The following is a 144,179-nucleotide window of genomic DNA, read 5'->3' as shown; positions in this document are numbered from 1 at the left end:
CGCTGTAGTCAATAAATGGGAAAAATTGCTTGGTCTCATTTTTCTGATTTTAGAGCCCCTACAGCTTTAGCTTTTATCAGTTTTGCAGTCATGCCAACAGCCTGGCCCTTGGCAGAAAACCACTGGCTAGACTATAGGGATCTAATCATGCCATTAGACTGACCGAGCCTGGCAGTCGATACAGGGAGGCTAATCACCAACAGACCACATGGCTTTCTTAATGTGTCACGTTCCTTCATGTGTGCTCTCTTTTAGGGACTATAGACTTTATTAATCGCTGTGGGGTTTTCAGACATTGCACACACATACAGTATAATAACTGAAAGTAGATTTGGACACAAGTTTCATGATCTTTGCAACATAATTTCAAGGGCTTATTCTCTTAGAACTTAACTCAGTTATTCACAATCAGGCCATAAAATATGTAATACAATAATATATATTTTTTGAACACTCTTTTTATTGAGATGTAACAGAAATGTGACTATAATACACCACAATCACAATAATATTACTAAATATAAATTTTTTAGACTAAGTGGAACTTTATAGAATATTGATTTATTGAAACTGTGGTCCTTGTTGATTCATAAAATGCAAGAAAATGGTTGCCAGTACATTCAGAGTAAAAGAAAACCATGCTGACAAAAAAAAAAAGAATTTATGTGCCTCCTGATTATACATTAAGCTGTATTAAACAGCAGGCTTGTGCCTAGAAAAACATTAATTCCAGCATTAATATCTTTAATTAATAGACTCAAACATATAGAAACCAAAAACCACTTTTAATAATAATAATAATAATAATAATAATAATAATAGTAATAATAATAAATATAGCTGCAAGCAGCAATTATCGGGGCCTGGCAGCCCAGCGGCCACATCATAAACAAGCACGACAACAAGCTACAGAGCAACTGGTAAATTCTATACCTTTTTGGCAGCATGTTCTGGGCCAAATCAGATGGTAATTTGACTAATGAACTATGGAGAGTTCAAAACATAAGATTTTCAAACTAATTCAAAATGGTGGACAGGAAGTCGTGCCAATTAGAGAATAAATTATATCAATGTTCTCTGTATGATCCAAGGAATCTGCAAGATCAATCTTATGACAATAGACAAAACTATTCAAAAGTCATTTGATAAAATTTGTATGACTTCTATTGCTAGAATGTAATTGTTTGTCAATTTTACCTAGAAGGTGATGCAAACTGATGTAGTTTGTGCAATGTCAGGTCTAGATCACACGTTAAATTTGGCCTAAATACTTCAAACAATCGAAGTGATTCAGCCTGTAATGTTATCTGGTAGCATTACATCAAGTTTGCGGATTGTGCTAAAAGACAACTGTTTTGTCTATCAACATGAATGTCATAACTTTTGGTCTACATGGTCTGAAGATGAGTCAAATTTGTTGAAGATTGGACCAATGGTCTAGGAGGAGTTAAAAAAAGGAATAATTTGAACAAAATCAAAATGGCGGACAAGAAATTTGGCAGATTCTGGCATAATTGGTCTGTGTTGTTGGCATGATTCAAGGAATAATTTGAGATCAATTTAATCAAAATAAGCATATGCATTCATTTATTCATTTTCTTTTCGGCTTAGTTCCTTTATTAATCTAGGGCCGCCAAAGCAGAATGAACCGCCAACTTATCCAGCATATGTTTTTTATGCAACGGATGCCCTTCCAGCTGCAACCCATCACTGGGAAATATCCATACACACTCATTCACACATACACTAAGGTCAAATTTAGCTTACCCAATTCACCTATACCACGTCTTTGAACTTGTGGGGGAAACTGGAGCACCCGGAGAAAACCCACGCGAACACAGCCAACTGACCCAGCCGAACCAGCGACCTTGCTGTGAGGCGATCGTGCTACCCACTGCACCACCGCGTCGCCATAAGCATATGCAGTCAAAAGTTATTACCAAATTTGTAAGTTTCATTAATAATGACAAATGAATATCAATTCCAGCATTAATTTCTTCAATTAATAGCCTGTGCAAACATATAGAAACTATAATTATAGAATATAGAAAGACCACATATAATAATAATAATAATAATATGGATAATAATAATAATATTAATAGTAATAATAATGTTAATAATAACAATAATAATAGAAATATTAATAATAATAACATTAGTAGTAGTAATAATAATAATAATAATAATAATAGTAATAATAATAATAGTAATAGTAATCCCCTGTATTTTTCCAGAGGATAAAATTAACAGCAAAGTTTTTTTGGGTAAACTATATGCTTTTAAAGCTAATGCTACTGCAGTCCAAACACCAACTTCTTATTTATAGCATGCTTAAAAGTAACTCCTTAGACTTTAATTATTTTGCACATCATCTCAAAATATCCTGTGCTTATCTTTTGGCAGATGCATGAGGATGAAGAGTAATTTGGCCAATATACTGAGATTAAGCGTAACGTTTTTGTGGAATGGTGGTGGATTTTAGCTGCTTGGAAAGGGAGAGTCTGGTTTTGCTGAGATGGTTCCAGCCAAGAATTTTATTCCAGTAAAAGCCAGTTTGGCTCTCTATAAAACACTGCATGGGTGGAGTTCTGTTTCCTTTGTCAAATTAACAGAGCAACATTCAAAACCCTCACATCACGCTACCCAGGAACCTCCACAGGACTCAATTTATTAGGACACCTCAGTTCATGCAGAGGCAGAGCATGAGAAAACTGCTTACATTACACATGGAAGTGATGCATCTCAAACTTGTGTTGCCGCAAGCACAGTAGTGTTACTGTATATTTTGGCGTGCTAACTGGTGCCAACCTTTTTTTAAATACAAAATATTCAGGGCTTGACATTGTTTTTGATCACCAGTAGTTTTTTCAACATGACTCAATTTTCACTAGTCACAATTTTGTTGTTGGGAAAATAAATTTTACATGCATAAATTGACTTTGGAATGCTGAAATGACTTGATTTAGATATTGTGTTATGTCCCCATGACTCCTCATCATTCATTTCTCTTTTTATGTCTTGTGTATGACTTTGTTCAATTTGCATGAGCAAATGGGTTGTGGATTTACCAAATACTTTTCTGGCTAGAATTTTTTTTTAAATTAAATAAATATTTATATATATATTTATTTATTTATTTGTTTGTTTGTTTGTTTATTCATTTGTTTATTCGTTTGTTTGTTTGATTGTCTCAAATTTTAAATAATTTGAAAATTTCAAAACAAGCAAATTATATAGCACCCGTTGCATAACCAGTAGGGCTGGGCGATTTGGCCTAAAATCAAAACATTTTAACTCGTTTACAATTAATGAACGATTCTTTTATTCATTTATTTTCTTTTTTTGCCCTTTCTGTGCCGCCTACACTCATCAATGCTACCAAGCTGACCAAACACAGAGCTTGCACTATGCTTCGTCACAACGTGTAGTTAAATTTTTTGGGAAGTCAGCATCCGCATTAGTCCCAGCAATGGATATGCGAATGCGTGAAGGCTGTGCTAGACCATATACTGCGCTCAACGCAGAAGAGTAAACAGAGTCATGTGACTCCACACACGGTTAGAAAAGTAATTGAAAAAATTGACCTGGAAAATTCTGAACGCCGATTTCCAATACTTTTGGATTAATCACCCAGCCCTAATATCCAGACACGGTTGCTTTGTGCAAGAAACGGGGGCGAGCAACACTCTCGCACATCACATCACCTGTGCATGCGACACTAAAGCCTTCATCAGTGAGTAAGGACCGCCTGTGTCTCACCGTACATGTGACCATTCTCTCATTATTCACCTGCTTCTTATGCTCCTGCAAACACATTTATTTTTCTCAGTCGTACTGCTTCTCGAATCTCGAGGGCCATTGGCCAACTACAAAGACAATAAGAAAACTACCGTTTAAAAATTATTTTCAACCAGCCAAAGTGGCTATCGGGAGTGGCTGTCTAACCCGCCACAGCTGAAATCTACCTGCATTTGCCGGGTTCACGAGTGTTAATGTCAAGCTCTGAATATATTGTTTCAAACAACCTAAAATCTAAAACATCTGGGCCAAAAAACTGCATCTGTACACACCAAATGGATGACAGCTGACAAACAAGAATGTGCGTTTTGTGCCTTTTGTGAGAGGATGTAACTGTTGCAGCACACATACAAACGGTAAGCAAAGCAGCATTTACGTACCAGTTTCACAGTATTATAGAGGGATTTACTCACGCAAATATGTTTGATAATATGACAATCATTTGCAAATATTTTAGAAATGTAACGAAATGACAGCCGTTTATTTGTGATCCCCCTTCACTTGTGTCATTTGCTTGGTTTCATCACTTGGTTTCATTTTTATCCTTGTGCAATGATTCTTAGCTGAACAGCCAATCAGAGCGCTCGACGGCCTGACATTACCAAATGGCCAACTGTCAGTGTGTTCCAGCCTTCAGTCCACAATGCACAAACAGGCTCAGTAAAATTCATTCAACTGGGGGTAACTATCTTCCGTTTATATTGAGTTAATGTGTGGCCTGTGGATTATTTCTGTAGGATAGAGGAGGAAAGGTTTATAAACACCAGTTTCTAAACAGGCAAAACCACATTTTGGACACCCAGTCCACATCTTTAATCTCATTGATGACATGTAGATGAGCATTAAACTGTTTAGATCTTTTCTGCAAAATACTAGAAGTAACACTTTACAATAAGACTCAAGTCATTAATAATAGTTAATGCATTTAATATTATGCAAACACATAACAAAGAAATATTCTTAAATATGTCTTAAGTTATGTGTTTGTTCTTATACTGTGAATACTGTATTTCAAGTTGTGTCAGGTATTACCGTATTTAAAAACAAACATTAAACGAAAATAATGAGTATTGGCAAATTGATTGTTTTAAATGTACATATGCCTTAAGGCAGTGTTTCCCAACCCTGTTCCTGGAGGCACACCAACAGAACATATTTTGGATGTCTCCCTTATCTCAGCCATTCACTTCAGGTTTTAGAGTCTAGAGTGTTCAGGTGAGTTGATTCAGGTGTGTTGGATTAGGGAGAGCTTGAAAATATGTACTGTTGGTGTGCCTTCAGGAACAGGATTGGGAAACACTGCCTTAAGGGGATAATTCACCCAAAAATAAAAATGTCCTCATTTACTCACACTCAAGTGGTTCTAAACTTTAACAAATTTCTTTATTTGTGTTGAACACAAAACATTTTAAAGATTGTTGTGAGAAAAAAGCCATTGACATCCATAGTAGGAAAAAGAAATACTAAAGGAGTCAGTGACTGCTTTTTTCAACATTCTTCAGTATATCTTCCTTTGCTGAGCTGGTGGCAGTGATGTCTTTTCTGTGCTGTTAACTAAGACCATCAGTGCTGTTGTGCCATTTGGATCTGAACAGATGAGAGAGAGAGAGAGAGAGAGAGAGAGAGAGAAAGAGAGAGAGAGTTATTTGGATGTTTGCCATACTGGCCACATCAGCAAGCGAAGGACTGATTCAACTCTCCAAAAGTCATTTATCCAAAATACATGTCAGCATGTATGAGAACTCTATGATGAAGTGTGCTTTTGTCTGGGTCATATTTTGTTTGATCAACTATTCACATTCCGGATGATCTAAAGCAATATCTTAGTTATTCAACATGTATTACATATGTATAAAAACAATCATACAAGATTATATAAAGAGCGTGAAGCTAAGAGAAGTAATACAATGCCATTAAGAGATTCTTCACCCCATAAAAACACAGATCAGTGGATTTGAGGACACTCTCCAATAGCTTAGCAATTTCATAATGTTTGTGTGAGGCGTTTTAGAAGGGCTTAGGGGTGGATCTAAGGGAGTTCGGGGTGGCTGTGGTTTAAGCCCCTAAACTGAGTTCCCGGTACAATCTCGCTGACTCCACATTAGACACCCACACACCAGTCCATGACTCATCCTGCTGGAGCTCGTCCAGTGTGTGTGTGTGTGTGTGTGTGTGTGTGTTTGGACACAGAGGGGGCCTGCATAAGCATGCATAGTTGGACCCACCATCCAGCCATGACTATCAGCGATTCGTGGTCCAGTGCAGAGTACTAAAGCTGATACACTGGTGCTAATTATTTGCAAATTTGATTATTTTATTTGCAAAAGTGACTATTAATATTGGCTATAAATGTACACACGCATGTAAACACTAGCAAAACTATCTATGAAATATTACTTCACATCCAAAGTTTTATTTGTTTAAAATGGGTCATAACCTTAATGCTTTCAAATTCACTGTAACCCAAAGCCTTTAAATATTACATCACTTTCTCACACGCTTTCTTGCCCAGCATTCTGCTTTTATGGGACCTGACATTGTGCACCGGAGCATTTTTACATGTGGAACCAATCTACAGGTCATTAATGACTTTAGCAGGTGAAGCAGGGAGGTTCATGCTCCAATAATTCGAGAGACTGAGGTAGAGAATCTCTTTAGAAGATCCATCAGACCTGCATTAATTGGTCCAGGACTTTTTTTTGAGCTGGAGTGCTTTCTTTTCCTAAAATATACTGAATGTCTTTAGTGAAAATCATCTGATCAAGTGCTAAATGCAAATGTTTTTGGAGGCAAATAAGTAATGAAATCATTTATTTTTAGTGCTTGCTCTTATGATTGAGCTTTATACAACAAACAGAGATTTCCCATGTGTGGACTTTAATCAGGATCTGTATCTCCAACACAAGTAGAAACATCTGTGGCAGCGGTTGCATTCTCAAATCATTGCAAAATGTGTTCACTATTGGAATAGAATAGAATAGAATAGAATAGAATGGAATAGTGAAAAAGAAATATATTTAGTCTCTTTTTCTTTTCATTAAACAATTGTATTTGTATTACTTAAAGGTGACATACTGTATTAACTTGAGTGTGATATGCCTTGCACATTAATGAATAATTTTTGTAGAAGTAGATGAAGCTTATAGAAAGCTTATAGAAATGCAAAGGCCTGATTGTCTAAAATTAACTGGAGCTCTACAGCTAAACCTCCTGTTAGCAGAGATGGGTTGAAACTGAACACAGAACATAGAATATGTGCAGTTGAGAAAGTCTTATGTTTTTAATGTTGTGCAGAGAATTTGTAGAAAAAGAGGACGTATGTATGGGTGCGGCCAATGGAGGACAGGAGAATGATTGACAAGTGACGAATTTCACTAAACCCCACCTGTTAATAACAGCTGCCTATAAAAGTTGAAGTCAGGAAATAAAAGTTGTTGCACACCTCCTGAATATAACCTTTGCATTGCATTGAGGATACCAGAATTCTGTGAATCGAAATATTCATTTGTATTCAATAAATTACAAAGATTTTTGACATTAAAGAAAAACCTCTCCTGACTTTTTTAGTGAACATGCATGGAATTGAATAGATATTCCAACAATAGAATAGAATAGAATAGAATAGAATAGAATAGAATAGAATCTTCTCATCCGAACAAATACTATTGCTATCTTAACAAATACAAATACACAACATATTTAAAGTATACATCTTCAAACATAGCTTTAAAGCAAATCTTCTTTAGTCTACAGGTCTCTGAATTCTGGACATTAATAATCCAATGCCCACAGCCCAGCTGGGTCCAGACACGGACACATTTTTGAAACTCGTCCAGTCATGTTGTTAACATTGTTTATTTATCTCTTTTTGCTCTCAGTTAGATCCAATTTAAAGACAAAAACACATCTGGACAATTACTGCAAACCTTGCTGGGGTTAAAATAAATGGGTTTTGTTGCCATTGAATGGTTTAAAGTCTGTGGGGCATAACATATATATAGGTCAAGGCCCAAACAGGACACAAAGCTGTCTTGAAACAATGAAAAACAGTCCAGTTGATTCATTCACTGTACATTTTTTTGGTCCACACAACAGTATTATGTAAGAAATGGACTGAGTAGTTCCAAATTTGATGTGTTTCTCACACAAAGTTATCAGATGGCTTCAGGAGACCGACAATTTAATGCATTAATCATATTTGTCATTTTTATGGTGCCTTTTCAGAGCTTGGCAGTCCTTGTTCACCATATCAGTAAATTTGTTCATTAGGGGAAACTGCTTTTTGAATTCAAAACTTGACTTAAAGACCTAAAGGTGTCTGGAATACATGTAACCGTGAACCTTCAACTTTCCATTTAAATATTGTAAATCACTGAAAGTTATACCTTTCTTAAGGGCAGGGGATTGGCATGTTTCTCATTCGTTTCCTCAATGCTGTTTTCCTATCCATATTAATACAAACTAACTAAATGAGGAAAGCTGGAGTGCAGATCCAAGTGCATTTGCCAAAAACAACCCAAAGGGATAAAAAATAAGTAAACCTTTTTTTTTTTTAGTTCTGAACAACATTATTTGTGGTAAAACAATAAAATGTATTGCTCTAATGAAACATCATTTGTGTTTAAAGTATATTTAATATTGATGATTTTTTTGGTATCTTTCCATGTCAGAATGTCGTTCAGTATCAATATCTGGCAATACATTTCCTTAGACTCCAGATACCAGAACTAGTGGAGTTTGCCTGGAATCATGCTTTTAGCATTCTTGTTAGTTGAAAAAAAAAACATTTGATGAGTTTGATGAGCAATAAAATGATGAAACGTCTTTATTATAATGATTTGATAATAAAGGTAATTTGCCTGCTAGCATGTGTCTCTTAATTTTTTCTTAGCTAATTTTAATTTACCTAATAACAAAATTCATCTGATAGTTGGTTTCTTTCTAGCCCAAAAATCTTATTTATATATTCATTTGTTTGTTGATTTTTAATTGTATATTTATTATTGAAATGTTATTGGTATAATAATAGCCTTGGTTGCTGACATGGCATTACATAAAAAATACATTACATTACCATCTTTCTAACCCCACTAGTCTAATAGTGCAGCATTCTGTAACCACACACACGTCTTTGTTTTCATCATCTTCATCAGTTAAGCCCAGTGTGACACTTGTTTTAACCACACTGTTCCTGAGGTGAGCAAGTGCCGAAAGAGCCTGTGGGGCTGCAGTGACAGTCTTGATAGAGGAACATCTTAATTAAAGGGCCACAGACCTCATGTTAGAGCTGCTGGGATGGAGACAGCCAGGCCCTCTGGTACATGGTGATGGATGGGGTATGGGGCATATTTAAAATGTAGATGCATCATAATTAAGTAGGGCTGCATGATTAATCATATTATTTTCACGCTAACGATATTTGTGGCCCACGATCAATAATTAATTATCGATATAATATATAATAATATATAAAATAATATATATATAATTATATATAATATAATATAATTAAAAATCGCGATTTTATAGTATAAAGGCGTTATTTATAAGGAGGAGTTTACGGATTGTACCGCATTACAAGCATGAGGTGACTGCATCTAGATTGCAAGTGTTTTTTTTTCGAGGAATGCAATGTTGATCAGGTAGCCTTTGCTCTTGTTCAGTCCAAACTTCCCAAGGTAACACAACAAACCTCATTAACCACCTTAAAAGCCATCACAAAGTGACTGTCATCAGTGAGCTATTGAGCTCAGGAGAATTCTGCTTTGCATTTTTCTATGCCATTACTAACATCACTCAACTGTTTTATTAGTTAACCAAATATTCGCGGATATTCAGCAGTTTTTTTTTCTGAAGCCTTTGCCAGTCATGTAGACAGAAGACATTGTATCATATTGTTTCAATGTAAAAAAAAAAAAGCCATTGTGGCCCTGTTCACGCAGATATTGAGGTTCGTTTTCATCAATCTGATGCAACTTTTGTTATTTAAAAGAAAAGAAAATGTAATTAAAAGTTTCAGATCAATTCAACTTATAAATTATTTTATGCATTAAATAATGAAATAGAAAACTAATTTCCTTGCCCTTAATTCGTTTTGCACTTAAAAGACCATGCACTTATTCAGTTTTACAGTTTTAATATGTATATATGCTTTTTTTAAATAACATTAGTTTAACAAATATTTTAGCACATCGAAAGTAATTCAATTACCTGTCTTTTGATTAAAAGCTTTATGCAAAGGATGGAATTGATTGTGCAGACGCAAAAAAAAAACAATTATCCAGGACAAGCATCCCTCTCATGTCACGTTTTCGAGGATAAATTCACGTCTGAGTGCTGCTTTGAATAGAATAAAATGACTAAAAACACATTAAAGACTATAAACATAAAATAAAACATTCACAAAGGTGTATCTTATGGAAAAACACTAACTGACGGGCGCTGCTTTCGTTTTTAATAGAATCAAGCAGATTTAAAAAAATCTAATTTGCAGAAGAAAAATGACATGAAATTTGCAAAAGAAAAAGATTAAACATATCGGGGCTGGTAAAAGAACCTTCTATTTTAATATATTCTTTCGAATCCAATACAACAGCTAAGATTATGAATGACGGAGTGTAAAGCCGTCTCTCCTGCGTGCTTCAGCAGCGCGTCCCACTGTTTATAAATGAGGAGGCGGAGAGAAAGCGCTGTTTAGTTTCATCTCAAGTTATATTATATAAAACTAACACTGAACTGCTCATCACGCTCAAAAAGTTAAACTAAAATGCACAACTCTTGTTGGTTGCACCCCTGGGATGCACAATGAACCTAACATGCCATTCTTTTAATTCGATATTCGTGAAGTATGAGCCAACTGCAGAGGCTTTGTCATGTTGGTCACGACACTCTGCTTTATAACTTATTAGTTTATTACAATAATTACACTTGGCTTTGCCATCATTTTTCACCACCACTCTATTGAGCACATCTTGCAGTCCATCTGTAAACAAATGTTTAAATTATTGTTGAAGGTGCTCTCCAGCGGCGAAGTTCCTGGCAGAGTAGTGAGTGAAAAAAATATCCATGCAGAAACTGGACAAGAGGAATCGAAATTTAAATTATATAACAAGTATCCGATTCTTAGTATCTAATTCTTATACAATACAAGAGTTGTGTACTGGCATTAGTGATTAAAATATAATAAAATGGATCGTGTTTTGACTGATACTCCCCCTGCGAGTCAGCATTATTTTCCTAATTTCTTACAGTACCTGATACTTAAAACGTTCTCCTTGTATGGCAAACTATGTCTCTGTCACTGACTGCTGTTTATCTGACCTAACACAGTAGAAGCAGACACGTACTTGGGAACGATGGGCAGCTCATTTAAATTTAAAGCTACAGGCTACAAAAATAGCTACACTTTCCTCTGTATAATATTCATTCATTTTCTTTTAGGCTTAGTCTCTTTATTAATCAGGGGTCGCCACAGCGGAATGAACTGCCAACTTATCCAGCACATGTTTTATGCAGTGGATGGCCTTCCAGCCACAACCCATCACTGGGAAACACCCATACACTCTCATTTAGACACATACACTACGGACAATTTTAGCTCACCCAATTCACTTATACCGCATGTCTTTGGACTTGTGGGGGAAACCGGAGCACCGGAAGGAAACCCACGCAAACACAGGGAGAACATTCAAACTCCACACAGAAATGCCAACTGACTCAGCCGTAGGCATGTACTGGTATAAGATCCTGACAGTATGATAACCTTGGATAAATTTTACAGTATTGTGATTACTGCTCCAAAATAAGTTCTTTTTAGGTTGCTTTCACATTTTTGGCGTGGATCTGAACGCGATTGCTGGATTCACATATGCCAAACAAACCACCTTAACTGGGGAAACGTGCTAGGTTCTGAAACAAAAGTCCCCCCCCCCTCCCATTAAACACTATATAATTTGATGTACTGTTGCCCTAAAAAACGAAATAAAATAGTAAACTGACAATATATATATATATATATATATATATATATATATATATATATATATATATATATATATATATATATATATATATATATATATACCATAGGAACGGTATTACAGAAAACTTTAGTGGTTTTAAAACCTTGACTTTTCCAAACCGCGGTATACTGTACCTTGAAACTGGGTATCGTCCCATCCCTACCCAGCCGAGGCTCGAACCAGCGACCTTCTTGCTGTAAGGCAACTGCACTACCTACTGCGCCACCAAGTCACCCATAATATAACATAATATATTAAGGGGTATTTTGAGCAGAAACTTTAGACACATTCTGGACACACCAAAGACTTATCTTACATCTTGTAAAAGGGGTCAAATACAGTAGGAGCCCTTTAAACCTCCTACTAGTGCTTTGTTGTTCAGCTTAGGCCCTCTAAAACTAGTACTACAAGAGCCATGTCCTTGTAAAGTACTGTACATGTATTTATGTGAGCCAAAATTGAGCCTACAAAAACATTGTCATCCATGCTCCACACATCCACTGCAAATGCAATGTTTCTGAATAATGTCTGTCAGCGCTGAGAACTGTTTGCATTTGGTGGCTCCAGCTAGTTGCAGTGGTGAAGTGCAGGAATGCTGAATGTTGGAATTTTAGCTTTCCTCTATGCTTGATTGAGGGGTCGTGACATTGACCCTGGAGACTTGTCCCTGGTCATGACCCAGTTTCAACTTGGTCATCAATCATAAATCAGGCCCTCAAAACATCTAGGTTGAAAAGAAAGCAATTGCATTGAGTGATTTCTCTAGAGGGTAATTCAGCACACAAGTTCAAATAAACCGGGTTTCTTGAAACAGCTAAACGCCTAATAATTTTACTCTAATGAATGCTATTTGATCTGTATTTGCAAAGTTACTTAAAGTCAATAAAATGTTTAAAGGGGACCATTGAAGTAACATGTAATCCAAACAAGCAGCATAATAAAACTAATTTGTAGGAAAGAAAGTCTATATCAGCACATTTTATTTTATTTTATAATTAAGTTTATTTTATTTAGTTTTATTTTATTTTATTTTGTTCATTTACCTTGTATTTAGTCCCTTTATTAATCCGGAGTCGCCACAGTGGAATGAACTGCCAACTTATCCAGCATCTGTTTTACACAGCGGATGCCCTTCCAGCCACAATCCTGATTAAACCCACGTGAACATGGGGAGAACATGCAAACTCCACACAGAAATACTAACTGACCCAACTGGGACTCGAACCTCCGACCTTCTTGCTGTGAGGCGACAGTGCTACCCACTGAGCCACTCTGTCGTCTTATTTTATTTTTTAATTTAATTAACTTTTTTTATTTTTATCATTATTTTTTTATTTATTTTAGTTTAATTTAATTTTATTTTAAAGATGTTTTGTTTGTCATTGAACACAAAAGTACAAGACTAAAAGTCCAAAACTATTTTCTGAAGAGTTTTATTTTATTTTTATGAAGTTAATAGTATCAAAACTTCTCATGATTACACACCTAATTTTCAGTTGCACACAACAAAAGCATAATCATATTCTGTGCTCATTTGGCCTTGCAAACTTTAAACACTGTGAACTTTGTGCACTGTTTTTTACATATATTGCTATAGGCTATCCGTTAATACACAAGTGGTGTTTAAGATAATATACACCCTGACAAATATCTCAGCTTAGGGAGATCATTGAACTCGCAATGCTCTATAATTTGTTTATAAAACAGGATCTCGCTGTCTGAGAGTAACTATTAATGCTCAGTTCTTCCAGGATTTAGTGTGTGACTTGTAAGAAAAAAATAAAAAAAATTGTTTAAATTATTTGTAGAAAAAGCAAATAAGCATAGCTAGTAAAACATCTAAACCCAGTCTACGTAACAGTGTACTGTAGTTCACAAGAGCAATAATTTACTAATGGCAGACAGTAATCAGAGGTTACAATCAGGGAGATGAACATTTTATGAGCTCTTTCATTGGGCTCAGATGTTTCTAATAAAAGCTCAATCATTTTGGACTATTTTTCATTTCTCCAAACCCTTAGGGGCCTCCTAGCTGTTTTGCAAATCATTGCAAAACCTTTAATTAAAGTTTGATGTTGATCATCTGTGGTTTTATTTTATTTATTTATTTATTTATTTGTTTTATTTTATTTTATTTTATTATTATTTTTTTTTTATTTTATTTTATTTTAGCATTTATTTAGGGTAGCACGTTCGCCTCACAGCAAGAAGGTCACTGGTTCGAGCCTCGACTGGGTCAGTTGGTGTTTCTGTGTGGACTTTGGATGTTCTCCCCATGTTCGCGTGGGTTTTCTCCGGGTGCTCTGGTTTCCTCCACAAGTCCAATAACATGTGGTACAGGTGAATTGGGTAGGCTAAATTGTCCGTAGTGTGCGGCTGGAAGGGCATCTGCTGCGTAAAACATATGCTGGATGAGTTGGCGGTTCATTTCGCTGTAGCAATCTCAGATTAATAAAGGCACTAAGCCGAAAAAGAAAATGAATGAATGAATTCTATTTTATTTTATTTTAGTTTAGTTTTTATTATTTTATTTTAATAATTTTTAAATTTAATTTAGTGTTGTATTTTATTTTTTAATTAATTAATTTATTTTATTTTATTATTTTATTTTCTGAGCGTCATGGTGGTGCAGTGGGTAGCACAATCACCTCACAGCAAGACGGTTCCTGGTTCGAGCCTCGGCTGGGTCAGTTGGCATTTCTGTGTGGAGTTTGCATGTTCTACCCGTGTTCGCGTGGGTTTCCTCCAGGTGCTCCGGTTTCCCCCACAAGTCCAAAGACATGCGCTATAGGTAAATTGGGTAAGCTAAATTGTCCGTAGTGTATGTGTGTGAATGGCTGTGTATGGATGGCTGTGTCCCAATGATGGGTTGCGATTGTTCATTCCGCTGTGGCGACCCCAGATTATTAAAGGAACTAAGCTGAAAATGAATGAGTGAATGTATTTTATTTTATTGTTTTATTTTATTTTGTTTTTAATTAATTTACTTAATTTTATTTTATTCTATTTTTAATTTATTTTTATTATTAGTTTTCTAAACTGCTGTGAAACTGTTTTGAGGTTGACAGCAAGTCAAAATCACAGTGGGCCTGTCTGTTATCTGGAGATCCAGATAACACCAAATTTATTAAATTTGAGAAAAATAAACACTACACAGCAGAAGAGAAAACATTTCTAGCTTTTCTTTTTGTTATTTTATTAAACGTAATCTCAGATGGTGAAAAAAGATCTGTTAGTGGAGGCGTTTGTATGACTTTACATTTGGGTGAGTCTCTAGACAAATGGGTGGTTCTTTAGGCAAATATAAAATTCAATTTAAAACCACCATTTGCAATAAAAAGGGTTTTTTCTCCTTTTTTATTTGGATGAATCTAGTAAACAGAGGCTGATGCGCCATGCAAAATTAACAGAGCCATGTATGTTCTCATTTGTCTGTGTATATGTTCATTGATTTGATACTCCTCATTTTTTGTGTGCAGTTAAAGGATGCATTGAGAACTTTCAATTCTCTATAATTTGTTTATAAAGCAGGAGACAAGGAATGTGTTACTTATGAAGCCATCAATCAAATACTGTAGAAAGGTGGACATGGCTAGTAAAATATCTCAGTCTGTAAAATAAACATGGTATGATATTGATTTATTCTGCAGGGCAGGGCTCATGAGTTTCCAATTATTTGGCAGTCAGGCACTTTTCATTGTTTTTCTACATATTACTCATTGTAAATAATTCCAAAAAGTCCCCTTTGTTACGTTTCGTATTGGCTAAAGGTTTCTTTGACCAAAATAAACAAGGTCTAAGGGAACACGTATGTTTTATCTTTTTCTTATGAGAATGTAATTTGCATTGTATAGTTTTATCATATTAAGTATGTTCTCATATCCTTTGCTTTTGTCTCTCTCTACTTCAGCTTGTGCCAATGCTAAATCTCTCTGCCTACACGCCGCATGTTTACAACAAAACATTGAAACATGTTTCCAATCTGTAAAGCCTCTTACATTAAAATCTTTCCACCTGTTGTTGGAAAATGACGACATACCTTACCAAAATATTATGCTCTACTCAAGCCAATTAAAGCTATTGTACCATTGAGCAGTAAAAGTTTGGGTTTTACCATCCAAAGGCAGGGAATGATTTTACATTTGGCTGGATTGGAGGTTTATCAGTTGATTAAAGTAGAGTCAAGTTGAAAGTAGAGTCAGATCTCAAGCTATTTTGTTAAAAAAAATGCCTATACTCAAATAAAAATCATATTTACAAAGTTACATCATACAGAGATAAAGATTCTAAGTTATATATAAGCACACAGCTGTATACAATGGTGTAGCATAGGCCTTCCACCATATATGAGCATGTCTGTTTGTATTTTGGGGTGAGATCTGCTCAGTGGGGAGGCTATAAAACTGAAGTCTTTTAATGGTTATAGTCAAGGGTGGGGGTGGGACGGCCTCAAAGAGGTCACTTGGGTTTCAATCTGTTTAGCTGCAGATGCCGGGAAAGAAAGGTTCTTTAAGGTTAAATAGTTGGGTTTGGTCTTTTCTTAGTTTGAGTTTTTGAAGGAGATTGCCTAATTCAGGGGTGCCCATATTATTTCAGCATGCGAGCTACTTATAAAATGACCAAATCAAAATGATCCACCTAATATAAAAATGGAAAACATATAATTATTAATAAACAAATTGAGAATTCTGTATTTGTACAATACATATTGACATACCTTGCATAACTGTATGAACCCATATTGTGCAATAGCCTACAACTCTGTACATATTTTGTCATTACCTTACTCTGATGATTTGTATTGAATGTAATCAGCCAGGGAAGCATAATCCGAACAGTAGCTGCTGATAGCCAGCTTCAGGCACACTACCAAATGATCATCAGTTATGTTGGAATGATATTTGGACTTAACCATGCAAATTTCGCTAAGTACTGCAAAACTATATAAAACGTGTTTTTTCGGGCATGCATGTTTACCCATACGTCATAAGTGGGCATATATCAGACTGACTGCCCTGTGTGTCAATCAAGCGATGAATTTCAGCGAGGATGGATGATAGGCTGACATCTATTTATTAATGCCATGTGATCTACCCCTGCTACCTTTGTGATCGACCGGTGGATCGTGATTGACGTACAGTATTAGGCACCCCTGGTCTAATTTAAGCTAATATGTAGACTATACTGTGTCTAAGTTTAAGGTAAATTCCCTGAATCTGTCAGAACTTCCTTAAAATCAATTTTGCCTTCCTTAAGTCCGTCCAGAATTGGCTCATTTGATTTATACAGCAGAAATGTGATGTTTGAGATTACTTTAAATCTCAAATTCAGGTAAAGATAATGTTAACATTGGAGCCACAAGAACATTGGCTTATGACTGGATAGGAAAACAACATGAAACTGAAACAAATATCAGGAAATTCCTTACTTTCTTCACCTCAAGACCATATAAGCAGCGCAGATATGCCAAGGACTTGTCAGTTAAGCAAACTGGTGGGATCATTTGAAATGAGTTGGAGCAGGACAGCAGGTGCAGTGGTTTTAGTGGGGTGATGCCAATATTTCATAACAAAAGAAAACAGAAAAGCAGTTCAAATTTACAAGAAGCCTTGGCTGGGTAATATTTAAAGCACTTATGTTGCCTGTGGACATTATATGTGTTCATAAATAAGATTTGCTATATACAGTATTTTTCGCTGCTCTTTTATCTTTTCACTCTACATCCCAATACAGACCATCTGTATGCCAGAATTGCGTCATTGCTTGTACAGTAAAAGTTTGGCTTTGTTTATAAAAGGGTCAGAGTGCATAGTTTACTCGGATGCAAGCACATTGAAAGAACTAGCTAGTAACATTACAACCAGCATGAATATTATTTGGGTCAAATTTTGGCTGCATATTTTCTTTTCAACTATTCTGAGCAGGAACCTAACAAAATGCAAAAAACTACAATAGTAAAATTGTCCAATGTCACTTTTAAAGGGGGCCTACGATGCAAAAATTACATTTATCAGGGATTTAAACACTGTTGTGTGGCAACAGTCAGTATAATAGTAAAAATTAGGGATGCTTTGATCAGGATTTTTGCAGCCGATACATAGTACAGATTTTTTTTTGTCATGGTGATCAGTCGATACAGAGTATCAATTCTAATTCTTCGAGCTTTATAATGCATTAAGCATATTTCTGCTATAAATATGATACTTAAGTGGAGATCTCACCTTACTTAAGAGAATAAATTAAGGATGCTGCATATAATCCCTTAATCACATCTCTTTTAACTAGGGTTGTGCCGATAGATGATAGTATCATGTATCGGCGATAGGCAAAGATATCGCCAAGTGCTGAGACCTATGACAATTTTAAAGACAATATTTAGCTCTTTTCACATTAATGTAGACCTATTACATGTTTTAATTGCATTATTGAATAAAATGAATAGTATTATTATTTTTAATCATCATAATTAATAATAAATGAACTACAAATAATTTGACAGCTTTAACTGTTTACATCAACATAACCTGACCGACACTTTCGGACAAAAATCAATTATTTTGATTGCTCTCTTGTGCTCTCTCTCTCTGTCTGTCTCTGTCTCTCTCTTTCTCTCACAGTTGAAGCGCAAGCTGCACGTGAGGGCACAGCCACATCTCATAGCAGATTTAGTTTGCAACTTTGTCGGCTAAATAACAAAATGGCGTTTAATTAACAAACAAGTTAAATAAAACAATTTTTTTTAAAAAGTGAAACAACTGAATAAGAAAATGAAAGAACTCTGAAACCAGCTCAATGTTCTGTGTTGCGGTAATTAAACAATCGTTGGTCATTTGAGACTCCTTTATAATATCACTCCTGCACGATTTCTTTCTTGCTTTCACAAAATTTTTTATTTATCTTTCATATCCGTTATTAATAGCCTATTTAATTTTAAGGTGGCCTATAGCCTAATTTTTTCAGTGCATGCATTGTCAAATACACAGAATATACACTGTCTTTTTTGTGTTTAATTCAATGGAATGATAAACACAGAGATGCGCATTTTTCAGAAAACAGTCTATTTATTTAATTAAAAAATATGTTAGGCCTATATTTATTTATAAATGCTATTAAAATATTATTTATTTATTTTAATTAGCCTATTCATTCATTCATTCATTCATTCATTTTCTTTTCAGCTTAGTCCCTTTATTAATCCGGGGTCACCACAGCAGAATGAACCGCAAACTTATCCAGCACATGTTTTACACAGCAGATGCCCTTCCAGCTGCAGCCCATCTCTGAAATGGAAACATCCATACACACTCATTCACTACAGGCAATTTAGCTCACCCAATTCACCTGTACCACATGTCTTTGGACTGTGGGGGAAACCGAAGCACTTGGAGGAAACCCACGCGAATGCAGGGAGAACATGCAGACTCCACACAGAAACGCCAACTGACCCAGCCGAGGCTCGAACCAGAAACCTTCTTGCTGTGAGGCGAACGCACTACCTACTGCACCACTGTGTCGCCCTTAAACTAGCCTATACAATTTATAAATTAATTTACAACCTGCACTTTATCATTCGTTTTGGCTTTAATGAACCATTGAACAGATTATTAATAACTTGCCAAAGAACATTTTCCAGAGCTCAGTGAAAAGTTTTGTATGTAGGTTAAGTAGGCTATAGGCAGCAGTCATGTCTAAAATGATATTTTTCTTTTATTAGAATACAATAAACACATATGCCAAGTGCAACATTATGTTAGATCTTAGCAAATACAAATGTGACACTGGTGATGATCACTTTTGTGACGATCAGACCTGAAACCGCGCTGCGCTCAACTGAACAAAAACTTGGCGAGTCCTCCGTCCACCTCTCGTCAGGAAGGACCTTAATGCATCCTTTTTTCCTCCGTGCGTAAATAAATATAATTTCATTTGCTTTCATTCATGTGTATTATATCCATTTTGAACGGCATGAACCCAAAGTCACAATCAAATCCTGTCCCGCGCCGCTCTGTTGCATCGAGTCTTGTTTGAAATAATTTCGTTCTCAGCGCATATTTAGCTGTAAGAGCGTGGTGATTTGACTTGGTTTGAATTATTATGCAAGATCAAAAGTTATGCAAATGCAGTAAGTTGTTAAATAAGTTCAAAAATCAGCCAAAAGGTTCTTAAATATGTTTAGATTTGGTTAAATATAAAAATCAAATAATATATATATATATAAACATAACACTGCCGCGCCCCCTTGCGATAGTATCATGTATCAGCGATTTCACAGGGGGCGATATGGCGATCTGAAAATTTCGTATATCGCCCAACACTACTTTTAACCATTTAGGTGTGAACATATGGCAAGAAGCAGCTTTACAGAAAATAATGTAGCATATATAAAAATTGGTAAGAAAAAGAATCGCTCCGCTCATGTCACAACAGCTCAAAAACAGTAACTACAGTGGTTGCACTTGCAACAAAGTGACAATCACTAATGCGAGACGTGCCATAGAGGTCACACCATATCTGTATATACTGTATTTTAGCTGTTGTGACTTGAGTGCATCATGCCCCCATACATCATTTACCTTCTCACGTGTTGTGGCTGCTGTAGGCTATGCATAATATACTGGAGCACAAGTGTGACTTCCTCTGCTTGTAAACTCCTAAACAAACACCTGTGATCGGTTCATGAGATCGGCCAGATTGGTGAGTACCGATCGAGTCATTAAATGTGATTATCGGCCGATACCGATCTTTGGCCGATCGATCAGAGGATCCCTAGTAAAAATACTTTTAATAGTAAAAGAATCGCATTTAATAAAAACGGTCTGCAGAAACGCTTTGATTGACATTCTTCTTTTGTATGTGTCATCAGAACAGGAAAACCCCGCCCATTAGTGACTCTCCCTCATTAGCATAGCACATTAGTCTTGTTTTGGAATCTGCCACTATGATGACACACAGGCATTTGCAGCTCAACCCTCTTTTGAAAAGACGGCTGGGAGCACAATCTCATTTGAATTTAAAGGTGACAGTCACCAAAATGGCACAATTAGGATCAAAGCCTAAAGGGAGCAGTTTCAAATAGTTTTAAAACATTATTTGTGGGGTATTTTAAGCTAAAACTTCACTTGCACACTCTAGGGACATCAGATATTTCACTAACAGTACAATAATCTAGTGCTTTTTTGAGCTAATTTCATTCTGCAATTCTTTCTTAGATTTTTTTTCGCTATTCTTTAATAAGAAAGTGAGTGTATCATTGCATTCGCCAAAGTTATGGAGACCAAGTTGAGACACATGCATCTGTTTATCAGTTGTTTATTTGATTTTTCGCAGGGTTTACCTCACAATATGAGTTTGATATGAGAACAAACTTCATCCAGAGAGAAAAGAATTCCCTCACGCCGCAGCGCCGGTCTCTTGTGTGACGAGGCATGAGTTAATTGATGTTGTTTGCGTTTGTTTTTTTGGTTGATCTTGCACAAGCCACACCATTCTCTCCAAAAGTAGTCAAGTGGCTTATTTGCATGTATGCCTGGAACGAATAAACTTTTGAGCCAAGAAACTTGCTGATGAGGCCCAGTGAGTTCAGTGACTGAGACCTCCCTGATAGTCTATGTCAGCATCTCTGCGCTTAATTAATGGCTGTACAGATCCTCCACTGTCTTTTATTATTTCATCCCAAAATGGGGGATTTCCTGATGCTTTATGATCTTTCATTTTCACAAACAAAACTCCCAAATTCAATTTTGAAATCCATCTGTATTCCAACTGCCTTATTAAAATTAGACATCTCCGTTTATTAAACAAGAGAAATTAGATCATTTGTTTACAGTCAAAATGTAATCGAGGCATAAAATACAAATCTACATTTGTTTGATCATGACTTGTTACTGGAAATGTGGTTTATTTAAACCTCTTTTAGCAAAGTTGAGGAGTCTTGTATCATTCTGAAGGGCTTTATTTTTCTAAGAATAGCATTAACCTCCTCATTACATGGCTAGGCACCATTTAAATAAACATGTGGATATTTTGCAGCTTTACCTACACATTTTTTAAAGCTTTTAGATAAAGTCTTTACAATGTATGGAGTACAAAGAACACACTACACGAATGTTACAGTTATAATAATATTTTAAAAAATCCAAGGTCAAACAACTGAAAATCATGAAACATGCGCATTAATGTTTGTTTTGTCAAACATTTGTAATGTTTAAATTATATTAAACTCTCTGAAAACAACCTGTCAAAATATGTCCACTTTGGCCCAGTTAACTCAATGCATTTAGGCATGTAGACATGGTCAAGACGACCTGCTGCAGTTTAAACTGAGCATCAGAATGGGGAAGTAAGGTGATTTAAGTGACTTTGAACATGGCATGGTTGTTGGTGTCAGACGGGCTGGTCTGAGTATTTCAGAAACTACTGATCTGCTGGGATTTTCACGCACAACCATCTCTAGGGTTTACAGAGAATGGTCTGAAAAAAAAGAGAAAATATCCAGTGAGCAGCAGTTCTGTGAGCACAAATGCCTTGTTGATGCCAAAGGTCAGAGGAGAATGGCCAGACAGGTTTGAGCTGATAGAAAGGCAACAGTAACTCAAATAACTACTTGTTACAACCGAGGTATGCAGAAGAGCATCTCTAAGCACACAACATATCGAACCTTGAGGCGGATGGACTACAGTAGCAGAAGACCACCTCGGGTGCTACTCCTGTCAGCTAAGTACAGAAAACTGAGGCTACAATTCACACGGATGGTGGTGGTGTAATGATATGCGGGATATTTTCTTGGCACACTTTGGGCCCATTAGTACCAATTGAACATCGTGTCAAAGCCACAGGCTGCCTGATTATTGTTGCTGACCATGTCCATCCTTTTATGACCACAGTATACCCGTCTTCTGATGGCTTCTTCCAGCAGGATAACGTGCCATGTCATAAAGCATGAATCATCTCAGACTGGTTTCTTGAACAAGACAATGAGCATTGCACTCAAGTCACCAGACCTCAATCCAACAGAGCAGCTTTGGGATGTAGTGGAACGGGACATTCACATCATGGATGTGCAGCCGACAAATCTGCAGCAACTGCGTGATGCTATCATGTCAACATGGACCAAAATCTCTGAGGAATATTTCCAGTACCTTGTTGAATCTATGCCACTAATGATTAAGGCAGTTCTGAAGGCAAAAGGGGGTCCAATCTGGTACTAGGAAGGTGTACCTACTAAGTGGCCAGTGAGTGTATATACTGAAGCCATACCTTAGTAATGCTGTGGCGATGCGATCAGTCTTTGAAAGCAATGTTTGAAGAATGTAGCTCCTAAATTGTAACACAGCTCATTGTGGTGATTGACCAATCAGAAGAAAGCAGTTTTTTGAATAATTTGTTTTATAGGACATTTTGGGCACTGTTACTTTTCTAAATCCATGTAAATGTTAAACCATTTTTTGTAGAGCCTTCAGTACTTTTTTCTTTAGTGTTTGCACTTTAATTGATTCTCTCTCGTTATTTTATCACCCGTGTTTTAGTGTCTAATTATGTTGAAGTTGTGGAGCATTTGGACCTTTATCAGACAACATTCAACTGAAAAATCATTATCTTTATTAGTGCAGCCCGCAGGCCCAGGTTTATTAAGTCTAGCTGGTTGTTGTTCACCATAAAACTGCATAACTCAAAATGAACACTGCATGTTTGTGTTTAGAGTCCGGTTTTCCATCTTAGGGAAACTGAGAAAGCAGGAATCCCCCTAACTGTGTCAGGTTTGTAATGAACCTCACTCCTGCAGAGAGCTTTGCTTGTGGAGCTTTATAGCACAGAGCAATGACTTCATCCCTTTTCCCTCTCTATTTTGCTCTACATTTCCCTTAAGATGTCCTGTATTGCGATCCATCAAGCCAGTCTTCAAGGTCTGGCAGGAAAACTGACGTGGCCATAGCCCAACGGCTCTCAAACCGCAAGCTAAAGAAAGCCAAGCACAAATGAACATCTAGATGACAGCATCGAATCAGCTAACATTTCTTTCAGTAAACTGAAGTGTAAACAAATGTAAGTACTTGCGGATATGTTTGGATGACATATTTCTGTTCTGATCTCTCTTGAGCTGGTTTAATTTCAATTTTTAGGTCTAGTTGTCATTACCCCACTTTTTACTTTCATGTAGCAAGTAAGAGCCAACAAGATTCCAGGCTCATCTTACCTTTTCATTATTTAACCACTTCCCAGACTTTTATGAAATGTTGTCATTCATCTGATCCCATGATTCTTCTTTTCCCGCTGTTTTGTCACATTGTTTTCTTTATCCCAAGGCAGCCATTGGGCAGTCAAATGTCAAGCTTAGTTCCCAGAAAGGTTTCCGTCTTGTCACAATCTCAGTGCTCTTAATAATATTAAAAAAATAATAAATGTTTGCTTTTCTTTTGGTAAAATTTGCCCACAAAGCTTACATGTTTTATTAGCACTTATAAAGGACAGATAAACAGGATATGATACACTTGGCTACTTCTGTGAAGGCAGATGTAGGGCTTTTCACAATATGTTTTGTTTCAAAGCAGTTTTGCAAAAACTGTTTCCCTACTGACTCCAGGAGAGCAAACCAAAGCATGGAAAAAATGATGAGAAGTCAAACTTTCATGTGAAGTCAAGTTTGGAAGGATGTTCATGGTCTTTCATTTGTCTCTTATTGATGTGGCCTTAGGACTGTTTCACAACACTGGCAAAACCAGCACGTATTTTTTTTGACGGCCATATTACCAGGTTACCATATTCACACAGCAAGAATTAATGGCACAGATCTGTGTAATGGCTGTTTTTGCATTTCATGGTGTTCTGAACACACAGAAAGATGTTGGGCTTGAGCCATTCGCTTTCTGTTCAGCATATCTGACTGAATCCAGGCAGTATAAGCAATTTATAGAAACAGTTTGGAGTTCAGGGTAGATTCATTCATCATATACATGCAATTATGTATACAATAGATGTACCATAATATTGTTACACTGTAAAAAGCAATTAGTTGACTTTTCTCAAAAAAGTAAAATTAAGTAAGTAAGTAGATAAGTAAGTAATGTGTATTTATATAGCACATTTCGTATGGCCTTACACCCAAAGCACTTAACAATCATGAGGGGGGTCTCTTCGCACCACCACCAGTGTGCAGCATCCACTTGGATGATACAACAGCAGCCACAGGACAACAGCGCCAGTGCGCTCACCACACACCTGCTATAGATGAATTGGAAAGACAGTGATAGAGCCAGTACGATCAGTACGGACTGTGGTTACACCCCTACTTTTTAAGGCTGGTTTATACTTATGCGTCGAGTGATCGGCATGACCCACGGCGTCTGGGTTTTTATGTGTTTTTACGCTGGTGTTTAGTTTTTTCTGAATGCTACCATAATATAGAAGTAGCTAAAACGTGCTCATTCTGAGGTGGGAGCCAGTGGACGTGCAACAATTTTAATTATAAGGTAAACACAAAACAAAAGTTTCCATCTGGAGATTCTTCACAGAATTCCACACTTGTGAACATTCGCTCCAACAGGTTCGCGCAGCTCTCGGCCTCACTCACATTCGTCAACGCTACCAAGCCGACCAATCACAGAGCTTGCGCTACATGTCATTGCGACGTTTAGTTACTTTTTGTGAGAGGTGCTTGTCAGCGAGGGCTATGCAACCGCGCGAAGACTGTACCGGAGCATATGCGTGCGCTTGACACAGAAGTATAAATCAGCCTTCGCAAGTAGTGCCATGGGATTTTTAATGACCACAGAGAGTCAGGACCTCGGTTTAACGTCTCATCCAAATGTGCTCACTGACAGTATGGTGTCCCCTTCACTGTACTAGGGCATTAGGTGCTGGGTACTGGCCTCACTGACACCACTTCCGACAGCAACCTAGCTTTCCCATGTGGTCTCCCATCCAAGTACTAGCCAAGCTCAGCCCTGCTTAGCTTTAGTGTGTTACCGGTCTTGGGCTTCAGGTTGATATGGCTGTGGCAAAGAAAATCAACAATGTGCATAATTATAAAAAAATTAAGTTAAGTCTACCTAACAGTTGGGTTTATGAACCTTTTTATAAAAGGGATGTGTTAAAGCTAACAGAGATGATTGTCAATAAACACGGCACAAACACATAAATGCATAGTGCATATACACCTCATTCACAAATTGTTCTGTCAGAGAAATGGTTGCACACGTAAACATTAACACATGGACAGGTTGAACAATCTGTTTTCCCTTTCGCCTCTCAGAATCCATATTCCCAGGACGTTTCACACATGCATGATCCATTTTGTTTAATGTTTCATCTTAGTCATTTATTTATTTTGCATGTATGTTACACATGAAGTGTTCCGCTTTGGAAATGCTGCATCAGCCAAACCGAATGAACAATTGGTGGCCAGTTATGATTTATTAATATGTATAATTGTATGTTTGTGTAATTTATATTGATAAATGATACACAATTATCTCTTAGTAAATATGCAAATTAAGTACTGCTTACTACGTCCCCAAGTGAACTGGCTGTGCTTAGTTTAGTTTTAGGGGCCATTTTAAAGGAAGGCTCATATTTTAAAGCTTTATATAGTAATATTTCTTCTGCCTGTTCTTTCTTCCTGTTTCTAATGTTTCCCTGAAGTAATTATTTGCACCTGTGCCTTGTTTAACCTGATTAGCATGTTATATATAGAAAAGTATTTGCTCCAATTCTTTGTCCAGTGTAAACTTGTTAGATGGTTTCCATATTGAGGACTGTTTTCAGGCCCTCCTTGTGTGTTTGTGTTCTCTCTGTTTTCCTTGCTCTTAGGAGTTGGATGTATTTGGGATTTTGTCACTTTTAATAAAAAGAGCATGGGTACAACATCTTTTCTTCGTAAACTATCTGTTTATTATATAACTGAAGCTGATTGTCAATGAAGAGATGATAATGAGATGAAATGTGGTTACATAGCACTGACATTCCACTTTGTAACATGATCCATTAAGAATAAATAAATATCTTACAAAAAATATCTTACACAACTGAAAATATGTGCACTACAGTACAAATGTATGATGTAATAACTCAAGTGTAACTCTAATGCCAGTGTGTAATGTAGAACAGATCTAAATAACTTCATGAAAGATCTATAATTGCAACCATTTTACATCATCATGAGGCCTTCAAACAGAAGTGTAAACTGAAATGCCTTAAAGCAATTTTGGTAATTCAAATGAATAAATCATTAAGACATAAGTCTTTATCATACACCTGGCACAATACGGGGCCAGACGAGCATTTATTGCTAGTTTCAGCCTGGTACAGGTATAATTTTCACATCCTGCACCATGTTGTTTAAATAGCAAATGCATTTGCGCCTATGGGCATGCTGATGAAAAATTTGTGTTCACTGTGGGCAAGTTGCTGTTTTGAGGCAAGTGAAATAGACCACAACATTGACCAACTAAAAGCTGTTTTTTGTTGTTATTTAAAGAGCACATTAGCAATAGGTGGGTAAAGAATGCGCAAACATTGCTTATTACACACACACGGATGCAGAGCAGCACACAAAAGTCTTTTTGTATGAAAAATGAAAGGACAAAACTGTACAATATTATTACTGGCTACATAAATATTGAAACCGTTATCTCTTCCAACACTTTCACCTTAGGGGGCTTTGGTGGAATCTGGTTCATTCTGTAGATGGTCTGCTCGCTTTAACCTTGCGCACAAGCAGATCTGTTCCACATTATTCTCAAAACGTAGCCCTATATCAATTTCTGAAATTATGTAGCCACATCCGGCTACGATTCATTTTTAAAATGAACGATACAGGGCGGTGTAACATGTTCCTATTCGTTCTAGCAGCAGACCGCTTACCTCTGAACGGCTTTCCCGTTGTTACCAATTTGTCCAGTTAGCTCACCATGTACGTCGCTGGACTTTAGATGCAGAGAGATGACCATGACGACGGGGTTCAAGTTTGGTGAAGAACGGTTCCAGAAAGCAGGTAAGACAAAAACAGAAACCAAAAAATAGAATAAACAAGTAAATAACTGGGTGAGAATGTGGTAAAAATCAGGCGAGGGATTTATTTTTCTGGATTGCTTTTTAAAACTGTCGGTTGGGTTTAGGGAAGTGGGTGGGGGGGTCAGTCTGTGCTTTCAAAAAAATACTATTGTTTGGGTTAAGGGAAGGAGGAGGATGGGTCAGTCAATCGGTCAGTCAGTCAGTCAAACAGTCAGTCGACAGCGGCCTCTGGTGGATTTATGCCAGAATAGCATGCACGAATGGCAAATTTGAGATCTCAAAGCATACACAGCAGCCTGTGGTGGGTTTTCAAAAACAAAAACAGCAAAAAGAAACGAAGCTCCTGGGACGTATTTGGCGGTCTCCAGAAATGTATATAGAGGTACGTTTTTAGAATAAGCCTGGGTTGGATCTGTTTCCTCACTAATGGAGATTGCAGTTTTTCCGCTTGTATGTAAAAATAGTGACTGCAACATGCATTGAAAGGGAATGGGATATTATACTCTAGTTGGTTTAGTTTATGTTACACCCAAAACATACCCAGAACTTGTGAAGAGAATAAGGATAACAATTTTAGACCATGATGCATCAGGAACACCAATAATTTTTCCCATCTTTAAAATAGCAAAAGTGAATTTGGACATACCTAAAGTTTACATGTTTACATAGATTGTTAAAACAAAGCCTAAAGTGTACTGAGTTAGTTTTTCTGTCCACTTAGAAATTATTTAAGAGCTAGTCTTGATTTGAGAAAGATGCTGAAGAAAGATTCTATTAGACTGAAAATAGCCACTCAGGCACATTCTGAAAATGTACCTCTATAAACATTTCTGGAGGGTGCCAAATATGTCCGAGGAGGCACTTTATTTGTGCAGTTTTTGTTTTCATGAAGGCCACTGTGTACGCTTTTTGAGATTGCAAATTTCTCTCGAGACTGCCATTCTCGCCTGCTCTTCTCACGTAAATCTACTAGAGGCCGCTGTTGACTCACTGTTTGACTGACTGACTGACCGACTGACTGACCCACCCTCCTCCTTCCCTAAACCCAACCAACAGTTTTAAAAAGCAATCCAGAAAAAGAAAAGCCCTTGCCTGATTTTTACCATGTTTTCAGATTTTATCACATTCTCACACTGTTATTTACTTGTTTATTCAATTTTTTTGGCTTCTGTTTTTGTCTTACCCACTTTCTGGAATCGTTCTTCCCCGGACTTGAACCCCGTCGTCATGGTCAACTCCTCTCTGTGTCTCAAGTCTGCCAACGTACATGGCGAGCTAACTAGACAAACTGGTACATACAGAGATAAGTGGTCAGCTGGTAAGCGCAAACAGGAACGACATCATAGCACCACATAGCATTTGTTTTAAAGATGAAATGCAGCCATATGTACTTCTGGCTACATAATTCGTGATCTCCAGAAATGTATTTAGGGCTACGCTTTGAAAATGAGCCTAGTTTGGATAATAGTATATATTCAGTGAGGTTATTGTTTCTCTCCTACAGGTTAAAAGTATAGTTTGTACAGTCTAGTTAGTGCAAACATGTACTAAGCAGTGTTAGTGGCTGTAGATGACAGTGAAAAAGTCTCCTACATTTCAATACTTCCACCTCAGGCAGCACTGTGACTCACCATATGGGACCTGGCTGAGAAATCATTTGGCATTTAGCTTGTTGTAACTGGACAAAATGTATTGGGACACATTAACCAAAGACTTTCTTGGTAGTTTTTTTTTACACAATAACAACTGAAAGAATTTGTTGTGTTGATCTCCTCAGACCATTGCAATGTTCTGGCTATAAATGATCAATCAATATAAATCAATATAAATATACAATCACCCTCTTAGGGTTGGACAATACATATTGAATTTTAGCGATATTATCAATATTAAAAGTTTAGCTTACAAATAATAACATACATCTGTGCATTATATCTTGGAGTGTAAATGCAAATGAGTGGACCTGTCAGCTGTTCTATGTTTTTGCTTTGTTGTGGAAACAACCATCATTTTTCGTAGGACAGATTGCACTTCTTGCATAATCTCATATTTGTTCCTTTAAGTAAATATGAATTAAGTATTTATTTTGTGTTGATTTTGTAAGAATTAACAACTGGTCACTATGTCTAGGTTATCATATACATATCTTTTTGTCAAAATATGAAAAAATATATAGAATAACAAATCTTTAGCCCAGGCCTCTGTCTTTCTCCTATTTCTCCACTAAGACTTTTTTCAGATTTATTCCTGTGGAAACCCACACTGTGGTTCTTCTAATATTATTTGCCCCTGACAATTACTGGTTTTAAATTCTAATTTGTGAGTCACTTTGGATAAAAGTGTCTGCTGGATGATTAAAAATGTTAATTTAATCAGATGGGTTTTGCGTTTGTGGTGGTTCTAGCACAGAAATTCCTGAGTGCACGTCCTTGCCAAATAATTTTGGTTGTGGTTTTCATCATGGCCGTTACTAGGAAAACATCAGTTCTTCCAATAGAAATATACATTTGTACCATAGCTTTCACATGAAACTTTGCTTGGCTATTTCTCTCTTCTCCTGTCTATTCCACATGTGGGTGAAAATAAGATCCTCAAAGAAAGGTTTATGGACAAAGGTTTATGCGTCAGTGCTTTTAGAAACGATGTTAAGCAAGCGCTGTTCTGTCAAAGCTCCTTTTTTTTTGTTTGTTAATGATACGTAACATCACAGAGAAAAAAAAATGGAGGTTATGAGGGAATATCGACAAACATTTGAAAAACTACTTCATCCCTCCCCAAAACATTGTAAAAAAACAAACCTGGTGTTAAAAGATCAGCAAAGAGCTTTTGATGTACCAGCATAAATCTTCAGGATCAAGAGAGAACTTGAAACAATGCATCAAATTAGGATTTAAAAAAAGGTAAAAGGAGAAAAGACTCGAGCAAGTGAGAAGAGGGTAAATTATGTAGGTCAGTTGAAATCTGACTGTTTTGGCCACTGACAGATCAATGCTTTCTGCTTGATGTAATAGCACAAATCTGTCTCACAATGCACACTGATATCGCTCTCCAAGTTATATACTCGTCCCATCAAGGTCAGACTGCCTTAAAAGGCCTGAGACGGCAAGCGTGCAGCTGTTACACTCAACAGCTTGAAATATTACCTCTTTTTTCCATCTTTCTCTCCTTTCATTGTCTTGGGAGCTTCAAAAATATTTCATTTTTTAAATTCCTTTGTGTTAGACGTCCATATTGTATGGTATGTTTGCAATTAGGGGAGCGACACGGTGGCGCAGTGGGTAGTAGGGTTGGACGATGTTGACCAATTTGGGATCGTCTAATGTGAAACATTGTGATGGACGATGACATTATTGTCGTAGGTGGCGGTTGTAGCCTATCGTTTTAATTACCTGACCCACATGGTCTTTGTTTTACCCATAAGTAATCAAGTCATAAGTAAATAAAGACAAGTTACACACAAATTACCACCTGTCAATCACTTTTTTTCCACAGGACTCTGGCATTAATAGGCAGAGCGATCTGTGTTGTTATATTGGCATTGACAAATATGGTTGGGAAAAAAGGTGCACACCCAACAGGAACCAACCAACAGTATCTGAGGTTTTCGCTAAAATTCAATCGTTCAATCTTGAAATTGAGAGATTGAAGAAGTGTACTGACACTGTGACACGTTACCTGATAGATTCAAAAGACCAAAGTAGAGGTTTGCATTCCCACGGGACCCGACCAGATTTCTTGCGGTGCGGGAATAAATTTCTGAATAAAGCATGGGAGCGATCGGTAACTGGTGTAATTTTGGACAGGGGCAGGCGGTCTAACAATATAGCTCCCAACTCCAGAGCGAGCGAGCACGCGCATGTATGTGTGTGAATGAGAGAGCGTGATGCTGTGTTTAGCTTAATTGTTGCTGTGTGTGTGTGTGTGTGTGTGTGTGTGTGTGTGTGTGTGCGTGCGTGCATGTGTGTGTGTGTGTGTGTGAATGAGAGAGAGCGTGATGCTGTCTGTGTGTGTGTCACTTGCTTGGTGCTTATGTGTGTGTGTGTTTATACAGACAGCTTGTTATAGGCTGTCTGGACTCTGTATAGCTGGGTGGTTTTCTGTTTTGTTCTCCCCCCCATCGACACACGATCCAGTGTGTGTGTGTGGTCATGTGATGTGCGTTTTCAGTGGTATAGTGTGGATGGAGAGCTGTTCAGAAATGCTAGGTAAAACGCAGTGTGGATGTGGATCGTTTTCATTCTAAAATGCTATTTTAAAACTAAGACGTATTAGTGTACACGGGGCCTGAGTGTGTGTTTTTCACACGGGTTGCTACTGTGACGGGGGCGGGGTGGAGGATCGCGATGCCAGCATGACATCGTCCATCGACCCAACCCTAGTGGGTAGCGCTGTCACCTCACAACAAGAAGGTCGCTAGTTTGAGCCCCGGCTTGGTCAGTTGACATTTCTGTGTGAAGTTTGCATGTTCTCCCCGTGTTTGCGTGAGTTTCTTCCTGGTGCTCCGGTTTCCCCCACAGTCCAAAGACATGTGATGTAGGTGAATTGGGTAAGCTAAATTGTCAGTAGTGTATGTCCTGGTCCTTCAGATTGGGGGTTGAACCTTGGGCTAACAACTCACCTCATAATAACTAGATGTTAAGAAACACCAATAAATATCAACTTCAATATAAATGGCCCTGGGAGTAAGTAAGTAAGACTTTTGTGAAAAATGACTCAAGATTGCACCACAAAATATATCTAAATGTTTTATTTGGAATAAATACCTTGAAGCATGATGAGAAAAAAAAGTATAACAAGACATAATAGGTATTTACATGACTTGTTTGTGCACAGCCAGATGGATGTATACATGGTATACAAGCCCATGCAGGACATTGAAATCTTTTGCCATACAAAAATGCAAAAGAAAAATAGGCTTTAAAGAAATAAAGAAACCATCTTTTAGATGGACGATATGGTCACTCTGAAGAACCTTGATCACAAACATTTTTAGCATATTACAGGGATTTTCACTTACTGTGTACAAAGAACGACTAGCCACTGAACACAGGGCACCACACTGTTAAACCTTGTGCCATCAGCCACCAGTTCTTGAAATTCATTATAATAGTAATAATAACTTAGTTAAAATGGCAACTGTACCAGACAGGGCATGATTATAGCAGCTGCGCCTCTGGCTCAGTGGTAGGTAGAGGAGAGGAGATAAACAGCGTTACAACAAACACCAAAAAAAGAGCGTCCTGGTTCAAAGCTGGACATGGAGGGAATGCATTTGGCAGTACAGAACATGGCTGACAGCAGGAAACATGCTGGTCCCCCAAAAAAAGAGGTCTGCTGAGCTAAATAACAGGGACTTAAAGGAGATGAATGGGCATGCAAGTAGAGTTGGCTAACATGCTAACACACGTGTACTGATAAAACACAGGCTTTGTGTACATAAGGCTGTTTTCGTTTTAGGGGGGCTAATACATCGCCGAAGACTTAAACATTTCCATGATCTGTACTTTGTCAAAATGGCCCCTCGAAGTTACTGCACGTCATACTGCAGCAGTAAAGGTGGATCACTGGACTGCACGAAAGGCCATGTGGAAAGTAGTTAGAAGACTTCCAGTTACATTACTACACAGATGACTTCATTTATTTGCATGACGTAAAGCTTAGGGATAACCGGCTTCCTCGCTCTATTTGTGAAAAAAAGCTAATATTTGGGTCTGTTTGTTGACATGGATAATGTGCTGATGGAAATGTAGCTTGTGCTTCTTCATAGTCGTTAAACAATGTGAAAAACTTGCAAACCAGCAAAAAAAAAAAAAAAAAAAACGTAGCAAATATTAACCTCTTCCACAAATGTTGATCATTCGTGGTTCATAACTAACCACTTGTCAGTTAAGAGTCTCTGTAGGTTGAAGAGGAGTGGTTATCAAATGGTAGATTGCAGCCAGTTTGATGCAGTATGAGGGCATTTCTGAGCTAGTTTATTATATACCCTGTGGAATGTTTTGTTCACCCAGATGGACTATATCAGTGTTTGGTTTGGCCTCCACTGCACACATTCATTAATGATGATTTCAAACATCAATTGCTTACACAAATAGAGATGTTTATACTGATGTCTGCAGAAAAAAAGCTGTTTAGTTAAAACCAATGGATTTTGTGCAGTTTAAGCTTGATAATCACACTGTTTTTGACATTGCATGGCAATGCCCAATTCCATCTCATTTGAGTATTTAAGTGTGGTTCTATTACATACATTTTCATGTTTCATACTTTACTGACCTATTGGCAGCATCTAAAATGTACAAATAAACAACTTATAGGCAAATAAATATAAGTTTTATACAGCTCTTGAAAAAAAAATCGACCACATGAAAATCTCTGGGCTTTAAGATTGGTCTTAAATTAAAAAAATGTTTTTGTTTAATTATGTAAATTACAAATGACATTATTAAAAGATAAGATTAGAGAGAAACAAGTTTTCAACAACACTACCTATGCTTTAACTTTCAGAACAGTTAAGAAATCAATATTTGTTAGAATATCGTTGATTTTTAATGACAACAAATAAAAGCATTTGTTATTCTGGTCAATTAAAAATTATTTAACTTGAAATTTGAAATAAATGTTATCAGACTGTTATTAGAATAAAACAAATATAACCATTTAACTCTAACCAATACAGTCGCCCATACCTACACTGTAAAACCCAAAATGTTAAGGTAACTCAAACTATTTGAGGAAACCGATTGCAACAAACCCTTTAAGTTCAAAAACGAATCCTGATGAGTACTGTGAACTTAATCCATTTGAGTAAACGAAGCTATTTGAGCACAGTAAAACCCAGTAAATGAAGAGAACTCAAACCAACTGAGTACTGTAAATCCCAAGAAGTTAAGGCAACTCAAACCATTTGATTAAACCGATTGCTACAAACCATTTGAGCTAAAAACTAATCTATACGAGTACTGTGAACTCCATTTAAGTTGAAGCAATGAGGTATTTAACTAACTCATTACCTTTAACACTGAGTTTAAAACTCTTTTCAAATGAGTAGAACTAACTTTCAGTCAATTTTGAGTTAACTACACTCATTTCATTTGATAAAGTTGACGGTTGGGTTTTAACAGTGTAGTAAATAATTTATTGTTGGTCTCTTTTAATCCATAGCTGTATTGTTTAGAGATCATTTCATATTTAGTGTAAAATAATCAGAGCATTCTTAATTTGTTCTGCTTTAGATGCTGTCAATACTTCACATATACAAACATAAAAACATGTATGTCTAATCTTGCAATAATACTATATATAATTCATCTCATCTGGGTGATTAACAGTTAATAGATTATTTAATAATTTGCTTATAATCAGAGGTAGAGTACTATTTGCATTTGTATTCAAGCCTGTTTATCTCATGACCTCAGTCTTGTATCATTTTCTTTTTTTGTCATTTTTTTTCCACAGCTGTTAATTTTTTCCCATTGTCAAGCAGATGAGAACATATACACTATAACCTTTGTTCTTTTCTCTGTTGAATATGTAATCTGACAAAATAGAAGGTCCATGTAGAGAAATAATAAAGAGAGGTACAGATTATTTACAAGGCGCTAATGAACAGAAGTCCAGCTCCTGTGGCTTCTTCTTGTCCGCACACTTCTCCCTGGGAAGCAACTTTCCCACAGTTGTAATGCAGCGAAGCAGTCGCCGTTTGAAGCCCTTCCCACAGGTCTTGGAGCAGGGGGACCAGTCGCCCACGTCCCACATAGGACAAGGGTCTCCACATGCCCGAATAGCACTGGGTTTTTGACTAGGCTCACAGTCCACCCCAGGCCCACTGTCTGCCCCAAGACACTGCACCATCCTTCTCTGGAGTCCATTACCGCAAGTAACCGAGCACACATCCCACCCTGCTGTCACCCACTTCCCTGGTTTTGATGCGATGTCTTTGACGTATGCAGGTGCGATTTTGTCCTTAAGAATATCTGCTTCTTTTCCACCTTTATTGACTTCACCTTCTTCCCTTAGAATGCTGTTTTCAGCACGTGCCTTTTCTTCTTTCTTTTGCACCTTGTTATCTTTGCTCTCCCGTGGCAAGTAGAAAGAATAGCGGATGCGTGGAGGTGTCATCTGGCCCACAGAAAGCACTTCAATTATCAGGGCTTCACCCAGAGGCTTCACAGCCTGTAGAGTTTCTGAAGACCCAACCGTTCCACTATAGCGCAGCAGACTCCCCTTCACCAGGATATCCTTCTCCATGGCTGAAACTACATAGTTTCCATTCAGCAGGTATTTGCCCTGGCTGTTTTTGACAGCAAGATAGTTGTCATCGCTTGTGATGCCCTTGTAGCCACGCTGCCTGATGTCGATGTTGGAGGATCCCATGGGAAGCATGACCACAAAATTGTAACCATGCCTAGGAAGAGAAAAGTCAGGAAGATTTGAATGAGTTTGGGATTTATTGGAATGTCATCTGTACCACAGAACAAATAACGAGGATGAGAATTTGCAGTATTAAAATGGCAGCAAGCGATTTCTGAGAAATACAGTTGAAAACTGACATCGATATCCACACAAACAAGCAGCTGGGGTTGGGTATCTTTTTTTAAATTTTATGTTTAGTTAAATAAGGGGACTAAGCTGAAAAGAAAATGAATGAATAAATGAATGTTTAGTTGAAATTCTTAATTCTGGTTGGCTGGAAGGTTTGCAATAAAATTATTTATTCAAAGGTCCGTTAAAAAATCTTGAATCTTGGTTGGAAGGTGTGCACTAAAAAAGTGAATCGCACAGTCAGTTTTGATCACAGTTCGAAATAAATGTGCTTCCACCAAACAATAGTAGTAACCATAGCAACCGTAGTTTACTAAGTTGTAAACATGCAAACACGTGTTCAATAGCTGCTAAAACTTGCCTGCCCTCCACTGTTGATTTCATTTATAAACCAAACGGATGGAAAGAGAGATTTAAATTTTGTCATTGATTACCTTAGGTTTTGTATTGTAACAATGTATAAAGTAGAATGTTCTCTCACCAGGGTAGGGTTCACCATCTGTTCGTAAGTTCTTTCTTAAACTAGAACGTAATTTAGTTTGTAACTAAATTCATTCTTACTTCGGTTGCACCACATGTTCTTAAAGCAAACCGTAGTTGGTAGGTTGTAAGCTCTCCGTAAAGTCAGCCGGGAAGTTTATTTATTTATAAGGGAAGTTTATTTATAAACTAATTTCGAGAAGATCACATGCTTATGATTGATCATGGCTGGTCCCACATAAGCCAATTTATGATTCACCAATCAGATAATTTCTAAGTCACCATAAATAACCAAATATCTATACCACAGTCATCTTCTTTTTGAAGAATCCCCCCTTCCACCCCTTCTCCTCCTCCTTTCCTAGATGGGCTACACAGCGGCCCAGTGGTTACCACTGTTGCCTCACAGTAAGAACGTGACTGGTTCTAGTCCCTACCAGGCCAGCTGACATTTCTGTTTGGAGTTCACATGTTCTCTCTGTGCTCATGTGGGTTTCTCCCGGTTTCCTCCCACCATCCAAAAATATGCAACTTAAACTAATTGACTAATCCAAATTGGCATCAAGACATGCTCCTAGTAGTAGTTATCTCTTATTAGCAACCCCTAATTGATCATTAACTACAAACAGCAGGGGAGTTCTTGAGATCCACCTGAGCTCAAACTCCCCTCTCACTCTTCAAACGGGCTTGAGGGTCTTATGAGGTCAGGGCTCTCTTCCGGGACAGCATGCCAAACACACTTTATAATCAATCATCAGCTAAGAGTGAACTCTTGAACCTAAGTTCACTGGTGCTACACAAAGATATTTAGTAGTGTGTAAGTTGTAACTAAGTGTCCCTTTACGTCACAACTAGCCTACGTTTTAACTTAGCCACTTCTGGTGCAACAGGCCCCAGTTCCGTTATGTTTAAATGTCACAGTACATTTGCCATCTTTTGTAAATTATGACTCCGCTCCAGACCTAACCTGCTGACTTCAAAAAGTTTGCATGACTTCGCTTCACTCACATAGGCTTGGTGAATAGGCCGGAGACCTTCTTGCAGTTCTTGTTATCTCCTCCACAGACACCACACTTGTCAGACTTTTTGTTGGATCCCAGTTTTCCATCACAGCCTGCCTTGATGCATTTACCTTGGACGCAGACTGATGAGGAGTCAGGAGAACAAGGTGTACCATCAACAACCTATCAAAAGCAGAGAAAAACTGTTAAAATGCAAACAATCATCTGCATAATTGAGATTATATTTGCTTTTTTACAATCTGTTTTCTTTTCAAAACAAGACATGTACTGATGACTTTAAGTACACAATCAGTTTAATCAATTACGCAATCAACTGGAATTGTAGACTGTTGTCACGATCACCAGCTATCTAAACACCATAGATCGCTGGAAAACATTCACAAGCGCTAGCGTAATACAAATCCGCCATTCATGGACTACAACTTCATACTTGCACTCCGCTCACACACACATGTTCCTCATCCTGACTGATTTAAAAACATCGTCAATCAGCTGATGCATTAGCGGATCAATCACTCATCTGCAAGTTTCGAGTGGATTGATACACAGAGAGTTTAATTTTTGTAATTTAAGAACTCTTTGAAATAAAACTAACATATCTATAACACCCTGACGTTTCCTGAATATCTGTGTATTTCTTTCTAACATTGTTATTTTTTAAATTACAAAACAGTAAAGAACTGAGCATTTCTACCTTTAATTACCATATTGGTCAAAATGACTGCATGCATGTCTGCTACTTTTCGCTATGACTTTAAATATGCGTGCATTTTTTGCCTAATATGATGACAGACATTCAGAGCTTAATTTTAATATCTCAATAGAAGCTTTAATTGTAAATATGATGCAACAATATGACGTTTTATATGAAAACGGTCAGAATGAGCAGTATGGTAATTCTAATAGTTACAGAATGCTAGTTCCCCTGTTAATATAGCCTACTCCCGTGTCCGTGTTAACGCAGATTCTGGCCAATCAAAGACGTAGAAGTAAGCTCAAATCAGGCTCAAATCAGGCTTAAAATCCTGTAGTGTGAACTAGGCTTTAGCTGTATAGTGACATTACAATGCGTTTCCTTGTCTGATTTGTTGTGTTTTGATCCTCGCCTTTTTAATCTATTTATCCCTGTCTGCCGCCTGCCTTCTGACCTCTTGCCTGTTACTTTGACTACGTTTATGGATTGCCTACATACATCTGTTTGCACCTGTGTTGACCATTGCTTATCTGACCTCACTATTAAACCTGCATGTGGCTCCGCACTGCTGTTGTCAGTGTCACATCCCTGGTTACAACTATATTTGAATAAATATCCATTTAGAATTTTGCAACACTGGCTGATTTTAATTGCTGCAATATGTGTGGGACCTAGTTGTGAATAGGAAGAAATGAGTCAAAGTCGTTTCTGTCTCTACTGTTGACAGTTTGTTTTGGATTAGTTACATTTTCGAATTGGAAATGAGACATACTGAACGAATGCAGAGTCTAGTCTTGTGCCTTCAGTGAAGCAATGCTTGTTTTGAAACAATTAGAGCTGTTTCTTCAAACTTTCAGAGCTGTCTTTTAGAGTTCAAGCTCTGAAAAGTTTCTTCAATGTCAAATGCAGGTTAAAACAGCATGTCAGTCTCACAAACACACCTCTAGCCATGCACCAGCCATGACGTAACTGTTGCGTCTGCACACAACTGTATCTCGTAAAGATAGGCCCTTTCACCTTCCTTATCTTTCCTCTCGCTTTCATCAGTTCTCCCTGACCACTCGACTGAGTCTGCAGCGATGTCTGACGTAAGTGTAAAGCAGCCATGAAACAGCAGGTACGCTAACCACATACTACTTCCCTTACATGGCTATGATAATATATGGTTTTAATTTAATGACTCTTTTTCACTTTCGATAAATTCTTCGATAAATGTCTAATAACTCCAAACTGTTCTGATATTGGATGCATATGCTTTCATGCACGACAAGATTGCAAATGTGCTGTATTTGATGGTGTCTTAGGTTCAGCTTGTATCATAATCTAACACACCTACTGACATGTTATATATATAGCCCATAGTTACATGTTATATAATCCTTTAAATATTTTAGCATCCCCTATAATGAACTCAAATATACTTTTCAGTGAGAGAATATCTTATTTATGAGTCACCAATTGTCCTTTTACCTACAGTTATAGTTTTTTGAACAATATATTTTACAATATAACTGTTTAATTAGTGCTGTGCAATTAATCGAAAATTTGGTTTTGATTTCGATTGTGGCTTCTAACGATTATGAATAAAGATTAAGCGAGATAAAACGATTATTACATCATATAGCGCCCCTTTCCAGTTGTTCACATTTGTTGCTCTGCAAAGCTCAGTTTCATGTGAAAATGACTAAAAATCATGTATTGTAATGTAACTTTTGCAGCATGGAATGCGCATCGTTCATTGATGTACATTGGAATTATTCATGTTTTTAAAAGCGCAAGAGAGATCGCATGCTTTTGTGTGTGTGCGCTCAGCCTCAGATACAAGCAGAGCACACACATCTAAAGTCATCTTAATGTGAGCGCTTTAATGGTCAAATACATGTAAATTTGTGTCAAAACGTGGTGTTTAGTGATTATTCATATTAACCCTCATTTGTGTAATAAACAAACGAGTTGAGAATCAAAAGACAAGTGAAAGTGAAACCATAAATCAGAACCGTACTGCTCTTAAAGTGACAGCGCGCAATATTCCTGCTGCCAACTGTTTTTATCATTAATCAAACAACAAAAGGACAAAATCACTCTCTGCTCTTGACTGAAGGACTTTTGTAGCTATAATTAAAGTTTTTTCTTACAGTGAAGATGCTTAAAGCACTGTTGTTTTTTCATAATTGTATTCTATTGTATTTATTTCCCTTTCCTTATTTACAGGAAGAAAAATAACTATAAATATATACAGCTGAAGTCAGAATTATTAGCCCTCCTGAATTATTAGTGATTTATTATATTTTCCCCCCAATTTCTGTTTAATGGTAAGAAGTTTTTTTTAACCCATTTCTAAACATAATAGTTTCTTCTGCAGACAATCAAAAAAATAGATTGCTTAGGGGGGCTAACAATATTGATCTTAAACTAGTTTAAAAATATTAAACCTGCTTTCATTCTAGCCAAAATAAAACTAATATGACTCTTTTTTTAGTAGAAAAAATATAAGAAAATACTGTAAAAAATTCCTGAATCTGTCAAACATAATTTGGGAAATATTTATTTAAAAAAAAACAAAATCACAGGAGGGTGAATAATTTTGACTTCATCTGTATGCTGTTTTGAATAATCGTGATTACAATTATGACCAAAATATGATAGATTTTTTTCCACAATCGAGCAGCCCTATGTTTAGTTTATTTCAAAATACATATTTTATTGCTTACCTTTGGTGCAAGAACGTAGAAATAGCCCGTTCCGTTTGCCCTGCAGATCAACTTGCACATATCTTTGGCCGAAACACCAGAATATTTGGGCACCCACACCACAGAAGAGGTGAGCCGGTTAGTGTTCAGACTGAACCCATTGTACGCCTCACACTGCTCCTCACGATAGCTCTTGCCTAAAAAAATAGGCCAGATGTAAGTAAGCACATTCTTCAAATCTTTTTTTTTTATAGGTATGCATTCATTTCAATTTAATTTGCAATCTTGAAATAATACAAGTATCTATGTTTTGGAAAGATTGTAAACCTGTGTCAGGGCATGGCGAAAGGTTGCAAGAGCGGTATTTGACCCTCACTCCTTGGCAGTATTTTCCTCCGTTGACTGGCACAGGATTGTCACACTCTCTCTTTGACAGCTGAACTCCTCCTCCACAAGTTCTGGAGCAGCTACCAAACGGCCCCCATTTACCCCATTTGCCATCCACCTATTGGACAGGAACAGGAAGGAAGGGTTGTCACAATTCACTTAACCTTTGAACATAGAGCATCCCTTGACAGAAGACCCCATTTAACTCTAAAGCCCAAAAGACTGAGCTACCAGCAGGACTCACACATTCACAGGTCACATGCAAAATCTGTAAGCAACAGGCCAAATAAACCAAGTTACAGGTCAAGCGGAAGACATTTATCAGGCTGACAGCGATATGTCAAGTCAGTGATGTCAGCAGGGGTGTCGCTAGACCCCATTTACTGGGTGCTTTGAGTAATGCTTTGAGATATTATTTACTTTACATGCAAAGTGTATTTCTTAAGAGTGGTAATTCCATAATAAAGACATTATTCCCTATGTGCAACCGAGCCAATGCTGAAGGAAGCAATGTAGTTTGATCAAAAAGCAAACTGACTGTCGGCGCCAATAGCCTAGTGGTTAGTGCATCGACATATAGCACCCAGGTGCTCGCGACCACCCGAGTTCAATTCCTGGCTTGGGGTCCTTTGCTGATCCTTCCCCTCTCTCTGCTCCCCATGCTTTCCTGTCTGTAAATCTCCACTGTCCTGTCATTAAAGGTGAAAACCCCTAAAAATGTATTTTAAAAAAAAGCAAACTGACAGACGCGCGCAGAAAACCATACTCGTTCTGCTTGACACTGGCACACTGCTCTCGCTTCCAGTGTGTCCCGGTTGTGAATATGCGCATCGAAAATGCTCATGCATTGTGAAACCGGCGTAACAGCCTTTTATGCAAAGTTGTCAGCACACAGCGAGTTTTGCAAGTCGACCAAACTAAAGTTTATATAATATGATGGTGATCTTACTAAGCATGCTTCTTGATAGATTTTTTTGTATGAAGTGAAAAAGAGGGATGATGAGTCATGGAGGTAAGACTTCATAAACAAGCCTGATCTCACTAGAAGTATTTTACGTTTTGTCCGTTTAATGGCTAATTCGTACGAATTCGTACAAGTTCAGTCGTATGAAAATGTATGATTTTAAAAAGGAGGCGTGGCACCTAACCCCATCCCTAAACCCAACCGTCATTGGGTGATGAGCAAATTGTACCAAATAGTACGAATTAGATTGTACGAATTGATACGAATTAGCCATTAAATCAAAAGGTTACGAATTGCCGTGAGATTGTGTTGAATAAACCTAATTCTCTGCCATGTGTCAAGTCTAAGTTGACAGATAATTTAGTAACACTTTACAATTAGGTTGTATTAGTTAATGCATTTACTAACATGAACAAACAATAGCTGTGTGGTTGAGAGCATCCTGACCAGCTGTATTACTGTGTGGTATTGCAACGCTACTATCAGAGATGTGTGAAGTTACCTTAGTTTTGGCGAGCTCCTGTTTGTCTATGCATGTTCCACGCATGCAGAGCTGTCCATCCCCACAGCTGGTTCCATCTGCCCATGGAAAGTGTCGTGTCTGGCACACCAGTTGCCCGCGGGTCTTCCCTGTACACCATAAGCGCTGACATGGTGCCTGCATGAACGGGCATGGCTTTGATCCAGCACCGAAGGCAAGTTCACATTGCCGCTCTAAACCATACGATGCACCGGGAAGTACGTCTGGAAGAGCTAATGGTTTCTCCGGTTGATCCAGCAGGCAATCGCCTGTTAAAATTAAAAAGTTATAAACAAAAAGTTAGTCTTATACAGCTTTTTTCACAGCAATTTAAAGACTTTTTGGTACTCGTATAACCTGTTCCCACAACGGTTTTATTGAAATATACAGTAAGTATGGTTTCTTGCTGCAAGAAACTAAAGTTTGACAAGATGACTGGAATGTGGGCATGATATATTTACTTTAGATTTTTGTTTATCAGAAGTGTAAGTTTGTATATATACATATGTCTTAGTCTACAGAGGGCAAATACCAGTCCTGAGAGGAGTTCTGAATCCCCCAGTGACCCCACTGTAAACCTTCACAGAAACAGTGCAGTCAAACAGTGACGTCAGTTGCCAGGCTGTTTTAACATAAATTCAGATCACAGAATTGTTGGAAGCTGCAATGTGAGCTGACCTTGAGGTGTCTATTTCTTTGAAAGCTGCTTTTCAGAAAGCAACAACACTCATCATCACTCTGTATATGCCTAAGCATGCTGCCATCGGAAAAAAAAAACGTTTGGAAAAATTTAGAAAATGTTTTTACGCTCAGCAAGGCTGCATTTATTTGGTAATAAATGCAGTAAAACATTGCAAGGTTGTAATTTTTGTCATGATTATTTCATGATTTGGTTTCTGAAGTTCAATGAATTTCATTTCGATCAATTAATTGAGTGAGAAATTTAACATTTTCTTAACTTTCACATGGAATTACTAAAGATATTTTATTATTCTGAAACAATTAAAATACAATTGCATTTACGCGGATCTAGTTCAATGGGCCTTTTGACCTACTGTAAAAATACCAATACATTCTTAGGCTTCTGAAATGTAACAGCCAAAATTGTAGGCATACAAGAAATGCACAGTATGGTAGGGGTGTCAAAATTAATTGTTTCTTCAGTGCACCGCAATTTATCTCATATGCGCTATGTCGCAGAAATCAGCAGTGATCACCTTGTCCGTTTATCAGTGTCACTTATCGGTGAACAGCGCCAGAGCGTTAGAGCCAATCACAGCCCTTTCTGTTGAGCATGTGACCAATCATAGTCATTTAACAACTCCCTCGACAATGCTCAAAAAGCGGGATAATATTTAAATTTGTTTATTTGCTATAAGTGCTCATGCTGTTCTGTGCATTTACTTGAGTTTTGTTTGATGCAGAGTGTTTTCTTTCAGCAGGTAAAATGAAAGATACAGTTCATATATTTGACTGCTTGTATTAAAGAACAAGATTGTATTACAAAAAGACATATAAAATGTATTTAAAAATTATACAATTTAATACAAGAATTCTTGTGCTGTGAAGTAAAATATAAAATTGTGTATGGAAAGCATTGTCAATGCACCAAGATATCGAATTAAACTGAATCGATGGAATGATGACTGAACCATGAGACCAGTGTAGGTTCATATCTCTACAGTATGGCTTTCTTTGACTTACCATGTCCACTGTCCAGGTAGTCTGTGATAATAGCAGCACTGCATGGGGACCAAGGACTGGTGCGATTGATTCGGATTAGAGTGGGGGACATCATGTGATTGTCCTGCAGCTTTCCAAAAACCTCCTCACATGCCTTAACATTATCATGTGGCATATTGAAGACATGTCCTGTAGCAGAGAGGAACGACAGAAAAGAAATTAGAAATGACAAGAGACAAACAAAATATGTCAGCACTCCATTCTGGTGTGAAGGCACCATCTCTTGGAATTATTCAAATGTAGGTTTAGATTTTTACTTGAGAATTATTCCAATGCAATTTTCCTGTCAGCAAATGCACCACAGCTATGCTGAGTCACTTTTACAATACCTCCAACAACTCCCCACATTTCCTCCCTGGCCTTGGAGGAAACGTTTGCAAAACCGCCTATGAGGCTTCCTACGGGGAAACAAACCACTTCAATAGAGCTTATCTATCCTCAGCTGCTCCACCGGGCTAATCTGAACTGAGTGAACATCACCTCAGGGAGATTGTTGTGGAGACTCTCTAAACGATTTTGGATACTGAAATGACTGGTTTTATCCCCACATATTTAGTCTGGTTGGCAAGTGTTCAGTAATGAGACTTTAGCACCTTCAAGTCTAATAAATGACAATTCAATTCAATTCAATTCAATTCACCTTTATTTGTATAGCGCTTATACAATGTAGATTGTGTCAAAGCAGTTCACATAAAAGGTCACAGTAAATAGGAACAGTGTAGTTCAGTTTGTAGTGTTTAAGTTCAATAGGTTTGTTACTGGAGATTCATGTCTGTGTTGGGAGAGAACATTCGAATGGGGTTTTACACTGGCACTATTAGAATTGTATAACTACTAGAGCGGCCATAGCAGTTATTTCGACCAAGTCGTCATATTGTCACGTCATACTGTGTTTACATTGAAAACTTTTATTGAGATATTAGATTAAGCTTTGCCTGTCTGTCTTCCTATTCTCTAAAGTCATTAGCCAAAAAAGATGATCTTTTTGGTAACTAGACTTATGATCATGCCTGAAGTAAAGTTGTTTTACTATGGGAAAGTTATGTTTTTGTTAGCAATAATTAGCTTGGCAACAAAGTCACTTATATTCAACGGCATGGGAATAAGTAGCAGACAGTCAGGGGTCTACAGTCAGAACATGTAGAATGCTCGATTCACAAAGTGATCACACTTTTAAACAGGTGAAACTTTTGCAAAAAAAGTCTAGAATAGTTTGTGATACAGTTGGACCATTAAAGCTTGCAACACACAATTTTGCCAATCGGGTGGGAAGTTTGATGTGTTTTCCCCCTTTTTTACCATTGGCTAAACATCTGAGGCTTATACTAAATATTGATCTTTCTGAGAAGAGCCATGGTTTATGGTTGCCACTGATTAATTTTTTTCTTCTTCTTTTAATGCAAGCTCGCTGACAGCTTCTACAGAAGCATACATCACTGTTTAGCAATCCTGAAACTGTAGGTCTTTCTTGAAAGGTTTATATGTTGTCGTTAAAAATCAATTTCTCAATGGAGAAAATGAATGGGATTTTAACTGCCAGAACCCAACTGTTGTGTTTTGTACATCTGTTTACACTTACCAAGCTCATGGGCAGTAGTGAAGGCAGATGGCAAGCCATCATCTTCAATCACAGAACAGCTTCTTTTGGGATCACACATGGTGCCAACATCTGCCATACCCAGTGTGTCGCACGTCGAGGATCCGCACAGGTCCTAGATCAGTAAAACATAAACAAATAGTTGTCATCATTGTTGGCAGTACATATTACACATACCCATATGTGACTCTGGTCCACTAAATCAGTCTTAAGTTGCACGTATATTTGTAGGAAAATCTAACAAAACACTGTACGAGTCAAATTTTATTTTATGCCTAAAATCATTAGAATGTTAAGTAATGATCATGTTCCATGAACACATTTTGGACATTTCCTATCATAAATGTATCAGAGAGTGTTGGGTCGTTGCTGAACGATTTGTTCATTTTGAACGAATCTTAAATGTGATTTGGGAATGATGAATCCTCTCATGGAGTGATTAGTTCATCCGTGCATGCGCACATTTGTGCAGGTGGTTTCGTTCATTTGAGTCTTCTATCGGGTTTGAGTCATGAAGAGTTTATCGGGTTTGAAGACAGAAGCCAATCATATGCATTTAGAGCAGGAAAAGGATTTGATCAAGTTCATCTCCTGAGTCCTCGGTTTGAGTTGTTCTTTCAATAAGTGAAAGGCAGAAGCCAATCATATGCATTTAGAGCAGGAAAAAAAATTGAGTCATCTCTTTACATGCCGTCACGTGATGAACAAATGATTCAAAAACCCAAAGACACAAAAGGTGAACTAATCATGCGCCCTTCCGGCTCAGACTGTGTGCATTGGTTAAGATTATATGTGACTGTCAGTGTCACCAGAACAAGCCACTCAAATTTGAAAACATGAAGAGGTGAGCTGAGCAAAGAGACAAAAATACCATCATAGACTAATGATGGTTTTGACTTGTGTGCAGTGCCGTGCACAGACTCTTAAATGGGCAGGTGCTCACAGGGGCAGAGCAAGCTGAACTGCTGCTGTAGGCAAAGGACTATGGTGGCGGCCGTGAAAATCACACTGCGGGAATCACACTAAGTAGGGGGGGGCTGCTTCTATGTAGTGTGATCAACCTTTGTAGATGTGTTTGTAAGCAACTCGTAACATTTGAATAATATTTTGGGGGGGTTGGTTGGGGCAGTAGCTCTAGCCACCGGGCCACCCCCCTTTACACGGCCCTGCTTCTATGTAGTGCGATCCACCTTTGTAGATGCTTTTGTAAGCAACTTTTAACATTTGAATAATATTTTGGCAAATTGAGCGAAATCACTCGGAAAAAGATGTTCCTTTCGATGAGCGGGACTCATCACTAACTTCCTATCACTAGTGTCAAAACTTAATTTTTTCATTAGCAATATGGATTGCTAAGAACTTATTTTTGGACAACTTTAAAGGTGGTTATCTCAATATTTAGATTTTTTTTGGTACTTTCAGATTTCCAAGAAGTTGTATTGTGTCAAATACTGTTTTATCAAAACAAACCAATCAATGGAAAGTTTTAGGTATAATTGTCAATTGGGGATCACATATTTAAGTAAATGTTAGTGTCATTTTTTTATACATTTTTTTTAACATTTAGCCTAAATTTAATTATTGAAGTTATATTAACTAAGTTTAGGTGAGTTCAAAGTTTAAATTCAAACAACATACATGTAAATACAACTTAAAAATCCAGCTAGCATAACTAGCAAAAAGAAAGAAGCAAAAAATGGTAAAAGGCTAAAAGAATGTGCTTTTGACTGACATGGAAATATTTCAGATACCCAAAATATCTCTAATTTGTGTTGGTGTAAAGTGCAGTATCTCCATCCAGAAGAATTTCCGACTGACCTATATTGTGTTACCACAGTTTAAAGTGGATTTGCTCAAAATATCTGTTGAGCCCGACTGATTCAACATCATAATAGCAGGTTTGTTGGTCAACCTTATCCCACGGTGCAGCACCCTACCCCAAGCCCCAAAAAAAGACTAGCACTGACTGCGGTCATAACCTTAGCATTAAAAGCAGAGTTTCTGTCTGGCCACAAAACACTTAAAAGGAACAGTAGCTTCACCACAATCGAGAGAGACCATGAACAACTCATTTAATGCTCAAAAACATCTCAGAAACTCAAAGGCTCTGACAGCTTTGAACAATTTTTACATTTGATTTGTCTAAGCTGAAGTCTTAAGTCTGTTTGACATACACTATTATGCATCTTATATACATTGTAAATTTAATAAGGATGAAAAAGTTGGTCTGAGACATGCAAGAAAGGGTTGTTTCTTTTCTTCTATTAACATCTCTCACAATCTCCCTCACATTTTTTTTTCTTTTTGGTTTGTTTGACCTAGTTCTCATATCCCCTCTGCATTTCTTAATGTGTGAGAATCCAGCTGTTAACTCCCAAGAATCATCATGGGGCTAATCATAAACAAAGTTGAGTTGAATTTTTTTTGACAATTCCTCCCTTGATCAAACATGAAAACCAGGTCTAAATCCTTTCCTTTTACACTAAGGCATCTGCCACAAACAAAGTGGTTGGAAGTGTATTCCCTTCAGTCGAAATGTAGCATGACAAATCATCTCCGGGATAGGTAACAAATGTAAAACTTCACATTAAATAATGTGTGAAACAAACACCACTGTGCAAAAATGGCATCCAGCAGAAAAAGCCGTTGAGTGAAATGACTCACTCTGAGACCTGAGTACACTCTAAGAATAAAAACACTGCAATGTTGCCTGTTATAACCTATTATTAAATGAAGGCATCATGGCTTCATCCCACGAATGCATGTAACAGGAAAGGTGTGACCTCTCTTTCGAAATCTCTCCAGCCAACACTGCCTCAACACCAGCTGCTTTATGCACAAGGTTTTTTTAACTTCACATTAGCACTTAAACGAGCCACTCTGCTGTAGTTACAAGCATACACAAACCATCTGAAAGCAGGCAGGGTGCTGATTGGATTATCAAGATCTTGAACAGTTGTGGTTGTGCAGTTTTGGTATTTAAGTTATTACTTTGGTCTTAACCAAAGCACCGTAACCATTGTTATGTGAGTTACTTCAAATAGCTATTAATTATAAATGACTAATTACATCATTAAAATGTATTTAAAAGTATTTTCTAATTACAATGTCTTAAACGTATTTTATTTACTCATTAGGTAATTTAATTACTTGACCCAGCCATACTTAAAATTTCTATAAATATTAAAGCATAGATGATAGAAACTCTTTTAATTCTTTACGTTTGAGTTAAACAGGGCCTTTTAGCAGTTGTTGATAGATCAGCTATGGTTGCGGCCGGAAGTTAACGAGATTTTTTTATGTTATACATTAAATTTCCCATTTATTGTATTTTATTGACTACTGCCTACTGATACCCCAACCCTAAACTCAACAGTCACAGTACTGTAAAAATAAAAATTATTGTTATACAGTGTTACAAAAATGAGGCTATATTGATGTTTGTATCCGCAGCTGTATCCTATCTAGCCTATCTATCTACCCCTTTTAATTAAAAAAAAATAATACTTTAAAAAAATAAACATAATATGTATCAAAACATACATCATATCAAAAAAATGACACCATATTTAATACATACCATATTTTCATTGAGCTATATAGCCTTATAGTTTCCAAGACTATAGAATATACAAGACATGTCACTCGTGTAGTTTTGAATGGGGAAAAGTGTACCGGTCATATGGTGAATAAAGCCCCGCCTACTAGTACAGGAGCCAAATCAGCGATCGATATAGACTGAAAATTCTCTGTGAGGGGCTTGGACTAGACGTAAGTTTCAGCAGATTTTGTGTGATTTGAATGTTTAGAAGTAAATCATGTTGCTTAATTTTAAAGAGTTCACACTTAGCTGATGATTGATTACAAAGCTTGTTTGGCATGCTGTCCTGGGAGAAAGCTCTGAGCTCAGAAGACCCTTGAGCGCAGGGGTCCCTCCCTCCCGCTTCCTCCCAGGGCGAGAGGGGAGTTTGTGCTCAGGTAGGTTCAGGTAGGTCTCGAGAACCTACCTTGAACCCCCCCTCCCCCCCTTTGTAATTTGCTATGTAGAGATATACTGCTGGTTAAGAGTTCGACTATAATGTTAATTTAGATTGAGCAATTCACTTATAACACATTGTTTTTAACTGTGCGAGGAAATTGGAGAACCCGGGGGAAATCCACGCAAGCGCGGGAAGAAAATGTCAACTCCACACAGAAACGACAGCTGACCTGTCAAGGGTTTGAACCAGTGACGTTCTTGCTGTGAGGCAACAATGCTAACCACTGGGCCACCGTGCCACCCTATAGACGGAAAGGTGGAGGAGTAGGGGTGGAAGGGGGGATTCTTCAATTCATTCATTCATTTTCTTTTTGGCTTAGTCCCTTTATTAATCCGAGGTAGCCACAGCGGAATGAACCACCAACTTATCCAGCACATGTTTTACGCAGCGGATACCCTTCCAGCCGCAACCCATCTCCGGGAAACATCTATACACACTCACTCACACTCATACACTATGGAAAATTTAGCCTACCCAATTCACCTGTACCGCATGTCTTTGGACTGTGGGGGAAACCACGCGAACGCAGGGAGAACATGCAAACTCCACACTGAAATGCCTACTGACTGAAGGGACAGTTTTAAATTTCTCATTTCATCACACTCAAGTGTTTCTAAGCCTTTCTAATTTTATTTCTTCTGTTTGAACAAATGTTAGAAAAAAGCAGTCATTGACATCCATAGTAGGGACAAAAAGTATGACAGTTTTTCCCCAACAGTCTTCATTATGTCTTCCTTTGTGTTCAACAATGAAAGAAACTCAACTTTTAAATTCAAATAATAAATAATCCAGGCAGCATGGTGGCTCAGTGGTTAGCACTGTCGCCTCACAGCAAGAAGGTCGCTGGTTTGAGCCACAGCTGGGCCCATATTTGTGTGGGTTTCCTTCAGGTTCTCCAGTTTCCCCCACAGTCCAAAGACATATAGGTGAATTGATTAAACTAAATTGGCTTTAGTGTATCAGTGCGTGTGTGAATGGGAGTGAATGTGTGTTTCCCAGTACTGGGTGGCAGCTGGAAGGGCATCAGCTGCGTAAAACAAATGCCACACTAGTTGGTGGTTTATTCCACTGTGGCAACCCCTGATAAATAAAGGACAAAGCTAAAAGAAAATGAATGAATGAATAATAAATAATCCAATTTTGAAGCACCGTGTGTCTTATTCACATATCACCAGCAGTTCATCTCTGACTGTTTGTGTATGTTCATTTGCAATAATTTGCAGGTTTTCTCTGTGCCTCTTGTCATGCTTTGGTAATAAAATAAGCTATGGTTCCTTTTAATGGATTCTAGCCATCTGTTTTTTCCAGGTGGAGGAAAGAGAATTAGACTTGTTTCAGGATCTGTTTTAGTTAATAGACTTGTGCACCCACAACGGTAGATAAGGAATAAGAGTAGAGACTTTCAAGTCATTTCAGGTAACTTATCTGTCCATTGTTAGTGATCCATTCTCTATGTTTGGTCAGAAATCTCTTTATCCTAAAACAGGGGGAGAAACTCACCCATATTCTCCACAAGCAGCGCTGACCCAATTGGCAACCAACATCGCAAACATACGACTTTCATTATGCCTTTATAAAATCCAAACTGTTCCATATGTGCATTGCTCTCTCTCTCTCTCTCTCTCTCTCTCTCTCTCTCTCTCTCTCTCTCTCTCTCTCTCTCTCTTCTCTCTCTCATTTTCTCCGTTCCCTCTCTCCCTAACTCTTGCCTTTCTTCACACTTTCTATCTATATCATTGTTGTACTTTCTCTGATAAACTATCTAACACTAGCCCTGCAGGGCGGTAGTGGTTATATAGTTAGCCACCCGGGTAGATGTTCACTTCCAGCAGAGTGTCTGTGCAAACAAGCACATAATTAAATACAGGCCACACTGCCATTTAAACTGCAGAAGTTGTAGTACTGCAATATTAGAAAAATGAGACGTTTCTTGAAACGATTGCACTATTAGTCAACTATTATTTGATGTCTTTAGTTTTCCTCATCTTTTTTTTTATCTTTTTTCCGTTCCACCATTGCCCAAAAAGCAATGAACAGTGTCTCTTGGATTGTGCCATGTGATGAACTTGAGAACCACATCAACTGCAAAAACAAGCTCACATGGCAGTCAACAAGCTCCAAGCTAGTGATCATTTTCAAACCAAATATGCCGTTATATAAAAATAGGAGATGTGCCTATGTAGCCCAAAGCTGTTGGTTACGTTTTGTTTGCCAGCTAGCGTTTGATGCTGGCAGCTTTTGCAACAGATCTAGCAGTGATGTATTTCACAAAAAAATGTTTAAAGACTTCTTGTGTGTCTAAGATAGATGTCTGTGGTTGCTGGTGCTATCTGTGTGAGTAATGCGTTTCAGTACAGAATATCATGCAAAAGATAAAAGGTTGCGATGGCTCAAACTTGGACTTTTAAAGGGATAGTACACCCAAAAATGAAAATTTACTTAACTTTTACTCACCCTCAAGTGATTCCAAATATTTATGAGGATTTTCTTTTTTTTGGTGAACACAGAAGAAGATGTTGGAAATGTTGGAAACTGGTAGCCATTGACATCCGTACTATTAAAACAATACCATAGATGTCAGCTGAGTTTCCATCACCCTGTGTTAATGCGCATTTAGAAATATCACATGAGAAACAAGTGATGGAAATTCAGAATTTCAAATAAAAAAATCAGCAAAAACGTTTTTACGCACAATTGAGTTGTATTTGGACTTGTGCAAAAATGGATCAATGTGAATAATGAGAAATGGAAATGTATTTCCAGACTAAACTGTGATGTAGCAAAGATTACACCCACATGACTAATCAGTTGTCTCCATCCTGCTTGCTTTGTTTAATGTTTCGTTGCTAGGTTACCAATACTATAGTCAGCCGCTCTAGCAACCTAATGGAAATCCACCTAGTTTGCATTCTCAATTTTTGTGTGCTTTGAAAAGATTCACTTCATCTGGAAACCTGGCTAGTGGCTACTGGTAAGTGGAGGGTGAGAAAATGATGACAGAATTTTCATTATTGGAGTGAAATATCCCTTTAAAGATAATTAAAGATAATTACAATAGCTTAATTAAATGACGAATCAAATAACCTCACAAAAATATATTTTTTCATCTTTAAAATTGTAATATATACACTCACCGGCCACTTTATTAGATAAACCTGTCCAACTGCTCATTAACGCAAATTTCTAATCAACCAATCACATGACAGCAACTCAATTCATTTGGGCATGTCGACATGGTCAAGACGATTTGCTGCTGTTCAAACTGAGCATCAGAATAGGGAAGAAAGGTGATTTAAGTGACTTTGAACGTGGCATGGCTTGTTGGTGCCAGATAGGCTGGTCTGAGTATTTCAGAAACTGCTGATCTACTGGGGTTTTCACGCACAACCATCTCAAGGGTTTCCAAAGAATGATCAAAAAAAAGAGAAAATATCCAGTGAGCGGCAGTTCTGTGGAGACAAATGCCTTGTTGATGCCAGAGGTCAGAGAAGAATAGCCCGAGGTATTCAGAAGAATATCTCTGAACACACAACACATCGAACCTTAAGGTGGATGTGCAACAGCAGCAGAAGACCACATCAGATGCCACTCCTGTCAGCTAAGAACAGGAAACTGAGGCTACAATTTGCACAGGCTCACCAAAATTTGACAATAGAAGATTGGAAAAACGTTTCCTGGTCTGATGAGTCTCGATTTCTGCTGCAACATTCAGATGGTAAGGTCAGAATTTGGCATCAACAACATGTATCAAAGGTTCATGCTGGTGGTGGTGTAATGGTGTGAGGGTATATTTTCTTGGCACACTTTAGGCCCATTAAGACCCATTGAGCATCGTGTCAACGCCACAGCCTACCTGAGAATTGTTGCTGACCATGTCCATCTCTTTATGACCAGAGTGTACCCATCTTCTGATGGCTACTTCCAGCAGGATACCACACCATGTCATAAATCACGAATAATCTTAGACTAGTTTCTTGAAAAGATCTCAATCCAACAGAGCACCTTTGCGATGTGGAGGAACAGGAGATTCACATCATGGATGTGCAGCTGACAAATCTGCAGAAACTGTGTGATGCTGTCATGTCTATATGGACCAAAATCTCTGAGGAATATTTCCAGTACCTTGTTGAGTCTATGCCATGAAGGATTAAGGGAGTTCTGAAGGCGGTACTAGTAAGGAATACGAAGGTGTAATAAAATACAGTACTACATGTAACTAACATTAGAGTAGCTATTAACAATATAAATCTTGAACTTTTCATTAGTGTTTTAGAAAGTGATTAAACTCCTTGATTAAGGCTGTATTTAGCAAACACAAATACTCTACAGATGTGCATTTCTGTTACTATGATGAACGTATGAGTCAAATTCGTCAAGCGACTTGCTGTTACCAATCACCGAAATTTATAACTTAAAGATCTATTATGAAATAACAATAATGTTCAACATAATGTGAGATTTATGTGGATATATTTAAAATGTACACATAAAGAAACATAAAAATAGATTGAATTTGACATAAACACATAACATTTTCAGTAAGGCTAGCTATTGTATCTCATCGGATTCTTTAGAAGTCTTTAAAAGACTTGTAATTCTGTTAACTTAATGCTATATTGCTTTAGGCGACAGTGTGCAGATAGCCTCAAGTTCCTCTAACTGCTTCTCTAACAACATGTGCATGATGTAAACTACAGTTCGAATGCTGCAGTTGCATGTAAAGCTTTGTAAATCCGTCTTATGTCACTATTGTAATGGTTACGTTTTATGTTGCCATAGCATGCCTCTCAGTTTCTCTCTTGCATCAGTGGCCTAGATACAATTCATGCTCTGGTTTTTATTAAACACAAACTGCTGCAATTTTGCATGACTGGCCAACTGTGATTCATTTTGGGACTTTTCTTGTTTCTTGCAACACAATGTGCTTCTTAAAAAATACATTTGCAGCCATAATATTTAATTGGTGATTAAAAATACCTATGCTAATCCGCTGCTGGTTTTAATGCCAATACATCATTTGACCTCAAAAAATGAGGTCACAACAGGAAAAAGAGATGTGTTTTTATTCTCAGAATGCAGCTGGGACTGAATCTCTACAGCAGGTGGGCCTGGACATAGCAGGCACTTAGGTTTGCGCTCTCTATCTTCTCCTGCTTGCACCACCCTCAGCCTCTCCCTCATTAAATATTTGTAATGAGAAACAGACTGAAGGGAATGCGAGGAGAAAGAGGGGTAAAGTGTCAGATCGCTCCCAGCTGGGCCTGTGGTTAGGGGAAGCTCCCCGCGAAACTGGACACATCCCGTTAGCGCGTCTCATATAAGTCCTGTAGGAAACTCCCTTCACCTCTTTTGTACACACTAGTCTTGCTGACATAAACTGCTTAAAGGAAGAGTTCTGCCATCAATTGCTCACCCTCAAGTATTTCAAACCCATTTCATTAAACACAAAGGGAAAATGTTGCTGCCAATGAGATGGAGTGTATATTAAAGTTTTCTGAATATATACAGTAGTGTAAGGTGTGTAAAGAGAACACAAGGCCTTATTGACATTAAGAAGTGGATTGGTTTGACTGAAAAGATACAGTATGAATCATTAGAATGATTTCTTCACATTCTACTTTCTACTTATGAACTCCCTCTGACTAGAGCGAATAACAATTGTTCAATCTGCATCTTATCATACGGCTTTAGAAAACTTGTAATAAAAGTGTCATATTAACTACGTTTATAATCCTTTTATGGTTCGTTTTGAAGCTTGAAAGCTTCAGTCCTCATTCATTCTAACTGAATGGAAAATAACAACTGTCACATTAAAAACAAATGTCTGGGTTTGCTACACTTGAAGATTTTTTAGAACTATTTTTAGGAGTTTTTCACCTTTATTGCAAAGGACAGTAGAGTTGAGAGAGGAAGGGAACAAGATTGGCAAAGGAATCAAACTCAGGTAGCCTTGTTGGCGCACTTAATCACTTTGCTATTGGTGGCGATCACTTGAAGATTTTAAGCCAGATTACAGATGGTCTTAATTTGAAAGAGGGAAACCTTTCATAACTAAAATTACATGACTTTCTTTAAGGGCTGGGACACACCAAGCCGATGGTAGACTATTGGGCTTTGTCAGTCTGTCGGTCAGCATCAGTTCGGCTAGTTGGTTTGGTGTGTTCAACACGTCGCCTCTGGTCTGGTTAATGTCAGAGCTTGTTGACTTCAACCTGTCGAATCGGCATTGGCTGTTGGCTGAAGGATTGCGGTTAGTCAGCAATGAATCAGAGTGCAAGTTTGACGGAGTGAAATGACGTACCCAAGTAAACAATTCAAGTCAAGGAACACAAAGAGGCCAGCTGTCATTTCGCTGCATTTCTCAAATATTTGCAAATGATATGGATTATTAGATTATCTTTCATATTTGCAGAAGCGAATCCCTCTGTGGTGAGTGACAATTACTGTGATAATGGTACTAAATGCTGCTTTGTTTATGCTTTGCCCGCGCACATTTTGGTCTCCTGTTGTGAACGAGAAAACAGATACTGACATCCATGTGTGCAGAAAGACACATCCTCCCATGCAGGTGCAGAACGCACTCTCAGTTCAGTTGGCTTTCATCCATTTGGTGTGTACCAGCCTTAAGAGTTTTAGTGACAGTCAGCCACTGTTTGTGGAGACCATATTAAAATTAATTAGAATTGCCAAATACTATATGCTACAAATCGCAAAATTGTTGCAGTGACTTTTCTAATAAAATAATATTTTTGTTTTTTCAAATGTAAAAATATGTATTCGACACTTACAGTAACTGTATACCTTTACCTTAAAGCTTTATCCATTACTTTTTTTAGGCTTAAGTTTGAAGGCTTGCCTTCAACCAGATTTGCACTCTAACTACTTTGGCTTGTTCTTGTTTTTGAGAACTTTGGACTTTTTGTCCAAAAATACTTAGTTGTGGTCAGTCCCAATAGCCTAGTGGTTAAGTGCACCGACATATAGCACCATGGTGCTCACTAGTTCAATTCCGGCTTGAGGTCCTTTGCTGACCCTCCCCCTCTCTCTGCTTCCAATACTTTCCTGTCTGTAACCTGCACTATCCTATTCAAATTAAAGGTAAAAAAAACCCTGAAAAATCATTATATTTAAAAAAACGTAGTTGTGTTGTATTATTATAATTAAGGCTGCACGGTGGTGCAGTGGGTAGCACAATCACCTCACAGCAAGAAGGTTGCTGGTTCAAGCCCCGGCTGGGTCAAATGGCATTTCTGTGTGGAGTTTCCCCCACAAGTCCAAAAACACATGGTATAGATGAATTGGGTGAGCTAAAATTGTCTATAGTGTGTGTGTGTGTGTGTGTGGATGTTTCCCAGTGATGAGTTGCAGCTAGACAGGCATCCGCTGTGTAAAACAAATGCTGGATAAGTTGGTGGTTCATTCCGCTGTGGTGACCCCAGATTAATTAAGGGACTAAGCCGAAAAGAAAATGAATGAAAAAATGAATGTTATGATTATTCAGGGTAATGTTCCTGATTGAGTAGAAGCCTCCCCAATCCTAAGTCAAACCTCATTCACACTACGAGCGACTCGCAGCGGCAAAGCAACAAGCGACATTTCAACAGAGAGTGATCGACTTCTGGCGACCTCCGTCTATGCGAGCAACACCGACCGTTGGCGACCAGGTGGCCGTGTCGAGCGACGTGACAAAACACCAGAGGAGCTAATGTAATCCTCTCTCAGCTCACTCAGAGGCTGGTTGTATTCTTCTTGCTGTAGACTTACACAGACCTGTTTGCAGCAGGTCGCCACCCAGAGCGACAGACAGCTACAAAGTCACTGCTGGTGTGAATGAGGCATCATGAATATTAAACATTGTTTGATATTTACAACACTTGTTTTTGAGGTATTACAGCAGCAATCACACAAATATGCTGATATTTCACTGATAAATCATTCAAACAGCAGTTTGTGTTACAACTTGTGTTTGTGGAATTGCCAAAATCATTACTACAGTCAGCAGGTGGGTATCAGAATCTGGCCAAATCTTCAAGGAGAATCTACACGTTCATATCTGCTAAATATGTCTATGTTCAAAACTGTATTCCTATTATACTGCTCATTTACAGTACGACCTATTCTTTCATTTATCTTTTTCATTTATTCATCTTTTTTTTTTCCTTCACTTTTATTTATGCAGCCTTACATTATGTCACCGTACTCAGGTTGGAAAGTTCCTCTTTTATGTAGGTTAGCAGATGCACAAGTCTAACTCCTCTCCAATTCTACTCGATTTATCCGAGCAGAGCATGGAGAAACCCGACAATCTCCCTCTGTCCACAGGGAGTAATGAACATAATGAGTGGAAGAATGTTGGGAGTAACTGTGCTCTCTTGCTAAAATGCTTCATAAGTTCCCTTTGGAGAAGAAACAATAAAACATTTACTCCCCTCAGAATGATTCACCACAGCTGTCATCCAGACTAGGCAGACACGACTGGTCTGGATGTCCAGCTCAGGTCATGTGTAACTGCAGCAGATTACCAAAGCACACAATGGTTGCGCTCATCTGGCGTGCTTGGAGCTGGATATGTTTTCACACATATGAGAGTTCCTGAAAAACAGCTGACAGCCTCAAATGAGTTCATGTGAGTTAGTAAGGGTGAGTCGGTGCAAAGTAGGAGTTTACAGATGTGTGAGTAAAACGTTAACCTCGGAGACTAAGCTTTGTGTTAATACTGCCCTGCTCAGTGTAACTGATAAACAGCTGATAGCAGGGCTGAAGTGAATGCTCCATTTAGAGGAGATGCTTTAATACTGCAGTGGGTTTAAATGAGGGCAAGGTGTGATGTTGAGGAGGGTTCATTTAGCAGGTTTGATAACCAGTAATATCAGAATACTGCATGGTTATCATTCCAGTCTTCATTACAGACTCACTGGAAAATCCTGCCTATGGCAAAAGTTCTGTAAAATTATAATAGGTCACTTTTTGCTCCTACTCCATTCAGTTAGTAGTAACCAGTGCATAGCGCAAACTGTGTGAGCCCAAGAGGAGGGGAAGGAAAGTTGTATCAAAATCCACGGACAAATCTGACTCTCCTTTGCGTGCACGTGCATCACGCTGCGGTTGCAGTTAAACGTAGTTTATCGTGACACTTTTATCGCTCGTTTTTTTCGCAATTGACAGCAAGGACAAACATATAAGTGTTGTTTAATTGACAAGCACCACCTAATTATGCTGAAAATAATGTAAAATGCCAAATAGGACTAATTTATACCCCATTTTGAATGTAAAACTGTACTATAATAGTTAGCATAATCTACACAACATTCAGTGCAGTGTGTGGGTGAAAGAGGGGCAGTTTCGATGTGATCCGGTTGTTGTGGTTCTGTCACCGCTGGCGTTGGTTGCTGCATGGTAAAAAATTATGACAGGTAAAGTAACTAGGTTAATTTCAATTTAAATCAATTATGATTGAAGTGGCGCAGTGGCGCAGTAGGTAGTGCTGTCACCTCACAGCAAGAAGGCCGTTGGTTTAAGCCTCGGCTGGGTCAGTTGGCGTTTCTGTGTGGAGTTTGCATGTTCTCCCCGTGTTTGCATGGGTTTCCTCCTGGTGCTCCGGTTTACCCCAAAATTCAAAGACATGCAGTATAGGGGAATTGGGTAACCTAAATTGTCCGTATTGTATTTGTGTGGATGAGTGTGTATAGGTGATTCCCAGTGATGGTTTGCAGCTGGAAGGGCATCCACTGCGTAAAACATGTGCTGGATAAGTTGGCGGTTCATTCTGCTGTGGCGACCCCTGATTAACAAAGGGACTAAGCCAAAAAAATTTATTAATAAATTTAAATTAAATAAAATATTTATCTAATATTTTGGCAATTTTTTGTGCTTTTTGGCAGGTTTTGGACCGCTTTTGTGCTGGAAAAGTCAGCTATATCTGGCAACACTGATCACATCTTTTTTGTCATATTTAGAGATTGACAGCACCCATACACATTAATGTTAACACCATGAAAAAGAGTGGCCAAGATATTTTTCCCATTTTGTGTCCCATAACAGTAAGAAATTGACATAGATTCATTGAGAGGCTGAGTAAATAGTCAAATTATTATATATATATATATATATATATATATATATATATATATATATATATATATATATATATATATATATATATATATATATATATATATATATATATATATATATATATATGTATTTATTTATATATTTATTTATTTATTTTTTATCTTTGAATGAACTTGTAAAGTCTGTTTGGCTTGTCAGACATGCCAAGATGTGATCTCGATTTTGTTCAAGATCCGCATCAAGATACTGTTGTTAATATAAAACACTCCAAATGTTCAATGAGATCTGCATATTATTCTGCTAACTTAAATTATATCTTTGCTGATTCAGAGCACACATTCCTACTCTCAGTGCCAATACAAACTGTACCAGTAGCTTCAAGGCAGGCCTGACCCATGACCTTAACAACACTTATAAACATGATGGGAAGCCCATGGCAAGTCCAGGTTAACAGGAGAGCCTGCTCTTGTTGCAGCCTGCCCATTACTCTGTGAGACACAAGACATATTTCAGCATCTAACTGAGCTTAATACACAAACATGTGTTCAGATGTTACCTCTTTCGGAGAAAACCCCATTCAAGCCGTTTTAGTTTTATTACATCATCCCATTGTGCATTTGTTTACCCACAAACACATGATTAAAACAGCATATTTATGTGTATGAAGCGCACCTTCAGATTTAAAAGCTGTTATTACAATGTCATCATAAATCATGTCTAAATTGGTTTGATTATTGGGTAAGTAAATTGCAGTCGCCTGTCTGGTGTGCAGTTTTGTTTCATGTTGCAAACCATCTTGATATAATTACCACCAGATACATTAGCCGGATCATTCTCTGATTCTCATGCTGCCCCCTATGGTGGAACCGCGCTTTACACCTTACCTGTTTAGTGAAGAGGATCGCCGTATCCCAGTACTCCGGATGCTTGTCATTGTTTTTGTTCAGCTTCTTCTGCCAGGTGCAGAAGTTACGCAGGGTCATCGCCGCGTTCCCGGAAACCTTGGGTCCTTTCTCTTCCTCGTTAATCACCATAAACTTGACAACCACGATGTTGATGGAGTTGAGAATGGTGGGGTGCTTGTAAAGCTTCGCCGCCACAGACATTAAGGTCAGCACATAATGCTTGAGGTCGTCACCGTGGAATTTGGCCATGGATTCATCGGCAACCACTAATGTCTCTACATAACGCGGAATGGAGACGAATCTTTTCGAGCGGTTTCTCAGAAATGACATAGTGACGTTAGTCATGTGTTGTTCCTTCAGGTGTTTAAACTTAGCCAGGGACTGTGCAACGGTTTGAGTCGCATTGCTGTCCACGCCGCACCTTGACGTGGAGTTTCCACTCAGATCGGCGTTAGATCTGCGTCTGATGACATGCGCGGCTTCGTTGTCTCGGTCTGTATCGTTAAAAGCCGGCTTGATGAAATATTCCCAGCCGTCGTATCCGAATGCGCCCTGGAGCCCCTTGCACAAGCTGAGCGCAGCGTAGGAATAGGAATCTGAATTCACCTCACCGGCATAAAAACACCGGCTCAGATCTTCACCGTGCGCGGAATTGCGCGCAGCTGAGTCTGTGCGCGCTGAGAAACCTGGAGCAATGAAGCTGGAGTCCGACTGCAATTCGAGTACAAAATCTTGTTCAAACGCACTTATTTTAAATACAACCTTGTGCGGCAAAATATTGTCCTCAGCATCTACTAAACTGTTCTTTACATGATCCATTCTGATGGGCACGCATAACTGGCTCTGCATTGAATTCACCATTCCCCATTGAGCGTAGAATACGTTTACAAGAAGAACTGACCTTAGCAACAAAAACATGTTTATGCGCTTGAAATGGGTTTGATTTGTAAAGCGCAAAATTGACACAGTGAGATGTGAATGCAAGAATAATCCAGGATGCTGCTGCACTACAATGTTGTCTTTGCGCGTCCACAAAGTGTGAAATCCGCCGGTCTGTTATCCATCTCTCTCTTGTACCTGTATATTGAAGCGGCTGTGCTCATCTGTCGCCTTTATGCTCGCGCGTCATGTGTAAACATCTAGCGCTTGTAATCAGAAGATTTTGGGGAGGTGCTCGAGTGCGCTCATTGGGTATTCCTCTCAGTTAAGCCCGCAACTACTTGTGGCTTTTTGCGCTCCGCATCATCAGCCTGCAGCGCTCCAAGAGCCGGGTTTCCCTCCCACTTGCATTCACAGCATCCAACAGTGACTTGTATGAAGTTCCACATGGGAGGATAGCACTTTGATTTCTTAGGCATATTGTACTGCACGCATTTTATATGCATAGGATGTACATTAATAGCCTACCTTAAAGATACATTATTAAAAAAATAATAATAATGCATTTAATATTTACAGTCAATTTACTTACAGGCTTTCCAATATTTTGATTAATGCTCATCAAAAATTAGGCTGTACCTTCTTCTTCTTCTTCTGGATGCTGCAGCTTATATTTAATAAAATCAGCTCATATGTGTGAGTTTGCACCTATACACAAATGCTATTATGTGACATTCCAGCCTGTCATGTTTAGGACCATTTATTAATGCTGAGGATTATATGTAAAAAGATGTTGCAGAGACTGAAGGTGAATAAACTAACAGCTGCTTTTTATATTTTTTAGATATCTCTTTAGGTTGGTGATAAGCATTATTTAAAGCAAACTATGGCACAGCAAGTCACATTTTCGGATTAAATCACATACTAAAGATGTAAATTCTTAATAGTGTCTTTATCAGGACTTGGGAATCTAAAAAAGGTCAATTTGATATTCTTCTTCAAGGTGCCCTATTTAGTAATGCAAAGGTGTCGACATCTTGTGGTGAAAAAGTTGCAATACAACTTTCTGAATACTAAAAAAACATTAATTAATTAATGATTATATACAATAAACAGTTTTTATACCATAAAATAAATACTTTTAGTACTAGACAGTGTTTTTGTTCATTTACGATCTCTTGTTAAGTTGATAAGATGGGTAAAAGAAGTCTAGGTCATACAACACGCTAGTCAATAATGTCTACAATGATACAATGCTGCCTCTCAGCGGTGCTCTTGAAAACTGATATCAGCCATCCAGCCGCAACAGTGCGCTGTAGAAGAAAACTCACTGCTTGTGTTGAACAACCTGTTGTATTTCTCTTTATTCAATATTCAATTATTATACTTTTCCAGTGTTTATGTGTGCAGTTTTAATGGTTTAATTCAGTGCCTCTAAAAATAACAACGTTGACCAACACATTGCAGTACGATGTGCACTCCAAAAAAGTTTTGGAACATGTTTTATGGCTTGCCTACTTACAGGCTATTCAGTGTCACCTTCTGCTCTCTAGGTATGATGAAGGCATAATTTGCTCGTGGGTACGCCGCGTTTCTTCCAAGATTTCCACAGGTTTAACCCGCGCTTTCTAGCACCTACATGGTTGACACTCAACACACACTTCGAGTGTCCTGCAGCATTCCAGCTGGCTGTTATAATAATAGCTGTAAGTAATACCCGCAGTAGTGAAAAGGGGGCGTGCCGGCGGCCCTATTGGATCAAACCAGAGTTTTTTCCCCTTTGCTTTGGCGCACGAGGGGGAGGAGAGAGGATGAATATCAAAAATAAACCGCGTACGCTGGAGAAGCCCAAGACTGTATAAATACCAGCGACGCGGACATTCTTTGCTTATACCGTGAGCCGGCTGTTTTATGTACTCTGCGGGCATAATTAAAGATTTTTATTAAGTCTAAATTAATTTAAGTCTTTCTCCGGATCATGCTCATCTACATCTTCGTTTAAAACAGTAGTTTGTCCGTGCGCCCAGTGCTTTTTATTTCCTAACACGCAGTTTTGGGATATTTCCGAATTCACTATTAAAATGGTATCAACAATTGTTTATGTTTTTTTCTTAGTAAATCTTATGTCTCAGTTTGCTTTGTGTGAACTGAACGAGGAAGAAGAGACTGTGTTAGTAAACCGCACATTTAGGAAAGGTCTATTTTGGAGAAGTGAAGAGAGACAGCGTTTTAAGCTCAATGCGTTTGGCCACCTTTTCCTGCTTGACCTGTCGCCGGACAGCAAGTTCGTGTCTCCAGTTTTAAACGTCCAGCGCGTTAAAGCAAAGAATCTCCGCTCTGTCCTGGACGCCTCCAGGAGCGGGGGTGCTCTCAGGGATGCCACCCTTTACCCAGACAGCGGTGCGGACCTCAGAGACTGCTTTTACACCGGCACGGTCAACTCTGAAAAGGAATCTGTAGTTGCTGTCAGCTTGTGCCACGGCATCCACGGCACCTTCATAACGCAAGGGGTCGAGTACTTTATTCACCCTAAAGCAAGTGTCCAGACCACCGGGAAACATTTACCGCAGGTGCACGTCATTAAAAGGAGAGCTGTTTCCAGCAGTCGGACAGCGTCTTTAGTCTTTGATCAAATGAAAGTTGACAGTCTTATGAAAGAGAGCAAACTGAACTCCCGTGAAGATGAAGACGGCAATATGAGACGCGCAAAAAGATTCGTGTCAGCTGCGAGATACATCGAGACACTGGTGGTGGCCGACGCGTCCATGACACGGTTCTATGGAGACGAGATAAAGGTGAGTGAAGGGTGTGGGGAAATGGTTAATGGTTGTTATTAGATATGCGCCTAACTCTAACACGTTTTTCAGTCATCTGATTCATTCTGGAAATGTTAACAATTCCTGAATCGACTGCTAGTCATCCGAGAGGCTTTAAAACCTGCTAAAACAAATGTAGACATTTTGCTTGAATTATAAGTAATGGCCAATTTCATATCAAATATTAATTTAAGTTATATAATATTAACAACAATAACAATACAGCATACTATTAGTTGTAAAAATAAAATGGAATATCTGTCAAATGTTTTCTACATTTACATTGAAACCTACTAACTTCATAGAAAATGTCAAAGTGGCATCTACTGTAACTTTTCTGAGCACGTGCGTAAAAATGCGCGTGAACGTGTAAAACCGAACTTGCTATCCGTATTAATAAGGGGCATTTATTTCAATATACTATGCTTTTGTAATAAGCACGAATGCTGGAGAGAAGAACGGGCTTTTTGATAGCCACGACTTCTAGCGAAAGGAAGCTGATTTGTTGGGTATTGCTTGGAGCGATAGTGTTTTGGAAAGTGAACGCTTGGCGTTTGCGTTTTTCTCTGTGGTCGCTTGCAGCAAGGTTTCTCACGGGGGATGAAAAAACCCGAAATGGAATGCGAGTGAAGTTACAGAACTCTTATTAATTAACGGGGACGATCAGAGAGGAGGAGAGCGCTGGATGCACTAATTTTAAAAGAGGTGTTCTTGGGGGGACCCTGTTAATATCAAAATTTATAGGCTTAAATCTGCAAAAGAAAATGGTTTGCAACATCATAAAGTCGTGAATAGCCTAGATTAAAGGGATCTTTCCACAGCGCAAGCGCAAGGAGTGCGTCAGAAAGCAGGCATTAGTTTACTGAAGGCGCGTCCCATAAGAGTGCTCTGTGTCGGGCTATTCACAAATGTGTGACAAAACTAGATGGCGTTTAATTTGCATAATGATGGATCCTTTGTTTTTTCCCCTCTTTTTTCTGTATTTTACCGGTCGAACGTTCCGTCCCTTGAGAAATGATATTAATATTGAACATTTAAATCATATCAAATGTCATGTGATATTCTTCCATATACTCTCCATTTAAGCTGTGGAGATTTAAAATTGTAATAGACTCATTACTAAAACAAGATATCAATCATCACAGTGATATAATAGAAGCTGTTCTAATTAAATAATGCCATTTCTGGGGCAGGTCTATAAAAAGAGTTGTTTTGGTGTCTTTTTAAGGGGGCGTTGCATATACTGTAACTACATCTCTGCTTTGCACTCACAACAATAAATAGCCAGTAGAAGCAACATGAACAAGAGCTAGAGAACCAGTGTCGAAGTGTACACACACATAGCATACTCAGCCTCAGACACGCCAAGCACCACCAAGGGACTTGTGGCTAAACCTCTGATGCATATGACACACTTTTTGGAAACACTTTAGCAGATCCTCAATCGCCTTCTGATTGGTTTAAATCTACAAGATTTGTTGAGTGTGGAGTTGAGTGTGCAGCAATCCTAACCAGTCTGTCTGGAAACAAATTGGCATCTTATGCCACGTTCAGACTGCTACATTTTCAAAGTAGTCGTGTCACAGATGTTTTCACACTGCATGATTATCTGGGAAAGCGTTCTGTCGCTGCTGTGTTTACACTGGAGGATGGATCTGCGACAGGAGGTTTCACACTGCATGACTTTACAATAGGAAGAATCGCAGACAACATTGTCTCTGTCCACAATCAACACATGCGAGAAGTGACTTGGAAACAATGCAGGTCACGTAGTATATCTTTTGTTATTATCTACATAATGAGAAAGAAGCCTTTAGTAGGGTAGAAAATGTACTTATTTTGCTCACCTGACATTTAAAGGGAATTAGCAATTTCTCTTTTTTCTTTTTCGACCCGTTTGTGATATTGTTCAGATGACAGGTCAAACAGACACAGGTGCTCTTGTCAAATTTACACTAGTTTTTCCTCCATATTTTGGTCCAAATAGACAGAAAAGAAGCTCTTTTATCCTCTCCCCAACCTCCCGCAGGCCTGCAGATACCCACACTAGTAGATGCTGCTCTCTCATTGGCTGTAGGTGATCGGCGATGTTATTTTCAATCAGAACACATTTCACATGGCATGATATGCATCACGGACAGCTCCAGGTATTTAACATGCCAAATATCTCCTAGGTGTCGGCGACTCATCGACAATTCTCTCAGATCGTGTCTTTGATGGTTCACACTGTGTGATTGTTAGTCACGTGAACGAGCTCCCAATTACCTGTGATTTCAGGCACTTGTCTGCGATTTTTTCAGAACCTGTTTGCGAGTCAAAATCAGAGCTAAAATCATGCAGTCTGAACTCAGCATCAGTCTACGTCTGCGTACATGTCTTTTTTATATTTTGCTGACAGATAATTAAGGATATTGATGCATCATTGTAAACTTTTAAAGAGTAATGGAGTGGATGGAAATTTTCACACCCCTAATTATGAAATAAAAAACATAACAAATAAAGGTGAATGCTTAGTTAAACTGTCAGTCAAAAGCACCATGGGTGGCCCTTGAGCATTTAAAGTTCCCAGACCTTCAGTCTGAAGTCTGGCTACGTGTGACTATGGCGTGACTCAGCTACTCATGTTTGTTTTTATTATTATTATAATTATTATTATTATTATTTCTATTATTATTATATTATTAATATTATTATTTCTATTATTATTATTATAATTATTATTATTATTATAATTATTATTATTATTATTTCTATTATTATTATATTATTAATATTATTATTTCTATTATTATTATTATAATAATAATAATAATTATTATTATTATTATTTCTATTATTATCATTATTATTATTAATAATATTATTATTATTATTGAAAAATTTCAATAAAAGTAATTTTTTTTCATATTTTTTTAATGAAAATGCTACAGAGCACCATCTCAAAATTTTAATTCAAAAACTTTATAGTATTTGCTAATAAAATTACTTTGTCTGGCATGCAAAGCCTCAGGTTATTAATACACGCTTTTCATCTGGTGTGTCATCCATGTCACATGACATTATCGCAACATGCATTCAAAGACTTTGAAATATAGGCCATGTAAGTTGTAAGTTCACTCAACTCACTGAACTTCTACATAATGTACAGTATATGCATCCTGTTGTCATATGTGTATCACTCTCTCTCTTTTTCTCTCTCAAACTCACAGTAAGCAAGCATGCTCTGCATAATTTTCACCACCTTGTTTAAATAGGGTTTCATTTTCAAATATGATAAAGCAAGTCTAGTTCCACTCTGTTTTTCTCAATGTTTCCTTTACATAGGCCTAAATTACAGAAATCAATGGTTCTTGAGGTCAAAAAAATTATAATAAAGAATTAAGATGTGTACATTTGAATGTATTTTCACAGCTAAACAATAAAAGAAATGCTGCACACAACCTACCAGCATTTTCTAAGCACAGAAACTTCAGCAATGGGCTTGGACAAGCATAAACAATGTGACATCACATTGCTTAGAGAGTCAAAACCGCATGCCTAATGAGACTGGTTTGGTTTAATGGGGATTAAAATGGGGATTTTCATTGATGTAGGATTATGTTAACACACAGCTATCCAACATTTATGTCCATGTAATGCAATGTAAAAATCGAATTTGCATAATAGGTGCTGTTTCAAGGGCTGTATTGAAGGAGGTAAAAGCCCACGTATTTATCCATTTAAATGTTGTGCTAAATACAGTATGACTAAATAACTACATATGAGTGTGTTCAAAACAGCTGTCATATGCTCTGTTTCATATTATCAAGGATTTCAGGACAAACCTATTGAGAGGCACTTTTCCATCGCAACCAGTCTTTATTCTCATGTAAAATCAGGCTACACTCTCAAAAATCTTTCAATTACCAATATGGCCTATTTGTTTATGTACAAATGTACATTTTGAAAAAAGTATCGCCCAGTGAACACCCTTGTGCCTTTATTTATTATACTTATAGTGATCTCTAAAAAAACAAGACTAAAATGAAGTAGGTCCTAATTATTAGTCTGTGGTTTAGATATGAAAAGTGGCAAAAGTCAGGCAAACCACTAAAACTTGTGGTTTGAGGGTGACTGTAGGGTTGGTTATACAGAGTGTAACAAAATATGAAACTTGTCAGTGAATCAATGTGGGAGAAAACCAGAAGGGAGTGAAAATACCATCTGGAAAAGAAGGACAGCCAGAAGTTGTTTTTGACTCATTTTATTGCCAGAAAGAGGAACAAATGTTTAAATATTTTGGTCCCATGAGCCTTTAGAGTTGGGTGACCCCTTTATTTTCAGACATTAAAAATATCTGTCCAGACAGGCCCTCCTATATTAGTGTCATCAGCTTTTTTTTATGTAAAGTCTAAAATGAACCTCAATATATATCAAATATGAAGAATTGTGCCTGTTTTAAAAAAGCTGTTTCTCCCATTGTATGAAATAGTCAATAGGACAATCATCTACTAATCACGAATATGTGCTGTTCTTATATATGAAGTTCCCAATTTAGTTTTGGGAGGAGCTTAAATATTCAGACGTGTCAGTTATTATCTTTTAGCCATTGCACTGTCCTAGTTGACAAATGTTCTGATATATATCCACCTTACCTTGTCCTTTTCCTATTTCGTCTCTTTAGAAGTACACTCATACTCTGAAAAAAATTATGTCTGCAAAATTGTTGCACACAATTTATATGTGTTGACTTTAAACAAATTAATTTAATTTAGTAATTCTCAACTTTAATCTGTTTTTAATTAAAGCTTTTAATTATAGCTTGAAGTTTTAATTCAGCTCAAATAAATTGTTTATAACCACTTAACAAAGAAAAATCTTAGTAATTCCAAGGAATCAGTCAAGCCACTATTGAGGAACCAAAGATTTAATTGGACAGTAATTTCCTATATCATATTTGTTTCATTACTAATTGATTATTCTTTCTTTCTACAGCACTATCTTCTAACGGTCATGGCCATGGCAGCACAAGTCTTTGTGCATCCTAGCCTGAAAAATGCTGTTAGTCTGGTAGTAGTGAAGATGGTTGTTGTGGAGGATGAGGAAGTGGGACCTGAGCTTTCAAGTAACGGTGGCGTTGCCCTGCGTAACTTCTGCATGTGGCAACAACTTTTCAACCCGGGCAGCCAGAGGCATCCAGAACATTATGACACTGCCATCTTGTTCACTAGAGAGGTGAGAAACAGAAACGTCTTATCAAAATAAAGTAATCAAATCTGATTGAAAAACTAAATGTTTGTCTCATGCTGTAACCCACAGCCAAATGTATTTTGGACCTCGCTTAATTTTAGGCTTGAATTTATGACACAACTGCACTTTAAATAGCAGATTTACTTTTGATATTAAAAGTATGTTGGACATTTAATTAAATTTTCCTTCAGGAAAGATGGCAGCTATTTCTCCCCTGTAATTTTAGTCCACACACATTTTACAGACGGAATTACCTTCAGCTTTTGATTAACTCGCTTGGCTACCACTTCTCCAAAACAAGACATAATTTCATCGAGTCAATGACAGGGTCATGATCACAATGCTCAGCAGGGGACTCCTTGTCCAATCTTGGAGACAGTAAGCATGAGATTGTAGCTCTGCCAAAAACCAGAGGGTCAGCCCCTCATAAAGCAGACATAGGAACAAAAATGAAAAGTTGGCTGGACATCCAGCTGAGAACAACACAACAGAACACAGGTCCTGCTGTGGCTAGATGGAGAAACAGGTGGTTTTTATTTAGTGAAGGAGGTCTGAGTGTCTCTGGTCGTCTTGCATGGCTTCCACTGAGACGTGTTCCCCAGTTAAGGTTATCCCTGTCTGGACAGGGAAGTATTGGAAAGGCCCTTTGGTCTGCATGTGTTGTGTGGTCCAGCTATCTCACAGTTAATTTTCTCCCTCTTGTGTGTGTGTGTGTTTTTTTTCTAGTATTCAGTCTGCCATGTATTTGCTTCATTTTACGATGGAAACACTGACAAATATGTTTTGTTGGCAAGAGTCTGCTTGGGGAAAAAAGGGCTGTCTGGAACTAATGGAGCGATGTCTGGATATCAGTGTCTCAAATGTGTCCCCCTCTACTCTCCTCTTGCTTTTTCCCTCATTTGCCTACTTGTCTGTCTCTCATTTTGACTTCAGGATATTTGTGGATACAAGGATTGTGACACTCTGGGTGTAGCTGATGTTGGCACTATGTGTGACCCCAAAAGAAGCTGCTCCGTTATAGAGGACAACGGCCTTCAGGCTGCGTTCACTGTGTCACATGAACTCGGTATGTTCACACATATGACCAGACTTCATGACCCTAGTTGGATATCTCACCCTTACTGACTGTCTGGAGAAGAGCATGTGTTCCAGACTGAGTCATTAATTAATGTAAACCAGATGTTAAAATACACTGAGAGCTTTGTGCTACTATCAGCGACATCGATCATTTACAATATCAAATCAATCGCAATTATTCAATCATTTACATGTAAAGTGCAGGTAGATAGTATTCTCAGAATTCAAGTATTCTCCATTATAATGAACCTAAAGACAACTAATAGATCTTGAGATTCATAATGCCATTAATTGGTGCTTACCTCAAGCTAGTATATTATATACATGCTACAATCACATCAAAAAAATGTTGTGGTGTTTTCTAACATCATATGAAAATGGTAGATGGTCAACCATAGGAACTGAATCTCAAGTATGGTGGGTGGGTATAGTGTGTATGGAATGTAAGCAAAGACCAAATGCAGGATCGTTTTACAGTGTGAGAATAGTTGTATTGAATTGATCGCTCAGATTAAGACCTCTTTTATTTTTGGCTCTAAATTATTGTATTATTATAAATCTATTGCGTTAAGCATTCACTATAGAACAGAAGTGCACTTGAAACTTCGTGCACATTCATTCATTCATTCATTTTCTTTTCGGCTTAGTCCCTTTATTAATCAGGGGTCACCACAGCAGAATCAAGCATCCATTTACACAGTGGATGCCCTTCCAGCTGCAATCCATCACTAGGAAACACCCATACGCTCTCATTCACACACATACACTACAGACAATTTGGCTTCGTACATAACGTCGTACTTATTTTGGGTCTAATTTAATTGGGTGGGCCACCATTAATCTTAGTACATTTATTTACTCATTTAGCAGACACTTTTATCCAAAGCTAATTAAATTATGTCCATATCATTTTAATTATGTCCTTGTAATTCAGTTTGAGGCCGGAATAGGGTCACTCTTAGTGTTTTTTTTTTTTTTTTTAAATAATACAAACTAAGTGAAGTTTCACAAACTAATTTCGAGAGGGGTACGTGATATGATTGATCGCGGCTGGTCTCCCATCCATAATCCTTAGTAAGACAATACAATTAATCCAAACTCACTATAAATAGCCTGTCTAGAATTACACCCTTATCTTCGTTTTCACTAAGAATCCCCACATCTCCTCCCCTTTCCTCTTTTACCAGGGGGAGCTCTCGAGAACTACCTGATCTCGTACCACTTTACATGCTTTTCGACCAGGCAGGAGTCCTGGGCTCAATTATTTTCGAGCTCAGGATTATCTCCTGGGACAGCATGCCAAACCTGCAAATTTTTCTCAAGCAATATCTAAGTGCGAACTCTTGAAAGCAAGGTAAAAAAAAAACCTATACAGAATATGGACACACAAATACAGTAGGTGTTCAAAGTACAACCTTTGTATTTGGATAAATCGCCAAATTGTAGTAGTAGCAACACTGTAAAACCCAACAGTCAACTTTATCAAGTGAAATGAGTGTAGTTAACTCAGAATTGACTGAAAGTTAATTCTACTCATTTGAAAATAATTTTGAACTCAGTGTTGAAGGTAACGAGTTAATTAATTACCTTATTATTTCAACTTAAATGGAGTAAGTTCACAGTACTCATATAGATTATTTTTTTAACTCAAATGGTTTGTTGCAATCGGTTTCCTCAAACAGTTTGAGTTGCCTTAATTTGTTTGGTTTTACAATGTATAGTGTTGTTATCTATTTGAATGTACAGTAAATGAAAGGTTAAAACTAAACATTATGCAGCAGTGAGAGATATCATTGAAAGTCATATGAGGAGCACAGCAATGTGGAAAAGTTATTACAGTGTACAAGTACATCTGTCTGTTTTTCTACTTTTTTTCAGGTCATGTGCTCAGCATGCCACATGATGATTCGAAAAACTGCGAGAAATGGTTTGGGCATCTCCATGGACATACAATGGCTCCTTTCTTTGTCCATCTCAACAAAACCCTTCCCTGGTCTCCATGTAGCGCATTATACATCACAGAGTTCTTCGACAATGGCCACGGTAGGATTCTTCTCTGTTTCTCTAGAGATACTGTTTTCATTATGTCCCTTCTTTAAATATTTTACGAAACCGGTTTTGCCCTTGTGTAACTGAGTGGGTTTTCTTTTGGTTTTCAGTTTTTGTTTGGTTTTGGCACATAATAGTGCATATTTCCCAGAGACCCGGAGAGAAAAAATAATAACACTGAGTGAAGTTTTTGAGCCATTTGGCTTGAATTGTAAATCTGTCATTCTAAAGTTAATGGAAACATGTCACAGAGAAGCTACTGTGTAATTTTGATCTTAATGTGCGGTGAAAAATCTCTATAATGTGGATGCCTGTGTTTTATGAATTGACTTTCCTTCAGTGTTTTGCACGTTTCTTGTTTAAATGCCTCTTCTGTCTTAACCTACTCCCTAACCACTAATAATGGGCTGGTGGGACCACACTGTGTAATTTTGCTGAGAGTGTCAAAACTAACAGTCTTTGCAGAGTAAGCGCACTCTCACTCACTTTGTCTACTTGTGTACTGTATAAATACACAAACTACGGTTCAAAAGTTTGGGGTCAGTAAGAGCCCTGCTCTTTTATGCTCAAGACCACATTTATTTAATAAAAAAATTACAGTAAAATATCATTAAAAATAACTACTGTATGTTTTATTCTAAGATATTAAATTTTTTTTCCCTGTGATGGCAAAGCTGGATTTTCAGCAGCCATCAGTCTCAAATTATTCAGATTTTAATGTTCTGATATCTTAATATTTTGAATGGTAATGTAATGTGTATTTATATAACACCTTTATCGTATATATACACCTAAAGCACTTCATAATCATGAGGGGGGGTCACTCCACACCACCACCAGTGTGCAGCATCCACTTGGATGATGCAACGGCAGCCACTGGACACACCAGCTATAGGTGGAGTGGAGAGACAGTGATAAAGCCAATTCAGTAGATGGGGATGATTGGGAGGCCATGATGGGTAAGGGCCGATGGAAGGAAATTGGCCAGAACACTAGGGTTACACCCCTACTCTTTACGAGAAGTGGCATGGGCTTTTTAATGACCACAGAGAGTTTGGACCTTGATTTAACATCTTATTTTAAAGATGGTACTCACTGACAGTATAGTGTCCCCTTCACTATACTGGGGCATCACACAGTCTGCAGGTTGAGAGGCCCCCTGCTGGCCTCTTTAACACCACTTCCAACAGCAACCTAGTTTTCCCATGTGGTCTACCATCCAGGTACTGACCAGTCTCAGCCCTGCTTAGCTTCAGTGAGCAACCGGTCTTGGGCTGCAGGGTGATATGGCTGTGGCTAATCTGTTAAAAACAGATTGATGAATGTTTCCAGGATAATTTAATGAATTTAAAATACAAAGCACTATAAATGGATTAATTTACATTTAATTAATGGATCAAAATTAATGAAAGCTCTTTAAATCAGTTTAATGTATCCTTGCTGAATGAAAGAAACACTTTCTTTAAAAGAAATCATACTGATCCCTTGATTTTGAACATTAGTGTGCATATTTATTTTTTCTTATCTATGAAATGTGATTTCATAACTTGAAAATTCACGAAACATCATATGCCATTGCCAGGGGAAACATGCTGAGACTCTGTCAGTGATACGTAATGTTAACCACGATTTAAATAAACTACAACAATTCACAACAAAGATGAGCTCAGATTAGAAAAAGTGACAGCTCAGGAAATATGGTAGACATACTTTCTCCATTTGTTGATTTATCTCCGCTGATATCTCAGTCTACACTCTCTCGTTCCCGCTCTTCAACTGACTCATCTTCAGTGACTCACACATTCCAGGTTTAACAACTGTTTTCCCTCACAGAGACAGTATGCGAGGCCAAGCACATGCCGTCTTTACCGGCCATACTGTTGCCACAGGTAGACTGTGAACTGATACGGCTTCAAGCCTGTTATTTTCCATTGTTTTTATGCCGGTATCCGTTTCGGCGAAAGCCTTTCATTACCAAGCATTCATAACATTCATTTAGGTGTGCAAAGCCATATTGAACCCTTTTCAAATGTTTAATACCTTAGAAATTAAGGCGTCCTCGATACTTTAAGCCTAATTAGATTTCACAGTATCAATGTTGGAAAAACACAGAGGGAGTCAAGAAGTCTGTGTAATTGTTTCAAGGCGTTATGCTGTCTCCATATCTTTATCCATATGGATAAAACAATGTTTGGGAAGCACTCTTGGTAGACATTCCATACAGTGAAATTACACTTTCATTTGTTGCTGATGCTAACTGAGGCTCCACAATAATAGGTTACATAATGGAAATCTCCAGATGCGCACGTAGAGAAGAGAGGAGGTAGAGCAAGAGCTCTCTGCTATGAAAATAGTCCCCTTAAGCTAATGTGCACACCTGTTTTAGATAGCTGAATATAAAAGATCGTCTTACTTGAGGCGAACACACGGTCAATAGCAACAGTTCAAACCAAATGTACGTGTTATTGTTAGGACTGGGTATTGACTAGTGGTGCAACAATACAGACTTCTCACAGGGTCACGGTTTTGGTTCAGTATATGGCGGGTTTAGCAAAAAAAAAAGGATATTTGTCAAATAAAAATAAAGAAAAAAACACTACAAGCAAAATACAATACAAAATTAATACAGTATAGTCGGGATGCTCCAATCAGGATTTTTGCAGCCGACACCAAGTACCGATTCTTGGTCATGGTGATCGGCCGATACCGAGCACCGATTCTAATGCTTCAAGCCTTATAATGCATTAAGCACATTTTCGCTCTAAGTATGAACCTTAAGAGAAGATCTCGCCTTTTCTAAGAGAATAAATGAATGATGTTGCATATAATCCCTTAAACACATCTCTTATAACCATTTAGGTTATCATGCCCCCACACATCATTTACCTCCTCACGTGTTGTGGCTGCTGCAGGCTATGTATAATATACGGGAGCAAGCATATGTCTTCCTCTTCTTGTAACCCATACACAAACACCTCTGATCAGTTCACGAAATCGGCCATATGGGCGAGTTCCGATCGAGTCATGAAATGTGATTACGGCCCGATACCGATCTTCAGCCGATCGATCGGAGCATTCCTACAATATAGCAAAGACACTGCTAAAATAAAAAGGGTTTTTAAAGTATCTTAAAGAAGTTCCAGTTATGTAAAGCTATATAGCAAGAGCAGGGAGCAATTTCATAATCTTTTGATGTTTTTTTTTAAAGAGCCTCTATTATGCATTAAAAAAGGTAAAAGGTCTCCAACAACAAGCTGATATGCATGCAAGGTCAAAAAACACTTTAATTTTCTTATAATATGCCTTTTTTTTTACCTTATTATCCCAGGGATTCTCATATGATTCGTTCAGTGATTAATTTGTTCCCAAACCCCTCCTTAGCACGATGCTAATATGCGCTGATTGGTCCGATGACCCAGCCTGTTGTGATTGGTCAACTGTGTTCAGTGTGAGACCGAGAGAAACACCCACCATGGCTTATCAACATTGTTGAAGTAGTCAGAGTGCAGGGTGTATGTGTGAGCACAATGCAGGAGTGCATTAAAGCCAAGCAGTTTAACACTAGCATATTGCTCTATTCCTATTTTGATTGTGGTTTTAGTACAACCCATGTGGAGCGGTTACAATTAACAAAACACAATTAAATATATAATTTGCAAGCTAAAGAAAACAAGAAGGCAACCATTTTAATCGCACTTAAGTTACTTACACTTGTGAAATGGAGGAAGGAACTAATCCATCAACTGTGTACTGTAAAGTTCCTGTCAAGCTCTGACAAAGTCCCATACATCAAGTGTCTTTTCTGATCCTTCCTGTTACAAATGGCCAACGAATCCCCCGTTGCAAGCATGTAGATTGCTGAAGCACTATTCAGAAAAATGACGGGACCACAGCACAGGCTGGGGCTATAATGCTAAGATATTTTTGCAAAAATAAACTTCAACCTCTGACTCTTCACAGCCTCATCTTTGGGCAGGGAAAATAACACTAACTTTCCCTCACACTTCAGAGCACAGTGTCTTCACGACATGAATCTGGGATCTGCTAGTGTTTGTCTTCTTCTTCTTTCGACAGTGTTTGTGGGCGGAGTCGGGGTGTAATTTTTCCGGGTCTGCGCGTCCAACAAATGGACATGGTTTGAGTTCTGTATCGACGTCACGCCGACACAGCTAAAGCTTCGTTACCAAGTCATTTCAACCACTCTGAGTCGACTCTTTTATAGATAAATCAACAGTCTTAAACACGGTGCACTTTCAGATTTAAGCCTCAGCTGGATATTTCACTTCACTTAGTCCTGTGTTACACACTGCATGGTTGGTCATTTTCACAAACCCATAATAGGGGCTCTTTAATATTAAAACACAGACAACAAGAAGAAGATGCTTTTACTTCAAGGCAATCCACAGATGCAGCACAATGAGATGGTCACTGACAAAATAATTTCCTGGATGTTTACGCTCACTCACATTTACTCAAGGGAAGCCTTGTTTCAGCTCATGGGCATACATTCTAACATGCACAAACCTCATATTATGTCTGTACTGTAGATCCAGCCAACTCAACTCCACCCAATGACAGGTTTCCACCTTCCCTCCTCCACCCTCCTCTTTCCCCTCCCCACTCTTAGGTACATGTCAACCGAAGCATATTTGCACAGATGAAAATGCCAGCGCCCTTCCAAAAGCAACCGATTCTCTAAATGTTAGAGCTTTTAAAAAACATTGAGCGCTTATCGATTTGTGTAAAAAGCACGCTCAGTGCCTCACTCGCTGACAGACTATATGTGATTATATGTAATATGTGAATTGTTTATAAGCTGTTTTGTTGACATTTAAACAGATTGAGCGACTTCATAATGTATTATCCATTTCACTGAGTTATTGATGTTTGTTCATGTTTATTTAATGCTCTGAATTGTGGTCAAATTGATGATTGTTTTATGTGCACTTGAACTGAATCAGACTTGAGGGACCTACAAATTAAAGATCAACCCGCTGAGAAATCATGGTTTTCAATCCAATACTATTCATTACAGAAACTAGGTTGAATTTGAAGCAATTTCTACAAACGTGCAGCTGAATAAGAACCTGTGTCTGTGTATTTTTCAGGTGACTGTTTGCTGGATCCTCCTGAAATGACCATCCCTTTACCCGCTGAGCTCCCCGGTCATACGTTTGGTCTAGATCGGCAGTGCCAGCAGGCGTTTGGAAACAAATATACCCACTGTTCCAGTGCCCCCGCAGATCAGACTTGTGTACAGCTGTGGTGTCAAGAGGAAGGAAAGATTCAGTGCACAACTCGGAATGGAAGCCTTCACTGGGCTGATGGCACTCCATGTGGGGAAGATAGGAGATGTCGTGAGGGTTTGTGTCTGTCGAGTGCAATGGAGGAGGCGGGAGAGCAGAAGGTATGCATGTGTGTTTGTGCGTCATCCAGTTTTATCACCCTTTACCTGTCAGCACGTTTGCACAAAAAATGGCTGGAAACACCCATGTACAGATTTATGGGCGCCACTGTTAAAAAATATCTGATGTCGTGCTTATAGCCCCTTTGTGCGTCACTCTTTCTACTGTTGCATACTGTCTCAATTATCTGTTCTGTCTCTCAGTTCTTTCAAAACTTTTAGATATTTCCCCTTCTTCAGACATACTCTTTTCGCCATAATGTTTACATGTTTGAAAGAGTGTCTGAGTGCTCAGAACTGAAGAGTCAGGCTCTTTTTTCACCTTCAGAAATAAAACTCATTCCTCTTCTTGGATCGCAACCAGGTTTTTGCAGCTTAAAATAACAGATCTACTTTTATATCCAGCATCTGAATGCCAAAGAGAGAGTGAGTGGGTTTATGTAGATGGAGCCCTTGAAAAGCTCAATTATTTTTGAGCCTTCCATTTAAGATGCAGTTGCATTGTATTCAGCAAAAGCCTCTTTAAAAAAAGTGTGATTATTTTTGGTGTAGTGTGTTAAAAAAAAATCCAGCTTGTGATCCCAGACGGCCTGGCTGTGAGAAGGCATCCCTCAGCCAAGTCATAAAAAACCCTGACAGAAATGCACTGTGGTATGCTCACATTCCGTCAGCACTACGCTTACTGGAAGTGATGTTTAGGAGCACTTTGCAAGGCTAGATCAGGGGTCAAGATGAGCACCGCACGTGACGAAGAGTCCAATAATACACCGAAAACATTGAATATCCTCTCAATTTATTAGTTACAGAGAGATTTAGCATTTAGAAATGTTTACAGTATATACAATTTTTTTACATATATGATATATGTACAGGGCATTACAGTGGCGCAGTGGGTAGCACGATCACCTCACAGCAAGAAGGTCACTGGTTCGAGCCCCGGCTGGGTCAGTTGGCATTTCTGTATGAAGTTTGCATGTTCTCCATGTGTTGGTGTGGGTTTCCTCCGGGTGCTCCGGTTTCCCCCACAGTCCAAAGACATGCGTTATAGGTAAATTGAATAAACTAAATTGGCTGTTGTGTATGTGTGTGAATGAGTGTATGGGTGGTTCCCAGTGATGGGTTGCAGCTGGAACGGCATCCTTTATTTAAAAATATGCTGGATAAGTTGGCGGTTCATTCTGCTGTGGCGACCCCTGATTAATAAGGGGACTAAGCCAAAAAGAAAATGAATGAATGAACGAATGAATGATATTTGTACGGTATGTACACATGCTACTAAATTTGGGCCCACTAAGATTTATTTATTTATTTTTTAGATCATTTTATCCACAAGGAAGCATTACAATAATCAAAAGTGACATTTGTATTGTAATATAAAATTGTAACGTAAATGCTCAAAAAATGTACCATGATTTCCACAAACATTTGCTTTAACATTGATTATAATGCATCCTGAGCACCAATTCATCATATTAAAATTATTTCTAAAGGATAGTCACTGAAGGATAGACAGTCTTTACAAAAAAAAAAAAAATTACATGATCGCATAGGTTTCATAGGAAAAATGTTTCAAAACCATGTTTCAGATGTGTTCCACAAGTGTTTAAAAGGCACCTATTTTACCTCTTTTACAAGATGTAGTAAGATAAGACTTCAGAATGTCTCCAGAATGTGTCTGTAAAGTTTCAACTCAAAAGACCCATCAGATAATTTATTATATAATATAGAATTGGCACATTTTAGTGTCTGAGTACAGTGTAGCTGTTTTTGTAGTCTGTGGCTTTAATTCCAGATTAGCTGCTTCTCCCTACCGACCGATCCGACTTGCGTGTATGCTTCTCCTGGGTTACATCATATAAACAGCAGTCAGTGATAGAGACAGACATGAATGAAGCTAATATAAGGTCACAAGTCAAAAATACTAGGAAAGTTTATTTGATGTTTTTGTGGTGTAGTTTATTCAAGCCTTTCTGAAATGATAAGTCACAAATAAATCCCATTTGGAGTACACACACACACACATACACACATATGCGCGTTAACTGACACCATGCGGCTATGGTGATTTATAGCGGTTAAGAATTACATAGCGATTTTACTCTCTTTATTACAAACATGCAGTTTTAAAAATGTTTTTAAACTTATAAAATTAATTATTAATGTGCAGCTGATCACAGAGACTTGTAACATGTTTGAATCCCAGTTTCTTTGCAAAAAATGTTCTGTGGACACGTGTATACATGTTATAATGGAGACATGGCACCTGTCAATCGATTCGGTGTGTGGAGAAACCGCACTCCTACGTCATGTTGCGGGAGTCTCAAAATTGGAGGGACTTGGATCCTATTTTAATGTAAAAAAAATTATAATTTAAAAGACACTTATTGTGTTTCTATCACTTCAATAGGACTGTGCACACACTATACCTTCAAACAGTTCTGTCCAAACAGCTTAAAAAAGATGATTTCCATCATAAGTGTTCTTTAACTTGTGCTTTTCACATGTGAAGCTTGTGTAGTTGAAGACTGGAGAAATAGTACCACTGAATTTTCAGCATTATCACAAAAAATACAATTGAAGTCAGAATTATTAGCCCCCCTGTTTATTTTTTTCCCTCAGTTTCTGTTTAACGGAGAGAAGATTATTTCCAACACATTTCTAAACATAATAGTTTTAATAACTCATTTCTAATAACTGATTTCTTTTATCTTTGCCATGATGACAGTACATAATATTTGACTAGATATTTTTCAAGACACTTTTATACAGCTTAAAGTGACTTTTAAAGGCTTAACTAGGTTAATTAGGTTAACTTGGCAGGATAGGGTAATTAAGCAAGTTATTAAATAACAATGGTTTGTTCTGTAGACTATCGAAACAATATAGAGCTTAAAGGGGCTAATAATTTTAACCTTAAAATGGTTTTTAAAACTTAAAAACTGCTTTTATTCTAGCAGAAATAAACAAATAAGACTTTCTCCAGAAGAAAAAAATATTATCAGACATACTGTGAAAATTTCCTTGCTCTGTTAAACATCATTTGGGAAATAATTAAAAAAGAAAAGAAAAAATCAAAGGATGGCTAATAATTTTGACTTCAACTGTATATATATATATTTTTTCCTTATAACAAAATAAACTACTTTTTTGATTTGAAAAAATAAAAAATTAATAAATATATATATATATATATATATATATATATATATATATATATATATATATATATATATATATATATATATATATATATATATATATATATATTATTTACAATATTACTGTACTGTATTTTCTACTTATTTACATTTTATTATAGAATCTAACAGCCTCTTTTTGTGTCCTAGGTGCCCGTCAATGGTGGATGGGGAGATTGGGGCCCTTGGGGGCCATGTTCACGAACATGTGGTGGGGGTGTGGAGTTTTCCCATCGAGAGTGCACTTCTCCTGTACCACAGAATGGAGGATTGTACTGTGTGGGACAGAGGGTCAAATACCAGTCCTGCAATACTCAGACCTGCCCAGAAGACCATGGTAACATTTTATAAATAAACCTCCATACTCACTTTAGATAGCATAGGTCACATTATTGAGGGCTGGAGAATGAGAGAGTGGAGAGAATGAAGCTATGAGGTCAAAAGACTGTGCAGTGTTTTTTATAACATTATTCTCAGAGATGCACCTGTGTCCTTTTTTAATCCACAGGGAAAAGCTTCAGAGAGGAGCAGTGTGAGAAGTATAACAGTGACCGTTACATGGACATTAAGGGGAACATAAAGCAGTGGATCCCCAAATATTCCGGTGTCTCTCCACGAGACCGCTGCAAACTCGTCTGCCGAGCCAAAGGAAGCAATGAATTCAAAGTGTTTGAAGCTAAGGTGCACATCCGTTGAAGACATTTGACTTTTAATCCAATCTGATCAGCAATAAAGAGAATATGTGAAATAAATTTTAGTCTCTGCCTGCTCTAAAGCTTTACTAAGATGTCAGACAGTCGCTCTCTTAGACTTCCCGCTCGCCACAGGCCCATTGATATCTTTACACTCCCACTAAACTCTCATGCATGAAATATTTTCCCTGTTGTAAAATGTGAAACCTGAGCACCACAACCCTACAGTCCAGCTACTTGCTTAAGCTCTTGAGTGCACCTCTGTAACTGATATTTCAGATACAGCTGAAATGTAGTTGGTTTTGCGTCATCAGACGAGAGTTTTGGCTATTCTGCTTTATGTGGAATAGCCATTATTTGAGAACAAAATACACTGGAGCGCTTAGGCTGCCATTGCAATAAAAACACATATTATTTCTTGAAACATTTGTTGAATGTTTCTGTCTATTCTGACGCTTGTCTTTTCCATATGCTGGGCAGGTTGTGGATGGTACCACCTGTGGGCCAGATACCACATCCATCTGTGTTCAGGGCCAGTGCATCAAAGCCGGTTGTGACCAGGTGATAGGCTCCAACGAAAAGCTGGACAAGTGCAGTGTCTGTGGAGGTGATGGTACAACCTGCAGGAAAATAAGTGGTTCGCTAAATAAAGCTACGTGAGTGAAAATCATATTTTTAAAGCAATACATTTAAAAACTGGAATAGAAACACTGGGAAAGGAGAGAACTGCTGATATAACTGATATGAAATTCAGATTTTAGGCATCGGGGCACCATATTTCAGTGAATTCACTTTGAGATTTGCTAAAGAATTACATTTAATTTGGTTATTATTTTTTAAAGATTAACTTTGGTAAGTGTTTAAGGCAAAATATAAGTGTTGATGAAATCAGCTTAAGCAATTAATGACCCAATATGAGTCAATATCTGATAATATATTTAAAGTCCAATATTCAAAATTGTGTACTAGAGGAACTGTGTATGGGGCCCACCATAATAAAATCATCAGTGAACAGTTCTTAAAGGGATTGATCACTCAAAATTAAAATGTAATGTTCATAAACTCACCCTCAGGCCATGCAAGACTGTAGGTAGTTTGGTTTTCTCCAGGAGAGCCTTCAAAAAGAGCTGGAGTTGAAACTGTGGTCTTTTCAGACAGTTTGCTTCTGGTTCAAATGATTTATCAGATTCTTTTATGTATTTATACACCTAACATATATGCATTCATATTACTAAATTACCAAATTCATTCATTCATTTTCTTTTCGGCTTAGTCCCTTTATTAATCAGGGGTCACCACAGCAGAATGAACCGCCAACTTAGTCAGCATATGTTTAATGCCCTTCCAACCCAGTACTAGAAAACACACATACACTCTCATATTCACACTCATACACTAAGGCCAATTGAGCTTTTTCAATTTACCTATAGCTCATGTCTTTGGACTGTGGGGGAAACCGGACCACAAACGAACATGCAAACTCCACACAGAAATGCCAACTGATCCAGCTGGGGCTTAAACCAGCAACCTTCTTGCTGTGATGTGACAGCACACCACCGTGTCACCCCTAAATTGCCAAGTTACTATGTAATAGGAAGATGAATAGGCTTCATAAACTTTTTTTTTTTGCATAAGTAATGACATAACCATAAAATCAGCCTAAAATCGTATGCTTTGTTCATTTATGTAGTAAATAATGTTCATTTTCTTGGACAGACCAGATGTCTCACAGGAATGGTCATTTTTTGGCAGTGTACTGTATCTGTCTTTGACTCTAAAAATCTTCAACACTGTAATGAAGAAAGAAGTGATTTAAGTAATTATCAGTAAATTTTTCATTTTATGGTGAACTATCCTCCTCATGTTTCCCAGGGATGGGTTGCAGCTGGAAGGGCATCTGCTGCGTAAAACATATGCTGGATATGTTGGTGGTTTATTACGTTGTGGTGACCCCAGATTAATAAAGGGACTGAGCCGAAAAGAAAATTAATGAATAAATGAATCCTCCTTGTGTTCACTTGGGTTTCCTCCAGGTGCTCCGGTTTCTCCCACAAGTCCAAAGACATGGGCTTTAGGTGAATTGGGTAAGCTAAATTGTCCATAGTGTATGTGTGTGAATGAGAGTGTATGGATGTTTCCCAGTGATGGGTTGCAGCTTTAAGGGCATTCGCTGCATAAAACATGCTGGATAAGTTGGCGGTTCATTCCGCTGTGGCAACCCCTGATTAATAAAAGGACTAAGCCAAAAATAAAATGAATGAATGAATAATCTTTTAAAAAGTGCCATTTGCGTAGAAAATTATGAGTCAGTGTTTGGCATCGACAACTGCGTTTACTTTCAGAAAGCCTTATGGCGGGTAAACATGCCATGATTTTGCCCCAATTTTCAATTGCTGACAGTTTTGTGGAAAATGCAGACAAATGCCTGAAATCACAGAAAATCTGAGAAAAGCTCTGATGGATTTTATGCTATAGTAAATAAAATGAGCACAGTAAAGCACAGACGACAAAATAAACATGAGCAGCACTCGTGGAGGTACCAAAAATAACTGAATGTGTGAGAACACATCTGTATTAATGACAGTACTGACAAATACAGTATTGATGCTTCGTAAAAGTAGCAGGGTCCCCGCGGGGTCTTAAAAAGTCTTACATTTCAGAACAAAATTTTCAGCCTTAAAAAGTCTTGAATTCACTGAAATATTGTCTTGTAGGTCTTAAATAAATTTAAACAGGTCTTAAATTTCCTCAATTTATCTAAACTAAATTCCCTTGTAAGGGAAAGAAAACTAAAACCAACTACACGATTCCTCATGATAATAACAGCGCCACATATCACTTTACATGATACATTATACTCAATCAATTTGGACCAAAAGTCAACAAATGTAAAATTTTTTTGATTATTTATGTCATTGTCTCCATAATAAATACAATTTTAACAATGTTAAACTTGTCATTAAAAATATATATATCATGCTGAAAAAAAAGTGCATACAACTTGAGTTATCTTGTTGTGACAAATTAAAATTTGTCGCTAAGAAATAATTACATTAGATTTTTTTTTGTGGCAACCGACCGAGCCATAAGAAATAATCATTAGTGTTTAGCCCTGTATAGGTCTAAAATGTAATTCATAACGGTCTTAAAAGGGTCTTAAATTCGACTTGATAAAACCCAAACAAACCCTTAGTAGTGTGAAGAACATAAATTTTTTTTTACTATCATAGACCTTTTGTGCAGTGGAAAGTTCCTGTGGCTGTTAAAGGTTTTCATAAATCCATAAATGCCAATAAAGTACTTTTTAGTTTTAGGAATGTATGGTTAGCCAGTAACCAATATAGTACTGATATATCATCCATATCCCTCCAGGTTTTCATAAACTGTTCTCTCCTAATATTTCCACAGTATTGGCTACATTGATATTGTTACCATTCCGGCTGGGGCGACTAATATTGACATAAAACAACGCAGCCATCGAGGCATCGCCCATGATGGCAACTACTTGGCAGTTAAGGCTCAAGACGGAACCTACATCCTGAATGGGAATTTCTCAGTATCAATGGCAGAGCAGGACATCCCAGTGCCCGGTGCTATGCTTAGATACAGTGGCTCCTCCACCACCCTGGAGCGACTCCTAAGCTTTCACAGACTTCAGGAACCCATCACCATCCAGCTGCTGTCTACTGCTGGCGACATCTCGCCGCCTAGAATCAAGTATACGTTCTTTTTGCCAAGGGATGTGCCTTTTAGCAAGCCTGGCACAGAGAGCAGAATTTCAACACATGTGATTTCACCTTTTGGGGGATTCGATTGGGTTTTGGGAGAGTGGTCCGAGTGCTCCAAGAGCTGTGGTGCTGGATGGTCCAGGAGAAGTGTGGAATGTAGAGATGGGGAGGGATCTCTGTCTTACCTCTGTGATGCTGATCTGCGACCGGCAGACATCCGGCCTTGTGGAGATTTGCCCTGTCCCATGTGGCAAATGGGGCCATGGTCTGCGTGCTCACGGACTTGCGGACCCGGAGAGCGCCACCGCACTGTAGTCTGTTTGGACTACGCGGGCAAGGTTCTAGAACCTGAGAAGTGCAATCCAGACAAGAGGCCAGAGGTAGCTGTAGGAGAATGCTTTTACCAGGACTGCTGAAGCTGACTTTTAGTACAGTGTAATAGAATGGAGGAGGTGGTGGGATGCATATGTAGTGACTTGTCACCACCAAACTTCAAAACAAAAAGTGCTCTTAGAGATAGAGCGTTAGATCAGAGATCACTTATCAAGCATAACCAGGGCATTTTATTTTAAATATTACCTATGTAATGGTCTAATTCTCTGTCAAGTTTAATTATAACCACAAAGGTAACTTCCCACGGAGATCTACCTCAGTCAAGACAAGCTTCATAAAGTTCACAGTTGTTTAGAGAGGAGTCCTATGGAACAAACCTTTGCACAAACCTGCTGAAATTCTGTTCAAACATCTCTCGCATACAGTACCTCCATTATACATTGCAGCTTACTCCACATCTAAATTGAGTCCAAATGTTGAGTGTAAGGGGCAGCCATGGCCTAAATTTAAAGAGTTGGACTTGTGATCCAAAGGTCGCAGGTTCAAGTCTTAGCACAGGCAGGCATTGTAGGGGGTGGGAGTAAATAACTAGCAATCAACCCCCCTGTCTGCTCCCTGGACAGTCAACTGCTCTGGGTTGTGTGTTCACAGGTGTGTGTTGCTTTAGATAAAAGCATCATCTTAAAGATACAATCTATACTAGAGGTACTCCAAGGTTGCCAGTCAAATTGTCAATACCTGACTGCAATTTGGTGTCTTTATACATGCTAGACTGATTGAATTCCCATTTATTTAAAAAAATTTTGTAGCTTCAAGTTTGTAGCATTTTTTTTTTATCAATAATACCTGTATTACCCTCGAAGGCTTTCCGATTTTTCATATTACAACACTGGAAACAGTATTTGGAGGTAGAGTTCTTTACCTTTCTGTAAAAGAGCTGTTGGAACGCATACATCTATGCTCATTTTACCTTAAAAACTTGGTTACGAATGAATGATTTTAGTTTGTAATGAAGAATTAACATGGAATCGCCCTCTCTTACACACTGTTAGTCTTTCTGTAATATTATTCAGCCATTAGGCAACAAGCTATCCCAGACTGAGATCAACAATGTAAAGACTGCAAATGTGCCTTAAATTAATGACTTTTTATTACTAGCATCCACTGGTGCATATGACTTATAACGGGATCATATAATATAACTGATACTGGCATGTGTGAGTTTACAGGAGAAAGTAATTTATTGCTAAATGATCATGTAGAAGTGGATAATTACTGTATGTTATTGAACACACATGTGCCCTCGATATAATTGCAATGACATCAAACAAGAAAATACATTTCCTGTGAAAAACATTGAGATTGCATGCCTCTTTGCAATCTGTATTCTGTTCATTTGTCTTTACTCTTCCAAGCTTTAGTTGGCACTATTTTAATACGTTTGAAAATCTATCACCCATATACACCATGATGAGGAGAAAAGTATCATGTGAATGTTGTAAATAAATATTATATTTCTATTTAATAAGACAAGTATAGGTCAAGAGTTCATTTAAATGCAGTAGTGCTGAGCAGACAGGCCTGATATTTCTGATAAGTTTTCCATTGAGCTTAAAGAGCACTGATATTTGTTCAATAAAGTGTCATTTCACACATGGTGAAAGGAAATCTAATTTAATTCTTAGTTGCAAAATTACTTATCATTTTCAAATTTCCAAAATAGAAAATGTAACTGAAAATAACCTATAAAAAATTATATAAGAGAAAGGATTTTCATTCCAATTGAATTAGAAGTATGCAAGCTTTGAAATGGTGCATATTTGAGACTAAAGCATTCTATCCCTTCAGTGAAGGTCTGCACAATGCTATTGTTATAGCTTCCTTTTACAAGCTATTTATTTTTCTACCTTCGACACCTAATGTTTTGGTTTGTTTTTTCTTGATGCTGCTGTCTATCTTATACATGATTGATGTATGAATTTAAATCAAATAAATATGTCTACAATATAATGTGTTCTTGATTCATTTTGAAAAGCCTCCACGTCAACACATTGAAGAGTCATTTACCTCATAGATGTTAACTGAGTACAAACACATTCAACATTTAAGCAAACAAAAAACAGAATTCACAGGCCTGTAGCCAAGGGGGTTCGGGGAGTTCGGAAGACCCACTCCTCACTAACAAAGGTCCAGAATTTGTCCCACACATGAGCTCATTTGTCCTATTTTGACTGCTATGCAATCATAAATTGAGAAAATAACCCATCGATAAAGGCTTCAAGTGAAATCAGTTTTGGTATATGCAAACTATTATAAGTCCAACAGCTTTGCAAGAAAACATACAATCTGATGTAAGAACAAGTGTATTTCACTACTGTATTGTTTTTAAATATAGAAAACATTTTACAAGTAACTTTTATTCTAAATCTAGAACCTTATTCCTGAAACCAAAAAATGACCAATTAAAAGGTGTGAAACACCAAAAGCGGATTTGAATACTATTTTGCCGTTTGCTGTTATCCATGGATTTTCAAATGTACTTTTTTTGCATGAGAGGCTAGTCCATTTATTAACCTGGGGTCGCCACAGTGGAATGAACCACCAATTTAATCAGCATATGTTTTAAGCAGTGGATGCCCTTCCAGCTGCAACCCATCACTGGGAAACATCCATACAGACTCCAGATATGCCAACTGACCCAGCCGAGGCTCAAACCAGTGACCTTCTTGCTGTGAGGCGATTGTGCTACCCACTGCTCCACTGTGACGCCCTATTATTATTATTATTATTATTATGTATGCATGTTTTTATTATTTTTTAAAGAAATGGACAAATTCTGAGGATAGTTGAATGTGCTGACCAGATTGTAATTTGCCTAATTAATAACAAGAGGCTATTTAAAACTTTAACTTTAGTCCTATTTTTTTCTAATGATGTAATATGATCTTAGAACTTTGTAATTTATATAATAAGTCTCCCCCACCCCCCCCCCCCCCCCCCCCCCCTTTTCTTTATTCTAAATCTTTAGAAAATAGTTTTGGTACACTGTAAAACCCCAAAAGTCTAGGTAACTCAAATCATTTGGGGAAACCGATTGCGACAAACCATTTGAGTTAAAAAAACAAATCTATATGAGTACTGTGAACTTACTCCAAGTTGAAGCAATGAGGTATTTAATTAACTTATTACCTTCAACACTGAGTTCAAAACTCTTTTCAGATGAGTAGAATTCACTTTCAGTAAATTTTGAGTTAACTGCACTCATTTCATTTGATAAATTTGACTGCTGGGTTTTACAGTGTACATCAAAATCTGTGGTTATGACTAATTCAGCTAAAAATAGTGCTTAAAATGTCACTATTTAAATCTCATATTTAAATAGAAAATGAGACGTATAAGTGCTCTTTTTGAGAAAAAGAACCACACCATTCACCAGGCTAGCCACAGGCCTGATTCATACGGTGCTAAAGACAGATATTCACGAGCAAAATGCTGGGAATGTTGGATTAAACCTCGGAGAGCCAGTGAAAACACAGATGACATGCAAATGTAGTAAAATAAGTTAAGGGCTCTATAGAGACTTACGTGCTGGTCTGGTTATTCTTGATTTTCTCAGGGAAAAGGGTAAGTTTTTAGGCTTCTTCTAATCAAATCTTACTTATTTTAATACGAACTGTCACAAAAGAAACATCTTCTGATTTAATTTTTGAGGTAAACCTGAAAATCAGTTTTTACCTAAAAAAGGAGGGGCATTTGAAGAGATAAAACAAGTAACTGTAGCCTAGTGTACACACTACACTACGCTTGTGTGTACAAAAATTAAATACATGCTTTTATTTTGTGTCGTTGCGTCATTACAACGCTTTTTAGGTCATCAGAAAAAATGAAAGGTCAGTCGCACGAGCTCCCTGAAAAGCATTCTGGGATGGAGTATGTAAACATCAGCTTCAAACCTGTCAGACGAGAGACCAATGCATTTTATACACAATGCAGACTTAAACCGGCTTATTTTTTATGAATTTTATCTTTTAATACAAACGGGGGGCACTCGACTCGAGTGAATTATCGGGATGTGATCATGTTTTCAAAACACGACAGTAACGTTACTTCTATGCAAGTGTCAGAATGCTAGCAGCTAGTTAGCTTGCTGCTGGATCGCATTCATGAGCTCATAGTCGTACAACATTTCAACGGATTCGTCCATTCTTCTTTGTTACCGGTGAGCTGCACAGACATTCATGCAACACGAGTATTGTTTTGTACACTGTGTTGACACTGACGACACTTGTTTAGTCATCGTTAGAGATTAGCGAACTAGCCAATGAATGCTGATGTTAGCTGGCTGTTGTTTCGGACGGCAATGCAGGTTAATGTAACGTTATTTATGATTCTGTTTTCTCCACGAGTTTATGGCTATATCACATAATTGACTGTTGCGGTTTTTATGTATATATATATAGTGAGCCGTCTCCTTAATTTACATTGCACGTCGCACAATTTTAGGCCACGTCCATGCTGTTTAAATGTGTAGCTTTTGGGATGAGAAATTCAGTGTGCGTGAATCTAAACTTTTGAAATGGGTTTTGAGATTTCTGTCATCCCGGTCACTATTTAGAATAGATGCTTATATAAACAACAACAACAACAACTCGTGTGTAAAGCCACGCCCCTTTAACTTTTCTGAGCACGAGTGTGAAAGCCGTAAACAAGATGTCATATTGTATTCTCCATTCATTCCTTGTGGAGGAATTATATCTGTAAATATGCACGCTTTCAACTTCCGTGCCTCTCACATCTTGTATATATGTTTAATCAGATTGCTTCTTTCAAAAGATCATTTAGGCTTAGTATTTATGTATGTCTTTACTTATAGCAGAATTACAACAAAGCGGATTGGTTCTTTATGAATAAAATTTCATTTCATGGAAAAGATGAACAGTCAATAGTGACAGTCAGCAGTCATTACTTTTATTCTTTCTCTGAGATCTAGTGAAGAATGAATTTTAGTTCAATCCATTCCTAAAATATATTAATAGCTATTATTTTTAAAACGCATTTATACTGCAAGGCACTGTAATTTAAGGATTATTTATTTTCTATGTAAACACATTATCATCTCAAAACAAAAACATACATTTTAGTAAAAACATACTTTAAAATATGAAGATAACATTATTTTCTACACCATATTAATTACTTTAATAGGTTACACAGTGGCTCAGTGGTTAGCACTGTTGCCTCAAAGCAAGAAGGTCGCTGATTCGAGTCCTGGCTGGGTCAGTTGGCATTTCTGTGTGGAGTTTGCATGTGTTCCCCGTGTTGGCGTGGGTTTCCTCCTGGTGCTCTGGTTTCCCCCTGGTGCTCTGGTTTCCCCTCAGTCTAAGGGACTAAGCCGAAGGAAAATGAATGAATGAATGAATAAATTAATTACTTTATAACAATGAAATTTTTTTTTCCATATTAGGGTTTTGTAACTCATAGTTAGGAACTGCTGAAGCAGGATTTTTTCCCCTTTATATGGCGCAAATTGCTTTCCATAACTTTTTTCATTTTTAGAAAAAAATGTAGACTTGCCAATTTCATTTTTGGGATTTTTTTACTAAGGATTATTAAACGGATAGCGTAAGCACTCACATCACAGAAGTTAAAATGTAATACAGATGTGGTGCGACCTCTTTTTAAGTTTATTTGTTTTTAAATTTTATTTATTTATTTTTAAGTTTATTGGACTCGTGCGAGTCATGGTCTCTATGTTGCAGCCAGTGTTTTGAGCTGCTGTGATGCGAGAGGAGCGATTGCCCCTATCTTGTGTCTCATCCAACATTATGACCTCTCCAGAAAGCTCTGCGAGTCTTCTGCATATTTATAGCTGCTCCGTGAATCCCGCTAATTAGATAAAATACTTGGAAATCATGGTGACGAGAGTGACTGAGCAAGAAAACAGCGCGAGAGGCTCTGAAGCGATGTTCTGTGTTTTTGACTATTGCAAGTTCATTAAAACCTGGCTGGAAAATTAATGAAACTTCTAAATGAAATGAAAACACCTAAAATTATTTTTAACATGAATATTATGCATTAAACAGTAGTTTATGGGCCTATTTCCTTTTTAATAATGGATTTATAGGTGTGCATTTTATCTTCTTATGCATCAAATATTCGCTCTAAACTTTTTTATTTACTGAGACATGTTGAATTCCTCCATTATTTGCAATGTTTCTAAATTGCATTGTTAGTCATTTTTCTTACCAATTGTTTTTTAAATTCAGTTTTAGCTATTCTTTTATATAAAGCTGCTTCTGACCATGACATGTCTACATTAAATTGTTATAAGAGACATGTTTAAAGGGTCATGAAACCCCCCTCTTTCGGTTCAAGTCTACCTCAGAATATTTTCAAAAAATGCTCCATGATGGGCGTGGAGCACTACGAGCAGAGACAAGAGTGGGCGTGGCCAGCAAAGCAGGAGGGGAGCGAACAACTGTCAGTTGGCTCACAAAATGAGGCTCCAACCAGTAGCCCTGCCGAAGATTCAGAGACTTAAAAAAATAGTCGAACACAGCAGCACGGTTATAGGCGATGTGTCGGAATGGTAATGAACTTAACTGATAAAAGTCAAAGTCCGCCATTCCCCAACTCTCATACTGCTTGTATTTGCTGTATCGGCCCTAACAGTTTTGCAGAGAATAACATGCAACAAAACCTGTGAATCATGCAAACAAATACATACGACCATTCATGAACGGCTAAATACTGCATGGCATGCGTGGATGCTGTCTCACCCAGTCATTGGGTCTTGCCTTCGGAAAGCATGTGAAAGCATGTAATTATTCTCATGAATAATTAAGAAGCAGGGTCTTCTCATAGGATAAGAAAACTCAGCTATGAATAATAATGAGAAACCTATGCGTTATCACTCCACTCGCAGATTCGCGCTACGTCACTTATTTAAATCCCGCCCCTAAAATGATTTTAAACCCTGAAGATAAAATTAGCTGACAAAAGCTTAAAATGATCCAGTTTTCAACACATTTAAAGCTGACAGATGCTAACGTTGTCTTAATTGGTGCATATTATTGCTATAGGACAGTGGAGATTTTACAGACAGGAAAGTGTGGGGAGCAGCGATAGGGGAAAGATCGGCAAAGGAACTCAGGTCTTCGCGAGCACCTCGGTGCTTTGTGTTGATGCACCAACCACTAGGCCAGGGGTCAGGAACATTTTTTCAGCAAAGAGCCATTTCGGATTTTTGTGGCAAATGCATTTTTTTAAAGAGACATTAGGGATATATATGAAACCTCACAAGTTGAGCAAGTCCATGTATTAAATGTGTAGAATTTCTTTCTTTTCACCACTTTGACAATGAACATTGTTTGAATTTTATGGCGCAAGGTTACCATCGAAATGTAAATGGAATGCCTTTTTTGGTGTCGTGATTCAAGTTAGTCCACAGGGCCGCACACAAGTATTGGTTGAAACGTCCTTTCATTCCTATTCATTTTGCTGTAAAAATATACAATAAAAAAGGTAATTTTAATTGTATTTTCAAAAGAAAACTGATTTTAGTGACAGTTTAAATTTTTTATTGAAGGGAGACAGCTGGAGAGCCACATATTTTTGGTCAAAGAGCCACATGTGGCTCCATAGGTTCCCTACCCTTGCACTAGGCCATTGGTGCCGACATATGCAGCATCCTTAAATTATTCTCTTAGCTAAGGTGAGATCTCCACTGAAGTATCACACTTATAGAGGAAAATGTGCTTTATGCATTATAAAGCTAGAAGAATTAGAATCTGTACTCTGTATCGGCCAATCACATCACTAGGAATCGGTACTCAGTATCGTCTGCAAAAATCCTGATTGGAGCATCCCTAGTTTCCAGCTTTCTCCAAAATATCTTTAAAAAAGAGAAAGTTTTAATGCCACAAAGTTAATTAAAAATTTTCAATGAACTATCCCTTTATGTTAGCATTTCAACTTTAACGTCCTCAAAAATGTGATTTGTAAAATCTTTTCTTTGCTCTTAAAACATTTTACAGCCCTCAAAGCACCTCTTGGACTCCTTGCGGGTTTCTGTAGGAGCACACTCTGAAAACCCCTGGCTTCAAGCACTGACACTTTAAAAATTGGTGGTCGTGTTTTTATCAATATTTCAACCATGTCGTCCAGTTACTGCTGGAGCTATAAATCAGAAACGTGCACGACCAAAAAGAGTTTTATGGAAATTTTATGGCTCTTTGCTCTCATTTGTCCCAAAAATCTTGTTAAGTCTCTGTCACTGTGGAATACAGCCTACTGTTCTGAGAACCCCAAGTGTTATCTTTCCAAGAATTAACTACTTTTTTTTAGCTGTTTCTTGGCTTGCTTCATCTCCTTGTTTGATTAGACACTGCAGTTGTAAATGTTTAACAGCGGGAGTCAAGAACCAAAGATGATCCTGGTTTCTTTAAGCCGAGACAGACTCGTTTAGTCATCTGCATAGTTTAGACGTATCTGCCATCACTGTATTAGCTGTCAGCTGGATCCATGCAATGCTATAGCAATTTTCAGCAGATGTTGTTTGAGGGAGTTTGTTTGGGCTTGGAAGAGTTACAAAATCAGGATTCTTCAGCTCTGAATCATTCTAACTATGTGATTGTGCTTTGTGTCATGAGGTCCACTGAAGTGTTGAAAGTGTATAGCCTTGCGTCTTCTGTCTGAATATGTAGATTTGCTAAATCAGCAGTCAGGAAAAAGCATTCCCTGCCAGTCACTTAAGTAAGATGGATGAACTGTTACTTTGGAGGACTTTCGGGAAAGAATTTAGGTTTATGCAGAATAAGACCAGGAAAATAATTGAATTAATTAAACGTTTCTGTTGTCAGTTCATTCATTTTAGCATAAATTCAGTTTGTAAGCATGCAATATTTATATTTATTTTAGTCACCAGGAAGCATCACGCCTCCACAAGCACACACTTTTGCGCTGTGTAAATACTAGGGTTATGACGATAGTATTGTGTATCGACGATAGGCAAAGATATTGGCAAGAGCTGAGATCTATGACGATTTTAAAGACAATATCTTTCACATTAATATAGACCTATTACATGTTTTTATTGCATTATTGAATAAAAAGAATAGTATTACTTTTTTTAATCATCATCATTAATAATACATTAACTACAAATAATATGACAGCTTCAGCTGTTTACATCAACATCATCTGACCGATACTTTCGGACAAAAATCAATTATTTTGATTGCTCTCTTGCGCTCTCTCTCTCTCTCTCTCTCTCTCTCTCTCTCTCTCTCTCTCAGCAGTTGAAGCGCGAGCTGCACGTGGGGGCACAGCCACATCTCATAGCAAATTAGTTTGCAACTTTGTTGCTTAAAAATAATTGTATTTTAAAACTATATTTAATTAACAAACAAAGTAAATAAAATGATTTGTAAAAGCGAAACTACTGAAGAAGAAAATGAAAGAACTCTGAAACCAGCTCAAATGTTCTGGAATAAAACGTGTTGCAGTTGTTGATCTTTTGAGACTCCTTTATAACAGCATTCCTGTAAGATTCTCTTTTGCTTTCACTAAAAAAGCAATTTTTTTATATCCGTTTATAATAGCCTATTTAAGTTTTAAGGGGGCCTATGGCCTATTTTGTCAGTGCATGCTTTGACTGCTCCTTCAAGTTCACGGAATACCGGTCTTATTTGTGTTAAATTCGATTGAATGATAAACACGGACATGCGCATTTTTCAGAAAATAACCTTTTTTTTAATTAAAAAATATGTTAGACCTATATTTATTTATAGGCTATAAAAATATTTTATTGATTTATTTAAACTAGCCTATATTAAATTAAATTACAATCTGTATTTTACCATTCTTTTTGGCATTAAAGAATTATTGAACAAAGTTAATAATTCTTTAATTAATAACTTATCAATAAATAATAATAAGTTAGAGCTCAGTGAAAAGCTTTAGGCCAAATAGGCTATTCAATATTAGAGCAGGCTATTGCTGACTCACAGCAGCCATGTGAAAAGTGAAACTTTTATCAGAAAACAATAAACACATATGCCAAGCGCAACATTATGTTAGATCTTAGCAAATACAAATGTGACACTGTTGATGATTACTTTTGTGATGATTAGACCTAAAGCCGCGCCACGCTTAACTGAACAAAAACATGGAAAACTTCACCGCATAGAAACAGTCATGTGCGGGCGCAAGTCGTTCATCCGCCTCCCGTCTGAAAGGACCTTAATGCATTCTTGTTACTTCTGTGCTTGGATAAATATTTCATTTGCTTACATCCATGTATATTATATGCATTTTGAAGCAGTCCCGCGGGCAGAGGATAACTTGAACTTGAACTTGAAGTCACCATCAACTCCTGTCCCGCACCACACTGTTGCATCAAGTCTTGTTTGAAATCATTTCAGTGTCAGCGCCTTTTTAGCTGTAAGAGTGTGGTGATTTGACTTGGTTTGAATTATTATCCAAGATTAAACGTAATGCAAATGCAGTAGGTTATTAAATAAGTAAAAAAAAAATCAACCAAAAGGTTCTTAAATATGTTTAGATATGGTTAAATATAATAATCAAATATTATATATATATATATATATATATATATATATATATATATATATATATATATATATATATATATATATATATATATATATATATATATAAACGTAACACTACTGTGTCCCCATGTGATAGTATCGTGTATCGGCGATCTTACAGGGGGTCAATATGGCAATCAGAAAATTTCGTATATCGCCCAACACTAGTAAATACTGTTAGTCAGAGTAGCTGTTAGTCATATCAGTTAGCCTGAATCGGATTAAAAGCATATGTAAGTAATCTAAAACATTCACATATCTTTTGCGAGATCATTATTTGAGATGTAAAACACACGGAAAGTGGTGAAGATTGTGGGTGTTTTCAGGGGTTTGACAGATAAATATGAATTTGTAGCTAAATTGTTAGCGGTGCCAAACAGCATTTCCTATTGTTTACATCCTTGTTTACGTCCTTGCTACAACATACTATTAACGCTGGAAACTGTGCATGTAGTTGATCAATTAACAAATAAAAATACTTGCAGGTTGTGGCTCACAATCCACAGCTTCGTCTATTACAGTTGAAACTGCTCCTTCTTTGAGGAGTTTTTAGCCGAATCCAGCACTGAACTAGGAGAGATTATGGAAGTTGTCCTTTGTCAAATGCTAATTCTGTGGAAATAGCAGCGTTTGGATGGCATTTAGCTTTCTCTGCTACATTACAGCATTACAGCGCCTCTGGCCATGCCCCTTTGCTGCACAGAAGCGTTTGTGATCTCACTAGCCCGGATGTATTTTTTTGTAGTCCCCAAACTTTGTTCACTGTAGGCTTTGCTAAGCTAACTCTGTAAAAGCCAATGTCTCCCTTTGCATTGAACTTTGAGCGTATTACATTCAAAGATGTTGTTTATGTTCACACAGCTACATTACACATTTAAAATATGATATCGTAGTGGAAGACCCCTTAAAATTAAGAACTGATTTTAAAAGTGTTAGTTCAGCCAACAGATGAAATTCTGTTACCATTTATTTATCCTAATGTCAAGTAATAATTTATATCACATAATAATTCTAATATTTAATTGAAATGGCAGTCTATTAGAAGGAATATTCCAGCACATTTCTACGCCAACCCTACTTATAATATGTTGTCTATATGGTGTTTGCCATGTTTAACTTGTACAGTCTTGTTATTGTGCTCTAATGTCAATGTGTTACTGCAAGTCTTCACAAGCATTTCAATGCCCAGTTCTCAGTGTAATAAATGACTCTTGACTGTTGAATATTTAATTACAGTATATGTCATGATGTTTACTTGAAATTTTTAAATCTGATGTCCCTCAATTATAAAACCAGTGCAGTTGTTCTCATCTTAAAATATAATTGTACTGTATTCATGTTTTTGTTTTCATGTACAAATTTGTACTTTTATAATTATTTAAATATCTAGATAAGGCATATGTTCTGTCCCCCTTTTCACCATGTAAGACAAAGTCATACTTTGGTATAATTATGGCATAAATCAAAATGATATGATCTAAAGATTTATATTCATGTTAATTTCATAGATATGATTTGTAATGACTTTATTTTGGAATTGTATCAAATTATTTTGGAATTTTATCAAATAATTCAAATATTTAATGCCTTTATTTTGGAATTTTATCAAATAAATCAGATTTTTAATGCCTTTATTTTGGAATTTTATCAAATAAATCAGATTTTTAATGCCTTTATTTCGATATTTTATTAAATAATTCTGACTTGGAACAGTATATTAGGATGTTGCCTTTTTTATATCACAATTATAATTCATCAAATGTTATTTTTCTTATAAGCATGAATGTAAACATAATGATTATTGGTTATTATTAATATTGTTAAACTGATGTATTTTATTTGTTTTGTGTTTTTCAGACAGTCCTACTACTGTAAAGGATGGGTGTGAAAACGTTCACTCACAACTCCCCCAGCCACAGCCAGGAGCTTCTGGATAAGCTTAACACCCTGCGCAGTGAGGGCCACTTCTGTGATGTCACCATTCGGGTACAGGGCCAGCTGTTCTCAGCCCATAAGGTAGTCCTAGCCTGCTGTAGTGACTTCCTTCGGGCAAAGTTGTCTGGGAAGCCGGCTGAAGAAGACCCAATAATTGTCGGTGAAGATAACAAACACGTGCTTGATCTCCAACATGTAACGGTTGCTGGTTTCGCTCCTCTTCTTGAATATGCATACACATCTACTTTGTCCATTAGTACAGAGAATATCATCGACGTATTGGCTGCAGCGAGCTACATGCAGATGTTCGCAGTGGCCAACACTTGCTCTGAGTTCATGAAGTCCAGTATCCTGTGGAACGCGGCATCTTCGGGAGCAGGAGCTCCTGGTAGCATCCAACCTCCAGGTTTGCACAGGCCCCAAGAACCCCCTGAAGGCCACGCCAGCTGCACCCTCGCCCCTGTAGATGCCCTCTCACCATCTCCGGTTTCATCCGAGTGCAGCGTGCCAGAGCGGCCCATCCCTGTGTGTCGTGAGTCCAGACGCAAACGCAAAGGCTTCGCAAGCCCACAACCAGCATCCTCTACCTCTCCGCAAGTCCCCAACCCTTCGCCCTCCTCTTCCTCCTTCCCAGAGAGCTCAGCGCAGGCTTTGGAACCATCCCTGGCCTTCTCCTGGACGTACCCCTTCGGTGTAGACCGTCGGTTTACACCAGAGAAGTCAAAACTGCCTGAAGGTCTCCTGGAAACATCTGGAGCGTCGGGTCAGGACTCTAGTGGAAGGGCTCTGGTGGAGTATCTGTCCTGTGAGGGTCCCCGTGGCCTGGGCGTAGTGGGAGCAGCAGGGGTAGAGGAGGAGGAAGAAGAGGATGTGCAGGTGAAGGTAGAGAGGCTGAGTGATGAAGAAGTGCATGAAGAGGCTTCTCAACCGGTCAGCGCTCCACACAGTTCGCTGAGTGATCAGCAGACGGTTCCTGGCAACGAACACAACCAAGAAGATCTACTCATCAGCCCTCAGTCCTCATCAATCGGTATGTGACACTAGCACTTGCTATATATTTTCTGCAATTCTAAAAATAAAAGCTGCAGTAACGTTTTTCATTTATAATAATACATCCATCTTCAGTCTTGTAGCAAACTGCTACAAGTATGCAGTGAAAATTTTTTATATGGTTTCATATGGGGACTATATTAAATCTTTTAGGTCGATTTCCATCATCAAAGAGGAAATGAAGCACTCAGTCAAGTTTACCTTATTTTCTACACTGGATTCCACTTTAATGAAAATATATTAAACAAGCTCGATTAATGTAAGCATTAATCAGATTTTATAGATTTTATAGATTTTAGACCTAGGGCGTGGCCATCTTGGAATGTCGCTGTGTCTGACGTCACGGGGTTGGTTACGTTCCCTCAGCTGAACAGATACAACGAAAGTAAAGGAGATTGTAAAGCCTAATTTAACCCAATGCGTAAAGTTGTGGACGTGGAGCTGGTGCAAATACAAGCATCAAATGTGTGTCTAATATAAAAATATATATATATTTTTATTTTATTTTATTTTTTCCCTTTTAATTACTGATCATTTGATGCACTTTGACTGGGTTTCAACCATGTTTGGTAACGGACTGAACACAGAGACTGGACAGCCTAATTTAACCCAATGCATTAAGTTGTGGACGTGCATCGCAGAGCTGTGGCAAATACAACAAATACAAACATTTAAGTGTCTTGAGTTGTGTATTTTTCTTATGTTAATACCTTTCATTTGATGCGCTTTGGTCCACTCTCACACTGCTGCTCCAGCGCTGCCGGACAAGGGGATTTACATATGCAACAGTTAAAATTATACCTGACTTCACGCTTTACTAAGCCATGTCTTTGTAAATTATGTCAAGACATATTCCCCTGACAAGTCGATCAACTCGATCTCTCAACATGCATGTAGGCTAAAAACCAAGAAAAGAGGTGAGGGGCTGTAGCAGTGAAAAGTGAAAGAACCCGCCCCATTACGTCAGTAATGATTCCTTCTTTTTATTACGCTGCCTGACTGCCTATATGGATTTCAACCAGGTCTGCTACTGACGTAATGGGGGTGGGTACTTTTCACTTTTCACTACTACAGCCTCCCACCTCTTTTCGTGTTCAAACCAAACTAAGATCGGCACCTTTTTTCTTATGGCAAGTTTTATCCTTCATACATGTTGAGAGATCGAGATCGAGATTTTAGCTCCAACTTGCTTCAACACAACTACAAGGATGTTTCTAGAAAGCCTAGATAGAGCTTGATTAGCTAGCCCAGGTGCGTCTGATTGGGGTTGGAACTAAACTTTGCAGGACTCCCGGCCCTGCAGGACCGAGTTTGGACACCCCTGTCTTAGGCTATCAAATATGAAGACTGGCAGAAAAGTACTGGTAGACTCTCTTGTGTTTACATCACATTTATTTGAAAGAATAAGGATTGCTTTGTAACCTGTAATTAGCGCTGGGCCGATAAATGACTATATCTAATCGCGATAAAAATTTATGTCAATAACAATGATAAGCTCTCGACTTTTTTTTAACTCTATGTTGATCTAAGAGCCAATTACACAGTAGAAATGTGCAGCAATGGGAATCTAAAAGTACGTTGATATCAAATTTTCATCCACTGAGATGTAGAGATTTGAGATGTATCGAACCTTTAAAGATGTATCGAATTCCATACATTCGAGATGTATCAAATTTTCGGCCACCGAAAATTTATCGGACGAAAATATGTTATGCCATTTAATGGACCCTTAAAATTTTGTGGCTTCAGTCATTGTTGGGGTACTCTTTTAAATCTGCTTTGAAGCATTAACAACTTGTATCTAAATATATATTGTTATCATTCAAAATGGAAAATAATTCTAGAGATAGAATATTACCATATCGCCCAATCCTACATGTATTATTTTTCACACTATTGTGAAATCTATGGATATATGAGTGCTGTCTCCTATTGTACAATATATATTCAGTTCAGTTCAAGCTTATTTGTACAGCACTTTTTACACTAACTATTGTTCTAAAGCAGCTTTACAGAAGGTGCATGTTATTACATTACAATCAAAATCTTAAAGTTAGGGTGTTGTGTATAGAGTGGACATTATACATACTTAACTAAAAAGTTAATACATGGTTAATATGTACCTTTTTCCTTTTATATGAGTTATAGAAGTTGTCCTGAGAATATGTGGTTTATCAGTGTGCAGATGTAGAGGTCAGGTATCAGCAAAGGCACAAAGATAAACAGAAGCAGATGAAATTGGAAACCAAATAAATAAAACTTTACAGCGATGTAATTTGTCTTTACTATGTTTCTGTTATTTTCATAAGCATAATGTTTTACACCAGTTTTTAGTATAACAGTTTTTAGTATCACATATAAATCTCCAAATGTTTCTTCTTTGCACGGTGGTCAGTGTCCCCAATGGATCATACTTGGGAGTTATTTAATATTTTGATGTTAGCTGGTATTCTGATAGGAAAATATGAGACGTAATACAGAGGTTATCACACCTCCAGCCAAAACTTGAACGAGTAAATACTTTTTGTTCATCAAAATGTCCTGGAAATTTCGATTATAATATAATATAATAATAAAAAATAATAAGAAGGTGACAGGCAACAAGAGTATTTTTATTGTCAGACAGGATTAGATTATAAATGGACATACTTTTTATTCCAATTGAGCTTTTATTTATCAGATTGCTTTGATTTCAATTATTTCATGCACTTTTTAGAACTTTTGTCTGAGTCAGGCCTCTAATCTGTTAATAATAAAGTAGATGACAAAATATTAAGACAGTTTTACAGTCGAAATGGTTTAAAAACAACATTCTGCTCTCTCCCTAGGCTCCATGGATGAGGGGGTGACGGAGGGTCTTCAGTCCATGCAGGGAACTCCAAACACTACTGGTCACATGGAGGAGGATGAGAGGTACAACTCCTTTGGGTGTCTATGTTGTTTTTACAGAGTGTCTTTTACAACATCTCACTTTTATGATTAAAATAAAGGGCCCCTCTGAGTAGGGACATTATTTTTCACTCTTCTCATCATCGTCTTTCCTCTTGTATGCTTATAAGCAGCAGAAGGCTTCAGTGATATTGTAGTGGCTATTAGGATATGGAGTTACTGCCAAGAGGCCAGAGAAGCTGGTTGGCAAGCTTTCTGGAAACTTCTTGGACCTGAATTTGCCTGTTGGAATACTGGAAGAGTAGGGAAATGGTATGATGCAAAACAAATGGGATAAAAAAGACACTGCTGTCCATCTCAGGAGTGGAGTCTGCTTTATATGACAACTCGATATGCCTGACTAAACGTGTGTTATATGTTAGCCTAGGACTTTTGTGTGGTAATCTCTGTGAATCTGTAGACAGGAGCATGAACGCAACTCAAAGAAAATACTCAATTCACAGCGTGACCCTTTTCTTTGGATTCTCACCCAAGTGTACATGTAAAGGGAGCATAAAATGAAATTAAATGATGATTTTTTTTTCATTCCTCTAAGCTGACATCCCTTTTTAAAATGACATTTTCTTTTGTTTGACATTTTTTTGGCAGTATGCCCCTTAAAATTGAATTAAGGGGTGAGCTAACAGACAATGTTTATCCATCAGTCACAATAGATTAGTTTCTTAATTATTCACAGCATTATCCTCAATATTCTTCATCTTAATCCCTTATTCATCAGGGGTTGCCAGAGCAGAATGAACCGCCAATTACTGTGGCATATGTTTATTGAAACACCCACACACTCTCTCATCACACACACACACACACACACACACTCTTACACTATGGCCAATATTTGTTTTTGTCGATTCATCTATAGCGCATGTCTTTGGACTGTGCAGGAAACAGGAGCCACCCAGAGGAAACCCACGTGAACACGGGGAGAACATGCAAACTCCATATACAGTATAAATGCCTGCTGGCCCAGCCAAGACTCGAACTTGAGACATTCTTGCTGTGAGGCGACAGTGCTTTCCACTGAGCCCCCATCTGAGCATTATGTTGTTCATTCATTCATTTTCATCCACTTTTCCGGGGTCACGGGGCCAACACTTTTAGGAGAGAACCCTAGACTTCCCAATCCTCCCCAGACACTTCCTCCAGTTTCTCTGGGGGGATCCCAAGGCGTTCCTAGGCCAGCCGAGAGACATAGTCCCTCCAGCGTGTCCTGGGTCTTCTCTGAGGCCTCCTCTCAATAGGACATGACTGGAACACCTCACTAGGTAGCCGTCCAGGCAGCATGAACCTCCTCCATGAACCGCCACTCCTCCATGCATTGCTACCTTATCGTTGTGGAGGGGTTTGAGTGCCTGAGTGATCCTGAGGGCTATGTTGTCAGTAGGGTAGACTCTCCCAAGGCAAAAAGGTCTTTGGTTACAAGTTAGACTACGTGTGATTCAAAAACCCCTTATGAGCACAATAATAGCAAGGACCGTGACATCACCTGGTGTGGCGAAGCCAGGGCCCCACCCTGGAGCCAGGCCTGGGGTTGGGGCTTGAATGCGAGTACCTGGTGGCCGGATTTTATCCAACGGAATCCGGCCGGGCTCAGCCCGATGGAGCGACGTGGGACCATCCTCCTGCAGGTGCCATAAGGGGCTGGTGCATTGTAGGACAGGTGGTGGTCGAAGGTTAGGACTATGACAACCCAATTATCGGGCGCAGAAACTAGCATTATGTTAATTTATGCATAATAATTTGTATTAAAAAGCCCTTTATTCCTTTTCGTTAATGACTAAGAGTATGCAATTGGCTCATCAATCTAATTAGTGTGTCTTGTTGTTGCTCTGTCTCCAGGCTAGAGAATGTCCAGTACCCATACCACCTGTACATCAGCCCTTCAACTCGCCCAGGACTCAATGGTCCTGAACGACCCTTCCAGTGCCCTACATGTGGTGTCCGATTCACTCGAATACAGAATCTCAAACAGCACATGCTTATCCACTCTGGTAAGAAACCCTCTGCTATTACTTACAACACACTGATGTTAATGTGTAGAGAACTTCTTCAGTTCACTTTTTTAACGGCATCTCAAGTATAAAAACACTATAATATAGTCTCTTATAATCTAATTGTAACTGTCATGGCAATCAGTTTACATTTACAATCAATTAGCAACCTCTGAGCTCACAACAGGTCTATCTTCAAAGGTTTATCAGTTTTTGCTCAAAATTAATAAAGGTTTTACTTTATCTCAACTCCTATGTACATGCATTATTTTGCCTAAAAGGTCTCCACGCTGAACCGGGCAGTTGTTTGACTGTCGGAAAAGAAACTGAGAAGCCAGAAAAATGTTTAACTACTAAACTTAAGAAATTACCGAAAATGGCAAAAACAATAGGCATGTGCACTATATTGCCAAAAGTTTTGGGACGTCTGCCTTTACGTGCACATCAACTTTAATGACATCCCAATCTCAGTCCGTAGGGTTTAATATGAAGTTGGCCACCCTTTATAGCTGTAACTGCTTCAACTGTTCTGGGAAGGAGGGTTTAGCAGTGTTTATGGGAATTCTTGACCATTCTTCTAGAAGCACATTTGTGAGGTCAGGCACTGATGGTGGACGAGAATGTCTGGCTCTCGGTTTCTGCTCTAATTCATCCCAAAGGTGTTCAGTTGGGTTGAGGTCTTGAGGGAGCTGACATTGTGAAGACCAGTCATGCCTGGCCAAGTGCAAACTCTTTAATAGAAAGTAGGGCTGGGGGATAAAATCGGCATCGGTATTTATTGAGCGAAGATCGTGGTCCATATTGATTAAAAAAAGTTTGGTATGAAGCGCTATAGTTTTATTGAAATGTGGCTGCTGAGTACGTGCCTTGGAAGCAATGCCAGTAAGCTTATGGTGTAAGTTTGTCATTTCCAATAAAGAAGCGCGACTTACATGTTGTGCAAAAAATATTTTAAAATATTGTTAAAAAATATTCAATAGTTATCGATACCGAATGATATGAAACATGATATCGTGATAATTTTTTTGCAATATTTGCAATAATGCCAAGCCCTTATAGAAAGCCCACATCATAATGCCCTATACCAAACTTTACATTTAGCACAATGCAGTCAGACAAGTACATTTATCTGGCAACTGTCAAACCCAAATTCATCCATCTGATTGGCAGATAGAGATGTGTGATTTGTCACTAGGCATGGGCCGGTATAAGATTCCGACAGGATGACAACCTTGGATAAAAATATCACGGTTTCACGGTATTGTGATTACTGCTCTAGGATTCATAGTTTTTAAATGTCTGGGTAAAAAACAAAATAATTTTTCCCCTTTGAACACAATATATTTTATTTTGAGAACCTTTTAAAATATTTTGGAGCAGTAAACATGTCAGGCTAAATAATTCAAATGAATCAAACTTCTGCTGTCTTCATTATTTTCAAAAACAGATTTCTTTACAATTTAAAACACTATCTTTTGATATCTTTTCTGCTCGAGATACTGTTGTCGTAAAAAAAAGTCTTACATATGCCGCAGGAACGTTATAACAGAAGATTTTGGTGGTTTTATTTTTATCTTTGGTGGTTTATATTTGACTTTTCCAAACCGCGGTATTCCTTGAAAACGGTTATTGTCCCATGCCTTTTTGTCACTAAACAGAACACATCTCCTGCTCCAGAGTCCAGTAGTGGTGGGGTTTACACCACTGGATTTGACACTTTGCATTGCACTTGGTGACGTAAGGCTTGGATGCAGCTGCTCATCAATGGAAACCCGTTCCATGAAGCTCTCCCAGCACTCATCTTGCGCTAATCTGAAGGCCACATGAAGTTTTGACTCTACAGAGAGTTGGCGACTTCTGTAGACTCTGCACTCCAGGACAAACTGATGCAACTCTGTGATTTAACATGACCTTCTGTGATTCGACACGTGCTGCTGTTATTGCTTCCACTATTATATTTAGTAGTGAGAAGATTTCACAAATGGACTTGGAATTGCACAGGTGGCGACCTAGCATGGTACCACACTTGAATTCACTGAGCACCTAAGTGTGACCCATTCTTTCACAAATGCTTGTAGAAGCAGCCTATGATGGAAGTGATTGGAAATCCTGAATTCAGTGATTTGAAGGGGTGTCCCGAAACGTTTGGCAAGATACTGTATGTGTGACTTGGCACATGTGAGGGAATTTAATAATATGCGCAACTTTATTTTAAATGAGACATTTTTATTGCTTGACTTTTTGCAGACATGGAGCACCGATGAATCTTTCTAGTGGGGATTTGTAAAGCTCCTGCATTCATGCATGCTATACTTTGAAAGGGTGTTTGACAGTGTGTGCCATGTACATAAAAGAATTAGGTAGCTGTATACTTTAATATCTGGAGCCTTTATTGTTTAAATGTTTTAGGACAGCTTAGGGTTGTTCAGGAATTAAGCTTTCAAACATCCTAACATCGGGTCTTGTATTACAAAAACATCTTGTTTGCAGAAGAGTAAACCATGTTTCTCCCTAATCTACATGTTAGTTTAAACAGAGTTGATGTTTGTTTTGCTGTTGATTGTCCAAACAGAACGTCTCATCGCTAGACCGGTGAAAACCATTGTAGGCAGTCGGTTTAGTTGTGGGTTATGTGAATAACAAATAATGCTGGACATTCAAAATGAACATACTCCCTTATGTAGATGAGTAGTGTTATTTCAGGAGTTCACACTTAGCTGATGATTGATCATAAAGCCTGGTTCGCATGCTGTCCATGGAGACAGCCCTGAGCTCATAAGATCCTTGAGCCTGGGGCTCCCTCCCATTTGCAAGGCAAGAGGGGAGTTTGAGCTCAGGTAGATCTTGGGAATTCCCCTACTGTAGTAGCTAATGAACAGATAGTGATTGCCCTTAAGAGATAACTACTTACTAGGAGCAAGTCTATGGTGCCGATTTGGATTAGTCAATTAGTTGCATGTTTTTTTATGGTGGGAGGAAACCGGGAAACCCGGGGGAAACCCACGTGAGCACAGGGAGAGACTTACAGAAACGTCGACTGGCTTGGTAAGGACTAGAACCAGTGACGTTCTTGCTGTGAGGCAACAGTGCTAACCACTGGGCCATCGTGCCACCCAGCTAGGAAAGGAGGAAAAGTAGGGGTGGAAGGGGGGATTCTTCAAAGCGAAGAGGGCTGTGATATGGAACTTAGGGTATTTATAGTGACTTAGGAGTCGTCTGATTGGTGAATCATAAATTAAATAATGCAGGACCAGCCACAAGCAATCATAAGCATGTGATCCTCTCAAAATTAGTTTATAAATAAACTAGACTTACTTGACCGGTGTAGTTCAATTAGCTGAAGCTCAATTTAATTTAAGTTCATCATCTTCTTTATTTACTAAGTATCCTTTTTTACTGGCTCTATATGATTCACTACTGTTTTGTGTCTTCCCAATATACAGGCATTAAGCCATTCCAGTGTGACCGATGTGGGAAAAAGTTTACGCGGGCTTACTCTCTGAAGATGCACCGGCTGAAGCACGAAGGTAAACGATGTTTCCGGTGCCAGATCTGTAGCGCCACTTTCACTTCCTTCGGTGAATATAAGCACCACATGAGGGTGTCTCGCCACATCATCCGCAAGCCTCGGATTTACGAGTGCAAAACGTGCGGCGCCATGTTTACCAACTCCGGCAATTTAATCGTACACCTGAGGAGTCTCAACCATGAGGCGTCAGAACTAGCAAACTACTTCCAGACCAGGTGAGGAGGAGCTGAACATTTTAAGAAAATATGTAGAAGTTCAAATTTAGTCTTGTACGGTCGGCCGCTCATCTCATGTTGAGGTAGCAGATTCGTTTTTTTTATTATTATTATTTTGGGGAGAAATTATTAAACTGTATAACTGTAGCAATATGTGTATTAATAAAACACGGGACGATAAGTTTATTAGTTTTTGCAATAGGTGTCATAAACAAGATTTTTCACAGTATTTATTAATATCGATGTTATTTTCATATTTAAAAGTAAGTTAAGAAGTACAGAAAACATGCCAGATTAGTTTTGAATGAATTTTTTTTGAAAGAAGTCTCTTCTGCTCACTAACTTTCATGAAAAAAAAACAGTAAGTTCTGTAATATTGTGAAATATACAAACATTAATGGTTTTTATTTTATTTTTTTAAATGTAAATTTATTTATTATCAATATTAATGATATAATATATTATTATTATTTTAAATAATTTATTTATTGTTCTTGTTATTTAATATTTTTGTGATTTAAAGATGTTTTTCTTCATCATACAACAGTTTTCAGTGTTGTGGTCATTCAGAAATCACTATTATAACATGATGAATGAAATTAACAATAAATCATTGCTCCCTGTTAGTTTCTAATACTGAATGCATTAGCTCAGTGGTTCTCAAACTGTGGTACGCGGGCTTCCTTCTAGTCGTGCACAGAAGAATCGCTGAATAATAAAAGAATAAAATGAACATGATTTTAACACTGATGTGTACGATAACACTGAGACTCATGTGATCAGACAGCATTGGCTGTTCCCTGACGCGTATGATTACACCGGTGTGCTTAGAATGTTTACTTCAGTGCATCGCGTCTTCAGATGTTAAAAAAAATTAATCTGCTTGGCGCAGAGCCAGAGGAGCAGATTCGCTCTACAGAAGCCCTTCTGCAGACCCGTCCTCTTGTGTTGGCAGTTCAGTTACTGCAAACTCAGGAATATCCTCAAGCTGCATCACTGGTAAATTAATGATTACAAATGTGTTAAAATGTGTGCGCGTAGTTATGCAAAATAATGCGTGTTTTCGATATAAAAAGTTATTTGTTTTGTAAAGCAGTGTACGCTGCTTTTTGTTATCTCAGATTTAATTTGGATGTGATTCAGATGGCATGAGACACAGAACATAGACTCAAGCAACTTTGCCATGCTTGAAGCTTAGAGGTAGAATATAGTTAAAGTTAGTCTCCGTGTACACAGACCAAGGAACTGCAAACCGTACCTGAGTCTGTTTGAAAACAGCAGTCAGTGTGCTGTTAACACGAAGTTCACTTAAAATGTGGTCTCATTCGCACCAAATCACGGAAATACCACACGTATGAATTGGTCAAGCAGTGTATTTATGCTTTTATTCTGACGCACATAGGCCTACTGTAAAAGATGAGCAGCAGATCTAATTTCTAATTTAAATATGTAATTCCAAATCCTATATTTAAAATGCAAGTTAATGTTTAGATTTCAAAGATATTCAAATATGTCATCTGGACATGCAGCTTATATTTCAAAATGTATAAAACAATGTACACTGAAAAAAGTGTTGCATGCAAAACTGTTGCAAACAATTTATTTGTGTTGAATTTAAACAAACTAATTAAATTGAGCTTACTTAAATTGTTCAACTTAATTTGTTTGTTTAAATTCAGCTCAAATAAATTGTTTACAACCACTTAACGTAAAAAAAATTGAGTAAATCCAAGGAATCATCTTTAAATAATTTTTTTCAGTGTATGACATACAGCCTATATTCATCAGGTCTAAACAACATTTCCAGGTTTTGATGAATAGGCTTCTATACATTAATAATTTACAAGTACAGCAGTTTTCTTTTTACCTTTCAAGAACAGTGCCATTTTAATGAACGTTTAAAAGCACATTTTAATTTTAACGGTGAAGTTTTTTTGTCTGCAAGCACAGTTAATGTTCAAACTATTTATAATGTTTAAAGTGGCTGACAATAATACATATTCTTATTAATAGAATTTAATCTACCTCGTTTTTGAACTGTGCAGTGCTGTAGCTGCGTAATTAGGCCTATTACGCTACTGTATTTCAACACTGGTCATTGTGGTGGTACTTGGAGAGACAAATTTTTTCTGAGGTGATACTTTGTAAAAAAAGTTTGAGAACCACTGCATTAGCTAATGTAATGCAACTTTATTGTAACATATTACTAATGAAACCTAGTATATGTTCAAAGACAGCTGATGATGAAGCTTTTTCTGCTTCTGCTGTGATTGACAAAGGGTTCATACGGTCATGGAAAACCTGGAAAACTCTTGAAATTTTGACATGGCATTTTCTAAGCCTGGAAAAGTTTTGGAAAAATAGATAAACCCAAAAAGTTTTTCATGGAAATTAGTTTAATAAATATCTGTATACTTGAATTAGGGCTGCACGATATTGGAAACATCTGACCTCACGATATTTTGTATTTCTGTGATGTATATTACGATGTGAATACAATTTCACCAGATGATTTAACATTATTTATAACATAACATTTAATAAACAGGTTTATTTGGATTGATTGGAAGGATTTTGTTGAGGAGTGAATCTCGAATTATGTATAACAAATAAATTACAAGCATAGTTAAAAAAATATAGTAAAGATAAAAGTGAATTCTAGTTTTCAGGTATTCACTGTTCAGGTATATTGAATAATCAACACTGCATAGTCTTCATTTTATATTATTTAATCTTTATTAAAGTTACAAAAGTTCTTGTGGCCGGATGTTTTGAACTCTGAAATATTAAAATGTTCACACAGTCACAAGCCTTAAAGGGACAGTTTACTCAAAGATTAAAATGTACTTACTATTTACTCACTCTTCGCTTGTTTCAATACTATAGGAGCTATTAAATTATTGCTTTTTTTGTGTTCATTTAAAAAAAAAGAAAACTCATAAATGTTTGAAACAAGTGAAGGGTGTAATAAAAATAGTAAGTAATTTTTGACTGAACTATCTCTTTAAAAATGCATGCAGATGATAAACTTTTACTCCATTATGATTAAACTATAATCCCAAACATTGCATATCCTGCTATGTGACTATTGGCGATGCACACATTGCGATATCGATGCTGAAACGATATATTGTGCAGCCCTAACTTGAATATAGGTTAGTTATCTTTACTTCTTTTCTGTCCTTGGCAAAAACTTGCTCTCACATTGTTAGTGCAGCGTAAGCATTATCAAAATTAATTTTACATAGATATAAAAACAAATTTAAACAAAATAAATTGTTGCGTGTTCTATGATATGCTGTAATAAATTTGAACGTCATTGTTTTTCTTATTATTTCCTATGTAGACATTACATGAAACATTACGTCATGAAAATGTACTTGAAAGTTCTGCAGAAGTCTTGGAAAAGTCATGGAGTTTTAGTAGTCAAAATGTGTATGAACCCTGTTGACTAAATGCATCCATCAGATGAAATGTCTTTCTTGCTTTGTCACAGTCAAGGGCAATGCCTTGTTCTTTTGTGCAGTATTAGGAACAAATTTACAAACTGAGTCGCGCTCTCAGGAACTCACTGAAATCTCCACTATTGACTGTCCTGATTGGTATCATGATGGATGAAGTGTTTATGTGTTTCTCAATACCTTTAACACATGGGCACGCACACTATGTTCTTTCCTGTTTGAAAACAAGTTGTTGTTTTTTTTCTAAACGGAATAATAATGACTTTGATTCCATTTTGGAAGTAGCGAGCCTTGGACTGTGCATTTGGAAAAGAAGCAGTGAGATGTAAATAGTTGGACAGGCAAGGAAATCATTCCAGTGTCAGCTAATTACAGCTGAATAGTGAAGCTCTCAGTTAAATTACTGTCTATAATTTAGAGGAGACGTTCTGTTGAGGTAATCTTCCTGACTTTAGAGACTCATTAAAGCAGAGGAAAGGGTGTCAGGTGCCTTTATGCTTTGAGCTCTTGCTACACATAGACTCACTTATTTCATCCAACAGTTTTTTTTATTTAAACCCTCGCTCTCTCTTATGATCTCTGTGTGTCTACTCATTTTTGTCAGGCACAAATATATGGTGTCTATGCAAGCTAGATAATGACTAGAAATACGAGTGCTCAACCAGAGCAAACTCGAGCCGAGCACAACATACAGTACTAGACAAGACAGGACTAGTGTCCGGACTCTGCCACCAAAACAAGGATGAACAAGACCAAAGTGGCAGAATCCTGACAGTGGAAGTCAGTAGTTACCATCAACGTTTAGGTTACCAGCATTCTTTAAAATATCTTCTGCGTGAACTAGTGAAGTAAATGTGTTATAGTCTATCCCTGTTGAGTTGTATTGCGTTTAATTGCATGTAAGAGTCTGCATTTATCCATAGTTTGAGATTTTGTGATAAAGTAAGTTTATTTTATGAGCAATCGAGAACAAATTGGATTAAATTGAACCAATTAGTTGTCTAAAATGACATTTTAGATCATTTCAGTCAGTAAATACAATTTTAAAAAATTAAACCTGTCAGTATTTTACTTTTCATGTTTGTGCAACAATCTTTGAAGTCGTAGTGTCAAGAGTGAAAGGACTTGCATTAAAGAAATAGGAAATTATGTCATTACTATCTAAATCCTATTGACGGATTGAGCTATCGGTGTTTGAATTGTGAATGCTTGTTAAATCACTTTTTCTGCCAAGCCACAATCCTCAATCTAGCTTCAGATGTTGACTTTTGTTTTGTTTAGGACATTTTGCCAAAGCTTATTGTTTTTTTATATGTATTTTTTCCCTTAATGATCAGTTCAAAGTTATAATTAGAGTTTTTTAAATTGTTTTATTAGTAACCCGTTAATATCTGTGACTATAATTGGTTCCATGAAAGCACATTTTCTTAATTTAGTTTTATTTGTTATTATTGTATTTAAATTGGTCGATTTGTATTATTTTTACTTTTTCGTTGTGTTGTGTTAAACTATTACTAATGATCTTTTCTCACGTGATTTTTATTTCCCTTTTATTTGATTTCTGCGCCATAACTATAGCAAACTGCCCCTTCTGACTGTAAACAAACCTATTATAAACAGAGATTCTTCAACCATCAGCAATAGTTCGGCCCTGTCATGTGCTAATTAATGGGACCAATCACCCAAAAATCTCAAATTCGGTCATCATTTACTCACTCTCCACTTTTATTCCAAGCCTGTACAACTTTCGTTTATCAGCTGAACACAAAAGAAGAAATCTTGAAAAATGTTTGTATAATGGTAACCATTGACCTCCATAGTGTTTTTGTTTCTCTGTTGTGAAGGTCAGTGGTTACAATCAATGTTTAGTTTACCAGCATTCTTTAAAATATCTTTTGGGTGAACTACAGATGTAAAGGTTTTATAGTCTATCCCAGTTAAGTTGTATTGCTTTTTAATTACAATCAAAAGTCTGCGTTTATACGTAGTTTGAGATTTTGATGATAAAGTAAGTTTATTTTATGAGCAATCAAGAACAAATTGGATTAAATTGGACCAATTAGGTGTCTAAAATGACATTTTAGATCATTTCAGTCAGTAAATACATTAAAGAAATTAAACCTGCCAGTATTTTACTTTTCATGTTTGTGCAACAATCTTGTGAAGTCGTAGTGTCAAGAGTGAAAGGACTTGCATTAAAGAAATAGGAAATTATGTCATTACTATCTAAATCCTATTGACGGATTGAGCTATCGGTGTTTGAATTGTGAATGCTTGTTAAATCACTTTTTCTGCCAAGCCACAATCCTCAATCTAGCTTCAGATGTTGACTTTTGTTTAGATAGCTGAAATGTTTTGCCAGAGGACATTTTGCCAAAGCTTATTGTTAGACTTAAACATGCTAGGACTGGCTGTTCATGAAAAGGAAAAAAAATCCAAAAGAATCTTACACTCATATACCAAACTTGGGACACTATCTTGGATAAATCAGATGAACTTTTTTTTTTTTTTTTTGACAAATTGCTTTGTTTTGAACTTGCGTCTGAATGGTTTGACATCCTCAGATTGTGGCTTCACAGAAGGAGACTGAAAGCTGAAATCTTTCTTTTGTATATTTTTAACTTTGTCGTGCTAAAAAGGTATTGTGTTATAGTTTGTGGAAGATAAATGTACAGTTCTTTAACCTTGTCTGCTTTGCCTTATGTTAGATTTTCTGAACACAGGCCCTCCTCTCTCTCTTATTTTTCATTTCCTAGTGAGTTCCTCCTCCCAGACTACCTGAGTCACATGCAAGAGGAAGAGGGGCTCGGACACTTTGAGATAAGTGAGCAGACCTTTGAAGCTTCTTCCTCCTCTTCCTCAGTCCAAACGCCAGTTATCTCTCAAGTTTCCTCTACCATGAACTATGAAACCAACACTTCGGCACCTCCTTCCCAAACCCCAAACCCCAGATCAGGGAATGGAGGCGAGGGCACGGCAGGGGACCTCCAGAAGCCCACCACTGCTGTCACCTCTCTGCAAGACCCAGAGGAAGACGAGGGAGAGAAGGAGAGAGGGGCAAGAAAGAAGAAGAAGAGACTTGTGCCAATTACTATTGAGTGAAAACGTTCCATGTGTGTGAACATGTATAATGACAGTCAGTGTACTGTAGCACACTCAGTACTTCTGTTACGATTTCACAGCTTATCAATCATGGAAAATGGAACATTACTGTTATGAAAATCTTTTTTTTTTTATTTGTTGGGGTTGCTTTTAAGATTATCCGATTTGGATCTATGTCAAATCTATGTAAAAGACCATCATAACCTTGCAGAGAAAACCACATGAGCATCACATATTCAGGCCCGTAGCCAGCCTGGTGAAAGGGGTGATTCTTTTTTCTTAAAATATGGACTTGTTTGCTGTTATTAGCCTCATTTTCATATTAATTATGAGGTTTAAATACTTTTTAAGCACTTTTTTTTGCTTCATTAGCTTGTCTGATAATCAACCACATTTTTTGATATACCAAAAACATTTCCTGAAGATTTAGAAGAAAAAAAATATGAGAATAGTACTTATTTTTCAAATACAAATTTATTACATCTTATATTATTAGAAAAAAGGATGCTGTTCAAGTTTTAAATTAAAAACTAGCCTATTGTTATTTATTAGGCAAACACAAACTGGCCAGCACATTCAACTTTCCACAATCATGCTGAGGCAACAGCCAAAAGAGGATTCTGCTTGGTCTTAAAGCCTTCTTCAATGGTTATTTTCACAATTTATTATGGCATAGCAGTCAAAATAGGACAAATTCTGGACCTGTGTCAGTGAGGAGTGGGTCTTTCGAACCACCCGAACCCCCATTGGCTGCGGGCCTGATGTTAAAGTTAAAAGTAAAGCACACACAGAACGTGTTTCAGAACATTTTCACATAAAAAAAACATGATCACGTTTTTAATTAGCATGAAAATGTTTTAAAAGCATGTTTTGTGTGTGTAATTTTTTTTTAAACATGTAAATCTCATGTATTTTTCTCTTAAGGAGCAGTTCAAAGTTTAGTCATTTTATTGTCTTTGGGGTCGATCACACCGGATACGCTTCTTGTGTTGAGAGGTGCCTTTTTAAAATGATTTACTAACGGTCGTGAGCGTTTTGGCGCTGCTTATTATTTTACGTTATTATCGCGTTTTACCGCATGTTGTGCGCTCACCATAGGTATATACACTAGATATCGCATACTAGCATGCGTCAATAGCGCCACCACATTTGTACAGTGCTCCCAGGACAAATGTCATTCAACCACACTAGTCAAGACTAAAGCCAATCTGAAGATGCTTTACTTTAGCGCTGTATACGGGTGTAGTAACGAGTAAAAGCATAAAGGCAGAACATTTCATAGATGAGATTTTGTTTTGTATGTTTTTGTATGTTACAAATGTGCTAAACAAGTAACATTATTGATGATATTAGTCACTTACTGCACTGATCAAAAGGTAAAGTAGCACCAACTCACACATTATTCTAGGCTTATGCTAGTTTTGTTGAATAAAATGAAAGTAACTGATAACATAGTGCCTGCGCCTCAATGTGCATACTGACCATCCTAAATTATTGAATGTTACTAATGTTATATACCATTTAGATCAGAAAGGTGGATAGCCATACTGAGATGCAGGCATATCGATGGTTCACACAAGTTATTTATAACAGAGATTCATTCACAAACGAATCGCTCCCTCCATTAGAATGAGAAGTGAAAGCAGGAGCAGGGCTGTGTTTCAGGACATGGATTAGGAAAAAGGTAGGGAGGATAACACATTTTCATGCACATAAACACACACTCTTTGTCAGCAATGCCGGTGTGATCACTTATCCATCAATGTAGAAAAGTGATGTAAAATTATAATTTTCTTAATTTAAAAAAATGTTGCGTATTGACCACCAGGAAAACTCCCGATCATAGATATATGTATAAATGTTTACATATCTATGGCTCCAGATGGCCAGTATTCCACTGCACCTTGGTCCTACATTCATTTCAAAGGAGCGCTACCCTGTACTAAAATGGCAGCTCTATTGACGATTCCTTCCAATAGACACCAACAACGTAGGTGACATCTAATGTAAATATATATGTGCGATCACAGTTAAAATAGCATCAACTCCGAGTGAAAAAAACGTGTTACGTCAGTCTCGTCTTTTTCATTCTCCAATCAAATGAAAGCAGAGGTGGGGTTTCCGTTGAGGTGACAGCAGTGTTTGAAGATGGAGAAGAGACTAGTGGTCGCTGTTTTGAGTTATCCGGTGCTGTATGACTCACAAACCTTGAATTTCACTATATTATTAAATATTAAAATTATAAAAATATCGACAGTAACACTCTCGCACGATACCCAACTGATTCATTCGTTGTCTAGCTACTTAAAGGCGCTTCTTTTTTTTTCTTTTTTTTTTACTGTCAACAAAAAGTTGTGGTGCGCCTTGCGTTTTTAGAACGGAAAAGCGTGTTCTGTGTGATCAGCCCCTTAAATTGTTTTGTTAGTAACCCGTTAATATCTGTGACTATAATTGGTTCAATGAAAGCACATTTTCTTAATTTAATGATATTTGTTATTATATATTATTTGTTGAATTTTTTTTTTTACTTTTTTTTTGTTGTTGTGTGAAGCTATGACTGATGATCTATTCTCACGTGACTTTTATTTTCCTTTCTTTCATTTCTACGCCATAACTATAGCAAACTGCCCCTTCTGACTGTAAACAAACCTATTATAAACAGAGATTCTTCAACCCTCTGAGGGCCGTTCCTAAAAATGTGAAAGACTGCGTTAATACTTCCATGGGTGTTCAAAGCGCAAACAAAACACTGAACTTAACTGGCACAAAACGCCCATGTTAATGGGTTGCCGTGCTTTGATTGAGTGTATATGTGAAGAGTAGCCCTGTATTCCAAGCCCTCTTTTCTGCTGTACGTGTAATGCTGCTAAATTTTGTAAACTGTGCCTCTTGCCCAGCTCTCCGAACCACTCGTCAATTCGATCTAAAGAGCTGTTATGTGAATCATTTCGGTTTAACGTTCTTCTTTTGATTGTGACATATGGAAGAAATGTCCACTTTTTAATATTGTGAAAGGTGATGTTTCCATAGCCTTTCCCATGTTATTTGCTGTTGGAATCAACTCAACTTGATGCCATAGTTGTATGTGCCTGACAGTCTCCCAAACACCTTGTGACTATGGCTTGAGTCTTGATTTGAAGACGTAACTTGATTGCAGCTTTGGAATATGTAGCATTTGTTTGGTTTGGTGGTTGATGGCGTATTTCGCGTGCGACTCTGTGTAATATTGCACCTGGCAATCAGTCTCGAAGCTGCTCCATTCCAATATGATTTTGTAGGGAACAAACGCGTTTTAACAGGCTTTGTGCAATATCGTTTTGGATGAGTCACGTGTTCCAAGATGAAAACCTTTTCTATTGCAGTGGACAATGAGATGAATGATGATGACGACGACAACGAATGGGGACTAGTCGAGGGAATGAGCTGAAGCATGTGCCCTTCCAAAACAACAACAACAGATAGCGAAAGAAATCCAATTGAATTACAAAAACTAGGTTGCGGTATCATACTCTGATGTCATTTCCCTCAAGACGGTCTCCCGCTTATCTCACTCTCTCCATTTTTGCGACCGCAGGCTGTAGCTCAAACTCAATTACTTCATAGTCTGAGAGTTTGTAGTGACGCATTTATCCATAAGACAATATTGGCTGTCTGTCCCAGATTGCTCTTTGTGCTGCTTGCATGTTTTCCGTGCAAAAAGAAAAATGGGGGAAAATATCAATATAGCATGGGTTGATTCGTTTGTTGGATGTCGTTTCAGATATGTGCAACTACCATTTTGTATACAATATTCAATCTTTGGTGTTCAGTTGTTTGAGCAGAAAGAAAACGTGATATTTCAGTAGTCATGATGCTTTTTTTTTCTTCCCAGATTCTGTATTGATGAGAGTTACCTTAAAAAGTGTCAATTTGTACATTTGTAATATCAATGTGAGTGTGAGTAGTTCTTTGACTTGAGCCTTGTAGTGTTCGCTTTTGTGACCATGTCTTATTGAAATACATAAATATATATATACTCTATATTCTTTTTTTAAAACCTATAGTTTTAGTCGTATCTTGTGCCTTTGGATATTGGATCTGTATTGTATTTTACTTGGCATACACATGCGTTGATATGAATTCATAATGTTTTGTAGACAGAATGCTGGTAGACTTCAAATGTAGCTTGAAACTAAAAATATTTTTGAAGTGCTATTTGACACATGGTTTAAACTGTATGTTTTTGTGTTTATTTTCATAAAAAAACAAGTGTATTGGTCGTTTTGTATCTCTTCAGTGCTTCTTATCATCCGTTTCTGTGCCAATTCAGATTTATTGAATGATGTTTTGTAAAAACATTACGTACGTAAAGATTTACAGTAAATGGTTACAGCCTAACACTCCACGTATGCTTCCGTTCTTATTGCTAAATCTGGATTTTGAACTCGTTGTACAATATGTAGATTTTCTGAAGAAAATTTCATTTCTTCCATTTGATTTGATTCATTTATTTTGAACAGAAAAATCATACACAAAACAATTCGTTAAACATGATACATTTCAGCATGATCGAAATGGAGCGGGATGAAGCACAAGCTTATTAATTCCCCCACCCCATTATCACGCACATCATTCATTTATTACTTCAATTTAGTTCTTATTTTACTTATCTCTTCTTTTTACATGAGACATATGAGTTTCACATGAAACATATTTTATCCTTTTGGCCTCTTTGACATATCGTCACCTTAGAATTATAAGGTTCTATCTGCGTTCTGAATGATTCTGAGATATTTAGCTTCAAAGTTTTTGCATTCCATAGAAAACAGTATGTGTAACATTTGTTTTTTTTTAAATAAAAAGTCTTAAAATGTAAACCACTTATAAAAAAACATCCCATAATGTACATAAGTTGTCATTTAATAAGAATATGTCAATAACTCAATTTTGCCAAAATGTCAGATAGAACCTTATAATTCTAAGGTGACGATATTATATGTTTGATTCCATTTGTACATTTACATTTTATAACATAGACGCAAAACATACATGGTATTGCAAACAGCCATTCATTGAAATGTCAACATATCTTTCTCGTTTTGTTCTTTTTCAATCACCTTTATTCATTTAGATTCCTTTAATAATCTATTTATACAACTTTTTAAATTGATTAATATCCTGACATTGTTTGAGAATCTGTTCCATAATTTCACACCACATACAGATATACACAAACTTTTTAAAGTTGTCCTTGTTTTCAACCTCCTAAGATTTTGTTCCTCTCTCGATTTATATCCCCCTAGTATTTCTTCAAAAACTTTTGTGTGCATTTTGGAAGTAATTTATTCCTAGCTTTAAACATAAATTATGCTGTTTTAAATTTAACCAAATCATTGAACTTAAGTATTTGTACTACTAAATGGTCATTCTGGTTTATGTACTTACTGTACACTATTAATAAACACTACATTCTCAGAAATATTTTTTTTAAAAGGTACAAATTTGTAGCTAAAACATCCAAATTAATACCTCAAGGGTACATATTAGTATCTAAAAAGTACAAAAGTGTTTATTTTACATTTTTTAGGTACTAATATATACTTAAGCGGTACCAGTATGGACCCTTTAGGTACCAATGTTTCTTTTGAAAAGGTACCACCCCAGTGACAGCTTGTGTACCTTTATTTCTGAGTGTACAGTGCTAAAAACAATCAGTTCTGAACAATCATGCGACACCACAAAGGTGTTAGTTCTGCTGAAAATGCAGATTTTTAAATATGTTGATGAATTAGTTCTTTTAAACTGCAATATTGCACAGTGTTGCCATTTTAATGCAACTTTGCTGAACAGAAGAGACTTTATAAAAGGAAGAAAGTACAAAAAAATCTTACTGACCCCATTCAAGTAAGGTAATAAAGTGCCAATTAAATAAGATACATATGTGTGACTTTTCATAAACTGCTGAAGTAGTTTTTTTGCAAAGCTATATTGTACCATCTCATATGGTCTGTTGTGTTGGAAGCACATGTAGCTTCTAGCCCAGAACAAGCTCTGGTGTGTGAAGTGATGGTAATAAAGAAATTCTTGGCAACCAGGTGCACAAACACATGCTAACAGAAACAATGAGAGGCTTTTAATTTTGCCTTGGCCCTCTACATGAAGTTTTTTGTGATATAGCACAGCATTTTCAGACTCCAAGCACCTGCTTGTGATTTGGTGTCCTCCGACTGTATGACCCACATTGGCTCTGGAAGGATGGTTAAAGAAAGCCCTTAAAATGGGTCAAGTCAGATAACGCTCACAAAATAAAGGTTTTTGATTTATCATCACTGAAAAAGTAGCTAAAAATGTCAAAAAGTGGTCCAGAATCTATTTTATATTATGTCCGTGACATTGACCACTTTTCGTTTTCCACTCTTGTGATCTAGCATCTCTATAATTTACTCTGAGAGACATCAATGGCTCTGCTGGGCATAAATCTAAGGGCACTTCCTGTGCCAAACCTATTGCCTTCTACACCTGCACACATTAGTCAAATTCAGTTATACAACAACCTTTTATCTGCAAAGCTTAGATGCTTTTTTGTAGTGATGCATTGGAGTTTTCCAACATGGCCCAAAAATCCTTTTTCCTCTATACCCAAACACATTAGTATTGAACACAGCCTGCTTTACTTCTCTGTTATCTTTGTTGTACTGAACTGTAGAATGAAATGTCATGTCACTCACTACAATTCAATACATTCAGAAATAGTTCATCAAAAAAGTGTTTGCCTGCTCGATCTTGATAGATTAATGGCAAACAAATTTGGCTTTCTGTCCACAATGGAGAGTCGAACCTGTGGTTCAGATCAGTGAAGTTATTATGTGGAAGAAGAAAAATAGAAGTCAAGGCATGTTGCTGAATGATGCAGTAACTGCTGTTTATGTACGTTCTTAACCTCTTAAGGCCCAAGCTGTTTTTTTACATACATTTTTTTATTTCTCTCTGCTATTTGGGCTCATTGGAACCTAGAATAAAAACCTAAGTATCCTCTTTTGATACGATGTACTTTTAGAGAAAAATTATGTATATATATGTGGGCTCGTGGTCCAAATTTACATAAAACACTCTTTCCTGAAATTTTTTTTATGCATTTTTAACATAGAATTTTTTTTTTGAACTTGCATTGACTATCAGAGAGTAAAAACATTTTTTTTTCCATTTTGGACAGTTAAAAACAGTGTTTGGGACATTTCAAATGCTGTAACAAAATATAAAACATTTAAAGTATTTTAAAAATCCACTTAAGAGCTAAAATGTGCTGGACACGTATGTGGACACTCAAGCCCTAGGAGGATAAGGATTACAATCCTCCTAAAACAAGCTTTGGAACTTGTTTACATCTACCATTCAGGATGTGACTTTATTTCTGTAGCTGAAGAGAAATTAAAGATTTAGTTCACCCAATATAAAAATTCTGTTATTAATTACTAACCCTTGTGTCATTACAATCTCCGAAGACCTTTGTTCATTTTCGTGAAGACAATTTAAGCTTCTATATTTTAGATGACATTCGAGAGCTCCTTCATCCTCCATAGACAGCAACAGGCTGTAATGGGTCATACTGAGGCATTATACTCAATGTTCAATATTCACTGCAGTCCCAGTTGTTTATTCTCATCTAAGCGTTCTGTCGGTTTACTCTAGTTCAGAGATAAGGTTAGACTTCTCTTCTCAAAACTCAGAATCATCCAGCATATCTGTTTTAAAGTGTAAAGGCGACTGACATACATCATTGACACAAAAGGTTAACTAAAACCATCAAAAATACATTGATCTGCTTTGAGTTCACTCGCATTAGATCTTGAATTTTCTTCTAAAAAAGGAACTTCACCTGCAGCTGAAGAAATAAATGTATATTTTGGATGGCCATGAAGAAATAAATAATCAGGAAAATGTTCTTTTAACTATCCCGTTAACTATCCCTATATTCTGCCATTGTCCCGTGATTTTACAGCATTCTTCAGGTGTCAGAAAGAGTGGAATAGGGTGGAACTCTAAGTGGAGCTCTTAAAAATAAAAGTTATTTTTTGGCATTGATGGTTCTGTTAAGAATTTTACAGCAGTTGAAGTCAGAATTTTTAGCCCCCTGAATTTTTAGCCCCCCTGTTTATTTTTTCCCTAATTTCTGTTTGAGGGAGAGCAGATTTTTTCAGCACATTTCTAAACATAATAGTTTTAATAACTCATTTCTAATAACTTATTTCTTTTATCTTTGCCATGATGACAGTAAATAATATTTGACTAGATATTTTTCAAGACACTTCTATACAGCTTAAGGTGACATTTAAAGGCTTAACTAGGTTAATTAGCTTAACTAGGCAGGTTAGGGTAATTAGGCAAGTTATTGTATAACAATGGTTTGTTCTGTAGGCGATCGAAAAAATATATCGCTTAAAGGGGCTAATAATTCTGACCTTAAAGTGTTTGTTAAAAAATTAACTGCTTTTATTCTAGCCAAAATAAAACAAATAGGACTTTCTCCAGAAGAAAAATTATTATCAGACATACTGTGAAAATTTCCTTTCTCTGTTAAACATCATTTGGGTGATTTAATGTTTGAAATATTAAAAAAGAAAAAAAAAATCAAAGTGGGGTGAATAATTCTGACTTCAACTGTACATGGAAACTTTCCATTGCACAAAAGGTTCTTTATATTAAAGATATGTTCTTTAGATTAAGAGGTGATTTCACATGAAACATTTTCTAGAACCTTTGGCAAAAATACTCACTTTTTGGCATTTTCACATAAGAAGTATTGAATTATTTTAGTTCCAGGCATGGCATTCAGGGAAACTAAATTAGCTTCTACTTCAGGTCTAATTTACCCTTTAGGGAACTACTGGTGATTTTGATTAGCCAAAATACATGCCATACAAAACACCAGAACAGTATTTTAAATTTACAAGACACATTTAGTAAGCTAATGTTTAGAAACACTCACTTGTCTCCAGCATTGTGTTCTTTTCTCAGTCTCAATGATATGTAGTAAAATTAGTTATTTTAGGTGATTTATTCATTTTCTTTTGGCTTAGTGAAGGGGTTGCCACAGTGGAATGAACCTTCAACTTATCCAGCATATGTTTTACGCAGCAGATGCCCTTCCAGCTGCAACCCAACACTGGGAAACACCCATACACACTTGCATTCACACTCATACACTACAGACAATTTAGCTTACCCAATTCACCTGTACCACATGTCTTAGGTCTGTGAGGGAAACCGGAGCACCTGGAGGAAACCCACGCCAACATGGGGAGAACATGCAAACTCTACACAGAAACGCCAACTGACACAGCCGGGGCTCCAACCAGTGACCTACTTGCTGCTTGCTGACCTATTGTGCAACCCACTGTGCCACCATGGTTAGGTAATTTAGTCCTTTTTTTTTTAGTTGCTTAACTTTTAAATCTCCATCATCACAAAACACAACGAAGTGTGATCATGATGTCTTCCATCCTCCAGTTGTTGATATTGTTGAATGTGGCGCTTGATCACTGTCAGCCAACTCACATCACTTTACAGTTCCTGTTGACAATGTGAATGCAACCAGGAAAATGGTCCGGTGGGAAATCAGTTACTGAGTACTGGGGTACTGATAGCTAGTTCTTATGACTGAGCTGAGTTCTTGTGAATACCCAGTGTGAAAGCTCATTATGGAACCATGAATGGTTCTTCTGTGCCATTTATTTGATACCAACCATACCAGCTAATGACCCAAACAGCCCAGAATCCATGTACATTAGCTATTTCTGTATAAACTTCATCTTGCATAGAACATTGCCGTTTGGGTAGGCTAAATTGTCCATAGTGTATGTGTGTGAATGAGTGTGTATGGATGTTTCCATGCGATGGGTTGCAGCTGGAAGGGCATCCGCTGGATAAGCAGGCGGTTCATTCCACTGTGGCGACCCCGGATTAATAGAGGGACTAAACTGAAAATAAAATGAATGAACATTGCCGCTACCTCTACTAACTCTTCCTAAATGAAGTCCAGTTGGATAGAAAAGAAAAGAAAAAAAAAACATCTGACTAGTCTGCTATGTGTGGATTTATTTATTTTAAGTGGAACAAGTTCAGATTTAAAGTGGTTTTAGATATTATACTAAGTTATTTCTGTCACTTTTTTTTCCTACTATTTTACAAGTATCCAATGCATATGCATGCACTTAATCTTCTAATCTGCAAAGCTGATTATTGACCTGCTAAAAAGTCTCTTTTCTTGCTGCTAATCCTAGGACTGTCCTCTAATTTCTCAGGATGATCCTCTGTCATATAGGGACATTTGCTGTTCAGTGTGATGTTGCAAAAATACTTTGTTTTCATCTTTGATGACATTTTAAAAGATGTTTTGAGTAAAGAGGACTGAATAGAATTTGTTTCACGCTGGTCAGCAAACATACAGAGAGCTCCGCTGTTATATAATGGCCGATCATAAGACAATAACTGGAAAGTCTTTCAACGTGATTCTTGTTCCAGTTACTGCTGTTTCAAATAATGCCTCCCTTTTAAAATAAACACCTTGATCAATTTACTTGCCAAAGCCTCTTAGTCAAGTAGAAACACTTAAGAAAGGCACAGTTGATACTGTTTAAATATAATATGAAAGTTGTGTTTATAAACATTAGTCTAAATAACCACTTATTTTTCTCATCTGTTTTAACATCTGCTTAACATTTGATTTACAAAGCAGATTCATTAAAAGACTGATCAAGAGCATTAGCAAATACTATTCTTGCAAATGTGGGTAGCACTTCATAAACAGAACTGTGGTGTTTTTTAATCCTCTGTTTTTACATTGTTTAGGCCAGATTACTGCAAATGCATTACATGTCTACTGGCACCACAGCTTTATGAACTTATTGAGGCAAAATAAGAAAATTAAGATGTAAAACATATGCTGTCGTTTTTTCTCTTTGATGTCTGCCATAGTCTATCTCTGTTATGGTTTTGCCAGTGTCCACCTGTGCTGGATTAGGCCAAGCTGCATAGTTACAGTTCCTGTAATATCAAAACAACAAGGAAGCTTCCAATTGTGCAGTAAAACTGATGGAAAACGATTCCAAAACTGGCATTTTGGTCAAAGGAAAGATTTTCCTCTAAAACTTTATCAAATCTCCATAAATAACTTTGTTATGACTAGTTTGACACACAAATTTGCCAACAAATGCTTACATGAGCAAAATGGGAAAGAAATCGAGGTCAAATTATGTTTTCCCTCAGTCTAACTGAAAGGTTTCAGCTTCTTTTGTTTAAACAAACACTTCAAATCTGCTGCAAAGGAGACCTTTATGTTTGTTCAAGAACCAAATTGGAGGGAAAGGGAGAAAATAAATGAAAGGAAAACTGACCTTGCAAATGTTCAAGGATCAAAATGCAACTCGAAATGATTAAAACTGGTGTGGATTAAAACTCATATCAAACCAACCTTAAGAAAAAGAAGTTTATTCAAGTGTGTAATTTTGTCTTTTAAACTAAAATAGGAGAGTAATTTTGTGTTTCTCAATGTACTAAACATTACATTTAAGTATACATACTTAGACAAAAAAGTTTAGTTTATAAATACACTGCCTGTCCCCCCCAAAAAACGTCGCCACCTGATTTGTGTACGGGTTAGAGCCTCTTATTGGATTTTTACTACATGGATAACTATAGCGACAACTGGTAACAAGTTGTGTAATTGATGAAGAGAGTAGCTTCTCATTTCTTAAACATGTCAGAAAACACATTTTGTGATTGTGGAAAAGATGTTCATTTGTTTCAGAACGGTCAAATTATTGACATCCATAAAGCAAAGAAAACATAGAAGATGACATGAAGAAACATGAAACTGACTCTTACTGGAACCCTACAGAGAACATGCAAGACTCATGAAGGAACCCTAAACTGTAAAAAAAAATTATGATCAGTTGGTCCTGACAGCATGTTTTAGGTCATTGTGACTTCAATCATGTTCTAACTTAATTTTATAAGTTACACAAGCTGTTTTAAGTCAGTTTAACATAATATAAGTTTAATGGACTCATAAGGTTAATTTAGATTTTTTTTACAGTGTAGGGAGTATACAGGACTTTAGCAGAAATTTTACAGGGAGTATGCAGGGCTCCTACAGGCAACATACAGGACCCCTGAAAGAATCCTACAAAGAACATGCAGAAATCCTACAGAGAACATACCTACAGGGCCCCTACAGGAATCCTACAAGCAAATAGGTAGGACTTCTGCAGGGAGTATGCAGGACTCCTACAGAGAGTATGCAAAAATACTACAGGGAACAAGTGGGACTCTTGCAGGTATCCTATGAAGAACATGTAGAAGAACGACAGGGAACCTAAAGGAAGTATGCAGGACTCTTGCAGGAATCTTACAGTGAACGCGCAGGACTACAAGAATCCTAATAAACTATTATACTAATTCTGTTGGATTGCTGAAGGGATATTCTCCTGAAAACTATTTTTAAAGCAATGTTATCAGTCTCAAATTTCAATACCAACAACAAAAGATAAAAAGGATGTCAACAAATAACATGTTATTTGTTAATTAATTATTAGTCAAAAGAGCTTGAAAATATAAGCAAAAGAAAACGAGACAAGTGTGAAGAAAATTAACAAGTATGAATTGAATTTAATGCATATGTTCCAGTGAATTTTGTCCTCACCTCCCATGATTCTACACTCAGCAATGGCGTCATCAAACTACACCTTTGTTTTCAATATACACCCTATAATTGCTCAGTGGGCCAGACAGTTCAAATATAATAATAATAATAATAATAATAATATCTTGCTATCGATTGTTTGATTGACATGTACACTACAATTCAAATCAAAATGCAAATTTAGATTTATTTGTCATATTCAGTTCATTTTTAAATGCAATGTTTAGTGGTGTAAAGTAACAAATTACAAATACTCAAGCTAGAGTATCAAATCTGAGTAGATTTTCTCAGGAATTGTAATTTCCGAAGTAGTTTGAAAAATGTGTACTTTTACTTTCCCTTGAGTGCATTTTTAGTGCTGTATTGGTAATTTTACTCCAACCCTTTTACTTGCCTTCAACCTACAGTCACTACTTTATTTTTTCTTGTCTATGAGGATTAGAAAAACCAGTCCTGTGATCCTGTCCAATCGAATCGCATATAGGAGTTAAATCGCATCATAATGAACTACCTCAATGGGCAATTAGAAATGCAGTAAAAAGCATTAAAAGTGTCCAAGTAGGTAAAAAATCTTTACACACATTGACCCAGAGACTGTTTAGATGCATGTCACTGATGAGATGACGGATGTTTACTGTATGATGACCGAAATGGCCTTAAACACCCAGCAAGCACAAGATGTCAACATTACCAATATGACATCTATCAGATGTTGGATTTTGATTGCCATACCTGATGAATATAGGTCAGTATTTGACGTCAATATAACGTTGGTTTAAGATGTTGGCTCGACGTTGGAATTTGGTCACTTTCCAACACAACCTAAAAGCAACCAAACATCAACGTCATTTCACATTTGGACATTAAAATATCGTTGTCCTTAGACGCTGTCTAGACATTGAATTTTGGTCACCTGACATCACAATCTAAACCTAGTTAAATATTAACTTTGTATGACGTTGTGTGCCTGATGGGCAACTAAATGCAGTAGAGACATTTACACACACCCACAAATTCCCGCTTTTCACAGCGTAATACTCACTACTCACTACTCTTGAGTACTTTTGAAAGGGCTACTTTTTACTTATACTTTGAGTAATATTTACAAAAGATACTTTTACTCTACTTGCACTACATTTTTTGCACAATGGTACTTTAACTTGAGTATGATTTCTCAGTACTCTTTCCACCACTGTCAAAATGTAAATCATAAGGTGGGGCTCATGTTTTAATCTTTGGTGTTTTTCTATTGTCAGGCTTACCTGGTTTCGTCTGCTTTTGACATCTATACTGCCATTGTTGCAGTCCAGAACAGGGAGGAGAAAGATGTTACACAGCACAATGCTGTTGCATTGCTCATTGAATCCTGCATACAAGTTCAAGCTTGTTTTATTAGTTTTACTTTTAAAGTTAAATACAGTATAATACTGCCCCCTGAAAATAACTAAAGAAGTAAACCTAAAATGCAAGCATTAAAGTTAACCACAGTGCACATGCATTATGCCACAGAATATGTGTCTGGCTATAAAGTTCAAACCAAACTTTCAGGGACATATTGAGATCACTGCCATATGCAACAAATCACGTCAAGATCCAAACGTCAAGACCAGGCAGGCTGCAACATTTCAAGGGGTTGATAAAACTCCTCAGGTGCAATTAAAGTGACGACCTGAAAACGAATGGGCTGCTAAACCAACAGATTGTGTAATGAAAGATACGTCATGATCACACAGAGCACTCTTTAGCCAATTCTCTCCACTTAGTCTGCTGAAACGGTTTGAGATTTCTAAGAAAATATCATTTCTTTGGATTACCAAACAGTTTGACCCTTAATAATAAAAGCAGCTGTTATTAAACAAATTAACTGACAGAGAAATGTTTGGTTTTTCTTTTCTCTCGCTTTGTCGGATGTGAAATGAGCGTTCTTAAGATCTGGCGTAAAGAGATAACGTTTACCAGATAACCTTCATATTTCAGAATGTTTTCGCCTCAACAGAACAGTTTCTAGGCACGTTTCTGAAACTGTAATATACACTCAGACATACTGTCATCTGATGTTTGGAGCAGTTGCCCAGGAAACAGTCCACGTAGCTGTGATTTGGAGTGAGTGGAAAGAGTCTGGAAGCAGGAGTTCATCTCCTTTATGTCACTGAAGCAGCAGCCCACAGAAGAAATGATGAAGAGCCCGAAACCCATCACAAAGGATGAGCTCATTCACATATACCGAGCCAAACTCAAACTGACATACCGGTTCAAAAGTTGCCCTTAGACTCAGATGTCAGATAACTTCGATTTTAGCAAAACAAGTCTAAAGGTTACACTGGGCTTCTGTCATTTCTCTATGTTTGTGTCAAAGTAGTAGTGTAAACAAGTGATAAACAGATTCGATGTCTCCCACTGATTGGATGAAGACGTAACCCAAACGTAAACAACTGGCTGGTCAAATGTTCTAATGTTGCTGCATCTGGTGCAAGCAATGGCTGAGAAATTACACACGTCACCTTTAAGTGCTAATCCATTTTTTTTTTAAATTTCTTGGTGTTCCATTATTTCATGAGAATGCGTCCAGCTTTCTTTCATTACAGTTTTCCATTGCATCTTGAAGAGCAGATGGAAAGATTAATCTAACGCAAATGACAAAACGTTTCAAATATAACATGATAAGAGTGATATTTTCCAGGAGGATAGTGTGTCATTAATGTGAGGGGAAAGAAGACAACTTGTGACGAGGTCAGAACTTTTAAAGCTATTGTATGTTGGTGAAAGAGGCTGGCACTGACATTTGTATTATTCCATGAACAGTTATTTACCGTTTTTAGTGTTGACCCTTGAGTACTTTTTTGGGGATTTTAACAGATTTGTTTGTGTTTAGCATCAATTAAGACAACGTTAGCTCATGTTAGCTTTAATTGTGAGGGAAAACAGGATTATTTTGAGCTTTTGTCAGCTAATTTCTTCCATCTTCCAGGTTTAAAATCATTATTGGGGTGGGTTTAAAATCGGTGACGTAGCTCGAATCTGCCTGTACAGTGATGACGAGTCGGTTTCTCATTACAATTCATTCAGTATTCTTATCCTACAGTATAGTTTGGGACTGTCAGGGACTGTTTGAGCATGCTTGGTTTGGATTGATTGTTTAGAATTGTTGTTGTTGTTTGATTTTATGAATCCCCAAAGGGAAATTCACAAGTCATAGCAGAGCTCTCCATACTAAAAATAGATCAAATAAGTTACATATATATATAAAAACAATAATAAAATTATATTCATACTGCACACCTTAGTTCCCAAAGCAATGAGTAAACACTTGTCCATATCTAATAACTATTTCAATTCAGCACAATTCATCTGGTATGACTTTGGTTATACAATCTGATCACTGTTGGTAAGAATGACTTCCTGTATCTTTCTCTGTAACACCGGGGTTGAATTAATTTTGCACTAAAAGAACTTGAACACGCTTGGACTGTATCAAAAAGGCATGATTATCGTGGTTCATCATACTGACAAATTTGTCCAGCATTCGATCGTGCAATCTCTTCTATAGTGGGTAGTGCACACCCCACAACAGAACCTGCCCTCTTAATAAACTTATTTAATTAGTTTTTCTTCTTCTCCAACAGTCCCCCTCCCCAGGAGGTTACAGCATACAGGATAGAAGCACAGAACTGGAAGATCAGTGCACATCCAAAAAAAAAAAAAAAAAGGTTTCATTTAATTGTGACCTTTAGGTATCCTCACTGCTTCAGCGTCCATGTTCTGTGTGTGTGTGCGTGTGTGTGTGTGTGTGTGTTTGTTTGATTTGAATTGGAATTGGAATTTACATAACAACGAACATACAAGAGCAATAACAACAAAAGCCCGATTGGGTAGCACGATTGTCTCAAAGCAAGAAGGTCACTGGTTTAAGCCTCAGCTGGGTCAGTTAGCATTTCTGAGTGGAGTTTCACGTGGGTTTCCTCCAGGTGCTCCTGTTTCCCCTACCGTCAAAAGACATGTGGTACAAGTGAATTGGGTAAGCTAAATTGTCCGTAGTGTGTGTGCATGAATGTAAGAGTGTATAGGTGTTTCCCAGTGATGGGTTGCAGCTGGAAGGGCATCCGCTGTGTAAAACATTTGATGGATAATTTGGCGGTTCATTCCGCTGTGGTGACTCATTAATAAATGGAGTAAGCGGAAAAGAAAATGAATGAATGAATGACAAACAAACAACAGCTATTACAAATTATTCACAGAAATGTAAGGCTTTTAAAAAGTGCATAGTTGTTTTATTGCTTTGTTATTGTTTGTTTTAACATTTAAAGGAAGTTAGACATGGTTCTAGTTTCCACTTATAAATAAACAAATTTCCATAAATAATGAGTAACTTCACAATACACCATATTTCAAAATCAACAGAATCCTCCTAAACAAACAATCTGTCTTTGAGTTTAAGTTCTTTGTACTTTGTTTCACATGAACAGTCAAATCACACCAGAAAGGTTTTGTATAAATACAATCACAAAATGTGCAATATTTTCATCTTCCTTTTTGACATCTAAACACTTCAAATCAATGTCTTTATGATATGATACTGTACCTCTACTTTTATTCGTAATACAAAAACACCTGGGGATCTTAAGTATTTCCATCTTGAACTTGTGATCTCCAAAAGCTTCCAAAATCTGTCAAATCCATCTAAGCTAATTATTATTTTCTGTCTTTTATGTTGCTTCAGCGTCCAGCAACAGTAGCACTGATACAGAGCTGCTAATGAAGACTCATTCTTTTATTAAATTTGATAATTTCTTACGAGATCATGACTTGTGGGTTTTACGAGAAATGCTTTACAAATCAAGGCACCCAAAGATATTCTAAAGTATTTTAACTGGGTTTCTACACAATGTCCAGAATGAGATTTAAAGCTCCCGTGGTTGTAATAAAGTAAATTTGCAGAATAGTCTATTCATTAATGATTCCAGCATGCATGCTGAGTCACTCTAATAAGAGCAGATCTTTTTCTCTTCTGTGTGATCCAGCAGAAGATCTTGACGCAAACTGGGAATCTCTCTTCCCGTCCAAGGATATGTTTGTTATGAGGGCAGCTAAATAATGCCTGAGACAGTTGGCGGAGCATTCTTCATCATTTCACAACAGCAGAGAGACAGCAAGAACTCTCTGACATTTCTCACCACTGTAAGATGAATCCACCAGACAGAAATATTCCATTCACTAAACTCATTCGGGTGATGTGGTGTCAGTTCTGATTGCTCTGATGTTAAACTAAGGGTCTTTGGGGGGAAAAAAACACCTAAGATTTATCCTTAACAAATGACCCTCTCAGTAATAAAATCCATCAGACCTCTTCTGTCATTCCAAACAGTCTCAGTTCTGCTTTCCACTACTGCCCTGTGATTACCATCACTGGCCCACAGTGTGTGGAGCAAAACCCAACAACGTCACGCTAGGAAGTGAATCAGCCTGCCACTCAAAAAAAAAAAAAAAAAAGACACGGAAACAGTGTCCAGCCAAGTGTGGTCCTTCCCATCATAAATAAGAAAAACGTTTAAGGAGAAAGAAAGGCCTCACTAAAGCCATCAGGAGGAGCGACTGATGACACTAGCATGTGTTCACTTCCTCCCCAGTTGCTGAAAGTCATTGTGATTGCTTTCACAGACAGCAGGGCCCAGGCCTCGTCCACCCACCGGCTGTCTGCCCTTTATATAAGCTCGGCTGTGGGAGGAACCTTCACTTTTACACTCATAAGCACAAGGTGAATGTGTCAGCACACTCAACTATGGGGCAGAAATGAACAACTGTACTTTATGTGCAGGATAGGACAGAAAGGAGCCGATTCTCATTTCAGTTAAAACATTTTCCCTAAACTCACATATTGCGTACTACTGTATGTGTCTTCCAGACATGAGAATTTCCTCTCAGGGACAAATAAAGTTTATCCTATCCTATCCTATCCTATCCTATCCTATTCTATCCTATCTTAACCATTAAGTCTCAAAACGCAAATATTGCGGTTGTAATTATCAAATAAACAATATCTGTTCTTCACATTTATTAGGAGATGTATTGATATACACTACCTGCCAAAAGTCTTGTCGCCAATCCAAGTTTTATGAACATCAAATAATAACTTGACTTCTAGTTGATCATTTGGTATCAGAAGTGGCTTATCTGAAAGGGAAAGGCCTCTAGATTGTTTATTTTACCAAAATAAAATATGATCATGCTTTGATTTTTAATTATTTAATTAGGACAGTAAAGTTTGCCTTTGCTTAGACAAAAGTCTTGTCACTTAACAGAAATAATGTACACTTTAGAATATAAAGTCATGGTGCAGTGAAAAAAGAATGAATATTGTGTGACTCCCATGAGCTTGGATAACTTATTATAGATTAACAAATAAATTAATGATAAAGTCATCTGGTAGGCAAAGAAAGCGTTCTTGCAGGACTCTCAGAATTCAAGATACTTTACATTCATCTTCAATGCCTCCTCCATCTTACCGCAGACATGCTCAATAATGTTCATACCTGGTGACTGGGCTGGCCAATCCCAAAGCAAAATGACCTTCTTTGCTTTCAAGAACTTTGATGTGGAGGCTGAAGTATGAGCAGAAGAGCTATCCTGCTGATCAATTGGCCCTCTCCTGTGGTTTGTAATGTAATGGGCAGCACAAATGTCTTGATACCCCAGGGTGTGTATATGTACTCTGAAATACTCAACAGCAACAAATTGGGCAGGGAAATATTTGCTTATTCTGCAAACCCTTTGAGTAAAGAATCGTTTGCGAGCAATCCTTTGAGTAATGAACGAGTGCTTTTTTAAATAAATAATTTTCATGCAATTTTCAACAGTTAATTTGTTTTCATTGGTAACAGTTTACAGTATTCTGATTGATTAAAGTAAATGTTTAAATTTAAGTATTGGACAAAACACAACACACATTCTATAAATGAGGCTACTGTACAATGACAATATAAATATAAATATTGTAGTAAAATATTGTTATAAAACGTAATAAAACATAAGATCATAGATCTGCAAATATTGCAGCATAATGCAAAAGTTTATTTTACCCAGCTCTGAACAAGCTGAAGTTTCAGCCTTTCTAGTATACCAGGAAAGTTTTTATAGATGTCCAAGCCTTTAAGAATGCATTTTCAGGTATTTTACGAGAATATTCCAAGAAAAAAAATGTGTCCTTGCTGGAAAAGCTGTCAAAAATGTCAACGTGTATGTACAGTGCTTGTACTGTTAAAACAGTGGCAACATTTCACAACCTTTACAGTCATTGCAATTTGCAACACTACTAAATATGCATGATTTTTCATAACACTGACAAAAGAAAGCTATATACTGTTGAGGACAAAATTAGTAGCCCTCCTGGGCAATATTTATTCTTTTTCAAATATGTCTCAAGTGATATTTAACGGATTAAGGACATTTTCACAGCATTGTTTTGTTTTTTCTTCTGGAGAAAGTGTTAATTTCGGCTAGAATAAAAAGCAATTTTACATTTTTAAACCATTTTAAGGTCAATATTATTAGCTCCCTTAAGTAATATTTTATTCAATATGCTACAGAACAAACCATTGTTATAAAATGGCATGCCTAATTACCCTAACCTGCCTAGTTAACCTAGTTAGGCTTAATTTAAATTGCACTGAAAAATACCAAGTAAACTATTATGCACTGTCATCATGATAAAGATCAAATAAATCCGTTATTAGAAATGAGTTATTAAAATTGTTATGTTTTGAATGTGTTGAAGAAAGAACTCAGTTAAGCTGAAATTTTGGAAAAATATAAAAGAATTAAAATGTAACAGGGGAGCTAATAATTCTCACTTCATCTGTATATAAACAAAAACATAATCTGTGGATCTTTTAGGATTAGCAAGAGGAAAAGATGTGCACAAGCTGTTCTTTCACCGTGCCTGAATATAGACACATAAAGAGATGAAAAGAGATGCTTGTGGCCATGATTTCTTAAGGTTGCACAAAGATTGAAGAGAAGAGGAATGTGCTACTGGATCTAACACACACAGACACATTTATGCATGCTGGACAATGTTCTGCTTAAATAGTTCACATCTGGACACCAATCCTCAATCACCCACACAGCCAGGCATTGCAAACACAGTGGAGTGGAGTGAACTGTATCAAGAGAACAGTGAGTTCAGACGGCCTCCTTCGGCCAAAATATCATCCCTCTCTCTCAAACTCACACACACACACGCACGCACGCACGCACGCACACACACACACACACATAAACTGTCTTGAATCTTTGTTTCTCATCACAGTGCCATGTGTGGCTCTGCTTACGACAATAAAAAAAGATTAAAGGAGTAAAACCAAGAGGAAAGAAGAGAGTGATGAAAGAGAAGAGGATTGTTGTTTATGATTCGCAAAGCATAAATCCTCTTCACACAAGAAAAATGACATGAAGATGGTTAAAAGAAACTGTGTGGATTTAAACAAAGCCAAATAAGTTCTGTTTCGTCCTCATCTTTCAAATGTTGATGCTATTTTTGAATGAATATGGAGCTAATAATATGCCAAAATAATCTGAATTTGAATAGTATTTTAATTGAACTGAATTGAACTGTAATTTAATAAAACTGAATATTATATGCCATTTTAAAATGTTTTGAATTTGAACTCGAACTCTTTACTTGGATATTTAACATCTGAAATTTAAGACAACTGAATATTTTAAGTCAGATTTTATAGACATATTTTCAAACTTCAGATTGTTTTGGCATATTATTAGCTCCATAATGGAAGTACTCTATTTTGCTATATACTTCCGTATGGTACACCTCTTTACCCACACTTCTTATTTTGTCCAGGGTGTGTCAATGTTTTTTTTTTCATATTATGGTAAATAAAGACCTGAAATAGCACAGACATCTGTTTTCAGTCACCTTCTCCTCGTGGATTGACCATTTAGAGGGTTGTAACGTGTTTGGTAAAATCATCAAGTGTTCTACACATGTCATACAAGTTTATATCTGCTCCGAGGAATGAAAGGAATGTTGTTAAACTCTAAACTGTAAGTGCTTGGTTGACCAACTGCATCATAAAGCACCATGTCATTAATTTTTAATGCTTGTTTTTAGCAAGCAAAACACATTATATGAGCCACTGAGGACGGCCCATCAATCCCTTCCATAGTGTTATGCTAAACTATTTGTATGAAAATACACTAATGAAATAAAACAGAACCATATGTTGAGAAATGAAGTGAGAATAATAATAAAAACAAACACTTTTGGGATTAATGATTAAGCTATGATTTTATTCTTGCTGATCCTTATATAGTCCACATGGCTGTCCCATCTGAACAGTGTCTGTAGTCTAAATATCCATAACTTAAGTGGATTATATTGTCAACACAACTGTCAGAAGGTTTTTACAACCTAGCAGCACACCGATGGTTGCACAAACAGTGACTCCTAGTGGCAACACAGACAGTTACATATGTGTTGCACATATTTGGTACAACTGCCTTGACTAACAAAAGTCCTGAGTCAGTACCTTCAACAAGACATTAATAACGCTGGGAGGCATTACAACACATAGAAACACAAAACAAAGTCAAACAAAACCTGCTCACCTGCTGGGTGGAGAAGCCCTGCAGCTACTAATGGCTTTTAATAATGACTTCATCCCGTTCATGTGCTCAGTTGAGGTCATCCGTAACAAAGACACCTGCAGCAAAAGCAGATCAATGAAGGGAGTCGGGGAAAATGAACATCTGCCCTTGATAAACACAAGGCCGTATCTGATCTCACGCACGACGTTAGCGTCACTGCTTGGTTTTGTCGGTAATATTTCGGATCTTGTCAGGATAAAGAAAGCTTCAGGGCACACGCTGTCTTTTTAGTTAGGGAAATGTTGCCATATATCATGGGAAACCGTCTGTTATCTGCTGTCAGAAAGTACATGAGGTGATGAATGTTGCAGTGACGGGCAGTGTATAAATCTTGTATCGCCACTTTTATTCAAAGAATAACAGAATAAGGTCTAGTTGCCTTTTTCTTACTTTCTCTCCCTCCTTGTTTCATTACACAGGTTTCCAGAATAGAACAGTCTTAAATGTGTTGATAAGTAGGCTATTAAGCCAGTGTTCAAATTCTGTTCTGATTGCTTTAGCTCAATTCAAAATGGAGCTTGTAAAATTGTGTTGTTTTTTTTTTGTAAATTGAGTGGAACTGTAACTGGTTTTGGCGGGAAATAGCTTGCAGCCATTCTGTCTCATTAAATCACGTCTATCCGCAGTCTATCTGTACATAAAGATGGACTCAACTGTCACATGACAAGATCTCCTTTTTTTACAGCAGCTTTTTTCATTTAAATGTAAATGTGAAGATTGGACTGTATAAATTAAAACAGGTAAAGCCACTACACACTGAATACACACATGCATGTTGCTAACTAACAATTTGAGAAGTAAAATAATAATTTGCATGCATTTTGCAATATGCATATTTTGAAATATGTTTGATGTGATTAAAGCTAAGTGATGATAGGTTTAATGACCATTAGCGAAATCTACTGTAATTTATTTATTTTTTATTGTCAGTTGGTCAGAACAAGTGGCAGGCATGTTGTTCAAATAAAATTTCTGGTAAAAGTACTTATGTGGGTCAAACTTCCAAAATGTGTGATTGCAACACAATCTCAATTCGTAACTTTTTGATTTAGTGGCTAATTCGTACGATCTAATTCGTACAATTCAGTACGATTTGCTCATCCCCCAATGACGGTTGGGTTTAGGGGTGGGGTTAGGTGCCACGCCTCCTTTTTAAAACCGTACAATTTCGTACGACTGAACTCGTATGAATTCGTACGAATCAGCCACTAAACTGACAAAACGTAAAATACTTACGTTTTCTTGTGAGATCAGGCTGGTGATTCAGAAATGCAATATCCACTGCAGTGCAGGGACTATCAGCAACACAAATCCTCTAAAAAACAGATTCATCCATGCCGGAAGCCGCATCGACTCACAGTCTATGTAAATGCAATCATCCAATATGGAGTTGCTATTTGCACAGTGTAAATAACCCGCCTTGTTGGCAGAAGCTATTTACACTAACTCTACCAAGGTAGCTCTAACCAAGGTCAAAACTGTCGTGGAGTGCCTCAATCGGGGTCAAATGCTGGTGAAATAATTTTTTAATTTAATTTAATTTTTGAGGGGAATCATCGGATCAATCAGACGTTGGATGCAGTGAAGTGATTCCATGGAACACGTACCTGCTAATTTCTTGGTAAGTAATGTTTTTGACTGTATTGCATTTTGTTAACAGCTATGGATGTTACAAGTGGTATGTGTTTATTTGGTTATTTCTATAAACATAGTCAATAGCTTGATGTTTTTCTTTGTAAATTCCAGTGTGCAAAAATATTTGTGAGTCATGTAGAATGGTGTGTTTTGATGTTTTGTAATGTTATGTTAATAATAGAGTTGATAAGAATCATGTTAGTGCAAATAGCCGCAATTCCATCTTTTAAACAGAGATGAAGACAAACAGGCAAAACTTATAGACTGCAGATTTAAATACACATGCAAAAAGGTTTCCAAGTTGAGATATTTAAGTAGAGAAAAGAAAACAAAAACATTGTCAAAACATTCCATGTGACTTTAGTGGTTGAGCTGTAATCATACGAAGCTCCATGCACAGTTTTGTGTTCCAAAGTGAAGTTTATTTATAAACTAATTTCGAGAGGATCACGCGCTTATGATTGCTTTGCGGCTAGTCCCGCATTATTAAATTTACGATTCACCAATCAGACGATTCCTAAGCCACTATAAATACCCAAAGTTCCACATAACAGCCATCTTCGTTTTGAAGAATCCCCCCCCCCCTTCCACACACTGTCACACTGGACTGCTCTCCCCATAGACTTCCATTCATACACACGTGAATGAGTCAGACTGGAAACGCAAGTTCGTGCATCAAGTTTCGCAGTTCATTGCGTTGCAAAGTTCAAGCTTGGTGAAATCGAATCTCTTGACTGCGAGAGACCAATCAGGGATCAAAACATGATCTCTCTGGACAGAAATGTAAAACATGGGGCAATCGCTCGCTTTTTAAAATGTCTAATCATCTTGTTTAATCTCGCCCCTTTCCGAAGCACTGTATGACAGAATTTTGCACACACAAACTCTAGTGTGACCACAGCTTTAGCCGCATTACAGAACATCAGTCTTTGTTCAATCACAGTATTCTGAAAACATAAAAATATTTAACAAGTGTGGGTTATTTATAAATTGAGTGGAGTGTGTGCTTGAGATTGACCACGACTGGTCTCGCATTAGATAACACATGATGCACCAATCAGATGATTCCTAAGTAACTATAAACAACCAGAGTTTCTTATCTTAGTTACCTTCATCTTCACCCCTACTCCTCCTCCTTTCCTAGATAGGGTGGTACAGCAGGGTTAGCACTGTTGCCTCACAGCAAGAATGTCACTGGTTCAAGTCCTTACCAGGCCAGTCGACGTTTCTGTGTGGAGTTTACTGTATATGTTCTCTCCGTGCTTGCGTGGGTTTCCTCCATGTTCTCCGGTTTCCTTCCATACAAAGACATGCAGCACAAGTGAATTAACAAAAACCAAATTGGCACCATAGACGAGCTCTTTATCAGCAGTATATCTCTCAAAGCAATTCCTTACTCATCATTAGCCATAAACCAGCAGGGGAGTTCTCGAGGCCTAACTGAGCTCAAACTCCCATTTCACCCTCAAATGGGAGGGAGCCCCGGGCTCAAGGATCTTCTGAGCTCAAGGCTCTTCCCCGGGACAGCTAGTGTTAACTCTTGAAAGACTATTAATGCATATTTAGATGAGTTGGTCAGCTGGGCAAACGTAATGAATCTATAATCTATAGAACATTTGCATTGTATTTTTCACATTATTGTGTTAGCTTCAGTGTGAGTGTGAAGCACTGAGGTCCATGTTACATGACCTCATTGACACAGGGTTACTAATCTCTTAAGTACTACAGATTTCAGAGGAAATAATGAACGTATCTCTCACAGCAGAACTCTTGACAGAGAATGGAGAGTGGCCAATCCGGGATGGATTTCCCAGACGGCTCCTTTGCTGTCCAAAGCAAACACAGGTCCCACTGTCCCTGAGGTGTCAGGCTCAACGTGTCCAGAGTCCTGTGAAGCTGCAGAGACACTGGGGCTCTTTCAGACTCTATTAGACTGACACAGGAAGAGAGATGGCACAGCCGTACACACAGATCATACCAGATTTAGATCCTATTATACACAAGTTTTAATTAAGAAGCTGTTGATCTTGAAGCTTCGGCCTGGCATAATTTTACAGTGGCTCTTTTGAAAAGGTTGGTGGAAGGGATTTATTTTCGCCCTATAATTAAAATGAGATATGAGGATTTCAGCAGTATCGGATACTGCCTCCTACATTAAACTATTATATCCGGATGTTTTTTTTTTTTTTATCCAGAAGACTCATTATCACAAAAGGACATACATGAAAAGTGTCCATTCGCAGAGGCGGAAGAATAGAAAAGAGGGTAAGGTTTTTTTTATTTTACAAGTCAAACATTCTGAAAATACTCTTTGATCATTCTTCTGCATATCTTGCCACAATGTCTCCGGTATTTTTCGTTCAAAGGCATCTCTTTTGAAGGAAGTGTTTGAAGAGAGAACTGAGGCATAGTGGGCATCCTTGATAAGAATGAATCCTACATCACAAGCCTGAGTTCCCGGTATAAAGTCAAATCTTTCATCAGAACACAACTAGTGCATCTGGAGATTAAGCCATCAAAGCTGACAATCTCACCTAGTGTCCGTGTCACACCAATTTGATGCCCTTTATGTTGAAATGAATGATTTAACACACATTTCAAACTTTTCCATAGTTCATATTTATTATATAAACCATATGTTTTAAATATTGAAATATTGCAAAGAATTATGTTCATTTAAACTGTAATGGTCTGTAAAATGCTATATATAAACCAGTTATTAGCTTACCAGTAAGTTTTCTTATTATAATGGGAAAACTATTGAACTCGATATTTCATGTAATTTTACAGTAAAACATTGTTAAATTGACAGTTTTTGAAAGTAAAAAAAGAACAAAAACAATTTACAAATGAAAAGTGGATCATGTACATTTGGGACTTTAAATTTACTTGGTAAATGAAATTGTAAAATAATTTTTTTCTTATGAGTTGTTCTGTAAATGTCTTTATGGTAATCTTAAAATATGCATTTTGATTGTATTTTTACACCTAAGCATAAACCTTTCATATCCAACTTTATATTGAACTGTAATAATGACAAAAATGAGGTACATATGATAATTTTTAAGGTTTTTAAATTTTATTATTATTTGTTTTTACTTCACCTGCATGGAACGAAACTTGGTAATGGTGTTGGAATTTACAATGTTAATGTAGACCTGGGGTCTCAAACTTAAATTGCAGGGGGCCCATATTCATTCATTCATTTTCTTTTTGGCTCAGTCCCTTTATTAATCTGGGGTCGCCACAGCGGAATGAACCGCCAACTTATCCAGCATATGTTTTACGTAACAGATGCCCTTCCAGCTGCAACCCATCACTGGGAAACACCCATACACGGTCATTCACACACACAATGGCCAATTTAGCTTACCCAATTCACTCGGCTGTGTCAGCTGGCGTTTCTGTGTGGAGTTTGCATGTTCTCCCCATATTCGCGTGGTTTTCCTCCGGGTGCTCCGGTTTCTCCCACAAGTCCAAAGACATGTGGTATGGGTGAATTGGGTATGCTAAAATTGTCCGTAGTGTATGTGTGTGTGAATGTGTATGGATGTTTCCCAGTGATGGGTTGCAGCTGGAAGGGCATCCGCTGTGTAAAACATATGCTGGATAAGATGGCGGTTCATTCTGCTGTGGCAGAATAAAGGGGCTAAGCCAAAAAGAAAATGAATGAATATAGCACCTATAGCACATGTCTTTGGACTTGTGAGGGAAACCAGTGCACTTGGAGGAAACCCATGCAGGAGGAGACACATGCCTCCACACAGAAATGCCAACAACAAGGAGGGGGAAATTATATAAATATATTTTACTAATGCACTTTAAATTTAACATGCATGAGGAAAATGTATTAAATTAGACCATTTGAATCTAATATTAGCTAAATTATCATATTTATACCACCATCATAACATGTACAAACCATGGAGATGTGTTTGTACAACACAATACAGGTGGTATAAAACTAATTATTATATCCTCCTAGGGCTTGAGTGTCCAGCACATTTTAGCTCTTAAGTGGCTATTTAAAATACTTGATGTTTTATATTTTGTTACAGTGTCATCCTGTGACTGTTTTGCAGCATATGAAATGTCCCAAACCCTATTTTTAACTGTACAAATGTTGTTTTTACTCCCTGATAGTCAAAAAATGTCTGTTATATGCATTTAAAAAATTCAGGAAAAAGTGCTTTATGTAAATTCGGACCACGAGTCCACATATATGGACATCATTTTTCTCTAAAAGTACATCATATCAAAAGATGATACTTAGATTTTTATTATAATTAGGTTCCAATAAGCCCAAATAGCAAAGAGAAATAAAAAAATGGATGTAAGAAAATACCTTGGGCCTTAAGAGGATAATCTAATTATACAGCTTTAGTAAAAATATGGAACTTACAGACATATATTTCAACGTTTACATTAACCCCAGAAATAATCTGCATGTGCGTTACTTTAGAGAAAACTAA

General features: G+C 37.4%; 3 protein-coding genes across 4 annotated transcripts; 2 read left to right on the top strand and 1 right to left on the bottom strand.

The window, feature by feature from the left end:
* Positions 1–35,118: 35,118 nt before the first annotated feature.
* On the bottom strand, positions 35,119–62,710 carry adamts15a (ADAM metallopeptidase with thrombospondin type 1 motif, 15a). Its single transcript, XM_056457913.1, has 8 exons — positions 61,470–62,710; positions 46,454–46,586; positions 44,836–45,003; positions 43,114–43,400; positions 41,588–41,765; positions 41,282–41,457; positions 37,863–38,038; positions 35,119–36,237 (listed from the first exon to the last, which is right to left on the bottom strand). Exons 1-8 carry the CDS (start codon positions 62,406–62,408, stop codon positions 35,418–35,420), a joined length of 2,877 nt encoding a protein of 958 aa, XP_056313888.1. The 5' UTR covers positions 62,409–62,710; the 3' UTR covers positions 35,119–35,417.
* Positions 62,711–64,233: 1,523 nt separating this feature from the next.
* adamts8a (ADAM metallopeptidase with thrombospondin type 1 motif, 8a) lies at positions 64,234–88,895 on the top strand. Its single transcript, XM_056457914.1, has 9 exons — positions 64,234–65,164; positions 70,160–70,399; positions 71,348–71,480; positions 73,370–73,534; positions 78,649–78,947; positions 82,292–82,478; positions 82,650–82,822; positions 83,314–83,489; positions 86,242–88,895. The coding sequence occupies exons 1-9, from the start codon at positions 64,451–64,453 to the stop codon at positions 86,975–86,977; spliced, it is 2,823 nt and encodes a 940-aa protein (XP_056313889.1). The 5' UTR covers positions 64,234–64,450; the 3' UTR covers positions 86,978–88,895.
* A 1,909-nt stretch (positions 88,896–90,804) lies between these two features.
* Positions 90,805–118,060, top strand: zbtb44 (zinc finger and BTB domain containing 44). Of its 2 annotated transcripts, none has more exons than XM_056457911.1 (6): positions 90,805–91,113; positions 99,365–100,472; positions 103,321–103,405; positions 105,278–105,429; positions 108,873–109,173; positions 115,391–118,060. In XM_056457911.1, the coding sequence occupies exons 2-6, from the start codon at positions 99,386–99,388 to the stop codon at positions 115,734–115,736; spliced, it is 1,971 nt and encodes a 656-aa protein (XP_056313886.1). In that variant the 5' UTR covers positions 90,805–91,113; positions 99,365–99,385; the 3' UTR covers positions 115,737–118,060. The 2 variants fall into 2 exon arrangements, with proteins under 2 accessions (XP_056313886.1, XP_056313887.1); XM_056457912.1 differs by having other exon boundaries at positions 108,873–108,956; positions 115,391–115,500.
* The last annotated feature ends 26,119 nt before the right edge of the window (positions 118,061–144,179 follow it).

The sequence above is a fragment of the Danio aesculapii genome, chromosome 5, assembly GCF_903798145.1.
Source record: "Danio aesculapii chromosome 5, fDanAes4.1, whole genome shotgun sequence".
Lineage (NCBI taxonomy): Eukaryota > Metazoa > Chordata > Actinopteri > Cypriniformes > Danionidae > Danio > Danio aesculapii.
Note: the sequence above shows the minus strand (reverse complement) of the source record. Positions and strands in the feature narration are given on the sequence as shown.

What these genes read in the sequence shown, in the direction of transcription:
- adamts15a (XM_056457913.1), bottom strand. Translation starts at nt 62,408, where the DNA reads ATGTTTTTGTTGCTAAGGTCAGTTCTTCTTGTAAACGTATTCTACGCT. An exon ending in CGATCCTCTTCACTAAACAG is followed by an intron (nt 46,587 to 61,469) that starts GTAAGGTGTAAA and finishes TTACTGATCTAG; the next exon opens with GACCTGTGCGGATCCTCGAC. An exon ending in TTCGCCATGCCCTGACACAG is followed by an intron (nt 41,458 to 41,587) that starts GTTTACAATCTT and finishes CTATTTTTTTAG; the next exon opens with GCAAGAGCTATCGTGAGGAG.
- adamts8a (XM_056457914.1), top strand. Translation starts at nt 64,451, where the DNA reads ATGGTATCAACAATTGTTTATGTTTTTTTCTTAGTAAATCTTATGTCT. An exon ending in AGGAGGCGGGAGAGCAGAAG is followed by an intron (nt 78,948 to 82,291) that starts GTATGCATGTGT and finishes TTTGTGTCCTAG; the next exon opens with GTGCCCGTCAATGGTGGATG. An exon ending in GGTTCGCTAAATAAAGCTAC is followed by an intron (nt 83,490 to 86,241) that starts GTGAGTGAAAAT and finishes ATATTTCCACAG; the next exon opens with TATTGGCTACATTGATATTG.
- zbtb44 (XM_056457911.1), top strand. Translation starts at nt 99,386, where the DNA reads ATGGGTGTGAAAACGTTCACTCACAACTCCCCCAGCCACAGCCAGGAG. An exon ending in CCCTCAGTCCTCATCAATCG is followed by an intron (nt 100,473 to 103,320) that starts GTATGTGACACT and finishes CTCTCTCCCTAG; the next exon opens with GCTCCATGGATGAGGGGGTG. An exon ending in GCAAACTACTTCCAGACCAG is followed by an intron (nt 109,174 to 115,390) that starts GTGAGGAGGAGC and finishes TTCATTTCCTAG; the next exon opens with TGAGTTCCTCCTCCCAGACT.